This window comes from Emydura macquarii, unplaced genomic scaffold (assembly GCF_026122565.2).
Source record: "Emydura macquarii macquarii isolate MOO-44397 ecotype Brisbane River unplaced genomic scaffold, CSIRO-AGI_Emac_v2 contig_2205, whole genome shotgun sequence".
In the NCBI taxonomy this organism is placed as follows: Eukaryota; Metazoa; Chordata; order Testudines; family Chelidae; genus Emydura; species Emydura macquarii.
In genome coordinates, this window is record NW_027132342.1 from 11557119 (window position 1) to 11674277 (window position 117159).

General features: G+C 44.4%; 1 protein-coding gene and 1 long non-coding RNA gene across 4 annotated transcripts; one reads left to right on the plus strand and one right to left on the minus strand.

Moving 5' to 3' along the window:
- Nucleotides 1–2447: 2447 nt before the first annotated feature.
- Nucleotides 2448–48012, minus strand: LOC137160659 (uncharacterized). Its single transcript, XR_010921956.1, has 3 exons — nucleotides 47903–48012; nucleotides 40826–40947; nucleotides 2448–2761 (listed from the first exon to the last, which is right to left on the minus strand). It is a non-coding gene; the product is annotated as an uncharacterized lncRNA (long non-coding RNA).
- On the plus strand, nucleotides 47315–87190 carry NUP50 (nucleoporin 50). Of its 3 annotated transcripts, none has more exons than XM_067559353.1 (8): nucleotides 47315–47540; nucleotides 49810–49888; nucleotides 53042–53125; nucleotides 57314–57509; nucleotides 70785–71441; nucleotides 72358–72436; nucleotides 74182–74300; nucleotides 86822–87190. In XM_067559353.1, the coding sequence occupies exons 2-8, from the start codon at nucleotides 49820–49822 to the stop codon at nucleotides 87022–87024; spliced, it is 1407 nt and encodes a 468-aa protein (XP_067415454.1). In that variant the 5' UTR covers nucleotides 47315–47540; nucleotides 49810–49819; the 3' UTR covers nucleotides 87025–87190. The 3 variants fall into 3 exon arrangements, with proteins under 3 accessions (XP_067415454.1, XP_067415456.1, XP_067415455.1); XM_067559355.1 differs by lacking the exon at nucleotides 47315–47540 and adding an exon at nucleotides 47717–47893; XM_067559354.1 differs by lacking the exon at nucleotides 47315–47540 and adding an exon at nucleotides 47923–47976.
- Nucleotides 87191–117159: the final 29969 nt, after the last annotated feature.

A 117159-nucleotide genomic window follows, 5' to 3' on the forward strand; every position in this document is an offset into this window, starting at 1 on the left:
ATATATAGCCACAATACCTCAAATTGTAATCTAGTGAATTTCTAAGCTAAGTAGTATTGGGCTAGGTCTGTGCTTAGGCAGGAATACTCTAGGGCAGTAGCTTTCAACCTGTGGTTTGTGGACATCTGTGAGTGCGCAGATGATATCTAAGATTTCTTAAGGGGTCCGCACCTCTATTTGAAATTTTTTGGGGGTCCGCAAATGAAAAAAAAAATCACTGCCTTAGGGAAAACATAGATGTTACAATGAGTGGTGTTTGTAACAAACAGCCTCTGAATCAGCAACCAATATCCATTATAAAGCCCTGTTTTATCTTCCCTGTATTTTTGGTTTGACAGATGGAATGGACTAAAAATTACCATATTTACTCTGATGACAGGAAAACGTTTCCACAAAGTCAAACTGTATGAATCATTTAACAATTACCCTGATATGAAATTGAGTTTTTTCTAACATTTCTTTATCTCCCTCTAGCTGCTAAATAGCTTGTTACTTCCTCTTTAAGTTTAAATCTCCTTAAAAGATTCATATGTTGGCTACATTTGAAGAAAATAGATTAGAGTTAAGCAAAGCTATTAAAGAGTTCTGTTACAGATAGTTTGGGGCCCAATCCTGCCCACATTGATGTCAATGAGGTGTGTACACACATACACACACACACTTATTTAGGGCAGTAGCCATTAATCTGGACCAAATCCTCATTTTCAGTTGAGCATTCAGAACGGATAAGAATAGGTGTGTGTGCAGGGCTTTCTGAACATCCGGGAAGATCTGGACTTTGATGTGTGTAGGACATGTTGCTATCCGTTGGGTGGTTGAAGCTTAGAAAGAATATATAAATGATAACGTACTGAGATCTTTCTTTGGCTCAGTTGATTGAGCTCTATATTTTGAGAGTTAGAAAACCAGGGTTCTAGTCCCAAAGCTGAGAGCTTTTCCATTGTTTAGATTAAAATAGAATCATTATAAGGCTCCAACCCACTCAAACAACAACAAAACTTGTATCTTCAGAATCTCCTTGACAATTAGAATGTGTTCTGAAACATTTAATTAAACTAAGTAATTACTTTTTGAGATTTACATATTTCAAATATGTAAAGAGGATCCATTGTAAATGTCTAATGTGTCTGTAGCCCTCTCTTTGTCCAGTGAAATATTCCACCACAAAATGTAATTATAATTTGACATCGGTACAAGGAAAATGCAGTTTTCAGGAGCATGAATAAAAAACATTTAAGATACTTCCATTATTTAAAAGCTTGACATAATTTTCTGTCAGTGAAACTAACCTGGAATATTTTCATTATCAATCTCCAAACCAACTGTGCTACTTTTCACAAGTGAAGGGAAATGCTGCGATCTGGCAAAATTACTCCTCTTCCTCCTCATTTCCCATCAAAATACAACCTTTATCTCAAGAGAATGTGCACAGATACAATTTCCAGACTGAGGCTTGGTCTACACTGGTGGCTTAATTCGAATTAAAGTCCCTTAATTCGAATTAATTACTCCCGCGTCTACACTTGTACATTATTAATTCGAATTAAGGAGCCTTTAAAATCAAATTAATAAAACCACCTCTGCAAGTGGATTAGCGCCTGAAGCGCATCAGTTAATTTGCATTAGTGTGAGTGTGGATGCAATGGGACTTAATTCAAATGAATTGGCCTCCAGACTGTATCCCATGATGCCCAAATTCAGTACCCTCCCCCAAAGCAGCCCCGGGAAGATTTAAATCTTCATTTCCTGCGGTGAATGGGTTTAAAATCCAAGCTGCGATCACCCCCCCACCCCCACTCACACAACAAGCCCTTTGCAGTTTGTCTCTTTAAGGGTTTGAAAGATTTCACCACCCCCTCCCCGCATGGTGAATGCGTTTTAACTGCCCAGCAGTGAGAGGAAATTCTTTGCTACATTGTTTCAGTGGCCAGTCATGGAAATTGATACTTTCTTAAGAGTTTATTTACAGTGCTACATGTGGATACATTATATCATGCTTTCCATCAGTGAAATGGAAACATTTGTATCACTGTATTAATATACTAACTGACTCCATTGTTATTTATCTTACATTCTACAGACACCTGTAGAATCAAAATCAAAGGCAAGCAATATACAGGGGGTGGTGGGGGGAGCATAAAAGGCAAACAGCATATAGTTCTAAAGTAATCCACGATAAACTGCGATGTATTTGTCACGGTCAAAATGAGAGCATAGTTCAGCTGGCTCCATGTGCCTGAAGCAATGGCGATCGGGGGAGTAAAAAAACCAGCATGAAAATCCTTTTCCTGTTTGTTTGAGGGTGGGGGAAGAGGGTGGGGGAAGCAGTGCTGCATCCTGGGATGATGACACTCATCACAACAGCCTCTATGGTTAGTTGCACTGTGGGATAGCTTCCCACATTGCACTGCTTTCTAATTCGAATTAAGGCTGGCCAGTGTGGACGCAAGAAACCAGCACAAACACTGTAGTGTGGACAGTCTGAAGCACTTTCTATAAATCACTTTCTGTAATTTGAATTAAGCTAATTTGAATTAGTGCTGCAGTGTAGACATAGCCTGAGGAACAGAGAGCCTAAGTGACTTGCCAAAGATTACACAAGACGCTTGTGACATAGCTGGGAACAGAACTCTGAAATCTGATGAAATAGACCCTATCTTAGACACATTAAAATTACTTCAAATCTCTGTACTTAGCCAGGGTAGACCAACTATAAGATGGGCTAATCATGTGCCTCCATCGTTGTCAAGTGCTTTGAGATCTAGAGATGAAAAAGCAATATATTAATACAAAGTATTGGCCCAGATCATTCCCTTTAGATCTGTGAACAATGTTGTTACCTATCACCTTATTTACAAAACCCAAGTACTTAAAAGCAAGTAACTGAACAGCTAAGGACCCCATAAATCTCATAGTGCCTACATTATTATTTCCTCCTTAGCATTGACTAAGAATAAAGATTGTTGCAGCGTATTGTGGGACCTGCACACCTCTCAGGGAATTGTGGGGATTTGGGATCAAACCCTCTGTTCTATCCCATAATCAACCATTCTCATATGCAATTTGCTAGCTCACTGCTGCAAACATGGATATGACACAGAGGAAGACACAGTTCTATTGTTTATTGTAAGGACAGCATATGAACCTCTTGTACTTGCAATGACTCTGCACTCAGACAGACAATAGAGGATGATGTGACTAGAGCCGTTTTAAGACCTTCGTAGGCCCTAGGCACACTTGCCTTCATAGGCCCCCCGACCGAAATAACTAATTTTATTTTAAGCTATTAATAAATAGTTTTTAAAATAAAAATAAAAAATTATATATACATTTTTTTTCGTAGGCCCTGAAAGTTTCGTAGGCCTTAGGCACTGTGCCTATTGTGCTTAATGGATAATATGGCCCTAGATGTGACAATGACTACAGAGGTAATGGAGCAACTACATGCAGTGGAGCAGCAATTCTGGGACAAACCTGGGACAATCATCAGTGGCTCCAGATCTTTCAGATGCCAAGTTCACCACTGTCTTGCAGCACAGAAACACCAGGATGACTGCTGCCCTTACAGTGAAGAAATGAATGGTGCTTGCAGTGTGGAAGTTTGCATCCTCAGATTGCTATCGGTTAGTGGAAAATCAATTTGGCTTTGGAAAATCAACAGTGGGGGCCAGCTGTAACTGAAGTATGCAAGGCAAGAAAGCGTGTCCTGTTACACAGACATGTCAGACTAGACCATGTGCAGAAAATAGATGGATTCACAGAGCTGGGCTTCTCTAAGTGTGCTGGGGTGATGGACAGCACACATGTCCCCTTTCCGTGCCGCTCCCCACTCCACCACCTAGCTGCCAAATGGTTATACAGGCCTTGGTGGATCACCATGAATGCTTTACTGACATCACCTCTTGCTGATCTGGAAGAGTCCATGATATCAGGATCTTTAGAAATTTAGGATTTGTTAATAATCTGACAGGAAGATCTTTCTTCCCCTGGACCATCCAATTGACATTAACAAGGTTTCTGTGCTGATCATGATTCTGCATGACTCTGCCTATCTTTTGTTTCCCTGGCTCATTAAACCATATACTGGTAAGCTGGACAAAGGTAAGGAAAGGTCTAACTATCACCTGTACACTTGCAGAAGGAATGGAGTGTGCCTTTTGAAAACTGAAAGGCAGGTGGAAGTGCCTCATGGAAAAGCTAGACCTAAACAAGGACACTATTCTTACAATAATTGCTGCATGCCAGTATTGCATATATATTTTAAAAGCAAGATGAGAGAGTTGGCTGGCTGAATGAGACACTTGCCAGACTAGATTGGCTGCTGAATTTGAACAGCCTGAAAGTAGCATGGTTACCACTGACACTGCCAGTGCTTTTCAGGTGCGAGATGCTTTAAACAGTGAGCGTTAGTCTGACAATGTTCTTTTCTGAATACTATTACATAACTGCAGATGTATTGTAGGCGATGCATGACTGCATTCATTTTTATAGAAATACAAAAACCTTTATGGGTGAATGAAGTTTTTTCTAGACCTTCAGGTAGCATTGTAATTCCACTGCTCACAACAAACATGCAGAAACTTATGCATAACTTGTACATTATTTACAACACACCACCACTATATATGCAGACTGCAACATACATTCTAGAGGCTGCCCCAGGAAATATGCAGCCTGGGATTTCCTCCCTGCCGCTCAGTGGAATAGTGCCTGTGAAACTAATTCAGACCCCCTTCCCTTGTGTGCATGCATTATACAGACTTTAATTACATGATCACATACTATTTTTCCCTATAGGACACATCTCATTCAGTACACAGAAAAGATCGTGCTCAATTAATGACTAGCTATTCAATATTTTCTTTTCTCCTCATTGTTCAGTGTGTCTCCCCAGGCCTTCTTTACTGCACACTATTCAAACCCTGCTCTGAAGACAGAATTATTCATTACCTCACAGGCTTTTCCATAATGCACATCTATATAGTATTAAGAGTGCTTCATAAATATTAATCAATTTATTTTCATAGTACCCTGTGAGTTAAGACAGTGCTATTATCCCCATTTTACAGATGGGTAACTGAGGCACAGAGACATTTAGGTCAAGGTATCCACTACTTTTAAGTGCTCAATTGAGACATCTAGGACCTGATTTTTTAAAGTACTTAGCATTATATAGCACTTTATACATTCAAGTCACAGCTGCCATTGACTGCAGTTGCAGATGTGAGTGCTCAGCACTTTTGCAAATCAGACCCGTGGCTCAAGTCCTCAAAAATAAGGAACACACAATTAGTGACCCTCTAAAAAGTCTGGTTTAAGTGATTTGCCTAGTATGACATAGGAATTCTGTTAAGGTTGCCCACGAATCCTTAGTTTTGGTATTTCCTAACTTCTAAGTGCTTGACTTGGCCAAATTAACATTCTTTTAATTTTTGTTTAATGTGTGTTATGATTAAGTTCATAAAGTTTGTAAAGCACTTTGGGATCCTTCAGGATGATAGGTCTTATATCAATGTAAGGGCAATGTATGTTTATTATAATTACTGAGAAAATTCAGGTAAAACTCTAAGAAATATTATACTACACTACTTTTTAACTTCTGAATTATTTACTAATCCCTTCACTGAGAGTGGGAAAATATTTTTTTTCAGAGAAAGTATTTAATTTGTTTGATTTGCTCAGCTATAAATGAATCTACAGAGTATTTTATTTGCTTTCAATTCTGAGTGTAGAACTATCAATAGAATAAGGTGCTTAATTGTTTGGAAAACAAACGTTAGTTTTGGTCCATAGACGAAATATTGACTATTGTGCAGAAATTTAGTCTTAAATGTGAGAACCATCCATTACACATGATCTGACTAAGGGCATACTCTGTATATATCTCAAATGCTTTCACTCTGCAAAATGAAGAAAAAAATAAACACTCATTTGCAAAATTACTAGTTCAATTTTTAAAGATTATTGATTCTTCTATTTATTCTCCTCATCTCCTCTTTGCATGAGGTCTTCCTCACTGGTGAATGAGGATTGTGAATTTACTTCTTATGCGTCCATCCCTTCCTCCCACGCTCAGTAATTCACTTCCCCTTATATTATTGCTTTCCAACAGCTCCTTCCCTAGCACATTAAAAGCAAAAATACAATCTCTTGGGGGAACCACACTGCCACTGTACTTTTGTTTTTTTATAAAGAACGTGGAAGTTATGAGACAGATCAATTATTTTGTAAAACAAAATTAATGTTTTAACTAGTCAGGCTCTTTTGTTTAGTTCAGTCTCTTTGCTTAAACTGTATGTAGGAACATTACGATCACAGGTGACTTAGGCCATATCTACACTACAAACTTTGGTCAACACAAGTTATGTTGGCATGAAGAGAGGCTTACTCATCTGGTGCAGTAACCGAAGTTCTTCGAGATGTGTGTCCCCGTAGGTGCTCCATTTTAGGTGTCGGTGTGTCCTGGTACCATCGATCAGAGATTTTTGCAGTAGTGCCTGTCTGGGCCATGCATGCACAGCGAGTGTCTCACGATGCCGTTGGCACCTCAACTGCTGCACATGCAGCCCAACCCCCTCAGTTCCTTCTCTACCATAGAGTTCTAGCTTCAAACGTCGAAATAGACAAATGGAGGGGTGGGGTAATGGAGCACCCACAAGGACACACATCTTGAAGAACTTCAGTTACTGCACCGGGTGAGCAACCATCTCTTCTTCTTTGAGTGCTGTCCTATAGATGCGTCACTTTAGATGACTGTCGAGCAGTGTCCCATGTGAATGGGGGAGACTTCAGAGTGTTTCGGGTGACTGATGTTAACACTGTAGAGTGTAACAGTGTCTTGCTGTCCGAGCGTCATGTAATTGGATAATGTTTTCTGAATGTGTGCTCAGACACCTATGTTGAAGCTCTGCAAATGTCTGTAAGAGGTACATTGTTCAGAAGGGCAACAGAGGTCATCATTACCCTACTAGAGTGGGTTGTAATCCGCAAAGGTGGATGCAGTTAGAGATCCATTTGGAGAGTCTCTAGTTAGATTCTGTGGATCCCTTGGATCGTTCAGTTGATACAAATAGTCTTGATGATTTGCAGAATGTTTTGGTTCTATCTAGGTTGAACGCCAATGCTCTTCTGACATCTAGTGTGTGCCAGCTAGCTTCTTGTTTATTCTGATGCGGTTTGGGATATAACATAGGTAAGTGTATAACTTGGTTTATATGAAAGGACAATGTTACTTTAGGTAGAAATTTAGGATGAGATCTGGGCGTGATTTTGTCCCTAAAGAAGATGGTGCAAGGAGGATGCGCCATGAGGGCTTCTAGTTTGCCTATCTTTCTAGAGGAGTTGATTGCAACTAAGAATGCTATTTTCATTGACAGGTGCAGGAGTGAACATGTAGCTATAGTTTCAAATGGGAAACCTCCGCGTTTTTTGCACTAGGTTTAAATACCAAGTTGGTGTGGGGTCATGAACTTCTGGTTATATGTTTTGTAGCCCAAGTAGGAAACATTTGGAGATGGGGGTACTTCCCATATTGATAACCTTTCAATTTTTTAGTGAAATGTGTTGATGGCTGCAAGGTGTAGTCTAATGGAACTCGTAGGCTAATGGAATAAGTAGTCTAGCACTAGCGGGAGGGGTGCAGAAAGTGCATTAGTGCGTTTTGATTGCCACCATGTATAGAACCTCTTCCATTTTTGCATGTAGGTTTTACACATAGATAGTTTTCTGCTGTTAAGAAATATGTGTTTGACCTGTTGTGAATAGTTCAGTTCCTGTTGATAGAACCAAGTAGGAACTAAGCTGTCAGGTGAAACTGTCCAGGTTAGGATGGAGAGACCTGCCATTGTCTTGAGACAAGAGGTCCCTTCGCACAGGAAGCTGTTGCAGAGTTCGAATTGACATTCTCATCAGGTAAGGGTACCACTGTTGTCTGGGCCACGCAGGGGCAAATCAGTATGACAGAAGCTCCGTCATGAGGAATTTTGTGTACTACTCTTGACAGTAATGGGATTTGTGGGAACGCATATAGTAGTGCCACTCTCCATTTTAGGAGGAAGGCATCCCCTAGGGATTGGGGTCTTATCCCAGCTCTCAAGCAAAAGTGAGGGCATTTTTGGTTTGCTGTTGTTGCAACTCCCTATTCTTGGAACTTCCCATTGTCGGAATATACCGTGTAGCATTGTGTTGTTCAGTTCCCATTCGTGTCCTTGAAAGAATTTTCTGCTCAGCATGTCTGCCATTGTGTTCATGCAACCAGAGAGGTATGAGGATGAGATGTTTATGTTGTGGCCTATGCACTAATTCCACAATCTTATGGCTTCCATACCTAGGAAGTAGGATTGGGCATCACCCTGCCAGTTTATGTAGAACATGTAAGTGATGTTGTTGGTGATCACTTGCACTGACCTGTTTGCTATCTGCGGAAGAAAGAGTAAGCATGTGTTGTGCACTGCTTGTAACTCAAGTGGACTTATGTGTAGACAAGCTTCCATAGGAGACCATTGCCCCTGGATAGTATGATGTTGCATATGGGCGCCCCATCCAATTAGTGAGGCATCTGTTGTGATTATCACTGATGGTTGTTCTCATTGGAATGGTATCCCATTGAAAAGGTTTTCTGGTTTCATCCACCAGTGTAGTGAGTCTTTGATTTTGGGAGGCAGTAGGCTGTGCTTGTTCAGTATGTAGACTGAACGCAGCCATCCCTGAAGGCAGCGCATGTGTAACTTTGTATGTTGTACTACGAATGTAATGGCTGCAATATACCCCAACAGTTGAAGGCAGGTATCTGCTACGATGTATGGACTGGTTGTAATTACAGAGATGATATTTGTTAGCATATGGAATCTGTGTGTTGGTAATGATGCTGTGGCTTCTGGAGTCAAGGTATGCCCCTATGAATTCCAGTTGTTGTATGGGTATTGTGGTTGATTTCTGCTCTTTTATTTGTAATCCTAGGTTTTGAAAAAGGTGGATGTTCCTCTGTGTGCTGTGTGATGCCTCTGATTGTGTGAGACTTTTCAAGAGGCATGGAAATATGATTATCCCGTCTGCATAGGTGGGCCACCACAACAGCAAGGATCTTGGAGAAGACCGATGGTGCAGTACAGTGGCTGAAGAGAAGTAATCTATATTGATAGTGTTCTGATCCCACTGCAAAATGAAAGAATCGTCAATGGTGCTTGGTGTATTGTGATATGAAAATACAAATCTTGGAGTCGAAGGCTGAGAACCATTCCTCCTGTTCCAGAGTTGGGATTATTGTGGCTAGAGAGACCATCACGAACTTTTGGACATGAACAAATGTGTTGAGCTTCCTGAGGTCCAGGATTGGCCTCCAACCTCAGCTTTTTTTCTGTGTTAAAGAATAGTAAGAGTAAAATCTTTTCCCCTTGTATTGTGGTGGGACCTGTTCCATTGTCCCTAGTTACAGGAGGTGACATACGTCTTGTCGTAGGAGATGTTCATGAGAAGGGTCCCTGAAAAGGGACAGGGAGGGAGATTAGGTGGGTGGTATGGACATGAAAGGGATGGAGTAGTCCATTTGGATGATCTCTAGGGCCCATCTGTCTGTGATAATTGATGCCCAGATGTTGTAAAATGGGCATAATCAGGGTCCAAATATTCGCATAGTAGTGGTTGTTGGTGCTAAAATGGTGAAATTGACCTTTGACCAAAGCTTCAAAAGGACTGTTTCACCTGTGATGGTTGAGAGGATGATGCTTGGGTCTGAGTCGGTCTCCTTCTTTGAGGTTTCTGCTTTTGTCTGTATGACTCGAATGGTTCTTTGTTGGCGAGTGAATGAGGGTTCCCTGCGTTGGTAAGGCTAGTACCTCTTATGTCTGGGGGCAGGTGTGTAAATTCTGAGGGTTCTCAGAGTTGCACTTGAGTTCTTCATGGAATGGAGTATCTAGTTTTTTTGAAAAATAGTTTCTCCCTGTCAAATGGTAGGTCTTCTACCTTTACTTGTAGCTACCTCAGGATGTCTGACGACTGCAGCCAGGATGTCCAACATATGACCACAGCTGTTGCCATTGTTTGGCTGCTGTGTCAGCAACATCAAGAGATGCCTGTAGAGACATTCAAGTGACTAGATGACTCTCTGTTACCAGACACTTAAATTGTTCATGTCTATCTTCTCATAAGTTGCTAGCAAATTCAGTCAGTTTGGTGTAATTGTCATGATCGTATTTTGCCAGAAGAGCATTGTAATTGGCCACTCTAAACTGCAAGGTTGCAGACGTGTAAACTTTGCGGCCAAACAAATCAAATCTCTTGCAGTCTGTGTCTTGTGGTGTGGACTTGAATTGTGCCTGTTTGCTCCTTTGGTTCACCATGTCTACCCCAATGAGTTTGGAGGAGTGTAAGTAAATAAAAATTCCATGCCCTTAGCAGGGACATAGTATTTTCTGTCCACCTTTTACAGGTTGATGGAGCAGTGGCTGGTGTCTGGCATTTATTGGCATCACAATCTTTGTGTTGGATGATGTATGTAATACCTGGAGGAGTTTGTGTTGGTTTTCTGCTAATTCCTCCAGGGGTATTTCTTAGCTTAGTGCCACCCTTTTGAAAAATTCCTGGAATTGTCTGAAGTCATCAGCCGTGGTAAGAGGCGGTGGCATTGTATCTTCATTGGGAGATGACAAGGCATTATGGGGTGCAATGGTAACTTGCTCCGCCCCTTCATCTGTCTTGTCTAATGGATCTTCTTGGACTTTCGATGATTCCAGTCCAGGTGATGGTGGAGACTATCTTAATTCATCCCAAGGTGGTGTTATGGGATGGCTAAATTGGGCTCTGTAAGCAGCCATGGATCTCATGGAGGCCATTGCATAGGGAATGACATTTGGGGGTACATCCATGTTTGTTTGCACCACTCTATCATCTTTTTGTCCAGTTGGGATTTTGACTTCATGGTAGACATTGACTCTCATCTAAGATGGTAGAGTGGTACGGTGAAAAGGCACCCTCCTGTAGATTGTCTTTGTCATCACTTGAAAATGGAGTAGTAATGGGAGATAATGGATGTTCTGATGCCGTATGATCTGATGACATATCAGTACCGCATAGCGGTGAGTGTGATGTGGAAGGTACGGTGCTGTCTTCCGCCTCACATCGCTGTTGTTGTTGCTTTGGTACCATCGGTGCTGGCGTGATTATGTCAGTTGGAACAGTAGGTGATACCATTGTTTTGCATCCAGCTTTTCTCGGTGTCGTCTTGATTGGTACAGATGCTGGTGGTGCCGGAGGTGGATGCATCAGTGCTGGGTGGGTCTTGGTGCTGTTTTCACCGGTGAAAACAGGGCTATGGAGGCAGAATCAAATTTGCATATTGGCTCTGTTGATTTCTGTAGGGTTCAGCTGATGTCCCGGTATGGACAGTGCCAGCATACGAAAGTGCTTTATACTGATATAGTTCATTCCCCTTCTCTTACAGAAATACCTATACTGCTATAAAGCAAATTTATGAGTATGTCTACACTACAATAGTTACAGCAGCACAGCTGCAGCTATGCTTCTACAACACTGTAGTGGACACTTGCTACAGCAACCAAAGGGCTTTTCCATTGCTGTAGTAAGTCTACCCTCTCCAGAAGCTTAGGAGTGTGAATTTTTCACACTCTCTAAGTAGACATAGCTAAGTTTTAGGTGTAGACCAGGCCTGATATAACTGCATCCACACTAGTATGATTGTACCACTGTATCTATACTGGCATAAAGTAGCACAACTTTTGTATGCAGACAAATCCTAAGCTACTCTCCAGTTGCAATATTAAAATACATGATTAAAAGATTTTTCCCTAAGATGGAATACGGACCATATTTCACACCATGATAAATTTTAAATAATACATTTGAAACTTACACAGCTGGACAGTATCCTTTTAACGTATGCTTTATGGCACATTATCATACAGACGAGTCTTGCTTATATATTTTTCAAATTTGAGCCTGTAATTGGTATAGTCAGGCAGTGGCTTGGTACATGTGCTTGGTGGCATTAAGGACAGGACTACATGTAAGGAAGTGTTTCTGGAATCTACAATATTGCCTGAAGGGTTTTCCCTTCAATTATTAATTTTTTTTTTGCAGGGGGTCTAGCTATCCTGTGTCTAGAGTAGTCACTAGACAGCAATATGAGATCAGAAACCAGTCATCTACTCACTAGTCCAGGAGGATAATGCTACACCAGTCTGTTTCAATATCTTGCCTCATGGCATAATTAATTGGTTAAACCAAAAACACAGGCAAAATAAAGTACGTCCTCTGCCCAGCATGGCTTACAGTTCCTGAAAGCTTTTCCCTCACCTTTTTCAGCTTTTCTGGGTCTAAGTCAAGGTACTCCCAACAGAAGCCTTTCTTTTCTCTGCATTTCCCAACTCCCCGCAATCATTTGCCTGGAAGTCACCTAATAGCTGGATATGTGTATGCACACATCCACCTGGAACTCAGCTGAGTTCTCGCTGGACTTTATAAGGACCAGGTACTCTTCAGGCAATCACCTGACACAGCCTCAGCTGGGAGGCAGCTAGTTAGTCACTGGGCTTATCTGACTTTAAAAGGGGCCAGTCATTCTATGACAAGCACACACTAGAGATGGAAGAACAGTATCTTGTGCACTAGAAGGCAACAAGATTACACTCACCTCTGCCATTCTGATAAACCAGCTATTAAAAGACAGTCGGCATACACATGTTCTGGGAGGACAGACAAAACACAAAATGCAGTACAGGTGCTAAAAAGTCCATATGTACTAATTTTCCCAATTTAGGGAAAGCAGGATTAGCCTCAACAGAGGAAGAGGCAGACTTTAAATGAAGCTAGGCTCAGGAGAGCATTTGACTTGAGTGCAGAACCCTAGATCTCTCTGGAATATGAGTCACTAATGGCAACTGCATTTTATTACTAATGAAAAAGCCTATAAAGACAGAAGACTTGCTAGAAGAAACCAACCATCCAGGCAACTGTTGTCCATTTCTCCTGCAGTGCAGGGAGTCTAGTCAGGTAGTTCTTCATAAACAAGCCCAGAAATTGTACAGTACTGTTCAGAGATTCAAAAACATTGCACACCCAGCAGCTTCCACGGACCTCAATGGGAGATGTTGGTTGCTCAGCTCTTTTAGAAGTTTGGCCAGATACAAGCTGATTGTACTTGTGTTATTTTTATTGATCCGCGAGCCAACCTAGCAGTGCTCTGAATTAAAATACATTTGTCTTGTTGATATCAAAACCACTATACAAGGCGCCTCAGAGATTTTTGGTTGGTTGCTGCTACTGCTTCACAGGAGTCTTCAATGACTTGCGGCTAGGAACTACAGCAGAAGGCAAATCACACAGACAAATGTAGCATCCAATTTCATAATAAAATTGGTATCTGTCCAGTTGTCCACTAAAAATGTTTCCCTGAGTTGGATGTCACATTCCAGTCAAAAGCTGAGCACATACAAATGTCAAAAGTAGACAGATGTTTGCAGTATTGTTGTAGCTGTGCTGGTCCCAGGATATTAGAGACAAAGTGGGTGATGTAACATCTTTTACTGGACCAACTTCTGTTAGTGAGATACAAGCTTTTGAGCTGCACAGACCTTAAGAGCTCTGTGTACCTTGAAAGCTTGTCTCTTTCACCAATGGAAATTGATTCAATAAAAGTATTACCTCCCCCACCTTCTCTCTAAAAGTAGATTTAGTTTTTCCTAATTGAGTAGGAGGGTGACTGACAGATTAACCAGACTTCATTTGCCTGGAGTTTCTTTGCTCACAGGTGGCAACAAGTGTTGTTTATCTAGTGGGGTTTTCTGTTTATTCCCTCTTTCCTTGTTCAGTTGGAAACAGATGGGATTTGATTTTCTAACAATAACTATGAGCTTAGAACAACAACTCCATTTGAGGAGAGGGAAAGGAACAGCTAAAAATCCCACACAAACACTTTAGCCATCTGCACATCAAAGTGTGGAAATAATATTTCTATCAAGCTAGGCTCTTATGCCCATCGCTATGGTCTCACCCAAGGAAGATTTTAGCTCTATGGTTCTACAAATCATATACAGAAAAGATCAAATTAACTATTTATAAAGCACTGGTTTTCTATAAATACAGAAAATATTAATAAACTCAATGGATCCCAAAACCTTCCAGATGCAGCCGGGGGGGGGGGGGGGAAGGAAATCTGTTGGTACAGGAAGAACAAATTCTGCTTGTTCACTCCAAAGGTGATGCAGAGGATAAGGCTGCCGACAAAAGGGCCAGGCACATTCTGGTTCTCATTTCAGTTAAGTGTTGTTTATAACTCACATGGATATTGGTAAAACTGTACAGAAAGAAGTAAGACAGTCTGAGAAGCCTGAGAAGGGAGGCTGTAGTCTTAAGTTTACACAACTCCTTTCACAAAGCTGATTGCTAGGATCAAAGCATCTTACTAGACACTTGGAAGAACTTTCAAGGGTCATCAGAAGAATTAGAAGTCTAGTCACTATACTTGTTTATAGAAGAGGTTTGGATGCACACTAATAAGCATTTTTTGCTGTTTGCCAGAGGCTGGAAATGGCCAATGGGATGGATCACTTAATGATTACCTATTCTATTCATTACCTCTTAAGAACCTGGCATTGGCCACTGTGGGAAGACAGGATACTGGGCTAGAGGGACCATTGGTCTGACCTAGTATGGCCATTCTTAGGTTCTTGTATTTTAAAAAATAAGTGTTTATCTATTGGTAATAATTTAAGTAGACCCCAGTCTTATTTTTTAATCGATCTTTCTAAGCCAATATTTTAAGTGTTAGATTTAGTAATAAATCTCTCTTTCTGTTCCCTTAACCCTGTGACTGTTTTCTAGTTATAAGTTATCAGTTGGGAGGAGGATACACTGATATGTCATTTCATTACATAGTACTGTTTGTTTTTCCCCCCCCCCAACACGCAAGGATCAGGGAGCCAACTCTTAATACTCTACAGGCACTAATGAGAGGATAGCAACAGTGAAAATTCAATTTATCCTCTGGAGATAATCCACTTGATAGTTATTTTTGGGTTAGTAGGAAATGGCCAGAAAAAATGCTGTTTTCTAGATGGTTATGCTAACACACTAAGAGGTTAAATAAATTGTCCAAGCACAGCAAAGCAGAGGCATAAACAAGAGAACCACTAACAAAAGTCTAACCCCAGATGAACAGGGAGTCTGTTTCCCGGCTGATGTAACAGAACTCAGGAATCATGACTACTCTAACCACTAGGATGCACTGTTTACTGCGCCATAATTATTGTGTTCCGCACAGTATAGTTCAGGATACATTCCTACAACATAAAAGAGGAATTTTCAATTACAATACTTTCAAGGAATTCTTTAGATAGAGTCTACCAGGCTACAATATCCAAACATACAAGTTTAGGAAAGAGAATAAGGAAATGTTTAAAATCCTATTGAGTGACCTAGCAGACTTTTTATTGAAAGAGCATCTTAGAAATGGACTTTTTGTTAAGCACTCTGGGAGCCTTCATCACAGTGAATGGAGTTCACAGGTAAAGCTATTTTAAACAACTATGCTTCTGGAAGAATAAAACGTGTAGAGTAAATATTAGAGAAAAGATCGCTCATCTGTTTTACTAAAAATGTATCAAAATCAAGATCTTTTCCTTTTTACCATTTATGATATCTCAGCATGTTTTTTGTACTGGACTTCTTATTTTTTACAGCAATGGAAAGTACACCTGACATATATTGCCCTCAGTAAGAGGCCACCTATTGAAGCCTAATACTTTCAACTGGCCTGGTGTGATGGCTGATGAAACCATGTAGGCAGTGACCTTTCAATTTAAATAGAATGTGCCTTGCAATGGCATGGCTGGATTTATTATCCTCTTTATTTCCCCTCTGCCCCCTACCAAGAGAAAGCAAATCTTTGTCAGTTTTTAGACTGAAGAGGGAGTTGGAAGCAATTCCCTGTCTCTGGTTACTGTTAAACCAGCACTACTACAGATAAAAGTTATCTGTCTCAAAGATATTTCTGAGGAGTAAGTTTTTGCCTTAGGAATGCACAACATTGCACCAAATAATGGCATGCATTTTCCAGACGTGGGCCTCAACTACAAAAATTATATCAGAATCTGGCTCAAATCTGAGATTTTTGGTTTATATCATTATTGACAGAGCCCAGCTTCAAACTTTGGATAGAGATCCAAGTTTATCCAGAGTATATTTTGATCTAGTGCTTTAGTTGGATCTAATCCCTAGTACAGTGGTTCTCAAACTTCACTGCATCCTTTAGACAACAAAAATTACTTCACGATCCCGGGCAGGAGGGCCAAATCTGAAGCCTGATGGCTTCTGCCCTGGTTGGGATGGGAGAGGGCTGTAACCTGAGCCTTGCCACTCAGGTTGAAGCCCAAGGGCTTCAGTCTTCAGGCCCAGGCCACAGCTTTGACAATGCCATTAAAATGGGGTCCTGACCCACTTTGGGGTCCTAACTCACAGTTTAAGAACTGCTGCCCTAGTATTTCCCAAACAAATCCCCAGGAGAAGATTCCCCAGCCCTCCTGTTAAGGCTTAATCCCCACTCACACCTTCTGATTACTCAGTTCAAACACACTAGATAGGCCAGATTCTCTCCTATGCTGAGATCTCCTAAGAGCTGGTTATAGCTCCTCGATTCTCTGCCTTGGGCATGCAAGTAATGGGGTTGCTCTACCTTACAGCAGCTGGTAATGGTTCTCAGGGAACCATGTTCCAGCTAAGAATTTATGGAATGCAGCAAACCAGCATGTCAGCCACACCCTCTCCTGCTTATTACACACTGGGAGATCTGTGCCAGCTCAGAGTTCTAATCTGCAAGAGTAGTATCAGATGGCTAGATGCAATCACTACCCAGCTACTCTGGAGTAGCCCAAAGAAGCTAAACTGGAGTTGGGAATTCAGCCTCATATTTCTGCAATAAATTAAGGGGAGGAATTTTGAAGCCTTTCTAACATAGAACACTGATGGTTTCACAATAATTGTATTCTGTTTCATGCAATGCAAATGTCAGTGCTCCCCAGTGTTAATGCTAAAGTTAAGCTACCAGAACCACAGGGAAAGCACTTGCATTTGCTGTAGTCTACTCTCCCACACTGAAAGGTAATGAGGCTCTTTCCTAAACTAAAGCGTTGAGCTCTGGTGTAAGTCATAGAATCGTAGGACTGGAAGGGACCTTATGAGATAATCTAGTCCATCTAGTTATCTAGACCAGCGGTTCTCAACCGGTGGTACTTCGAAGAAGGCTGGGTGGTACGCGAGCCATACCACACCGCCGAATCCGCTGCCGGAAGTGCCCACCCACCGCCTCAAAACCCTGCCGCCAAAAAGGGGCAAACGGCGGAAGGGTTTCGGCGGAGGGCATTGTTCCCCCCATGTAACCTGCCGCCGCCGCAAAACCCCGCCGCCGCCAAAAGTCCCCCCCCCTTTTTTTCCCCGAGTAGTACTCGGGAAAAAAAGGTTGAGAACCGCTGATCTAGACCATCCCTGACAGGTGTTTGTCTAACCTGATCTTAAAAATATCCAATGATGGAGATTCCACAACCTCTCTAGGCAATTTTTGCTAGTGCTTAACTACCATGACAGTTAGGATGTTTTTCCTAATGTCCAATCTAAACTGCCCTTGCTGCAATTTAAGCCCATTGCTTTTTGTCCTATCTTCAGAGGTTAAGGAAAACAATTTTTCTCCCTCCTCCTTCTAACAATCTTTTATGTACTTAAAAACTGTCATGTTCCCCCTCAGTCTTCACTACTCTAGACTAAACAAACCCAATTTTTTCAATCTTCTCTCATAGGGTCATGCTTTAATCATTTTTGTTGCTCTTCTCTGGATTCTCTCTAATTTGTCCACATCTTTTCTGAAATGTTGCACCCAGAACTGGACACAATATTCCAGATGAGGCCTAATCAGCACAGAGCAGAGTGGAAGAATTGCTTCTCCTGTCTTGCTTACAACACTCCTGCTAATACATCCCAGAATGTTTGCTTTTTTTGCAACAGTGTTACACTGTTGACTCATATTTCAACTGGTGATCCATTTGACCCTCAGATCCCTTTCTACAATAGTCTTTCCTATGGAGTCATTTCCCATTTTGTATGTGTGCAATTAATTGTTCCATCCTAAATGGAGCACTTTGCATTTGTCCTTACTGAATTTCACCCTATTTACTTCAGAACATTTCTCCAGTTTGTCCAGATCATTTTGAATTTTGACCCCACTCCATATGCCCTTCCAACTTGACTGTGAACCACTGATAACTACTCTTTGGGAACAGTTTTCCAACTAGTTATGCACCCAGCTTATAGTAGCTTCATCTAGGTCAGGGGTTCTCAACCGGTGGTACGCGGAAGCCGGCTCAGTGGTACGCGAGGCAAACCGCGCCGCCGATTCCGCCGCCGAATTCCCCCCCCCCCGCCGCCGAGAAACCCTGCCGCCGATTCCCCCCCCGCAGCCGCCGACAAATGCTGCTGCTGATTCCCCCCCCAGGGCCGAGAAACCCGCCCGCCGCCGTTCCCCCCCCCCACCGCCGATTCCCCCCCCAGCCGCCGAGAAAACCTGACACCCCTGCTCTCCCCCGCCTGCTGAGAAAAGCCGCCGCTGCCGTTCTTCCCTCCCCCCGCTGAATCATGCCCCCTTGCTGCTGCTGAAAACGGGCAAATGGCTGTAGGGTTTCGGCGGAGGGCATTGATTGAAAGTGCTTACTGCGCTTATTTTCAGAGTAGTACTCTGGCCAGGTACAGTCAGGTGAAGTGGTACTTGACCTGACTGTACCTGACCGGAGTGGTACTCGGGAAAAAAAGGTTGAGAACCGCTGATCTAGGTTGTATTTCCCTAGTTTGTTATGAGAAAGTCATGCAAGACAGACAAAAGCCTTACTAAAGTCAAGATTTCCACATCTACTGCTTCCCCCAATCCACAAGGCTTGTTACCCTGTCAAAGAAAGCTATCAGGTTGGTTTGACAGAAGTTGTTCTTGACAAATCCATGCTGTCTGTTACTTTTACCTTATTAGCTCCTAGGCGTTTGCAAATTGATTGTTTAGTTATTTGTTTCATTATCTCTCTGGGTACTGAAATTAAGCTGACTGGTCTTATAAACTGGTTTTATAGATTTGGTACTATGTTTGCCCTTTTCTAGGCCTCTGGAATCTCTCCTATCTTCCCTGACTTTTTGAAGATAATCGCTAATGGTTCAGATATCTCCTCAATCAGTTCCCTGAGTATTCTAGTATGTATTTTATCAAGGTCTGGAACCCTGAAGACAGCTAACTTGTGTAAGTAATTTTTAACTTGTTCTTTCCCTATTTTATCCTTATGTCCTATCTCATTTACACTAGCATTCACTATGTTAGATATCCAATTGTTACTAACCTTTTTGGTGAAAACAAACAGAAAAGTAATTGAGTATTTCTGCCATTTCCTGTTACGGTTTTTCCCTCCTCAGTGAGTAACAGGTCTACCCTGTCCTTGTTCTTCCTCTTGCTTCTAATGTATTTGTAGAATATTTTCTCCTTACCCTTTGTCTCTAGCTAATTTAATCACATTTTGTGCATTGGCCTTTCTAATTAGTCCAACATGGATAATATTGATGTCATTTTTATTGTGTTTCTAGGAATCTTATCCACTTGAGTAGTCCTACTGCTACTGAAATGCTTAAGTGTTGCAGGATCAAAACCTATATTTAGTGCTATAACATGATTGAGAATTACAGCTGCACATTAGTCTATAATTTTTTCAAGCTTCTGTTCAAGTAAGTATTTCAGTAACAGTGTCACATGCCCCTCCTGTATTGTAACCACACAGAAGCTACATAAAAATGTATGCAATTTACAGCAATAGTAACTTAGAAATGGGTACCTCTATATTTTTATCTAACTATATCTTTATCATATTACAAGTGGATACTCTTAACCAGTCAATCTGCAGTAATATTTATTGATCGACAAGATTTTCAGAAGTGACTAGTGATTTTTGGGTGTCTCTGTTTTTGGGACTCCAACCTCAGATACCTAGAATAGGTCTGATTTTTAGAAAGTGCTGAGCACTCACCCTCTTGAAATCAGGTCTCTTCATGGTGTCTCATGTTCAGGTCTCAAAAACAGACACTGAAAATCATAGCCACCTTTGAAAATCTTGGCCAAAATGACTTTTCTGGTAGAGGAAAAATGATATCACTGCTTTTTTCTTTCCCTCAGCATCAGTATTTCAGTCCCAGTTTATATTCCAAGGGCTAAATTCTCCCCTGGCATACTGTACATCCTTGTGGAGCCTGATTGACTTCAATATATTTTTTAAAATAAAGATACAATTTTACCCTATATTAACCTTATTAAAAATCCTGAATCTAGGCTAATGTTTCAGATAGTAGCCCTGGGCAGCACATGACTCTGCCATTGGGAAGGCGGGGATGGAGGGAGGGAGGGAGAGTACCCCGTCCCCCACAAGGCCCTGCCACTCACGGCTCTTTGCCCTCTCCCCCCAGAGCTGCCTGCACTCTGCTCATGCCTCTTGGGGGAGAGGGCGAAGAGACGTGATCGACAAGCAGGGAGGGGGCAAAGAGGTGTGAGCGGGAAGGGGCCAAAGAAGAGGGCATGGAGGGAGCTCAGGGAAGGAGGAGAAAAGGCGCGAGCAGTGTGCGGGGGGCCTTGAGGGAGGGGTCAGAGTAGGAGTGTGGTCTGGTGTGCAGCGTGGGCAGGGCCTTGGAGGCAGTGTCTGTTTGGGGAGGCTTAGCCTCCCCAAGCCTCTTATACCCGCTGCCCATGATAGTAACATTAGTGTGTACTATTTGTATTGTAGTAATCCTTACGGGCTCCAGTCCCATGGTGTTAGGAACTGTACAAACATCAAAGTTCAGGGCAACTGCACCTATATCCCCCTCTATGGTCAGCTCTCAGCTCCTGATGCCCCAGCTGTCACCCTTCTTCAGCAGACACATGCATCTCTTCCCCTCCTGACTGGAGAATTTCCAGACTGCACAGTTCCTTGCCTACACTATGAATTCCCTAGCACACTCACATTGCCTGAGCACAGCAGGCTTGCTTCGCTTCTCTTCAGAGGCCATACAGTATGATTAGCTAGTTAAGTTACCACATGGCTCTTTCCAAGCAAGTACATCTATTCTTAAGGTGAAAGCATTACAGAGAACATATTTAAAAGAACCTATATCCATACAAATAAGCTTACCAGAGATTCCCACCCACTCCCAACTCTAACAATGGCTCTGGCTGGTTAACAGTTCTTCAAATGGCACTAATGGTTTTTCCTGTGGTCACAAGTTATTAGCTGTAAACTCAGAACAAGCACACCCATGAATCTGAGTCACTCCTTTATGCAGTTTGGGCCTCCGATTTGGTCCTCATGTAACATGTAGTCAGCAAACAGTGGTTTCTCTTAAGGGCACAGCTTCAGAAGGATGGTTTCAGAGGTGGGTAACTTGCATTCCCCTTCTCCCAACTATTTCCTAGGAAAACCACTCAACTATGAGTTCATAGAATATTAGAGTTGGAAGGGACCTCAGGAGGTCATCTAGTCCAACCCCCTGCTCAAAGCAGGACTAACCTCAGCTATATCATCCCAACCAGGGCTTTGTCAAGCCTCAGCTTAAAAACCTGTAAGGATGGAGATTCCACCACCTCCCTAGGTAACCCATTCCAATGCTTCACCACCCTCCTAGTAAAAAACTTTTTCCTAATGTCCAACCTAGACCTCCCGCCCTGCAACTTGAGACCGTTGCTCCTTGTTCTGTCATCTGCCACCACCGAGAACAGCCTAGCCCCATCCTCCCTGGAACCCCCTTTCAGGTAGTTAAAAGCTGCTATCAAATCCCCCCTCACTCTTCTCTTTTGCAGACTAAACAAGCCCAGTTCCCTCAGCCTCTCCTCATAAGTCCTGTGCTCCAGCCCCTAATCATTTTGGTTGCCCTCCGCTGCACTCTCTCCAAATTGTCCACATCTTTTTTGTAGTGGGGGGCCCAAAACTGGACACAGTATTCTAAATGCGGCCTCACCAATGCCGAATAGAGGGGAATAATCACTTCCCGTGACCTGCTGGCAATGCCCCTCCTAATGCAGCCCAATATGCCATTAGCCTTCTTGACAACCAGGGCACACTGCTGACTCATATCCAGCTTTTTATCCACCGTTACCCCCAGGTCCTTTTCTGCAGAGCTGCTGCCCAGCTCGTTGGTCCCCAGTCTATAGCTGTGCATGGGATTCTTCCTTCCTAAGTGGAGGACTCTGCACTTGTCCTTGTTGAACCTCATTAGATTTCTTTTGGCCCAATCCTCCAGTTTGTTTAGGTCACTCTGTATCCTATCCCTACCCTCCAGGGTATCTACCACTCCCCCCAGCTTAGTGTCGTCCGCAAACTTGCTGAGGGTGCAATCTACCCCATCCTCCAGATCATTAATAAAGATGTTGAACAAAACCGGCCCCAGGACAGACCCCTGGGGCACTCCGCTTGTGACCGGTTGCCAGCTAGACATGGAGCCATTGATCACTACACGTTGAGCCCTATGCTCTAGCCAGTTCTCTATCCATTTTATAGTCCATTCATCCAACCCATACTTCTTTAACTTGCTGATAAGAATACTGTGAGAGACAGTATCAAAAGCTTTGCTAAAGTCAAGGTATATCACATCCACCGCCTTCCCTACATCCACAGAGCCAGTCACCTCATCATGGAAAGCAATCAGGTTGGTCAGGCATGACTTTCCCTTGGTGAATCCGTGTTGACTGTTCCTGATCACCTTCCTCTCCTCCAAGTGCCTTAAAATGGATTCCTTAAGGACCTGCTCCATGATTTTTCCAGGGATTGAGGTGAGGCTGACCGGTCTGTAGTTCCCTGGATCCTCTTTCCTCCCTTTTTTGAAGATGGGCACTATATTTGCTTTTTTCCAGTCCTCAGGGACCTCCCCCTGTTGCCACGAGCTTTCAAAGATAATAGCCAATGGCTCTGAAATCACCTCAGCCAACTCCCTCAGCACCCTCGGGTGCATTGCATCCGGCCCCATGGACTTGTGTATGTCCAATCCTTCTAAATAGTCTTGGACCCGTTCCTTCAGCACTGTGGGATGTTTGCCTCCTTCCCATTCTGTGCCACCCAGTACAGCAGTCTGGGAGCTGATCTTGTCTGTGAAGACAGAGGCAAAAAAGGCATTGAGTACCTCAGCTTTCTCCACATCCTCCGTCACTAGGTCGCCCCCTCATTCTTTAAGGGGCCCACTCTTTCCCGAATCTTCCTCTTGTTGGCAACATGCCTGTAGAAACCCTTCTTGTTCCCCTTCACGTCCCTTGCTAGCTGCAACTCCAATTGTGCTTTGGCCTTCCTGATTTCATTCCTGCACGTTCGAGCAGTGTTTATATAATCCTCCCTAGTCACCTGACCAAGCTTCCACTTCTTGTAAGCTTCTTTTTTGCGTTTAAGTTCGCCAAGGACATCTTTGTTAAGCCAAGCTGGACGCCTACCATATTTGCTATTCTTTCCGCACATCGGGATGGTTTGCTCTTGTGCCCTCAATAAGGTCTCTTTAAAAAACAGCCAGCTCTCTTGGGTTCCTTTCCCCCTCATATTAGCCTCCCAGGGAATCCTGCTCATCAGTTCCCTGAGGGAGTCAAAGTCCGCTTTTCTGAAGTCCATGGTCCGTATCCTGCTGCTCTCCTTCCTTCCTTTCGTCAGGATCCTGAACTCGACCATCTCATGGTCACTGCTGCCTAGGTTGCCACCCACTTCTACTTCCCCTACCAACTCTTCTCTGTTTGTGAGCAGCAGATCAAGAGAAGCTCGGCCCCTAGTTGGTTGCTCCAGCACTTGCACCAGGAAATTGTCTGCAACACTCTCCAAAAACTTCCTGGATTGTTTGTGCTCTGCTGTATTGCTCTCCCAGCAGATGTCAGGGTGATTGAAGTCTCCCACGAGAATCAGGCCCTGTGAACTGGAAACTTTCCCTAGTTGAGCAAAGAAAGCCTCATCCACCTCATCCTCCTGGTCTGGTGGTCTGTAACAGACACCCACCAGGACATCACGCTTATTGTTCTTGCTTCTAAGCTTAACCCAGAGACACTCAACTGACTTATCTCCAGTTTCATACTGGAGCTCAGAGCAGTCATAGTGCTCTCTTACATACAGTGCAATGTTCAATGTTGTCTGGCCCATTGTTTTGAAAGAGTCCTTTGAAGCTCATAACACTTCCTAGGGTTTACATTACTCCTGTCTCCCCTTTACAGAATTTACATGTAATCCCAGAACAACAAACATTTGCATTTTCTATACAATGAACTCCTAAAATACTTAAACTTAATTCAATAATGTTTGTTCAGAATATTGAAGGAAATTGCCATATCAGTCATATACAACCAAAAGTTAGTATCTTCCCTGAAGAGTTTACATTTTAATTTAATAGTATTTTTTATATTCAGTAGTTCCTAGAGCCACATTATGTTAGAAACTATACAGACAAATAAACCAAGGCTAGTCCCTGCTCCAGCTATCTTAGACTCCGGGATTATACAAGTTATAATAAATAGGCAAACAGGAATGGGATGATAGGAAAAACAGTAAAGCCAAACATGTTTGCTTAAGTAGTCTCAGGAGTTGTATGCACAGAAGATGTTAGATTGGATTATTTTTAATTTGTTTGCACTAAAATGCCTTTCATCCCCACACACAAAAATTGTAAATCAAATTATTTGGCGTTTTAGGTCACAGTAATTAATCCTCTTTGGATCACAAATAAATATATTTTGAAATGAGATTGTTTTAAGGATTATGTGAACATATTCTTCTTTTCCATTGTGGGCAGTTCTCCCACTGCTATTCCAATGGCAATGCGCCACACCTGATCAGTCTGTTTGTGTATCTTCCACATCTTTGGGGTCATCCTGACAAAATGTTATTCCCCATTTAAATACTGGCACCTGGCATGCATTTTCAATATCATTTCATTTTCAACCTCTTTTCAATACCACAATGTGGTGAGTTCACACAGCTCAAGCCATTCACTCATCATAGTGCCCATGCGCTCCCTTTCTCCACCCACCCCTATGTGAACGCCTGCAGAGGTCTGGACTTGGCAATCCCTTTTGGAGAGCTGCATGTTCAGTCTTTGGCTGGAGCTGAGCCAGCATAAAGCAAATATCTACAAGACAGTGTCAGAAAAAATAAAGAAGAGGGAGCCAATTTAAAGCAATGGAGCTCCAGCAGAAGTACCTCAAGACAAAGGATAAGAACAGAACCTCACACCTGTCCTTACAATGAGCACCTGGAATGTATTTTTGCAAGGAATGCAGCCAACACCATGTTCAGAAAGGGTATTTTGTGGAAAACTATTCACCACATCAAAGAGACTTACATATAATATGGGGTCTGAGCAGGCAGACGTTCTCCTGGGCAGCCAAGTTCAGAACAACCATGAAGATTCAGCGATTACATCAGAACCCAATATGTACAGACAGGCTGAAAGTGCTATGGCAGGGAGCTCTACCAGGAAGTAATATGCTGTATCACAATTCAACTATTTAAGGGGATTTAAACACCTTTTCCAGGTGCTGGCTGTCCGCCACCACCTTGGGCAGAGCTAGAAGTTTCTCTCCACATGCTTGGATTTTTAACTCCCCTCTCTCTCTCCCAACAGTATGCCATGCTTTAAATGGCATCTGCACTGAAGACTTAAAGCTATAAAGGTTTTATTTTTCTGAAGTACCAAATCCCATAACCATTTTGTTATCCTCCTGCCTGCAGCCTGAGCAGATTTGTTTATGCTAATCTGGGTGTCAGCTCCCTGACACTACCAACCTGTTAGCCACCCACACAATCTCCTTTGGGCTATACCAACCCTTACTTTGCCTTGCAGGTTAACAATAGATGCACCCCAGTTCTCAAGTCCCTTGGAAGCTTTCCTCTGTAGTGTCCAGCCCCTTTCCCATTGAACACTCACAGAAATACCAGGTCTGCTGTCCCCAAGGGAACAGTGGACACACTAGCTTGTATGATTCAACTCAAGCTTAGACCTTGCTTAATATCACAGCATTTAGATATGTTTATAGTGAAAATACGGATAAATGTGTTGCCAAAGAGTCAAGAGACATTGACTAAGGATAATGGAAACAAAAAGTTACATACAAAACAAGCATACCATATTTTCTAGAGACAAAACTTAACTAATAGGTTAACCTCCTGTCTAAAGAAGTTTATCACCCTAAATGTCCTCTGTAGCATTTCACATAAGGCTGGTTATAATCCCATTTTCATGAATGAAGATGCACTTCCTAGGTGCCGCATAAGGGGATATCCTCTTTGCCTTCTCCTTATAGCCCCAAAGTTCGTTGTCTATACTCAGAGATAATATAATCCCCTGCTGCTTATTTTTCCTGTGTGCTCTTACCTGTTGATTTCATATCTCTGACATATGTAAATGTGCACACGTTGTGTTGGCTTAGAACAGTGTTTCTCAATTGGTGTTCCGTGGAACTCTGGGGTTCTGCGGGAACACTGTTAGGGTTCCGCGAGCAGCTGTGCTCCGCACTGCCGAAAAAGGGAAGATGTCCCGGATTTTTCGGCGGACGGTATTAAATATAAATTTAATTTATATTTAATAGAGAAACGCTGACCTAGTTGTTTGTATATAATTTGCTTATTTCGACATTTTTTTTGGGCCCACATGTAAAAATACTGTTAAGAGTTTGGGGGGTTCCGCAATTATTTATCGAGTTCAAAAGGGTTCCGTGGCCAAATTTAATTGAGAAACACTGGCTTAGAATGCTTAATTTACATGCAGACAGACAGGTGAATAAACATATTTTTTCTGACAGGAAACCTGTTTTTCCACCTCTCCTATGTTACAGAATCTAAGAACATATTTTCAGTATACATACATAAACTCCTTACCTAATATTTGTACATACATTTATCAATGACCAATGTGACACTAGCTGTCATTTAATACCTCACATGACGTTCTTTGGTGAACCAGAATGTACATATCAGAATCAGTATATTCTTGTAACCCTCTTGCCAGTTGGCATTGAGAGGTTCTTGGGTCACATTCCCCTCACCCTCCACCCCATGCGATGCTCAAAACCGCATGTACATCAGATGCTTACAGCTATAAAGATTTTATTTCCCTGACATAACAAATCCCATAACCATCAGCCAAACATGCCACCCCAGTCTTCCCTTTCCAATCCAACTGATGGTCACTCTCCTTCCCAGTAGACTACGTCACCGCTCCCAACCTCCCTCCTGTTCAAGATGTTGGCATCACATAAAAAAAATGTATGGCAAATATTTACTGTAGCAGCAGATAAAGAAATGGAAAAGGCAGTAGACAATGTACTTTGGTCACAATTGTAGCAGTGCATGGAGATTTTAGGTACAATTAAATCTTATGAGGCAAATTGCCAAAAGTCAGGATACAGAGACATTTCAAAATGCATAGATTAACAATGTCTTGAAAACATTCACTCAGTTAAGTTAATTCCCAATATAGTTAATGTTTCCCTTTCACTACTGTACTAGCTGGGCCAACACCATCATGATAAAGAGCAGTGGTGCATATCTTCCAGGTTTGCCCATTGCTTTTTTGAATAAGACCTTTCTGTGTCTCCTGTGGACATACCAGAAAGTACCATCCCAATGTAAGGACAGTCTGCAGGGATGCACATGCAGTTATTAACCTGCCTCCTGCCCTCCCCACTCACACATCCACCACTACTGGTACCTGGGTCCTATAGAAGTCCTAAGGGGAAAGAAAATAAGAAAATGTCTTATCTCGAACCCCTGAATGGGAAAAGAGACAGGAATGGCATTACAGAATTGTGGGGAAAGCACCATTTGATCATTATTAGAAAGGAGATTAGTACTTGGACACTAAATATTTGTGCTTTTTTGGATTTCCTTCAACACCTACAACACTACAGCCCATGTACAGGAAATGAGAGAATGAGAACAAAGACCTTCAGGAAACTAGTGACTGCATCCCAACAGAAGGCCACAAAGGCAGAAGGATGTAGTGATGGTTTCCTGGAGCAATTCCATAGGCTCAAAAGGGAGCATATGTTCCTGGAAAGGGACATATATGCTGCACACAATGTAGAGGCAAACAGCTGCACTGGAATACATTTTGTTATAAAGGTCAAGTATAGCACCCCAAACTAGCCCAGTCTTGCAAACTATGAACATATCATATTAGCACCTCACTTTGGACCAACCAAATTTCAGGCCCTCCCCGCACCAGTTAACTCCCCTGGACATGGAAAAGGAGAACAGTTTTGAATACCCCACCTCCAGAAGTAAATGAACATTCAACATGCTGAGCATGCCCAAGATAAAAGGTGTAAAAAATAGGGATGATGTCATGGTAGGGGGTCAATTATAGACCACAAGTCAGGAACAGAAGGTGGATGAGGCATTTCTAGAACAAAACAAATATCCAGAACACAAAGTCCCTTAGTACTACCAGATCTTAACTACCTAGACATCTATTGGAAAAGTAATATGGCAAAACACAAAGTTTCCAATACGTTCTTGGAATGTATTAGCAACATTGTTTTGTTCCAGAAAAAGAAGGAAGTAAAAGACAGTTACTTACCTTGTAACTGTTGCTCTTTGAGATGTGTTGCTCATGTCCATTCCATTCTAGGTGTGTGCACACCTCCATGCACAGTTACTGGAATTTTTTTTCTCCTTAGCAGTATCCGTAGGGCTGGCTCCGGCACCTCTTGGAGTCCTGCGTACATGCCATGGTATATGAGGTGCTGCCGGCCCTGCACCCCTCCGTTTCTTCTTGCTGTCAACTCCAACAGTGGGGACAGAGGGCAGGTCATGGATGGACACAAGTAACACATCTCGAAGAACAACAGTTACAAGGTAAGTAACTGTCTTTTCTTCTTCGAGTGCTTGCTCACGTCAATTCCATTCTAGGTGACTCACAAGCAATACCTTGGAGGCGGCTTCAGAGTTCACTGGTGAGCTTTTCGCAGCACTGCCCTGCCAAAGCTGGTGTAGTGGGATATGAAGGTGTGCACTGATGACCAGGTAGCAGCCTTACATATGTCTTGAATGGGCACCGATGAGGCCTGCTTTCTGGTAGAATGGGCTGTGACTATTCTTGGAAGAGGAACCTTTGCCTGCTCATAGCAGAACCTGATTCAGGAGGTTATCCAAGAAGAGATCTGCTGAGTAGGGACAGGTGAGCCTTTCATCCTATTGGCCACTGCCACAAAAAGCAGTGTGGACTTACGGAATAGTTTTGTCTGTTCAGTGTAGAATGTTAGCGTTCTTCGTATGTCGAGAGTGTGCATGAGGCTGAAGCATGAGGCTTTGGGAAGAAAACGGGCAGGAAAATATCCTGATTGAAATGAAACCGGAACATTACCTTGGGCAAGAAGGCTGGGTGAGGCCGCATCTGGACCTTGTCCTTATAGAAGACCATATAAGGTGGCTCTAAGGTAAGTGCTCTGATCTCAGATACCCTCCTAGCCAAGGTGATTGCTACTAGAAAGGCCACCTTCCAGGACAGCAACAATAAGGGGCAGGTTGCCAAGGGCTCAAATGAGGCCCCATGAGCCTGGAGAGAACCAGATTTAGATCTCAGTGAGGTAATGGATCCCTATCCTGGGGGTAGAAATTCTCTGTGCCCTTCAGGAACCTAACTGCCAATTCATGGGGAAAAAATGATTTCCCTTGAATTGGGGGATGAAAGGCGGAAATAACCGCCAGTTGCACCTTCAGTGAAGTGATAGTTAGGCCTTGGAGTTTAAGGTGTAACAGGTAGTCTAAAACAGTCTGGATTGAAGCCTGCTGGGTTGAGACTCCCCGGGATGATGCACAACATGCAAACCTTTTCCACTTGGCTAGATACGATGCCCTAGTGGAAAGTTTTCTGCTACCCATTAGGATTTGTTGCACCCGAGAAGAACAAGAAGCTTGTTCCTCTGGGTTCAACCACTCAGCCTCCACACCATCAGGTGCAGACTCCATGTCCAGGTGCAGAAGCTGCCCTTGGTCCTGGGAGAGGAGATTGTGCCAACGTGGCAACTCTAGTGGGAGGAGGGGGGGAGAAATCGACAGCTCCAGCAACGTTGTGAACCAGTGTTGCTGCAGCCACTCAGGCACTATCAGGATGACATCTGCCTTGTCCCTCTTGATTTTTAACAGGACTTTGTGAATCAGCAGAAAGGGCAGAAAGACATACGTAAGAGCTCCTGACCACGGAAGAAGAAAGGCATCGGACACCGCCCCTTTGTCAAGACCGCAAATGGAGCAGAACTGTTGGTACTTCTTGTTCAATTCAGAAGTAAAGAGGTCCACTTGGGAAAACCCCCACTTTTGGAAGATCATATCGACTACCTTCGAGTGGAGTGAGCATTCATGGCAGGGTAAGAAGGGACCTTCTGAGGTGGTCTGCTATAGCGTTCTTGATACTGAGGAGGTGGGAAGCCACAAGGTGTATATTGTGCCTTACCGCGAAGTCCCACAGACACACTGCTTCCTGGCACAGGGCCGGGGAGCAGGCCCCGCCCTGCCTGTTGATACAATACATTGCTGCAGTGTTGTCCATCAGAACCTGCACTACCTTGCCTGTTGAAAGGGGGAGGAACACTCCGCATGCCAACTGTATCTCCTGAGCTCTCTGATTGTTTTGTGTAACCCGCAATCCTCCTTTGACCAGGTCACCTAGGTACTGTGTTCAGAGCTGATATAGGCCCCCCATTGCAGGTCCAAAGCATCCAATATCAGGGTGACCGAGGGAACCAGTTCTTCGAAAGGCATCCCTTGCATCACCAGCTAGGGATCTAGCCACCAACTTAGGGAGGATAGGACCTGTGGAGGTATGGTGACCACTGTTTCCAAGGAGTACCTGCTTGGGGCGTACACCGAGGCCAGCCATGACTGGAGCGGACGGAATCTTAGATGTGCATGACATATCACGTATGTGCAAGCAGCAATATGGCCCATCAGCTGCAAGCAAGTCTGTGACGTCATAAGGGGATAGGCGCAAAGGCACGTGATAAAGCTCGACATGGCCTTGAACCAAGGCTGCAGCAGAAAAGCTCTGACTTGCATGGAGTTGAACGGCCCCAATGAATTCTATTCTCTGAACTGGTACTAATGTGGACTTTTGTTCATTCACCAGCAGACCTAGGCAATGACAAGTGGCACATACCAAGTCGAGACTGGACTGGACCTGAGACTGGGACCTGCCTTTGATGAGCCAGTTGTCCAGATATGGGTAAATCTGCACACCCCGTCATCTGAGATGTGTGGCTACCACCGCTATGACCTTTGTAAATACCCTTAGGGTGGAAGACAGGCCAAAGGGGAGGGGCATAAACTGGAAATGGTAATGACTCACCACGAATCAGAGAAACCACCTGTGCCCGGGAAATATCGTGATATGAAAATATGCATCCTTCAGTCGATGGCAGCATACCAGTCTCCTGGATCCAGGGAGAGGATAATGGATGCTAGGGAGACCATGTGAACTTGAGCCTTTTGAGGTACTTGTTCAGCCCACACAGAACTAAATGGGTCTGAGGCCCCATTTTGCCTTGGGGATGAGGAAGCACCAGGAATAAAAACCCCTTCTCCTCATGTCCAATGGAACTTGCTCCACAGCCCCCACTTTGAGAAGGCTCTCCATCTCTTGCATTCGGAGTTGATCATGAAAGGGGTACCTGAAGAGGGATGGGGAAGGAGGGTTGTGGGGTGGGGGTGAGAGGGAAAGAAAACTGTAGGGTGTAGCCCGCTGCAATGATTCTAAGGACCCAACAGTTGAATGTAAATTTGAGCCCACTTGGAAAGGAAGGGGGCAAGGCAGTTCAGGAACTGTAGGGAAGGCGGATCCTGACTGGAGACTAGAAAACTGTCCTCAGGTGCACCATCAAAATGACTGGTGCTGCCCACTGGAGCGCTGGGAGGGGCCTGGTTGGGAAGCTGACAAAGAGGACAGGGTCAGTCGGCATCTTCTGAAATTTTTATCCCTGTCTCTCCTTCTGTAGGAACCAAAGAGCGAGGCCTGAACTGCTTTCTTGAGGCCTGGGGCATGTAAAGGTCCAGTGAATGCAAGGTGGCCCTCGAGTCCTTCAACCCATGGAGTTTGGCATTCATCTGGTCTGAAAAAAGTGCACTACCATTGAACGGAAGGTCCTGGATGGATTGCTGCACTTCTTGGGACAAAGCTAATGACTGCAGCCATGAACACCAGCACATGGCCACAGCCAAAGTCATAGCTCTCATCGTTGAGTCCGCTGCGTCTGAGGCTGCCTGCAGGGCGGCTCTGACCACTGTTCTACCTTTCTCAAGAATAGTTATAAGGTCTAGTGCTTGCTCTTGAGGTAAAGCCTCACCAAAGCGCTTAAGGGAGTCCCAGAGGTTGTAACTGTACCTCCCTAATAATGCTGGCTGGTTGGCAATTCTAAACTGAAGGCTTGCCGTGGAATAAACCTTCCTATTGAATAAATCTAGCTTTTGTAGTCCTTGTTTTTTGGCATGGAGCTTGACTGAACCTGCCTGTCCTGTTTGTTTGCAGCCGCCACTACTAAGAATCCCGGTGAAGGACGCGTGAAAAGATACTCAAATCCTTCAGCCCTTTTGGAATTTGGTGGCAAAGACGATTGGGTTTGCCACAGGCCCTTAACCAGCTTGAGAACCCCTTCATGAACTGGCAGGGTGCCATGGCTGCCAGGACATCGAACTGCTTGTCTGAAGTTTCTTTGAGCTACTCTGCTTCCAAGCCCAGATTAGAGGTCACCCTCTTAAGGAGCTCCTGGTGGGCTCTAAAATCATCCACCCAGTCAGATGGGCTTGCAGTAGTCACCTCGTCCGGGCATGAAGAGGATGACTGTACCAGTACAGGGAGATCTCTCCCTGTGGTGGGGGCACTGATGCTGACGTCCCCTGCTGGGGGTCAGAGTCTACTTCCGACCCTGAATCCTGACGTCCTTCTGGAGCCCCCAATAGTTTCTCTGATGACCGACAGGAATACGGGCCCAGGGGCCATGGGGAACACCCATGGGTTCCAATATGACCATTGAATGGGCCATTGACTCTAGAGCCAACTCAATGGTGAGGGTCCTGGGCCTTGGTCTCGGGGTTTTGGGTCGTGGCAGTGGTTGGGGTGGGCAACGGGCCTGTCCCCTCCCAAAGGATAAGAGTCACTTGCTGAGGACCACGGGGGAGCTCCCACTGACTCCTTCCAGCTGTCCCATGGTGACTCATGCCAGCGTCTGAGCAACGGTGATCAGTTCCTCAATCTTTTAGACCGCTAGTGGTCCGTGGCACAATGACGCGCGTGGGGCGTCGGGGAACGGGACCTTGAGGACTGGTGGCGGGACTGTCCCGCTCAGTACCATGGGGACTCATGCAGGGAAGTCAAAGAGCTCTGTGTCGAAGGATCCCTCGCTGGAGACCATCTTCGAATGGCTGTATCGGTAGCTCTTTAATGACCTGATAATCAAAAAGGAATACTACAAAAAATGAAAACATGGACAAATTGCTAATGAAGATAAAAAATAAACAAGAATGTAGGGACAAAATTAGAAAAGCTAGGGCACAAAATGAGTTATGCCTAGCAAAGAACATAGAAGGAAATAGGATGAGATTCTCTAAATACATTAGGATCAAGAGAAAGACAAAGCAAAGTGTAGGTCCTATCTACTTAGCAAAGAAGGAGAAATAATGATGACATCAAGAAAGCCGAGATGTTTAATGCCTATTTTGTTTCACTCGTCACTAACAAGAGTAATGGTGACCAAATACTCAGTAAAAGTAATATTGACAAGGGGGAAGGAATACAAGCCAAACTAGGGAAAGATCAGGTTAAAGAAAACTTATATAAGTTGGATGTATTCAAGTCATCAGGGCCTGATGAAATTCAACCTAGGGTACTTAAGGATCTAGCTGAAGCAATCTCAGAACCATTAGTAATTATCTTCAAGAACTTTGGAAGACAGGTGAGATTTCAGAAGAAGAGAATGGGAAAACATAGTACCTATCTTTAAAAAGGGGAACAAGGATGACCTGGGAATTACCTGGAAAAATACTGAAACAGCTTATAAAAAAAAAATCAATCACTCTGTAATCACCTAGGGGATAATAGTGTACTAAGGAATACTCCTCATGGATTTGTCAAGAATAAATCATTTGAATTTGAAACAACCTGATTTCCTCCTTTGACATGCTTACTGTCTTAGTGGATACAGGAGCAGTAGATATGATACCTTGATTTCACTAAGGATTTTGACACATGACATTCTCAGAAACAAACAAGTGAAATGTGACCTCCCGAAGAAAGAGAACCCATGTGCCCACCATGCAGATAGAAGTAAGGAATCGTTTTCATCCTCTCTGCACAAGTACTACGGCGGAGAATGATTTGGAGGACCCTTCAGAGGGAATAGATCAGAAGGAGACCCGTTTGATCAGAAGGCAAGGGATGCATTCTCTTAGGGATGGGGGTTCCACGACCACCATTCCGAAGAGGAAGAGAAGGGTGATGGTGGTCGGGGACTCTCTCCTAAGAGGGACGGAGTCATCCATCTGCTGTCCAGACCGGGAAACTAGAGAAGTGTGCTGCTTGCCTGGAGCTAGGATTACGGATGTGATGGAGAGACTGCCAAAACTTATCAAGTCCTCAGACCGCTACCCCTTCCTGCTTCTGCACGTGGGCACCAATGACACTGCCAAGAATGATCTTGAGCGGATCACTGCGGACTATGTGGCTCTGGGAAAAGAGATAAAGGAGTTTGAAGTGCAAGTGGTGTTCTCATCCATCCTCCCTGTTCAGGGAAAAGGCCCAGGTAGGGACCATCGCATTACGGAAGTAAATGCGTGGTTACGCAGGTGGTGTCGAAGAGAGGGCTTTGGATTCTTCGATCATGGAATGCTGTTCCAGGAAGAAGGATTACTAGGAAGAGACGGGATTCATCTAATGAAGACAGGGAAGAGTATCTTCGCAGACAGGCTGGCTAACCTAGTGAGGAGGGCTTTAAACTAGGTTCGACGGGGGACGGGGACCTAAGCCCGAAGGTTAGGGGGGAAGAGGGACACCACAAGGAAGCAGAAGGAGGAGGGTGCAGCAGGGGAGGCCTCCCGATTCATACAGCGAAAGTAGGCCAGTCGGCTACTTATCTCAAGTGCCTGTACACAAATGCAAGAAGCCTGGGAAACAAGCAGGAAGAACTGGAAGTCCTGGCACAGTCAAGAAACTACGACATGATTGGAATAACTGAGACTTGGTGGAATAACTCTCACGATTGGAGCGCTGTCATGGATGGGTATAAACTGTTCAGGAAGGACAGGCAGGGGCAAAGGGGGGAGGAGTTGCACTGTATGTAAGAGAGCACTATGACTGCTCTGAGCTCCAGTATGAAACTGGAGATAAGCCAGTTGAGAGTCTCTGGGTTAAGTTTAGAAGCAAGAACAATAAGCGTGATGTCATGGTGGGTGTCTGTTACAGACCACCAGACCAGGAGGATGAGGTAGATGAGGCTTTCTTTACTCAACTAGGGAAAGTTTCCAGTTCACAGGACCTGATTCTCATGGGGGACTTCAATCACCCTGACATCTGCTGGAAGAGCAATACAGCAGAGCACAAAGAATCCAGGAAGTTTTTGGAGAGTGTCGCTGACAATTTCCTGGTGCAAGTGCTGGAGCAACCAACTAGGGGCCGAGCTTCTCTTGATCTGCTGCTCACAAACAGAGAAGAGTTGGTAGGGGAAGTAGAAGTGGGTGGCAACCTAGGCAGCAGTGACCATGAGATGGTCGAGTTCAGGATCCTGACGAAAGGAAGAAAGGAGAACAGCAGGATACGGACCATGGACTTCAGAAAAGCGGACTTTGACTCCCTCAGGGAACTGATGGGCAAGATTCCTTGGGAGGCTAATATGAGGGGGAAAGGAACTCAAGAGAGCTGGCTGTATTTTAAAGAGACCTTATGGAGGGCACAAGAGCAAACCATCCCAATGTGCAGAAAGAATAGCAAATATGGTAGGTGTCCAGCTTGGCTTAACAAAGATGTCCTTGGCGAACATAAACGCAAAAAAGAAGCTTACAAGAAGTGGAAGCTTGGTCAGATGACTAGGGAGTATTATAAAAACACTGCTCGAATGTGCAGGAATGAAATCAGGAAGGCCAAAGCGCAATTGGAGTTGCAGCTAGCAAGGAAAGTGAAGGGTAACAAGAAGGGTTTCTACAGGCATGTTGCCAACAAGAGGAAGGTTCGGGAAAGTGTGGGCCCCTTAGAGAATGAGGGAGGCGACCTAGTGACGGAGGATGTGGAGAAAGCTGAGGTACTCAATGCCTTTTTTGCCTCTGTCTTCACAGACAAGATCAGCTCCCAGACTGCCGTACTGGGTGGCACAGAATGAGAAGGAGGTGAACACCCCGCAGTGCTGAAGGAACGGGTTCAAGACTATTTAGAAGGATTGGACATTCACAAGTCCATGGGGCCGGATGCAATGCACCCGAGGGTGCTGAGGGAGTTGGCTGAGGTGATTTCAGAGCCATTGGCTATTATCTTTGAAAGCTCGTGGCAATTGGGGGAGGTCCCTGAGGACTGGAAAAAAGCAAATATAGTGCCCATCTTCAAAAAAGGGAGGAAAGAGGATCCAGGGAATTACAGACCAGTCAGCCTCACCTCAATCCCTGGAAAAATCATGGAGCAGGTCCTTAAGGAATCCATTTTAAGGCACTTGGAAGAGAGGAAGGTGATCAGGAACAGTCAACATGGATTCACCAAGGGAAAGTCATGCCTGACCAACCTGATTGCTTTCTATGATGAGGTGACTGGCTCTGTGGATGCAGGGAAGGCGGTGGACGTGATATACCTTGACTTTAGCAAAGCTTTTGATACTGTCTCTCACAGTATTCTTATCAGCAAGTTAAAGAAGTATGGGTTGGATGAATGGACTATAAAATGGATAGAGAACTGGCTAGAGCATAGGGCTCAACGAGTAGTGATCAATGGCTCCATGTCTAGCTGGCAACCGGTCACAAGCGGAGTTCCCCAGGGGTCGGTCCTGGGGCCGGTTTTGTTCAACATCTTTATTAATGATCTGGAGGATGGGGTAGATTGCACCCTCAGCAAGTTTGCGGACAACACTAAGCTGGGGGAGTAGTAGATACCCTGCAAGGTAGGGATAGGATACAGAGTGACCTAAACAAACTGGAGGATTGGGCCAAAAGAAATCTAATGAGGTTCAACAAAGATAAGTGCAGAGTCCTCCACTTAGGAAGGAAGAATCCCATGCACAGCTATAGACTGGGGACCAATGAACTGGACAGCAGCTCTGCAGAAAAGGACCTGGGGGTAATGGTGGATAAAAAGCTGGATATGAGTCAGCAGTGTGCCCTGGTTGTCAAGAAGGCTAATGGCATATTGGGCTGCATTAGGAGGGGCATTGCCAGCAGGTCACGGGAAGTGATTATTCCCCTCTATTCGGAATTGGTGAGGCCGCATTTAGAATATTGTGTCCAGTTTTGGGCCCCCCACTACAAAAAGGATGTGGAAAAGTTGGAGAGAGTGCAGCGGAGGGCAACCAAAATGATTAGGGGCTGGAGCACAGGACTTATGAGGAGAGGCTGAGGGAACTGGGCTTGTTTAGTCTGCAAAAGAGAAGAGTGGGGGGGATTTGATAGCGGCCTTTAACTACCTGAAAGGGGGTTCCAGGGAGGATGGGGCTAGGCTGTTCTTGGTGGTGGCAGATGACAGAACAAGGAGCAACGGTCTCAAGTTGCAGTGGGGGAGGTCTAGGTTGGACATTAGGAAAAAGTTTTTTACTAGGAGGGTGGTGAAGCACTGGAATGGGTTACCTAGGGAGGTGGTGGAATCTCCATCCTTAGAGGTTTTTAAGCTGAGGCTTGACAAAGCCCTGGTTGGGATGATATAGCTGAGGTTAGTCCTGCTTTGAGCAGGGGGTTGGACTAGATGACCTCCTGAGGTCCCTTCCAACTCTAATATTCTATGATTCTATGACTCTATGAAATGTGATCTAGATGAAATTACTATAAAGGTAGATGCACAACTGGCTAAAAGACCATATTCAAAGAATAGTTTTCAATAGTTTGCTGTCAAACTGGGAAGGTTTATCTAATGAGGTCCCACAGAGGTCAGCCCTGAGTTCAGTACTATTCAATATTTTCATTAATGTCTTGAGTAATGGAGTAGAGTGTGGGACAGACTAAATCCCTGTATTCACACCCTAAATGCTATTGGAATAGTCTTTGTACAAGGTATGCCTTGTAAGGTATTATCTGAAAATTCAATTTGTTGGTCAATATTGTCCTGATAAAACACGTGGCAACATTTGTATGTGAAGTTATAAGATTCCCCTGTATGATGTGAACACATTTCAAACCCCACAGCCCTGCTCAGGCAGAAGTCCATAAATAGGTCTGTCCTAAACAAATGAATGTGTGCTTCTCTTAATTTGCAATAAAGCAGTAAACAGAGTTATAAGTCAGGAAGGGAAAATAAAGGAAGCTCAAACAGGTGAAAAAAAATCAGTAGGGAATATCGTACCCCATAGACTCTGTCTTCTGGTTCTCAGCTGGAAATGTTTTTCGAGAAAGGGACTGAAACTATAAAAAGGAGGGCAAACACCCCAAGGGACCCTCACTTTTCCTGCCCATTGCATTCTCTGCACCTGAGAAGATAAAGGAAATAGCTGTGGGACTTCAGGGGTGGTGATGGTTCTGACTTGAAGAGTTTGGTTAATAATCTTGCTGGTAGCATGTGGTCAGAAATTTTGCTTAAATCTAATATAGTTTGTTAGGCACAAAAAAGCATTTTCTCTTTATTTTTTTCTTGTAACAATTTATGACTTTTATGCTCCAATATTTGTACTCACTTAAAATCTTTTTAGTTAACTTGTTTTATTTAATCCTGTGTGTTTAAATTCAAGTGTCTGAGTAACTCTATTTAAGATAATTGGCTAGTGTATATTATTCCCTTTAAGGAATAATGGACTTAAGATATAAAAAAAATTTCTAGGAGAAAGTCTGGGACTGGGAGTGTTAGGGTCACCCTGAAGTACAACCCAGGCTGGTGAATGGCTGTGACTGGCAGGCGACAGATACACAAATACATCTAGGAGTACATCATACATCTGCATGCTGGTGGCTGGTTGTGAGCAGTCCAAATTGGAGGCTGCAACAGCAAGGCATTGCAAGGCACCTTAGGTTACAGGGCAGGGGTGACATAGTCCCCCCACTTCTCTTGATTGTATTCTGGTATTCACAGAGTATACATAGAAAATTTGCAGAAGACACCAAGCTGGGAGCTGCAAGCACTTTGGAAGACAGAATTAGAATTAAACACAACCTTGACAAATTGGAGAATTGATCTGAATTCAATATGATTAAATTCAATAGTGGAAATGATTTCACTTTGGAAGGAAAAATCAAATTCACAACTTTAAAATGAAAAATAACTGGCTAGCTGGTAGTACGACTTGAAATGATCTGGTGGTTATAGTGGATCATAAATTGAATGAGTCAACAATGTGATGCTGCTGTGAAAAGGCTAATATCATTCTGGGGTGTATTAACAAAAGTGTTGTATGTAAGGCATGGGAAGTAATTGTCCTACTCTACTCGGTACCGGTGAAGCTTCTGCTGGAGTAGTGTATCCAATTCTGGGTGCCATACTTTAGGAAAGATGTGGACATATTGAAGAGAATCTAGAGGAGAGCAACAAAAATGATAAAAGGTTTAGAAAACCTGACCTATGAGGAAAAGTTAAAAAATTGGCAGTGTGTAGTCTTGAGAAAAGATGACCAAAGCGGGACCTGATAACAGTCTTCAAATATGTCAAGGGCTGTTTTAAAGAGGATGGTGACCAATTGTTTACCATGTCCACTGAAGGTAGAATATGAAGTAATGGGCTTAATCTGTAGCAAAAATGATTTAGATTAAATAGTAGGAAAAATCTTTCTAACTATAAAGGCAGTTAAGCCTTGAATAGGCTTCTGAGGGGATTCCATAACCTCCCATCACTGGAGGTTTTTAAGAACAAGTTGGACAAACATGTGTCAGGATGGTCTAGGTTTCCTTGGTCCTGTCACAGTGCAGGGGGCTGGAATGATAACTTCTCAAGGTCCCTTTCAGCCCTACATTTCTATGATTCTATGTCACAGTTTCACTCGTCTTAAATTTGAACTATATTCTTTAACTCTTTTTCATTCAAGCAATATTATTTGTTATGTATGTTATTTATTAACGCAATAAAAAAATGGTTCAACTCAGCTGAAAAGTTTATTGAGGAGCATCTCCCCCCAAAGTACCAATTCCAAATTAATAAATAAACAAACATACATTTCAGTCATCTCTTTGGTTACAGTACATTCATTATTCACAACTATCCCATGGCATCAGGTTAGGAGTACAATGTATCTTTGATCCTGTTTCCCTAACCAGATGGGGCATTTTTCAGAGGTTCCTTCTCCAGCTCTCTCATTCAGATGCTACAGATTTTAATGATTCCTTTAAATTGGGCTTGCCCTTGGTTGATGATAAAAATTGTAATTTTCCCCAGGTAAAAGTTAAAGGTATAGTGCCATATGCAATACCAGTGTATCAGCTGCACCAAGTTAGACCATGTGCAAATATTTAGTGTGCTGTGTGTACCACGCAAGGGTGCTGGATGCAAAATCTAGAAGGTCAGGTGCAGACAAGTGGGAAACTAAGGCAGTCTGATTGATTAGCCTAATAGTATAAAAAACTTTGGGAAGCCCCCACCGGTGCTGTCCTCCCAGGTGGCAGCCCATGTTTCTCCCTGACATGTCAGACCAAGACAAAAGATAAAGAAGATCGAGAAGCCTTACCTGTTTGTTTGATCCTGTGTTCCTGTCATCCATTCCTGTTATTCACTGTTGTCTTGCTGTGATCGCAACCATTCCTGTCATCTTTCCTGGTATCCAGTTCCGTGTTCATCTGTCTTCCATCCCTGTTGAGAGTGCCCATGGGGCAACAGTTGTGAACCTTTAATTAAATTGTTATCATTCCCTTTTCAAGACACTGCATGGTTTGGGTCCCTGGGCTTTAGGCCCATTGGGATATCTGGTCTGTGTTATCATTTGTTAAATAAACTGTTGTTCTTCACTCAATATTTGTTTGTGATTTTCCAGCACGAGTCCATGATTGATAGATGCCATAAGGGGACAAACCTTCAAGAGTCCTTAATATAAATTTTGGACCTGATGCTGGTTGAGCTGGAAGGGATAGGCCCACTGGCTCTAGGAGAGTAGTAGGGCCTTGGTTATTTGTTTATTCTTACTTTTCCGGGAACACAAAAAGTCTTTCCACCTCCTCTTTCCATCCATCAGTAAGGCTCCCTCCCTTGGTCTCACAGATGTTCTGTGAAACAGATCAAGCACTTATCACAGAAGTCACATATTGCTCAGCAGTCTCCAGTCTTTCCATGAGGTACATCAATTTTTCCTTCAATATTCCAAATGTACACTCCACTATCATTCTGCAGCTACTTAGAGTAGAGTTGAGCATCACCTTTCTCTTAACCAAATGCCCAGTAAAAGTCTTCATAAACCAGGGGAGCAAAGGGTAAGCTGGGTCTCCCAGAATGACAGGAGCAATCATAACTCTATTAATGTCAATAGTGGTCTGCGGAGCAAAAATTCCCTTGGCTCATTCCACAAAAGAGGCTTAAGTTTCTAACGTTGACCTCACATTAATATTGGTAAACCTTCCTTGATGATCAGGGAGGCCTTGCAGCACCATGAAGAAATATCCCTTCCTGTTGATAAAGTCTATAGCTTGATGTAGGGGCAAAGAATAAGCAAAGACAGCAATCAATAGTTCCTTTACAGTTTCAGAACCCGCATCCATCCAAAAAAAACAAACAAACAAACAAACAAAAAAAACCCATCAACAAAACCCCCAAAATCAATAACTTCCTGTGCATTGCAAAGTTTTATGACCAATACAGCAGCACCCTGTGAATAGCATCACAAATCACCATATCAACTAACAGTTTATCTACCAACACCAAACTGGTTAGCTGACAGCTAGCAATCAGGGATGGTGAGCTTCCAGATAGTGATAGACAGCACCTCTTCATGCTGAGAGGAAATCTCATGTAGGTGTCCTACCAGTGCAATTCTCAAGCAAATTCTGCACAGAGCTCAAGGAAAGTAGCTTTCTGCAATATTAAGTCATGTAACCATGGTTATTCATCACTGGTCTGCATTACTATTTTGTCACACCAGCCACTGCCAGTTGACCAAACCCAGAAGTAGTGCTCCACTGAGTAAAGCTGCTCTAGATAAATGCCCAGCAGAACTAACAGCTTGGTTTCATCCTCCTGCTCCTTTTCTACCTGTAGCCATACTGCCGCAGCATCCAAAGCTCTCTGAAGCCATTGACCCAAATCCATCCGGCGGTGCAACTGCCAATACACATGTATCAACCTGTTCATACAAATAACTTCCATGATCCCAGCACTCAGTAGTGTTTCACTGTAATATGGGGACCATTGTCTGCTAGCATCTCCTTGAGGCAAAATGGGGAGCTGCACCAACCTTGCTCCATCACCCTTATGTCACCATACCCAAGTCTGCGTTTGTTGAGTCTGGTATGATCAGGGGTTCTAATTTTCCATGATTAACCCCCCCCTGCAAATTCTCTGATTTAAAAAAAAAAATTGCATAAAAATCCATGTTCTTCCATGGATTAAAATGAAAACTCTGAACTTTACTTTCCCTAGCCATAATTGAACACGTTTTATTGATATTTACAATTTTTAAGCAAGTTCAAAGCCTTCCAGTGCCATCAATCATTATAATAAAATAGAATTAATAGAATTGCAATTTGTATTTCTTACATGTACCAAATACTTTTATGTCTGTATTTATATTTTCAGAAAATTGGCTTTTTAAAAGAAATGCACAAAAAATAAAGAAAAAATTGCTTTTATACTAACATTACTCACTTTGAGTTAGTCCTTAAGGCTGAAGTGAAATCTGAGATGCATTAAAAACATGAAAGCCTATATACTGTTGAGTAACCTCTATATACTGGAAGCAGTTTATTGGAGTATATTTAGCTATGTAAATCTAAAGCGCATTCAAAAATGAACGACAAGCAGGAGAGGTAGCGTGCATTGAATAAGTGACACCAGTACTTTCAGTAAAATTTAGTTAATAGTTAATATATGTTTTTTAGTTTTTACATGTTGTGAAAAAATAAAGATTCACTGTGAAAACACAAATTCCACATTTTTCCATGGCAAACAGATTTCTAGAATCTCTGGTTATGACCCAGGCCCTGCTGGCCAGGTCTTCGGTAGTCTCTGTCCCCTTCAGGATGGTGGGGAGTCAGAAGTTGTATGTCTCTCGCAGACGCTAATCAGCCCTAGGTCTCCTGGCTTTAAGACCTTCTTCTCCAAAAGCCCATGGCTGCAGTAGGCAGGGGAACCCAGGCTCACCCACTTTACTGGTTTCCAGCTTAGGGTCCTTGTTTGCAACAGCCAGAGCCAGCCCTTCTCAGTCCTTTTTTGCTTTCAGAGCTACTTCCTACCTGTCACCACTCCGCCCTCTGTAGGATTCCCCAATCTCTTCTCCCGCTTCTCCCTCTTTGGATCGTCTAGGAGCTTCTCATCAGTCTGATGGAAGAATTGTTATCTACAATCCCTGTACCTCTCTAACAGCCACCCCACCCTCCTAATTTGCAGCCCTTTTTATGCTCACAATTGTTATGGGGTTGCCAATTGGCTCTGGCTGAACAGGCAGTTACTTCGTTAACCCTATGGCTGTTGAACCCCCATGGAATGTATAGACCCCCATGACAGTCCTCCATGATGCCTGATAGTAGTTTCAAAATGGCACTGGAGAAATCCAGATGAATTATGGGACACCAGAAGAGGAATCATGGGAGTTTGTAAATTTGATTAGTTGACTTCAGTTTGATATAGTTAATTCAGTGCACTTACAGCAAGCAAACTAATCTGATTTAACAACCCCGTGTAGATGAGCCTTCAGTGACCAAAGTAGTCACAAGTGGACGTTAGCACCTCACCACTTGGGCAATACTATACACAAGTGAGCAGGGTGTATGCATGATGATGGCATCCTTCTTAAATCCATGTAAATCAGTTTAGCCTGTTAAATATGAGTTCTGATTAGAACCACTTTAGTATGCATAACTTCAAATGTTATTGCAGATAATTTTATCTAGCTCTTAAAATCCAGTTACATACCTCATTTAACTCTCTCTCTCTTCCAGCAGTGGCCAACTACACTTCATGTGAAGAGCTATTTCTTTGTATTTGTTCTATATTTCCTTACTATACCATTAATTTAATTAAGTGACCTCTTGTTCTTGTATTATGGAACAGCATTCAGATGAGAGAACCCTGAAAGGTCACTGATGTGAACCGCAAAGAATACTCAGCACCGGTGAGGAAACTGTGGCAGGGAGTAGCATACACGTTTATTGTTTTTACGATTGCAGAAGGATTTCTAAAACAAAGTCTGTATCTATTTGCTTCAACTATCATGTGTCCTTGAAGGGGCAAACTATAAACCAAAGTGCTCACAAGGATAGAAATCTTAGAAAGGGCATTCTAAAGCAACTGAGGAGTCCGGGGAGGCTATGCAGCACTGGTTTTTGGGTCTAGGGCAGTTGGACTATGGGGTGCCACCTCTGAGAAGGGTTACTAGACACAGCCCATGCTCAGGGAGCGAGCCTAGAGGCCAAAGGAGATAGAGCTATGACTTGACCCAGACCTAAGGGGATCTTAGGACTACACAGATCCACTGTTGGAATTCAAACACAGAAACCTTGTGAGTATTCAGCAAGGGGTGGGCTCAACCAGGGCTCTGACAGAACTATTTTTGACAGTGGCCAGTTGCAGACATTTCAGAAAAAATTTAATTCTAAACTCAAGCAATTAGTGGTTAGTTTATGCCAACAATATGTGATAAAAGGTATCACATTATAAAGGGCTTATTTGTCAAATTTCTGGAGGGTAGGTGTAGTCAGAGGTTTCCAAACTATTGACTGAGGTCTGGTATATGCCAAAAAACTAACTCAACATCATTGCAATTGCTCAGGACTGTGAAAAATTGTGTGTCCTGTGTAACACAGTTAGATCGATTTAACTCTCACTATAGATGCTGCAATTCTTCTGTCAACCTAATTTACACCTCTTGGAGAGGTGGATTAACTCCAGCGATAGAAAAACCCCTTCCAGCAATGTAAGAAGTGTCTATACTATAGTGGCATAGCTGTAGTGCCATAGCTGTGCCACTGTACAATAGACATAGCCTGAGGTAAATAGTTTGCAAAAATATTTTAGCAAGGATTAACAAACCAGAGGGAAAACATATAAACAAGTGGGAGAATGCATTGTTTTACTGGGTAGGCACTGAATGTAAGAACCAAGTAGCAGATATTTAGGTGCATAAGCTTCCTCTTTAGACAGTTTAGGGTCCTGAAAATAATTGTTTATTGCCAGTTGGGCTTTAGTTTTATTTTTTGGCTTATGTATCTACTTAACTTCGGAAGGTAGAGACTCTTTTATGGACCCACCTCCCAACCTAACACCCCAATCACCACTATTTAGATAAAGTTGTTCTTGGTGAGCCACCAGAAAGTACTCCATGAAAGACCTCTTAATCCACAGACTATAGTTTGAGAACAAGATCTGTATGCTGATTCAGGTTTATTTGTGGCTCTTCATTAATGCTACAAAGTAGTAAATTGAGTCATTTGCAGTCTAACTAAGAGGTGCAAAATCTCTATAGTTGCTCTTCTTCAACTCATGGCTATACATGACAAAAATTATTCTCCAACCTTAGGGTTGGCAGAATTCTATTTTTTACTAATTTCAAAAAATAATATCAATGATTATTTAAAAAAAAAAAAAAAAAAAACAACTAGAGTCCTGTAGTACTTTAAAGACTAACAAATTTAATTTCTGCAAGCACAAGCTTTTGTGGGCTGCAACCCACTTATTTTTAAGCTTTTAAAATTTTTATCAATTTAAATTTTGACAGTTGCCGGAAGATTTTTTGGTGTGGTCAGATAATTATTTAATGACAGCAGATGTTGAGATTCAAAAAGTTAAAGCTTTACAATCATTAAAGCACACAGTCAGCATCACATGTAGAAATACAATGTGAATGTCCTTAAATCAAACTAATAAATTCTCAAGCAGCATTTTTCTTACTTTGTCCAGCTGTAAATTTTTATTCTCAGTGGAAATATTTTTTCACTTTGTGTGCATACAGTGACATTGACGTTTACCAACATTTTATTGATAAAAATGGAATGCCCCCACATCTATTTATAATACAGCATCAGAACTGGACTAACCCTTCTGGAGTTACTTTGGCTCCCCATGGCATGCTGAGTGTAATATCTGACTCAGAAAATGGAGAGCCCTACGCAGTGCAGTAAATGGGCCAGGTTTGACAGGCTAGTCAGGGAAAAAGCTCCTTGCCTTGCTGGAACCCTGATTGAGGTGGTGGAACAGTGAGTCAGCTGTGGTTATGAATGTGCTGGGCAGGCAGGGCTGATGTAGGTGACATTAGCAGGGACTGCACATTGCACCACCTGCAGCCCACATCCCAGTCCCACAATCACACTCCCTGGTGACTGAACTGAGGGCCATCTGTAGGGGCAACCCTCCATTGGTGCATGCAGGCTTTGGTCACAGGCTATGAGACAGATGGTGGGTGAGGTAAAAATCTATTGGACCAACTACTGTTGGTGAAAGTTAGCGAGACAACATATCCCACTTTGGCCACAACAGCCACCCTTTTAAGCCCTGTCCCCAACAAAGCAAATGGGACAAATGTCCAGTTTTGCCAAAAAGAGTGGGGGCACTCCTCCATAGTGGGGCATAGAGGAACATGCCTCAGCTCGGGCAAGCAGTAACACTAGGAGGCTCGGGCCAGCCCCATAGATATAGGTCTCAGGCAAGCGGTTGGGGCAAGCCCCACACAAAGTCCTATTTTCCCTTTGGGAAATATGGTCACCCCCATTGAGAGAGAAGCTCTGGAGCTGCATAGAGCTCGTTACCCATCCTTTGTTATCAGTGCACTGGGACTAGCTGCACAGAGGCTACTACCCCTCCTCCAGGTCTCACCTCAGAGTCAGGAACCACCGTCACAAAGACTAATAACAGTACTAGCAACACTGCACAACACAGCAGCAGGGGCAGGGCGCGCTTATATATAGCCTGCTACTTGGACCACGTGACCAGAATTCGAACAACAGGCGCGAGACCAACTCCACCCCCCTTCTCCGACCGGCGCAACGTAGGCCGTTAGTGGGCGACGACGAGTCACAAGGAGCCCAGAGAGCATTGGCTGCCTGCTAAGGCACGCGACCGGCATTCCAACCACACCGGGCGCGAGGCACCCTCTGGAATCTCCGCCCCTTTTTTTTACCGCGTTTGCGCCGCCTACCCACCCGGCTGGCCGTGGCCAGTGCTTTGCCCTCGCCCCACCACCGTCTCTCCGGCCTGCGACTCTACAGGGAGCCGGCCGGCCCGGCAGTTGAGACTCTCAGGCTGAGGTGAGTGCGCATGCGCACGGGGATCCAGGGTAGCGGCGGTTAAGACCGACCCAGACGGTTTCCCGTGTTCAAATGACTTAATTCTGTACGGTACCAAATAAAATGGCTGCGGCCGTGAGACGCGGAGGAGCGGGGGAAAGGCCCTGATCGGACCGCAGAGGGGGCAGCCTGTGTCGGGGGGGATGGTGCGGGAGCTCGGGGCCTACACGCCTTACGATTGCGAACTCCGCCGCCTCCTCCCTGCTGCGCAGCCAGCCAGAGCTGAGAGAGACACCCCGCCGCGCGGCGAGAGGCGCCACCGCCGCCGGCCGTACCGCCTCTCTGGAAACTAAGGGAAGAAACAGGCGAAAGAGGTACCGGACCCGCGGGCGCGCCGCCCCCATCTAGTGCGGCTCTCGGTCTCCGGCGGCTTCCCGGGCCTGGTGCTACGCGCGGGGTGAGCGCCTCCGCCCCGTTATCTTCCTTTCCTCCCTTCTCCCCCCCATCCCATCGTTGTCAGCGCCGCCCGTGCCTCTGAGGGAGGGGCGGGGTGGGGTCTGATTCCCCCTGGCCGGTGCGGAGCCATCGGGGGTTGGGGCTGGGCCATAGCGATCATCGCGTTTGCAGCGTGCGCAGGGAGTGTGTGAGAGCTCAGCAGCGTGCTTCACCCCGCCCCCCACTCCGCTTTTGGGCTAAAACGCCCCGTTCTCACGGCTGAGCTGCTGACTCTTGCTGCGGTTTTACTCAAGCCTCACAATATTCGGGGCCTGCGCAGGCCTTCTGGCATGGAAAGCACCGGAGGAGACCCGATTGATACCTTTCTAGTCCTCTTGATTGCAGAGATACATATTTTAAAGTGCACCCCACAAAGGCTGAGAAACAAGGTGGGAAATAAAGCCCAATTGTGAGGGTTTTTTTTTTTTTTTTTAAACGCTCAATATTTTTTAAGTCAAGCTCGTCATTTTTCTTTTGAGCCCTGGCTCATGGTCTTTGGGGTTGGCCATTGTGTATCCTGGTGGCTTCGTTGGGATAAAGTCTGAGACTAATCCATTTAGTTTTTCATTTTGGAATTATTTAACTCATAACTACTAAAAACCTCCACTTTAAGTCTTGAGTTTACATGGGGCTGATCACAGGCCTCTGGGCATCGGATAAGTGGGACATATAAACAAACATGCAATGCCCAAAAGAACTTAGAACCAATCAATGCAATAACTCACTTGCATGAATTTTACTGTCTCTGCCCATTATCTTAAATACATATCCCAAAATAGACTTCTAATAAACTAATTTAAACTGCAGCACTTCTTTGCACTTCATTTTTAATTTTTTTAGGCCCGCTTATGCTATATTGAAGTACGCGTAATGTGTGTGTTAACATTGCTGAGAACCTTAATCTTTGCATTTCCTGGTGTATTTCTAAATTTCTCATGTTACATTAATAGGTTTGTGTACTTGTTCAATAAGTGAGGGATAGCTATACACATATATATTGGGTTTTAAAAGTAAAACCAATTTTTTCCCAGTCTCTCACGCTCCTCTGTCTTGCTTCCAGTAGAGTTTATATGCCAAGAACTGCATGGTTGCCCACTGTATATACAGGGTTTAGGGTAGAGGTGGTCTCACGTTGTTTTATAACTTGAGAAACTCCCTGTTTAGGATTTAATTAATATTAGCTAGTGCCTATCATCCCTACCTATGGACTGGAATCTCGCTGTGCTACTTACTGTACAGATGTGGAGCAGGGGGAAATGTTGGTTACCTAAATGGCTCACAACATAAAGCCTGGTCAACACTAGAAAAGTAGGTCATTTTAACTACATAGGTCAGGGGTGTGGAAAAAAAAAATAGTTAAGCCAAGTTGATGGAATAATAACATTTCCACAGTTTGCTTTCAAGAGCAATGTGTTTAACTTTGACTCTTCAGTAGTTCTTACATTTAGCCTAAGATTCTTCAGGTCTCCTACGGCATGTATTTTAGATGCGATGAAACTTTATTTTTCATGTACAAGAACGTGATTTACAAAGCAGTATGGTCATCGTAATATTGATTAAACTTAATGTCAAATAGTGGCTAATCACTGCATCCTCTGTGATGTGACAAGCTGTAAGTTGAGGCTGCAGTGTGTAAGTCTTCATTAATATTTCCAATTTTACACAACTTCTGTATAAAATTTCAAGTTTCCCATTATGATAATACAAATTGAGGATCATTCTAGCTAGTTTTTGGTTCCTTTTAAAATCAGTTTGACACTATTTTAATTGCTGATTACTGAAACCTCTTACACAGGTGTGGGAAAATGGCAAAGAGAATTGCAGAGAAGGAGTTGACTGACAGGAATTGGGATCAGGAGGATGAAGCTGAGGAGGTAAAGGATACTTTTGCATTTCCAAGCAAGATGATAAAATGACTGGTTCCCTCTAACAAAAAACCCACAGTGAAGTCTTTCCGCTTATGCCTTTCTCAGGAGCCTCACACCACCATCCCCAGCAGCTGTTAGGGACCTAGGCCCTCCCACTACACTGAGTTCTAGTCTACAGACCCTATAACTAGCAGCCAAAGTCTGTTCCTTTTGACTCCTTAATGCAGCTGTCCTGGACTTCATTCTACTGCAGCCTGTGGCCTCTCGCTTTGTTCATCCTTCTGTCAGGACCAGGACTCACAGGGCTCTCCCCTGGAATCCTCCCACAAATCCACAACCAAAAGTATACACTTAAACCAAATTCACTCTCCTTGGACTTGACCTTTCATGCCTTTATGTTCCCCATGCTCTATTCCTTCACGGAACAACTCTCAGAACTCATTCCCTGGAATTCCAGATCCTACCCTTTTGTCAGGATTCCTCATCAGTGGAGCCTGCTCCACCCCGATATTCTCTGTCTTTCTCTTGATCTCTAGCCAGACTTCTGTACTTGAGAGATTCCCAAGGCCAACTGTTCTTCTGGACTTCTTCCTTGACTGCTTCCCCCCGCACCCGAGTGACTGCAGCTTCCATCTACTGCTCCAAACTTCCTTTTTTTTATGCTAACCACCCAGCCCATCTCAGAGTTGGGATTTATCGTTAGGGCTGGCACATCCTCCAGGTGCAGCCAGTTGAGTTAATTGGTCTGTCAGAGCCACATTTAACCCTTTCGATGCCTGAATGGGGTATATACCACATCACAGTCCCCAACATGTATTGAGCAATGAAGCTAATTGTTTGCCATAACTGGCTGAGAAAGAAAATGAACAGTTCAAATGGCTTATTAATCTACAGCTTAAAATGAATTCATGTTGGGGTAACAAACTGTTCTTTGTTCTAACTTTTTTAGGGCAGTAGACAAAATAGTCCACATGTCCCAATTTAAGTCCTTTTCAGAAGCTACTTTTAAATAGTAGCATACTGTGATGAGTTCATGCCTAACACTAGTTCAGACAGGCCTGATGTGTGTAGGTTATGGGGTTCACTGGCAATTTCACTTTCCTTTTGCTCTTGAAGAAGACTATTCAGTCACAATGAAAGGAACACTTCATTTGGTGTGATCTATCTGCTCTCCTCCTAAAGCAGATAAATCACACAAAAAAGGTTGAATTTTGGTCTTCTGTGTGCCATGTGGCTGAAGAAAATACTTTAAGTCCCAGGATTTCTTAATGTGGTCACCTTACTAGCTATGTAGCCAGAATTATGGCAAGGGAGCTAGTTGCCTCAGAAACCCAAGTCCTTTTGCACAGAGTAAAGGATGTTAAATTTATAGTGGGAACCCAGACTTGTGAATTTCTTAGAATGCTGAAGGGTTTTGTGTTCTTAAGATGCATGTGGAGTAGAAGGGCTTTTACAGTACTTACCCCAAGATTGATTAGGGACCAAGGCCTTCACTGCCTGAGATACAGCTAGAAGTGACTGAATTGACTGCCATGCCATTACTGAGGCTTCATGCATAAAAGCCAAGTACAGAATTTCTGTTTGGATCACACTTAGCTTCTATATAGCTAAGCAGTAGTTAACCTCCAAATTAACTGTTTCTTGTTTTTAACGTGGAACACTTTGCTTAGTTCCTCTGTGGTGGTGGCAGAACAGTTAGATACTGGTCAAACAACACATTTAACCTAGATGAAAGAAATAGTGTCAAAATATACTAAGACCTGCACTCTTGCATCATTTATAAACAAGTTATACTAGTTTTTTGTAGTACTCGAAATGTTAAAACTTAGGCCAATAGAAAATGAGAGAAATCAGATCTAAAATTATCAATACTTTTTCAAGAATGGGCATTTTAAAAAAAAATTGTCTTAAGTCCTCCATTTATTCTGTTATGGTTGTCAGATTTTACCTTCCCAACTAATGCTTATAAATGCAACAGCTTTTAGAAGATTTATGGTGACTTACGGCCACACATAGTCTATATCTAAAAACATGCCAAGGCCAAAATGTAGGTCACAAGAATAGTAGTACAGGCATCTGTTAATGATGTGGGATTAACTTCTTCAGCATCAGTATTCTGTAACCTCTGATCTCAAAAAGCTGAATTTCTGAAGTCATTTATTTGCCATAATAAAAATGAGATTAAACTGGGTTTACGAGGAGGGGAAGTAAAATGGATGATATGAGAGAGATGGATGTGAAAGTAGTTTCAAACTTCCAGCTAACTCCCAAAGTATCTGACTAGTCCCGCCAAACAACTTATATGGCTTTTTCTGCTTCCTTCTCCTTCATACTGGAAAAGTGCTAAAAGCACTGTCCCCAAGCTGGTCCTCACTGTAATAAATCACTAAAACTATTGCAAAAAGATGCTACAGTAGAATCTCTAGTTTATGATATACTTGAGGATGGAGGAATTTATAAAATTGAACATTGCAGAATTACAGCAGGCATGGTGATTTGGTGCATAAATTAATAGAGTGATAGGATACATAAGGAGTGATAATGAATGTTACACAGTGTGCCTGATTGTTTTCTTTCAGAGAAATTCATTTCTTTGTTTTAAGGAACTGTATCACTATGGTTCTTCAAACCTGTACAGTTGCTTGAATGTCAGCTGGAGGATTAAAGTCACATTTGGCAGAAGACAGATGACTTTTCAGCAGAAAAGTTGTTCATATTACTAACTGGTCATTCATAAGATAAATGCTCATAAAATCAATGTTTCTTTTCCACTATTAAAAGCACACTTTCTTCCCTATCCTTTAACCATCTTATTCTCCACTTTTCATTTGTGAAGCTTTGACCTCTGGGACTTTGGTAGTGTATCTTATTGTTGGTAGTGTGAGTTGTTACTGATGCTGGGAGTGGATGATGGTTTGCATCACTCGATGATTGCCTACTCTGTTTATTCCCTCTGAAGCATCTGGCATTGAACACTTTCAGAAGACAGGATACTAGGCTTGATGGACCATTGGTCTGACCCAGTATGGCCATTCTTGTGTTATTACAACTGTTGGTACCCAGGAGACTAATACTTATAGTAGGTTTCCGTAGGGTATTTTGACCCCTCATGTTCTCAGAACTTCACCATTGATTCCACAGTTTGTACTTTTCCTACAGGTGGGAACTTTCTCAGTGGCTAGTGAAGAAGTCCTGAAGAACAGAGCTATTAAGAAAGCAAAGCGCCGAAATGTTGGGTTTGAGGTAAATATAATACGTAAGACACTTAAGACTAATATTATGTGTTAGTCTCAGTCTTTAATACTGAAACATGTGCCACATGTGCTCTATTGACAATTACGTATTGTATATTCCCCTGTAATTTAACCTGTATAACAAGCTTTTTTTAAAGATGCCATAGTAGACACTGTTCAAATATAATAATATAGATATGTTTGCTGCAGAAGGTATTTTCAGTAACTGTCCACATAGCAATGGTAAGGCTGGAGTGGGATATGGACAGTACAAATACCACTATCAAAAAAGGATGAAAGTTCTTTAAAACATTTTGGATTTGCACTCTGAACACTTAAACATTTCTAAAGACAGGAAACAAAGCGTTTGATTATCTTCAGTTCTCTCTTCGAGTGATTGCTCATATCCATTCCAATATAGGTGTGTGCGCGCCCCGTGCACAAATTCCCGGAACTTTTTTCCCCTTAGAAAGCCCCGTAGGGTCGGTTCAGGTGCCCCCTGGAGTACCGTGCTCATACCGCGGTATGTAGGGCGCCGCCAACCCTGCGGGCCCTCAGTTCCTCCTTTCCGCCTGTGACGGTTGCTGGAACGTTTGGCTCTTGCTGTAGCAAGTAGCACCCCTTTAGCATTCTAGTACAGTTCATTGTTTGAGTTAAGTAGTTGTTGATAGTCATAGTTAATAGTAAGTTAGATAGTTGCCCTTAGGGGCTTGCGGTTGAGCCATGCCTGGCTCCACTGGCTTTAAAGCCCGGGATCCAGAAAGAGCGGGACGCCTGGCTGAAGGCGATACTGATGGAGTCCGCGCTCGGCCCAGACTCCGAACCATCCCGATCTCCAGCGGCACCGAGCGTCTCCTCAGTGCAGAGCGCTCCGCCAGCACCGGTACCGAAGAAAAAGAAGTGTCCCGAGGCCGCCCACATGGACTCCCCCCTGCGACCGGTACAGCAGGGGGTGACTCAGGAGATGTCCCAGTCACGTGCCGTGGAGACAAGAGGTGTCTTCACATCAATGTCAGGGAGCTCAGAGCAGTCCACTTGGCCTGCAAGGTCTTCCTCAGATTCCTGAGGGGCAGAATGGTTCAGGGCCTCACCGACAACACAGCGGCCATGTTCTATATGAACAGGCAGGTGGGAGCGCGCTCCTCGGCTCTTTGCCAGAAGGCCATTCGTCTTTGGATTTTGCGGTGAGGCACGACTTCCACATGTCTGCCTCTCACTTCCCGGGGGTCAGGAACGATGAGGCGGATATCCTCAGCAGGTTGTTCTTACTGAGGTTGGTCACTGCACCCGGAGGTGGTGACTTCCATTTTCCATAAGTGGGGGGGTTCCCCAACTGGACCTGTTCGCGTTGTCCTGGAACAGGAAGTGCCTGAGGTTCTGCACGCTCCAAGGTCGCGAGCCGGGTTCCCTCTCTGACGTGTTCCTTCTAGACTGGACGGGGACCCTCGTATGCATTTCCCCCCATTCCGCTGCTGCCCAAAGTCCTCTTGAAAATCAAGAGGGACAGGGCGGACATCCTACTGATCGCCCCAGCTTGGCTGAGGCAGCACTGGTACAGCATGCTGCTCGACCTGTCCATCGCCACGCCAATCCTGCTCCCGAGGCGCTACAACCTGCTCTCACAGGACCAGGGTCGCCTGTTTCACTCGGACCTGGACTCCCTCCACCTGACAGCATGGAGACTCTGTGGCTGACGGAGGAAGAGAGAGCCTGCTCCATACAGGTCCAGTAGGTTCTGCTGGGCAGCAGAAAACCTTCCACTCAGGTGGTGTATCGGGCCAAGTGGAAGTGATTTTCCTGTTGGATGGAGTCCCGGAGTATCCCACTGAGCTGTTCGCCCATACAGGCAATTTTGGAGTATCTCCTCCATCTGAAGCTCCAAGGTCTGGCACTGGCCTACCTAAAGGTGCACCTGGCGGCCATCTCAGTCTTCCACCAGCCAAAGGAAGGGCGGTGTTTATTCTCCCACCTCATGTCAGTCAGGTTCCTTAAAGGGGTGGAGAGGCTATACCTGCAGTTCCGCGACCCGGTGCCTCCCTGGGATCTGAACCTGGTCCTCGCCATGTTGTCAGGACCCTCCCCCTTTGAGCCCATGGCTACATGTCCGTTGGTCGTCCTCTTTTGGAAGATAGCCTTCCTGGTGGCCATTACATCGGCTAGGAGGGTCTCTGACATAAGAGCATTGATCTCAAACCCCCCTACACGGCTTTCCATAAAGATAAGGTCCGACTGAGACCCCACCTTGCGTTCCTGCCTAAGGTGGTGTCCCAGTTTCACTATAACCAGGATATCTTCCTCCCCGTGTTCTTTCCTAAACCACACGGTTCGGAGGAGGAGCGGAGATGGCATTCGCTGGACATCATACGAGCCTTGGCTTCCTATATCGAGCGGACCAGGCCGTTCCGGAAGTCATCGCAACTCTTCGTGGCATTGGCGGACCGGATGAAAGGCTCACCCATCTCCACCCAGCGCATCTCCATCTGGATCACCGCCTGCATCAGGACCTGCTACAAGCGGGCGAAGGTGCCGCTTCCAGGAGCTGTAACAGCGCACTCAACCAGCGCCCAGGCCTCATCCACGGCCTTCCTGAAACGAGTGCCCCTTCAGGACATCTGCAGAGCAGCGACCTGGTCTTCGGTCCACACCTTCATGTCCCACTATGCCATCGTGCAGCAGGCGAGAAAGGACGCGGGCTTCGGCAAGGCCGTGCTGGTGAGAGCAGCTCAACGCTGACTTCTACTCACCTCCAAGGTATGGCTATTTAATCACTTATATGGGAATGAATCTGAGCAATCACTCGAAGAGAGAAAACAAGGTTACTTACCAGTAACTGTTGTTCTTCGAGATGTGTTGCTCATATCCATTCCAAACCCACCCTTCGTCCCCACTGTCAGAGTCGGCAGAAAGAAGGGACTGAGGGCCTGCAGGGTCGGCAGTGCCCTATGTACTGTGATATGAGCACGGTACTACAGGGGGCGCCTGAGCTGACCCTACAGGGCTTGCTAAGGGGAAAAAAGTTCCGGGAAACTGTGCACGGGGTATGCACACACCTATATTGGAATGTATATGATTAACACATCTCGAAGAACAACAGTTACTGGTAAGTAAACCTGATTTTTCCATCAGAGGGAAAATTGTGGAGATTTTAAAAATAACTTAGGTCGGTCTGATGGCGGTACCCTATCTGGATCGATTGAGTGGTCAGTGAAGATCTGACTGCGGGGGGGGGGAATCGGCGGCGGCGGCGGCTGCGCGGGGGGGGAATCGGCGGCGGCGGCGGCTGCGCGGGGGGGGAATCGGCGGCGGCGGCGGCGGCTCGGCGGCGGCGGCGCTGGGGGGGAATCGGCGGCGGCGGCGGCTGCGCGGGGGGAATCGGCGGCGGCGGCGGCTGCGCGGGGGGGGGAATCGGCGGCGGCGGCGGCTGCGCGGGGGGGGCATCGGCGGCGGCGGCTGCGGGGGGGGCATCGGCGGCTGCGCGGGGGGGGCATCGGCGGCGGCGGCGGCGGCGCGGCTGCGCGGGGGGGGCATCGGCGGCGGCGGCGGCTGCGGGCGGGGGCGGGGGGCGGAATCGGCGGCAGCGTTTGTCGGCGGCGGCGGCTGCGGGGGGGGCGGAATCGGCGGCAGCGTTTGGCGGCGGCTGCGCGGGGGGGCGGAATCGGCGGCAGCGTTTGGCGGCGGCGGCTGCGGGGGGGGGAATCGGCGGCAGCGTTTGGCGGCGGCGGCTGCGGGGGGGGAATCGGCGGCAGCGTTTGGCGGCGGCGGGCGTTTGGCGGCGGCGGCTGGGGGGGGAATCGGCGGCAGCGTTTGGCGGCGGCGGCTGCGGGGGGGGAATCGGCGGCAGCGTTTGGCGGCGGCGGCTGCGGGGGGGGGGGGAATTGGCGGCAGCAGAGTTTCTCGGCGGCGGGGGGGGGGGGGGGATTCGGCGGCGGAATCGGCGGCGCGGTTTGCCTCGCGTACCACCAAGCTGGCTTCCGCGTACCACTAGTGGTACGCGTACCACCGGTTGAGAACCCCTGGGCTAGAGAATGATTTTTTTTATTTGTCAAATGTAGTAGCTACAGAAACACTAGCACTTGTGGTTTTTTGTTTTTGTAGGGATTCAGTACCATTGAAGGAACCTTGACAATTAATACTAAGTAGCTGGAAGAATTTTTGTGGATGAGGTGTATGTAACTGGTTGTATTTTATTTTATTTCAGTCTGACAGTGGAGGGGCTTTTAAAGGGTTTAAAGGTTTTGTTTTACCTTCTGGAAAAGGAGTTGGCGGCTTCTCTGGATTTGGTAATGGTACAGAAAAAAAGCCTTTAGGAGGGCTGTCGAATGGAAGCAGTGGTATTTCTAGTACTCCTCCTTTCACCAGTTTAAAGACCACTTCTGAAACACAGCCTGCATTTGGTAAGTTGACTAATACTTTTATTTGTATTAAATAAAATTGTCATGTAATTACAAAAACATTTCCAAACTTATTAATGAATTTATTTAAGCTAAAATGATGGTCCAAAATTTAAGTGACCGTTTTTCATTGTAACAGTAAAAGAAAAAACTTGATTTCCCATTGGGTTTCTTACGAAGACTTTAAACAAGTGGGAAGGGCAAGCCATCATATACACAATTGGATCCCCAAATGTGAAATTTGGAAACTAATTCATATTTGGTAGTAGATTAAGTAGAAATGGGAGGCTTTCTGAAAAGAGAATGAATGCAAATGGAAGATCAAAACATGGTATAGCATGCCAAGTTTGTGAAATCCTGCTGATAAAGTACTTTCATTTTAATCTTGAATATTTTCTCTCATTTTTCTAAATTCCACAATTTAGATTAATAAAATTCAATGAAAATAACCCATGAGATGTGACTGCTTCAGTTGCAACTTTCACTGAAAGATTAATCAGATGGTCTTTAAATATTTGATTTAGATCTTAAGAGAAGAGCTTTAAATGACTTTCAAGCTACACTAATTGTTGTATTTTGTTATGTATAAAACACATTGCTAATTTACTTAAATTCAAATTGAGCACACTGAGAAATGTAATTTTCCATTCCCCACCCCACCCCCCACCCCCACATAGCCATTGTGTTTTCAAAGTAATCTTAAAATCATAATTCTGGCCACCTGATTCTATAATTATTTTATAAAATAAGTTGTGACAACTACTGAAATACTGTACATACATTAGATACAATAATCTGAAATGGTTTTTCTGTACTGCAGCTTCCTATGGGAAAACTTTTGAACTAATGAAGTGATGGTTATACTTGAATCCTATCTTTTATACATTGTAAAAAATACTTTTGATTCTAGTTTTCTGGAGTCAAACTGGGTTTTCATAATGCATATGTCCCATTTTCTTCTGGTGGTGGAGTCATCCTTTATATTTTTCCTTTAATGAAAAGCTCCTAGGTGGACATCTTAGCTGCAGACTGCTGGATAATTGATTCCCGAAGTTGTATGATTTTATGCTCTCTAGTGAGCTAATTTATCAGTAAGGGAATGTTTTATAAATATAACATGTAATCTCAAATCTAGATTCTATATAAACAGGTTTTGTGGCTTCAGTATTTTTCCAATGTTTTGTAAACATGCAGTTTACCTTGTAAATAAAATCTTGTCATTTACAATATTTAAACATCTTATACTGCAAAACTATCCTATTAACTAGACTTTCATACATTGTGTTATGACACCTATAATTTTAAGAAATTTTAAATAGCTTGATAAACCTTGATCCAGACTTTGAAACAGCTGTCAATCTTTGACACTACTTGAAGAACACAATTGAATACATCATTTTAATAGCCAGCACTGGTCATGCTTACTATAGTGAAGAGGGTAAAACTTGCTCTTTATAACCCCCGTTTTCCAAAACGATCATTTAGGATTGAATTCATCGCATGTTCTCTGCTGGAAGATGGAACTTTTCATTTTGAAAGATTGGTTCTTCTTCGAGTAATGTCCCTATGGGTCCTCCACTATAGTTGTATCCACGTTCCTGTGCCTCAGATTGGAGATTTTAGATAGCAATGTCCGATCAGCCTGTACATGTGCTCTCCTTATCTTGTGCTCTGCCTCAAGGGTCTCTCATGCTGCATGGGCAAATGACTCTCAGTTCTTTCTCAACAAAATAAAATGGAGGGAGGAAGAAGCAGATTTTGAAAACCGTTATCTCCCTGTCCTTAGTTGATTCTCATAATCTCTTCCTCTTTGGGCAGCAAAACCCAAAAAGGGTCATGCTTGCCTCCCTCAGGTTTAAATGCTGTGTCTCCTGCAGAAAAACTGTTCCAGTCAGTGATGGCCATTCATGCTGCATCAGAGAGTCTCATGTACCACAGAAGTGTACTTTCTGCCTGAAATTAAAATCAAGGGCAAGAAAAAAAACTGGAGCTGAAGCACAGACTCCTCATAATGGAAAGTTCACTTAGACCAGCCTCAGACCTGGGACCGCCCCCTCTCTCCAAACAACAATGCCCGACCTGACCATAAGCATCCTCAGGACATCACATTCAGGTGGCTTCAAAGAGGAAATCTTTGGTGATTCCTCTCAGAAATCCTAAAAAAAAAAAAAAAAAAAAAGAGACCCAGCAAAATTGTCCACCTCGATACAGACCGAACTGCGAACGCGAGGCTATAGGATCCTCAGCTACCAGTACCATCACTGAGCCTAAAGACCTGAAGGGCAAAGATTCAGGGACGTTGGTACCATCAGAGGAGAAGAACAATAGAGAGCACACTAAACAGAACTGCTGGAGTCAAAAAGTGCCTTGGTAGCAAGTACTTCCACTACACAAAAGTCTAAAGCACCATCTTCTGGCCATTCCTCAGATCACAGAAGACTACAGGTACCATTTGATTCTCTTGCATTGGCTCCCTCTTGACAGTTTTTACCCCTCTTGGCAGACTTTAACAGTACTGACTGCTACTATGGTACCACAGGAAGTCCATTTCTCCAAAGACCTGTTGGTGTCAGAAACTCCAGAATCCCCATTAGTCGGTAGCTACACTACTGCGGTACCGAGTACCTCACGATCCCCAGAATTCTCTATGGCACCGAGACACACACCATCAGCCTCCTTGTCTGCTCCACCTCTATTGAGCAAAGAAAAAGAGGAGGATGACGATGACATATATTCATTCTCAGAGCATTTGAAGGATCCAAACTCTTTGCAGAAAAACAGATGAATTCATCCACACATTAAAAGACTCAAAAGCCATGTTGCATTCTTTGGATATCTACACATCTGCACAAAAAAGGAAATACAGCAAATCTCAGACATCACAAAAATTCCAGCCTGCTCAGTTCCCTCCACCTTAAGACACTGTGAAACCCAGCAGAAGAGATGGGGTACAAAAACAGACTGACAACAGCCCAAATCTCAACTTCACACCATCAACATAAAAAAAATCAATTGTGATGCATTGGTTGAGGCCCCAAGCTACCATGCCCATTGTCAGTTGTTGCAAAACTTGAATAATTTACATCGTCTCGGACACAGCCTTTTTTTTTTTTTTTGGACAAAACTGGGAAAAGATGTCAGACAAGTGGGTACTGGAAATCCTTTCTAATAGTTATTCCATCCACTTTACTTCCTTCCTTCCTAACCACCCTTACTCCCTGTCCATTCCTTCAGGGATCCATCTCATGAGCAACTGTTATGTCAGGAAGTAAACCATCTCTTAAACCTCGGTACTATAGAAGCAGTTCCCAATCAGCACAGAGGGAAGGGTTCTATTCCAAATACTTCCTGATACCAAAAAAGATCAGAGACCCTTTCTGGATCTGATATCATTCAGCAGATATATAAAGGCACAACAATTCAGGATGGTTACATTAGTAGTAATACTTCCATCTCTGGACCAGGGAGACTGGTTCTCTACCCTCGACCTACAAGATGCTTATTTTCATATTGCAATCCAACATTCCCACAGGAGGTTTCTGAGATTCACCCTGGGTCAAGACCATTTTCAGTACATGGTACTTCCATTGAGCCTATCATCTGCATCCAGAGTGTTCTCGAAGATCCTATCCATGGAAGCCACACATCTCTGTAAACTAGAAATTATGATATCTGTATGTAGACTGTTGCTTACTCAACCTTTCAACACCCTATCAGCCACACAAAAGAATGTAGATGTTTTCATGCAGCTGGGATTATAACTGAATATTCAAAAATAGACTCTCTGCAACTTCTCAAATTCATAGGAGCTTATCCAGAGGCAGTGAAGGCCAAAACCTTCCTCCCACTACAGAAATTCAGCACCTTAACCATCTTAATCGACACAATCTAGGCCAGGCCAGAGATTTCAGCCAGAAATTGCCTACAACTACTGGGGCACATGGTGGCAGGCACCTTTTGTAATAAGTCACGCAAGCCTCCACATGCGTTTCCTTCAAAATGGTATATGCACCAGAGACAGATGAAATAAACTTCAGTACATCCCCTCTATAGTCAAAAACTCTCTTGAATGGTAGAAAGATCCTCAGAATGTCTGCGCAGGGGTTCCCTTCACTCAGCCACTTCCCATGTTGATATTGACAACAGTCATCTTTACTGGGCTGAGAAGCTCATCTAGACAACCATACGGTTCAAGGCAAATGGTCCCCCTTGGAATCGACACTGCACATCAACCTGTTAGAGCTCAGAGCGGTCAGGAGCACTGTTCACGTTTGCCATTGTTGATCAAAGGCAAGCATATAAAGATTATGATGTACAACACAGCATGTATGTTTCACATAAATCTCTGGGGATGAGCAAGATCACTGTCCCTTTGTGCCAAGGCAGTGAAACACTGGAACTGGTGCATTTGGCACAACCTCAACGTATCAGCAGCCTACCTTCTGGGCATACAAAATACCACAGTGGACATCCTCAGCAGGAAATTTTTGCATGCGCATGAATGGAAAACGAACCCTATTCTTGTGCACAATGTATTTCTGTGTTGGAGAGTTCCAGAAATAGACTTATTTGACTGGGCCAAAAACAAGAAATGTTCCCAGTTCTGCTCCAGAGCCAGACTGGGTCATCCTCTCAGATGCTTTTCTCTTTCACTGGAACACAGGTCTACTTTATGCCTTCCTCCATTTCATCTCATATTGAAGGTCCTGTTCAAGATAAGAAAGGAAAGAACAAAGGTTATTCTCATAGTTCCTATGTGGCCAAGACAAACATGGTTCTCACGCTTTATTCAGCATCAAGTCCGTCAATCACTCTTCAGCCCCTTCTTCACCTCCTCTCAGAATGCTGGTCAGAACCACCACACCAACTTGCAGGTTCTCTGACATAAGGCATGGCTCCTCGATGGTTCGAAACATAGAGATGTCCTGTTCAGAGGATGTGAAAGACGTGCTATTACATAGCAGAAAAATGATTCATCACACATATATTCAGAAGTGGAAAAGATTCCAAATCTGGTGTGACTCAAAACATGTTACCCCCAAATCTTCTCCCCTCCCGCTAGTCGACTACATCCTAGATCTAAAAAAGTCAGGATTATCTTTTAAGTTGAGTAAAGATCCTTCTCGCAGCCATAACCTCCTTTCATCATAAGATGAAATGGCTACTCCATTTTCACTCATCCTACAACGAAATAATTCCTCAAGGGTGTAGATAAATCTTTTCCCACAAATCAGATGTCCTACATCAACATGGCACCTTAACCTGGTCCTCAAGTGCCTTACAAAGCCTCCTTTGGAACGCATGGCCACGTGCTAGCTTGTGCATCTATTTAGGAAAATAGCATTCCCAGTAGCCATCACCTCAGCTTGAAGGATCAGGGAAATGGGTTCACACCCACCTTTTATAATTTTTTTTCAGAGATAAGATTACACTGTGACTACACCCCAAATTCCTCCCAAAAATCTCTTCTGCCTGCCACATAAACCAATTTATACACCTTCCAGCCTTCTTCCCCAACCCATATTGGGACAAGAGTGCGGCAATATTACATACACTGGATGTCAGGAGAGCAATAGCATTCTATTTGGATAGAACTAAATCTTTCAGAAAATCTGGCTGTTCCTTTCTATTGCAGAGAGATCTAAAGAATTCTCAATCTCTGAACAGACTCTCTCAATGGATATTGGACTGCATTACCTATTGCTATTGTACTCACAATCTCCAGCTTCTATCTGGAGTTTGAACTCATTCCACAAGTTTTGTTTCCACTTCTGTAGCCTTTGTCAAAAACATTCCCATCACAGAAGTATGCAGAGCAGCAACTTGGGCATCTGCTCATACTTTTGCAGAATATTATGTAATCGCCCATCACTCAGCATCTGATGCCACGTTTGCCTTCTCAGTATTATCATCAATAGTTCCAGAGGGGTAGCCGTGTTAGTCTGTATACAGCAAAAACAACGAGAGTTCTGTGGCACTTTAAAGACTAACAAATTTAATATTTGCAGACATAAGCTTTCGAGAGACTTCAGCTCTCTTCTTCAGATGCAGTAATACAGAAAATAGGTAACACAGAGGTGAGAATGTGTGATCAGTGGCAATTACTTCTTGTAATGAGAACCATTCCAAGTCCGGATTCAGACCCAGTTTGATTGTGTCAAGTTTGCAGATGATTTCAAGCTCAGCAGTTTCTCTTTGAAGTCTGTTTTTGAAGTTTTTTTGTAGGAGTATGGCAACTTTCAAGTCCGTGACAGGGGGTCCTGGGAGATCAATCTCCATTTATCACACATTCTCACCTCCTAATCAATGGTTGTGAATAGGCCTCAACTATTCTAACTGAATGGACTTTGCTTTTATCCATTTTCCCCATTTTTGTTACTTCCCTTGGATGTGTGTGTGTGTGTGTGTGTGTGTATACGTATATATATGTATATGTATATGTGTATATATATATGCCTCCTATGTGATATCTATTCCTGACATCTGACGAAGTGGGTTACAGCCCACAAAAGCTCATGCAGAAATTAAATTTGTTAGTCTTTAAAGTGCTACAGAACTCTCGTTGTTTTTGCTGTATACAGACTAATACGGCTACCCCTCTGGAACTTTTCAACATAGACCTACAGTGTAGTACTCATAGGGACACTACTTGAAGAAGAAAGGGGTTACTCACCTGGTGCAGTAACTGTGGTTCTTCAAGATATGTGTCCCTGTAGGTCCTCCACTACCTGCCCTCCATCCTCTACTTTGGAGTTCTTATCAATGGGCTCTGCCGTAGCACAGGAACTGAGGGCGATTTGCCCGTGCAGTGCTAGATAGCCTTGAGGCAGAGCCCAAGACAGGGAGAGCTCATGGGCGAGTCGAACAGACATTGCTACCTAAAATCTGAAGCACAGCTACAGTGGTGCACCCAAAAGGATCCACATCTCAAAGAACCACAATTACTGCATAAAGTGAGTGACCCCTTTCTTCAAGTAATAATTGTATGTCCATTCCATTCTTGGTGTGCACATGCCCCAACACAGTCTATTGGAAATTTTTCCCTCGATGGTATGTGTTGGGGCAGCTCAAGCATCCTCTACCATTGCATGCCACTGCATGCAGGTATGAAGGGCCCAGCTGCCTCAGAGTCCCCTCAGTTCCTTCATAGAATCATAGAACCATAGAATATTAGAGTTGGAAAGGACCTCAGGAGGTCATCTAGTCCAACCCCCTGCTCAAAGCAGGACTAACCTCAGCTATATCATCCCAACCAGGGCTTTGTCAAGCCTCAGCTTAAAAACCTCTAAGGATGGAGATTCCACCACCTCCCTAGGTAACCCATTCCAGTGCTTCACCACCCTCCTAGTAAAAAACTTTTTCCTAATGTCCAACCTAGACCTCCCGCCCTGCAACTTGAGACCGTTGCTCCTTGTTCTGTCATCTCCCACCACCGAGAATAGCCTAGCCCCATCCTCCCTGGAACCCCCTTTCAGGTAGTTAAAGGCCGCTATCAAATCCCCCCTCACTCTTCTCTTTTGCAGACTAAACAAGCCCAGTTCCCTCAGCCTCTCCTCATAAGTCCTGTGCTCCAGCCCCCTAATCATTTTGGTTGCCCTCCGCTGCACTCTCTCTAACTTGTCCACATCCTTTTTGTAGTGGGGGGCCCAAAACTGGACACAATATTCTAAATGCGGCCTCACCAATGCCCAATAGAGGGGAATAATCACTTCCCGTGACCTGCTGGCAATGCCCCTCCTAATGCAGCCCAATATGCCATTAGCCTTCTTGACAACCAGGGCACACTGCTGACTCATATCCAGCTTTTTATCCACTGTTACCCCCAGGTCCTTTTCTGCAGAGCTGCTGCCCAGCTCGTCGGTCCCCAGTCTATAGCTGTGCATGGGATTCTTCCTTCCTAAGTGGAGGACTCTGCACTTGTCCTTGTTAAACCTCATTAGATTTCTTTTGGCCCAATCCTCCAGTTTGTTTAGGTCACTCTGTATCCTATCCCTACCCTCCAGGGTATCTACTACTCCCCCCAGCTTAGTGTCGTCCACAAACTTGCTGAGGGTGCAATCTACCCCATCCTCCAGATCATTAATAAAGATGTTGAACAAAACCGGCCCCAGGACCGACCCCTGGGGAACTCCGCTTGTGACAGGTTGCCAGCTAGACATGGAGCCATTGATCACTACTCGTTGAGCCCTATGCTCTAGCCAGTTCTCTATCCATTTTATAGTCCATTCATCCAACCCATACTTCTTTAACTTGCTGATAAGAATACTGTGTGAGACAGTATCAAAAGCTTTGCTAAAGTCAAGGTATATCACATCCACCGCCTTCCCTACATCCACAGAGCCAGTCACCTCATCATAGAAAGCAATCAGGTTGGTCAGGCATGACTTTCCCTTAGTGAATCCGTGTTGACTGTTCCTGATCACCTTCCTCTCTTCCAAGTGCCTTAAAATGGATTCCTTAAGGACCTGCTCCATGATTTTACCAGCTGTGATGGTAGTTGGAATTGCTTGGCTTGCCTTAGCAAGTGTTTTATGTGCTCATTGTAAATTTATTGTAAGTAGTTTTTTTAGTTGATTAGTACTTAGTTATAGTGCAGTTTTGGGGTTTCCATTTCAGCGCCATCAAAGAGTAAGCCTGCAGTGTTGTCTGCTCTACATGCTTCACTGACTCAGCACTGTTGGGAGCAGCTCTCCTCCTTGGTCATCAGAGGGTGATTCATCCTCCTCTGAATCAGAGATTGGCTCCTATATTTCCCAGTCTCAAAGCCAGTGATGCTACGCCCCACCTAGGTGTTTACCACCCCTGGGTTGCCTCTAGCTGAAATAGAATTGGGCATGTTCTGTGTCTTCAGAGAGGTGTCGGGAGTTGACTCGCCAGTCATTGCCTGTTCCTGAGCCCAGTACTGCGTGTGAGCAGTGCTGTTCAACATATTCATAAATGAATCGGAAAAAGGGGTATACAGTGAGGTGATAAAATATCCAGATGATATAAAATTATTCAAAATAGTTAAGTCCAAAGCAGACTATGAAGAGTTACAAAGGGATCTCACAAAGTGGGTGACTGGGCAACAGAATGGCAGATGAAACTCAATGTTGATAAATGCAAAGTAATACACATTGGAAAACATAATGCCAACTATACATACAAAATGATAGGATCTAAATTGGCAGTTACCACTCAAGGAGATCTTGTAGTCATTATGGATAGTTCTCTGAAAACATCCACTCAATGTGCAGCAGCAGTCAGAAAAGCTAACAATGTTAGGAACCATTACAAAAGAGATAGATTAGACAGTAAATATCATAATGCCACTATATAAATCCATAGCATTGAATACTGCTTGCAGTTCCTGTTTTCCCATCTTAAAAAAAAAAAAATTGAATTGGAAAAAGTACAGAGAAGGGCAAGGGCAACAAAAATGATTTAAGGGTATGGAACAGCTTTCGTATGAGAAAAGGTTAAAAAGACGGACTTTTCAGCTTGGAAAAGAGACAACTAAGAGGGGATATGAAAAGTCTATAAAATCATGACTGGTGTGAAGAAAGTGAATAAACAAGTGTTCACATAACACAAGAACCCGGCGTTACCTAATGAAATTAATAGGAAGCAGGTTTAAAACAAACAAAAAATACTTTTTCACACAATACACAGTCAACCAGTGGAGCTCCTTGCCATGGGATGTTGTGAAGGCCAAAACTATAATGGGGTTCAAAAAAGAATTAGCTGAGTTCATGGAGGATACATTCATCAGTGGCTATTTTCCAAGGTAGTCAAGGATGCAACCCCACTGTCTGGGTGTCCATAGCCTCTGATTTGCCAGAAACTGGGAGAGGACAATGGGGGATGGATGACTTGATTGCCTGTTCCACTCATTCCCTCTGAAGCACCAGGCATTGGCCACTGTTGGAAGACAGGACACTGAGCTAGATGGACTATTGTTCTGACCCAGTATGGCTATTCTTATGTTTTAGGACTTTTCAAAGTTGGCTGTCCTCCATTTATTTGCCAAGTCGTTACCATCTGAACTTTGTGCTGAATATGCCTTCTCAACTATTTGACTTCTTATTGGTGGACAAACCCGATCAGTATATGTGCAGTCATTCCCTTTGTCTGCCTTCAACCTTTGCTGACAGTGGTGATGGATGTGTCTGCCCTTGGATGGAGGGCTCATCGGGGTCCTCTCAAAACTCAAGGTTTATGGTCCTCAAGGGATCTGTCTCTGCATATCAATGTCAGGGAGCTAAGAGCTGTCCACCTAGCCTGTCAGGCTTTCCTATCTCAGGTCATGGGCAGGAAAAGCCTGTTTTTCGCATGCAACTCAGTGGCAGTGTTTTACTTCAACAGGCAGGGAGATGCTCACTCTTCCCTGTTTTGGCAAGAAGCAGCTCACTTACTGAATTTTTGCATTGCCAATTCCATCAACCTTGAAGCCTCTTACCTTCCAGGGGTGCAGAACTAGTTGCCAGACTGCCTAAGCAGATTGTCACCACAAATGGTTTCTCCAGCTGGATGTAGCCAGATGCGTTTTCCAGCAGTGGGGGTATCTCCACTTAAACTTATTCACAACCAAAACCAACAGGAAATGCCATCAGTTTTGCTCCCTGCAGGGTTGCGGTTCTGGTTCCATCACAGATGCTTTCCTGTGACCGTGGTTGAACAAGCTTTGCTATGCTTTTCCTCCAGTTCCATTCCTACACAGTGTTCTAAAGATCAAATGGGATCATGCCCAGGTTATACCAATAGCCCCAGCATGGCCTCAGCCATACTGTTTCTCCACTCTCCTGGATCTGTCTGTGGAGGCTCCAGTTTTGCTTCCATTGGACTGTGACTTAATTATGCAGGATCATGGTCAGCTGCTCCATCAGAACAATCATTTAATAGCCTGGAGACTCCATGGCTAAATCTTAAGAATGGAGTCTTGCTCAAAGCAAGTTCTCAATGTTTTGTTAAAGAGTAGAAAGCCCTCCAAAGACCACTGGCAATGTGGTCTTTGGTGCACGCCTTCGCATCCTATTATGCGATCACTCAGCACTTTAGAGACTATGCTAAATTTGGATGAGTTGTACTCCAGTCAGTGTTTACATAGTCTCCATTGCCCCCTCCTACTTCACAGCTTGAGTCAGTGTAATGCACATGTGCAATAACTCAAAGGAAAAATGCTTACTAACCTTCTGTAACTGCTTACTAACCTTCTTCAAAATATGTTACACATTTCCATTCTATGATCTGTTCTCCAGTCCCTCTGGAGTTGTCAAGCAAGAAGGAACTGAGGGGACTCTGGGGTAGCTGGGCCTTTTATACTGGCACACAGGGTATGTCTTCACTGATGGCGGCAAATTCACCACCGTCAGCTCGATTCTTCGGGTGGAGACCTGCTCAGTCAATCCAGAAATCAACTTAGTAAATCCACCCCCTGGAAAAAGAGTAACGCTGCATCAATAGGAGGGCATTTCCCATTGGCGCAGCGTAGTAGGGACTCCATGCTCATTAGAATTTAGGAAGTCAATGGGAGATATGCAAGCTACTCTACGAAGCTTGCGTATCTCCTGTTGACTGCTGCTGAATTTCTCAGTAAGTGTAGACCAGGCCACAGTGGCATGTGACAGCAGAGGATTCTTGAGTTGCCCCAACAGATGACAGAGGGGAAAATTTCCTATGACTGCGCAGGGTGCACACACACCAAGCGTGGAATGGACATGTGCAATACATCTTGAAGAACAGCAGTTAAAGAAAGTTAGTAATCTTTTTTGTCCCCTAATCCCTTGTGATAAATACAGAAAAGTGAATGCTTTTTGTTAAAATAACTTTAGCCTAAGTTTATAGACTAGAAATTTCTTGAAATTTAGCATGGACTTAGTCTGCACTGATTCCTTTGTTTAGAGTTATAATCAGTTATTTTTTAAATTTTTGAACGTGCTCATTTGCCATCTTTTCAGCAAAAATTAATCCCAGTCCCTGTTGTGAGATTACTATAGAGTCCCACTAAATTCTTGCTCAAACAAGACAGGGATATGGGCTACTATACTCAGACAAGTGGCATAGGACAATTTGTTAATATACCTTAATGAAACACTCAGCAAAGATTATCTAGTAAAATTTGTCTCATCACTGCTGCGTTCTACAAGATTTTGTAAATTCTAGACTTCTACTTCAAATATAGCTTTTTCTGATGTAAAGGTATAGTTATTACAGATATGTGCTGCCCTTTTATACAAGCTTGGCAGAAAATTTTTGTAGCAAATAACAGTAAAAAGTGGGAACTAAAAACAGGCACTTTAGAAGGGAAGAAATATAAAAGCTAAAGTTGTTCAAAAGCATCAGTTGCCTGTACTGAGTGTATTCAGCAAAAACAACGAGAGTCCTGTAGCACCTTAAAGACTAACAAATTTCTGCGGGCATAAGCTTTCGTGCTTTAAGATGCATCTGACGAAGTGGGTTGCAGCCCATGAAAGCTTATGCCCGCAGGAATTTGTTAGTCTTTAAGGTACTACAGGACACTCATTGTGTTTGCTGTATACAGACTAACACGGCTACCCCTCTGGAACTTTTCACCATTGAATGTATTCAGTATTTTATATCCCTACCTTTCTGATTTAAGGGACTGAACTGGTTCCCATTGAAGCGAATGAGAGAGCTTTTGACTTCAATGAGAACAGGCTCAGGCCCTGTGTATGAAGATGAACTTAATTTCTGTATGTATAACATATTGTGAAATATGCAGTTGTGCAAGATAGCCAAGTAAATATTACTGTCTGTAACTTCTGCATTTTCTAATTTTAAATGTGCATCCTTAAACTTGTAATAGCTTTATCTTTTTGTTTTTATTAGTTAATCATGTTGGATGCAGCAGATAAGTTACTGAAAACTAACCTATACCTAGAATCTTCCCTTGTATTTCCTTAGCATTTTTCTGTACTGTTCCTTTTTTTTTTTTTTTTTTTTTTTTAATACTGTACTTGGTTTAGCTTTTAAGCTTTAAAATTTTTTGATACTGTGGTGTTTTTTGGAATTTTTGTCTTATCTTTAATTACTATATTCATACGATTTTGAAACTCCAGACTGCAAACACTGGGCCTGTTTTTAAAGCATTGTATATTTACTTGTTCTCCTCTTTTCCTTTTCCCTCAGCTCTCACATATTGTGATAATACAGATTAAATTAAGCTCACAGAGAGAGCTACTTGAGCAAGAACGTAGATGAGTTGCTATGCAAGCTTTAAAGAAAAAATAAGTATCTTCCAGATTACTGTTTTTTAATTACTCTTTCTTTTTTCAATAGGATCTGTGACATCAAATGGTCCCACCACTGCATTGGTTGAGAAAAAGACAGCAAATATAAAAGCTAATGGTGGCAGTCAACAGTCCTCATCCTCTGGTTACAAAATGTGCAGCTCTAGTGATTATCACAAACAGTTAGCAGCTCTAAACTGTTCTGTGCGTGACTGGATAGTAAAGCATGTAAACACAAACCCACTCTGTGATCTGACACCCATTTTTAGAGACTATGAGAAATATTTAGCAAGCATTGAACAACACCATGGAAGCAGTAGTGATAGCGGCTCTGAAAATGAAAGTAACAAGACAATAATTGGAACTCAGTCTGTTCCTACGTTTGGGACTTCAAAACTTCAGCAAGGATCAACGTTTTTATTTAACAGAAACAAAACGGAGGATGAATCAGACAAGAAAACTGAATCTACATCAGAAAAGAACAGGGAACCAACATTAGGAGCTACATCAAATGTCTCATTTAATTTTGGCAAGAATGTTGATAATTCTATTTTGGGTTCCCTTAGTTCTGGCGCACTAACTAATTTTTCATTCTCCCCTGGGAATTCGGGTGTATTTGGAAAAGATGTAAAGCAGGGAAAGTCTGTCTCCACATTTTCCACCAGTGTATTGGAAGCTCAGACAGAAAGTGGAAGTGATGATAAAGGTAAATACTGATTTTTGAGAAGTTGAACTTTTGCTAAGGATTATGCTTTCAATGTTGGGGCATAATTTAGTATTTCAAGACTTCTTTGTAGTGAGCTATTAAGCTTAAACAAGGTCTTGTATAGGTTTATTCACCATCTTACTGTTGTATTTTCAGTACTGAACAATTGCAGAACTTTACCTCTAATCTTGAATTTCTCATTCTGCTGTCAACTCATTACTGTAAAAAACTGTAAATTTTAGTTGGATTTATACATTTTAATAGCTTTTTCAGTGTTTCATAAGTAGTTTATTTGCATACAGAACTATTGAAATTTTACAATTGAAATCTGATTCATGTTCATCCAAAATTTCAACCAAATTTGTAATCCAGAACCTATATTGACTTAATACATGTCAGACTAGTATATGTTTAAAAAGTGCATATTTCCCCTACAATGTGATAAGTATAATCACTGCTGAAATTTAATTACATTGTAATCTTTAGCTCAAATTAAACACAATGTAACTTTAACTGTACCAAACCTGCATATCTAATTAAACTTCCCCCCCCAAAAAAATCCTGGTTTAGGGGAAAAAAACCCAAACCCTTATAATTAACTAGATACTATTCAAACTTCCAAAAATGAATATGGAGCTGAGAATGAGCCAAATTACACTTAGCTGGTGTAGCTATTAAAAAACTAGACTTACTGTGCACAGAAGGTTTCTTAAAATTGCCTTACCTCCAAGCCCCATATCAATTTCAAATATTTTTTGGCAATCTCAGGGGACTTGTATATGTGCACTCTAAATATGTAATATATATATGTGTATGTGTATTATTATCACGAATATAACGCTAAGAAAAAAAAAAATTTAAAGTGATATCTGCACAACGTGGTTCTGGGTTGTATTAAACCATTTCTTTGTTTAAGGAGGAGATGAAGAGGAGGAAGAACCACCAAAAGCAGTTGTTAATGAGGTAAAGGAAGATGATGCCTTCTATTCGAAGAAGTAAGTGATCATTTTATTGCTTACAGCCATAGTGGATAAAATCACAACTTTTAAAAATAAAATAGATTTAAGTTAATTTTTTTAGGAATTGAAATAACTTATTTACATGTTGCAAGTTGTGTAACTTCTTCCTAGTCTACAGTCCTAAATTGTTGAAACTGATATTTTGTACTTGTTTTTTTTAGTTTATTAATTGTTAGAATGTCAGGTTTTACATACATTTTTTTTAAAAAGATGTTTCATCTATGCACATCTGTGCTGAAAGTCTAGGACCTCATCTAGGACCAGTCTGTACTCTGAGAACAACACACATTCAAACATAAAATCAATGAGCAAAAGTTTGTGCTGTATTTGCAACCAACACCACATTCTGATATATTGAACTTCCACAGCTCAAGAAAGCTGAAAGCTATACTCCTCCATCAGCTTTTGCAATTTGAAGTTGATGGGACTTGTTCTCCTAGAGTGCTTTTGAAAATCCCTCCACAGGAGCCTGTGGACATAGGAGTATAAAGTTAGACTCCTGTTTTTGAAAATTTTGGTCTGTATATGAAATAATTCACAATATTTCAGGTATTTTAAGTCTAAATAACTTTTCATGGTTAACAAAGAACCAAATTTGTTTCAAATTCAGATTTTAAGCCTATTAAAAGAAGTATTTAATTAAAATAAAGTTTTAGCACCTGATGCGCCGAACGCTTATGCACGTTGCTTAAGTTCAAGTACATGTGTTGTCCCATTGATATAAAAGGAAAACTTCACTCAGATGAATAGATGTGCCATATTAAATCTTTGAAGGATTGGGGCTTTAACTTTCAATATTTTGAAGCAAGGTATACAAAGTACACAAGAACTTGTTTTAGGATAATAGTTTCTATTTTTTTTTTTTTTTAATTTGGTATAGTGCAAACTCTGGCTTTAACAGTTAATATTTTCAAGTTCAGCTCTCCTGTTTTTTAACATTTTGCTTTATGGTCCTACTGAAATCTATTCTTATGCTTTAACTTGCAATTGCATCGTGTGAGATACTATTTGTTTCTCCAGTTTTGCAGTAAAATTAGTGTTTCAGACAATGGCCAACAGTTGTATATATTAAAATCTATATTGTTTAACTACTTTTCTCAGGTTTTTATTTTATATAACATATGGTCATTTGTCTTGCACTTTGTATACCATAGGTTGGTGCCCTTTTTTAAAACTATAGGTTTTCTTTTTTATTTTATTTTGTTAAGAAATTAGATTTGGCAGCTGTTTTGTGAATGGGGCTTAGGTGGGTCTTTCTTGCTAAGTTTTCAGTATCTTCCTAAAACTTCCCAAGTTCTTCAAATTATCCATAGCCTTATTTTCCATAAAGTTTAAACTTAAAATGTTTTCAATCCTTTGTTGTTATAATCAAAATTTCACAGCTTTTTTTTGAGCTTGTTTCAAATATAGCTGATAGGCTTTAAGTATAAATTGTTGACTAAATGACAAATTTTCTTCCTGAAATAACATTAATACAGACAGCTTACCCGTGTTGTGGGGATCTACTGTCTGGGTAGTTGCAGTAAGAACCTAAATAATGTATTTTATTTTGATCTGGGAGACTGGATGTGTATGTAGGCTTTTTGTTTTTTATATTATTGAATTGGCAAGCTTAAATTACTACTTAAAGGGCTTTAACTGTAGATCATTGTGTATTATCTGGAAAACTTTTTTAAAAATTTGTTCATATGTCTGACCATATGGTCTGTCTTCTTTTATAGGTGCAAACTGTTCTACAAAAAAGATAATGAATTTAAAGAAAAGGGTGTAGGAACACTGCATTTAAAACCTGCAGGAAATGAAAAAACTCAACTGTTGGTGCGAGCAGACACCAATTTAGGTATGTAACTTTCTTTTGAGTCTGACTTGCTGGTTCTGATAATGCTGTATGGTAAAATCTATATTGGTACTCTTTTTTTTAATGGGTCCAGTGCTTTCACTTTAACTGATTTTATCAGTGAGAGCTCTTTCTTATTTGAGTATTTATACACATTGAGTACACAAGTGTATGCATTTTTAGTGTGTGATTGTCACAGTTCAGAGCAACTGCACCTGTTTCCTCCCTTGTGGTCCACTAAGTCCCATCCCAGGCTCCCAGTTCCTCAGCCATCACCTCTTGGGTAGTGACGTGCATGTGTTTTCCTCCTGACTGACTGCATAGTTCTCCCTGCCTACACTGTGATATTCCCAGCAAGCCAGACTGCTATTTATTCTTAATTTGAAAGCATTACAGAGAAAACAAAACCAAAATATACATACATGCTAGTAAGTTTTTACCAGAAATTACCTTCCAACTGCAACAGGGTCTCTGGTAAGAGTCAATCCTTCAGACCCCACAAATTTTATTTTTTGTGTGGTTATAAGTGTGTAACAGTCTTAGCTCAGAACTAGCACACCTAGCAATAGATTAATTTTTCCATTATACAGCATGGGCCTTTGATCTTGAGACCCTGGGAACAGCTTACCAGCAGATAATGGTCCTCACCTCAGGGCATAGCTTCAAAAGGCTGGGTTTTTGCCTAACTGAAGGTGGGGAATTTGCATTCAGCTCCCCCTAGAGATTCCCCAGGCAAGCCACTTGACGCTGTCCCAAAAATCCATTCTTGTCTGGTATATTGTTCAATACATAAGAACATAACATAAGTCCTTTGAAGTTTATGCCACTTACCAGGCTTCATATCACATTTCACCCCCTTGACAATTTACCTACAATTTTGGATCACCCTGATATATAAACCATTTATTTAATACAATAGACCCCCCAAAATGCTTAAACTCAATTCAGTAAGGTTTCCCAAGGATATCGTAGGAAATTGCCATATCTGTCACACTGATTTTGATATAAATTATGAATACTAGCGCACTAGGAAGAGGTAGAAGTCAGGACTTTTGCATCTGGGATGGGGAATAGGCTTGTTGTTGGATGACCTTCTGTATTAAAATAGATCTGAACTGGATTACACGCTAGAAATTTCATGTATCTAGGGTGCTGCTGAACTCTGGTGCTTAAAATAGTCTAAAATGTAATCTGTATGGCACAATGGAAGGTTATAAATTGTAGACATTAGGAGGGCAGTGGTGCCCAAACTTTTCCTGTCAACTCCCACTTAACACTAATGGAATCTGTCCACACCACCACCCCACCCCACCACCCAGTTACTGCATAGTTGGCTCAGCAGAGGAGCTTGGGCTGAACGTGGAGCTGAAGGCAGAACTGAATATGGGGGCGGAGCTGGCCTGGGGGCAGAGCGGGTATGAGGATAGAGCTGGGCTGGGGGCGGAGGATGGGGCAGAGCCATGGCTGGGTGGCACTTCCGCCCTGCCCCCAGTGGGAGCTGGCCCATGCCGTGCTGCATTCCCTCCCATGTTCCTCCGCACCTCCCTGGGGAGGCAGCGCCCCACAGTCTGAGGACCAGTGCATTAGGGGTTAACAGATGTCAGGCCTTTCTGTTTAGGTACCTTTTGATGAAAACTTTAAGGTAAGTGGATACAAATTAATTGACTAGAAAGGGAAAGGAATGTCTGTGTGGCTCAAGGAAATGCTAAGGGGTCAAGTTATGTACTGTAGTAAGTTGTATGCGCAAAACTGAATAATTGAGTCAGAATATGATGCTTCTTCTTCGAGTGATTGCTCATGCCCATTCCACTATAGGTGAGTGAACGTCACCGTGCACGGTTCCTGGAACTTTTTTCCCCTTAGCAGATCCCGTAGGGCTGGCTCTGGTGCCCCCTGGAGTCGCGCGCACATGCCGCGGTATATGAGGCAATGCCGGCCCTAAGCCCCCTCAGTTCCTTCTTTCCGTCCGTGACGGTTGCTGTAACTAGCCTTGCTCTCTGCAAGTACCATTCCCCTTGTTTGAACTGCTTGTTATTCAAAGTAGTTTAGTTAGTTTTAAGTAGTGGTTAAGTGTAGTTAGATAAGCAAGTCTCTGGGGGGACTTAGAGCAGCTGGCCTATGCCCCAGTTGCCGGGATTTAAGCCATGTGCCCCCTGCAGGAAGGCCTTCCCGCTCATGCAGGACTTTTAAACCACAGACTCAGAAGGACCGAGAGATCCGGTTAAAAGCCCTGCTCATGGAGGCAGTGCTCCATCGGCGTCCGAGCCGTCACGCTCCACCTTGGCACTGAGCATAACCTTGGTGCAAAGTGCACCACCGGCACTGGGATCGACTCGGCACTGCCAAAGAGGAAGAAACAGCGCGCGGAGTGCGGACACTCCCCTGCACCGTCGGTACGGGCAGGGTCGAATGCGGAGATGCACCGGCCACGGCCCGTTGAGTCTTCTCCAGTGCATCCAAGCAAGGAGCTTCCCCCGACTCCTGGGAATGGGTGAGTGCCCCTGCCGACACGGTCGACATCGGAGGCTTTTCAGGTGGCAAGATCCTTGTTGGCCTTGCTCACGCCACCTCCGCCGAGGAAGAAGGGGCTGGTGTTCCATGGCAAACCTGCGTTGGGTCCCCCCGAAGGGCAGTGGAGCTCCCCAGTACGGGGAGGAAGATCTCCTGCCGGATGGCCACCAGGGGTGGAGCAAGGACGCTTCCCCAGCAGTCGCTCCCGGTTGGCGTCGTTGAGCCAGCCTGCTTCGACTCAGGACATGGAGTCCCTCTCTTGGTGCCAACATCGATCCCTGGTACCAGAGGCAGCGCAGGCCAGGAGGTGGCACCGGTCGAGGTCTGCTAGGCGCTGCTCAGACAGCTCCTGCTCCAGATCCCCAGTACCAAGGAGTTCGCCCGCATGGAGGCAGTGCAGAACCCGGTCACCATCGGAGGACTCGGCCCCGAGGAGTTCTCCTGCACAGAGGCAGCGCAGAACCTAATCGCCATCCGAGGACCCGGCCCCACACAGTCAACAATGCGGAACTTGGTTGTCGGAATCAGGCTCGGCACTGCGGAGTTCGGAGCGGCGCCGGTCTCTGTCATCGAAGGGCAAGTGGCGCCGTAAGTTGTCAATACCGAGAGGGTGCTCTGGTACAGAGAACTCTTCAGAGCGCGCCTTCCCCCTTTGAACTCATGGCTTCATGCCCTCTGCTCATGCTTTCATGGAAGGTAGCCTTCCTGGTGGCCATTACTTCAGCTAGGAGGGTCTCCGAATTTAGGGCCTTGACCTCGGAGCCCCCTTATACAGTATTTTATGAGGATAAGGTGCAGTTAAGGCTGCATCCAGCCTTCCTGCCCAAGGTGGTTTCCCAATTTCATTGTAACCAAGATATTTTTCTCCCCATGTTTTTTCCCAAACCGCACGGTTTGGAGGAGGTTAGGAGATGGCATTTGCTGGACGTGAGATGGGCCCTGGCCTTCTACATCGAGCGTACAAAACCGTTCTGGAAATCGATGCAGCTCTTCATTGCAGTGGCGGACTGGATGAAAGGCTCACCTGTCTCCACCCAGCACATCTCCTCCTGGATTACATCGTGCATCAAGTTGTGCTATGAGCAGGCGAGAGTGCCGCTTCTGGGAACCATTGCAGCACACTCAACCAGAGCTCAAGCCTCATCTACAGCCTTCCTGGAGTGAGTGCCCCTGCAGGACATCTGCAAAGCCACCACCTGGTCATCGGTGCATACCTTCACGTCCCACTATGCCATCATCCAGCAGGCGAGAGAGGACGCGGGATTCGGCAGAGCTGTGCTGCGGGCAAGTCACTGGTAACTCCTACCCACCTCCAAGGTATTGCTTGTTAGTCACCTATAGCGGAATGGACATGAGCAATCACTTGAAGAAAACAAGGTTATTTACCAGTAACTGATGTTCTTCGAGATGTGTTGCTTATGTCCATTCCACAACCCACCCCCCGTCCCCGCTGCTGGAGTTGGCAGAAAGAAGGGACTGAGGGGGCGTAGGGCTGGCAGTGCCTCATATACCACGGCATGTGAGTGGGACTCCAGGGGGTACCAGAGCCTGCCCTATGGGATCTCCTAAGGGGAAAAAAGTTCTGGGAAGCGTGCACTGTGGCGTGCACTCACTTGTAGTGGAATGGACATGAGCAACACATCTCGAAAAACATCAGTTACTGGTAAGTAACCTTGTTTTACAGTCAAACAATCAGGTAGATCAGTGGTTCTCAACCTATTTATCATTGTGGGCTGCATATGCAGCTCTGTGTTATGTGGGCCGCATCCAATATATATACTATCTGTATGGCCCTGAGGATGTCATATGCTGATATGTGTGCTGATTGGGCTGCAAGCTGCCTGTGGACCATGGTTTGGAAATCACTGATGTAGATCAGTGCTTTTGGTATGCACCATTGTTCACTAACTTTTTGCTAGAAATGAAATACATGGCACCAAATGCACATTGCTAGTATATGGACAAGCTCCACTATCACAAAAAATTACAGTTTCTGTAAACTACAGAGTAATTATGGGGTTTATGAAAAACATGCCAATAGGACTATAGCAGTGGCATAGTTATACTGGTACACTGCTTTAAAAAAAAAAAAATAAACTCACCCTAAAGATACTTACACCACTTGAAAAAAACTACTATATTTAAAAAAGTCTTTTGAAAGTTTTACCCAGTATCTACTTCTAAAGTGTCTGAGTTACTTAGGAGCCTAAGTTCTGTTTTCAAGTGATTTAGGCTCCTAATTCTTTACTCACCATGAAGAAAATCCTTAATTGAAGAATTTCTTTGAACCAGGCCATAGGTTCAAAAGGAAGAAATATTTGAGTGCTGTAGGCACAGAGTTAAAGTTGCTTTGGATGTTGCTTATGGCTTTGGATCTGTTGAATAAGGCTAGATGAAGATTTTACTTTCTGTAAGTTGTGTACTGTTTGATGTAAAAGAATTTGCCTGGGTATTTTAAGAAAGTGTGGTTTGATGGTGGTTTTACTTGAGTTACTTTAACTGTTACACATAGCATGTACTGGATTGGAACTATTTAGGATTTTAAACCTGATCATGCTGTACCATACAATGTGTGCTTTCTTTGGTTTGTAATTTTCCAAACTTCAAAAGGCTTAAGGAAACTATCTAGATTTTAGACTCCCCTGTGGTAGTTTTGGATAAGTGTAAGTTTAAGTTAAAGGTTTCTGATGCCCTTCATATACTGTTTCCTTCAAACAGCTGTTAATATAGCTCTTTCGCATATCACTGATTTTAAAAATGTTCCCCTCTAAGCTGAAGCATTAGGGAAATCCCCCACCCCCTTTTTTTCCCTTCAAATTCTTAAATTCGTTTTTTCTAAAATCAGTGTTCTGGGAGAAGTCTGCAACTTCAGTGCTTTGTGTGCTTCATGTAACTTGATGTTTCCAAGGTGTGATGTCTACAAAATGCTGCAGTCCTAATGATGCTTTGCTGTCATCACACAGTGCTACAACCCGTTCCTAAATCTCATTGTATTGAAAAAATGAACTGAAAAGGAAAGTGAAGACTGAATTTCCCCTCCAGTACTACTAATGTTTTGTGAATTATTTCCTAGGTTTATGAAAACATTGTGTGCATCTTTTGTTCAGGCAGAGTGCTGAGTTTAAATTTGCAACAACTCTAATACAGCCCTAACTCTGAATGTGATTATTAAGGTGATTTAAAAAAAAAAAGTTTAATATGTTAATTTATGCCTGTTACTTATAACTCATTGATACTCTGTTTCCAGCAGATGTTGCATAAATGAACAGTTAACTATAAAAAATTATATTCTACCACATGTCACGTTATTAACAGCTTCTGCATGTGTAGTGCTAATTTTTTGTATTGGTTAAGGACTATGCTTGATGTCTTGGAATAGTAGTTGCTATGTTTATGTAGACATAATGTGAACATTCAGATTTGGGTTTGTGTACTGTATTTTCTCATTTAGATGAGGTTTAAATTGGTCATAGGGACACTTCACCCTCTTAAAAAGAAAGGTGACGAGCACAGGTAGGCTAACACCATTCCTCTTATTTTTGCTGTTCTTTTTTGGAGGAAGGGTTTCATGTTTCCTTCCTTCCCCTGAACAAGTCATTGACATTTTACCCTTGGCTAAGAGGTGGGATGTAGGCCCCTGGAGCCCTAATGTATATTCTATGGGTAAGCCGAGTAGTTTATAAAGCACAGATTGCACATCGCAGTCTCTACTGGCAAAAGAATAGAAGCCTAACCTTGGACCTAAACTTGTCTAATACCCACTGAGTCAGCGTTTCCATTTAAGGCCTTTTTGGCAGTGGCAGAGTGAATCTGATGAAATATCCATGAATTTCCTCTCTACTGAATCACTAGTGAAGCATTGTTTTAGAAATAGCAGAGGAATAGATATTATTTGGGGAACAAATTTTTCTTTGGGTAGTGTTCCTCTGGGTGCTCCACTGCAGGTGTGTCTGTGTCCCTGTGCTGCTTATGGGAGAACTTCGGTAGCAGTGTCCATTGAGCTCGCACATGTGTTGTCTCATGCTGTGCCATGAGGCTAGCCAGCACTCATGGGCTAACCATCCTCAGTTCCGTTTCAACCACCCCTGGCTAGAGCCCCTGTTCGTGGATCATTAACTCTTTTACAGTTGCTAATTTTTAGCTTCCTCTGAAATCCCTCTTCTCTTTCTTTGTTTTTCTTTGGCCATTGCCTTTTAAAAAAAAAAAAAAAAAAAGAAGGGAGAGAAGAAAAAGAAAAGGATTTTATTCTTTTGTCAACCCCCAGTGGGGGAAGATCCACAGACAAGGGTATGCCTGGCTCCTCAGGCTTCAAGAAGTGCCGCACTTGTAGTGAGGTGATTCCAGTCATGGACAAGCACTCTCAGTGCATCTGTTGCATTGGTGAGAGCCATATTCCAACAAAAGTGTACTTCTGCCAGCATGTCCGGCCGAGTTTCCACAAGGACAGAGAGCTTCTCCAAAAATTATCTTTATGGAAGCAGCTCTTCAACCTCAACTCTTTGGCAGACATGAGTTTTCTCCCACAGCCTTAAATATTGAAAGACAGTGGGTTGAGGAAGTGGAACTCCTCTCAGGTCAAAAAAGAGAGTGGGAAGTCCCCTAAATGAGTCTATGGGTAGCTGTAAGCGATCTCCCTTTTGCTTGGTATCTTTGGTATCACCAGTGCTGAGATCACAATCCGGCACCCATGCCTCACTGTGACAGTTGATATCTGGTTCTGCTAATAGGTCCAGAGACCCTTTGGGCACAGGCATTGAATCGTTGGCACCAAAAGACAAGTCCAAAAATGTACCTGCAAATGGCACCACCATCATCGTGGTACAGCCACCCATGGGCACCTCCATTAGGCCCTATGTCACCACAGAGGTGGCGCACTGGCAGCCTGCCTTGCAAGAGTCAAGCCTTGCCTGACAATCCTCCTGGCATGCTCCTTTGGTCGTGGCATCTAGGGGCTCAGAGCCTCACGAAATGGAGGAACAAGAGGTGGACACTGAGGAGTACATAACACCTAAAGCCATAGCCTCCTATTTCCCAGACGAAGCAGTCATACCTTCAGCCCTGTCAATGGCAGATGACTTCCGTCTGTTCCAGGAGCTGGTGAAAAGAGTAGAGGATATTCTCCACATACCACTGGAGGAGGTAAAGGACACACACCACTAGCTCCTTGATATCCTCCACTCTTCGTCCTCCTCAAAGATCACCCTCCCTATCAATGAAGCCATCTTAGAGCTGGCTAAAATGATGTGGCAAACCCTGGCATCGGTAACCCCAACATGCAAGTTTGTGGCCAAGAAATATTATGTCCCTGCAAAGGAATTGAAGTTCCTTTTTTCCCACCCGCCACCCAATTCTGTCATGGTGGATGTCATGAATTCCCATGGTGTACGTCGTCATTCCAGGTCAACACCCTACAACAGGGATTGAAAGCGCCTTGATCTCTTTGGCAGGAAGACGTATTCCTCAGCCACCTTACAATTTCGCATTGCCAACTGTCAGGTGCTCATGGCAAAATACAATTACACCAGTTACAATAAGCTGAATGATTATCAATAAACTGCTAGAAAGAGTCATTGGGAATCCTTCAAGGCCATCATTCAGGGAGGGTCAAAGAGTGGCAGAAACATTGTTACAGTTGCCCCTTGACCTGCCGACATGGCAGCTAGATCTATTTCCCAGGGTGTGGTGATGAGGTGGACATTGTGGCTCTACTTGTTGGGATCCCCAAAGGATGTGCAGACCACAGAAGAAGACCTCCCCTTCAAGGGTGCAAAGCTCTTCTCTGAGAAGACTGACGTCTCCCTCCATACCTTGAAGGATTCCAGGGCCACCCTCAGGTCACTGGGAATCTATACATGAGCGCAAAAGAGATGCTTTAGCTTCCAATCCCAATGCAGGTCGTTGACGACTCAACTCCCATCACAGTGCCATTATGAGTTGCAGAGGAAAAAGGGAAAATTCCCAAAGCGCAAGCAGTCCATTCCACAATCTTCGACTCAGCCTCCTGCCTCTAAGCACCATGTTAGACAGGCAGGTGGATGTGCTGCAAGACCACTCCATACAACAGTCCGATTATGCACTCATTTGACCACAGTTTGGCAGTGTTCTGCAGCACATGGGAACACATAGTGTTGGACAGATGGGTCTTCAAGATCATCCAGTCCAGATGCTCCATCCACCATTCCCCATCCCTTTTTAGGGACCCTTCTCACAAGAGTCTACTAGGACAGGAGATAGATGACTCCTCCAGTTACGAGCAATGGAACCAGTACCTTGACATCCACGAGACAAGGGGTTCTACTCTCGTTACTTCCTAATGCCCAAAAGAAAGAGAGGTTGGAGACAGACCCATGTTGAACCTCGGTGCTCTCAACAAGTTTGTCAAAACTCAGAAGTTCAAGATGGTCAGTGATATCATTCCATCACTGGAACAGGGAGAGTGGTTTGACCCTCTTCCTACAGGATGCTTACTTTCACATTTTGGTCCTACCGGCTCAGACAGTATCTCAGATTCACTCTGGGATATGACCATTACCAATACAAAGTCCTCCCCAGCAGACTCTTACTGGCCCCAAGAGTATTGTCCAACGTTTTCTCAGTGGTAGTCGCACATTTACACTCGCAAGAGATAATGATCTACCCATATCTGGATGTTTGTCTCAGAGCCCAATCACTCCAGGAGGCTTGTCGAGCCATCGACACCACTAGACTAGTTTACAGTCACTTGTTTACAGAACTGGGCTTACAGATCAATACCCAGAAATCAATCCTCACGCCAGTGCAGTGCCTGGATTTCATAGGGGTACACGTGAACAATTCTACAGGCCAAAACCTTCTTACCTCAACAGAGTTTCCTATCCCTGGCCTTACTCATAGACACAGCTCAACCCAGTCCACAAATACCAGACAAACTCTGCCTCCATCTGTTGGGGCATATGGTGACAGGCACAGCCATGATGCCAGATGCGATGCCTCTATCTATAGTTCAGTTCAGTTTACAGACCGAACAGGGACAGGCAGGACAAACCTCCTTCACTACCTACCAGGATCAAAAACTGCTTAGGCTGGTGGAAGGACATACCCAATGCATGCAAAGGGATCCACTTCTCTCAGATGCTACCATTGCCACTCCTTACCACCGATGCATCACTCAGGGTGGGGCATGCATTTAAATGGTCTCACGATGCAGGGCATGTGGTCACCTATGGAGATCTCTACATATCAGTATCCTTGAACTGAGAGCGATCAGGAATGCCTGTGGCCATTTTCTTCTGCTGATAAGATCTTTGTATATAACTCTGCTAACAGACAGCATATCCTGCATGTATTACATCAGCCATCAGGCCGAGGGGGGGAGAAAGGAAGGTTGCCCTACCTATGCGTGGAGGCAGAGAGACTATGCAACTGGTGCATATCTCACAATGTCACTTTGTCCACGGCCTACCTGCCGGGCACACACAACTTGATAGACCACCTCAGTTGCAAATTCCTGTACAATCACGAGTGGGAGATACACCTGTTGGTATGCCACAACCTGTTCACATGATGAGGAACACTGTCCATAGACCTATGCGCCACTTACCAGAATAAGAAGTGTCCACACTACTGCTCCAGGATGGGAATGGGACAACACATTCTAGGCAAAGCTCTTCTCCTCCCCTGGAACAAGGACCTTCTTTATGCTTTTCCCTCATTTCCTGTTCTGCTGAAGGTCCTGCCAAAAAATAACAGTGCTCACGTCATCCTGATTGCTCCATACCCACTGATCTCTCTTCTGACTTTTCCAAGCCTCCTCTCACAGGCTGAAAGATGTACCCCTACATCCCAAATTGGGGATTCTTCACCTCAAAGCATGGTCCTTGCTTGGTTCCAGTACCTAGAAAGTTCATGCTCAAAGGAAGTACAAGAGGTTCTATTACACAGTAGAAAGTCCTCCACACAATATACTCACCTGCAAAAATGGTCAAGATTTCAGATTTGGTGCACATCCCAACAAATCTCACCATCAGCAACACTTCCACATGTTTTGGAATATGCTATGACTGTCAGAAAAATTGGAACTAGCCTTAAGCTCTCTTAGGGTCCATCTAGCAGCTACTACAGTGTTCCTCCAACCCATAGAGGGAAACTCAGTGCTGTCTCACCCAATTACTAAAAGGTTCTTCAAGGGTGTAATAAACCTCTTCCCTCAACCTCTACTTTCTACCTGCCTGTAGAACCTAAACCTGGTACTGAAAGGGCTGACTAAGTCCCCATTTGAACCTATTCACTAATATACCTATCAATGAGAATGGCCTTCCTGATAGCAATTACGTAATATCAGCCCAAAGACTCCTCTAAGTGGTTCTTGAATTGTATCAGATAGTGCTACCAAATTTGCAATGTGATCCCTCCAGACTAAATCCGTACACATTGCACAAGATTACTTTCCCATCTGTTGCCTTCAAGGCTGTCCCTATCTCAGAGATCTGCAGACCAGGGACATGGGTGTCAGTCCACACTTTCGTAGAGCACTATGCAATCACTGGGGACTCTGCCTCTGGGGACTCTTCTGCTCTACTGTACTGTCATCTGTAAGTGACCCGACTCAGAAGTCCCAGCCTTCCAACAGGGATACTGCTTGGGACTCACCTACAATGGAGTACCATATGGACACTATTCAAAGAAGAGGAAATTACTCACTTTTGTTGCAGCAGAATTTCCAGCATATGCCCACCCCTCGCCCTCCTGCCCGCTCGGTGCAAACAGTAAAACCGTGACCTGACCTTATTAGGCTGCATCCGTTGTTTTTCCCATAGGCATCCAGGTGCCATGTTGCTATTCTCTATTATGGGAACACCGCCTACATGTCCAGTGTCTGTGTTGTTCACAGATAACCGTCTCTGTAACTGGGGCCTTTGTTGCCCACTAATAACAGGCTCCGTGCCCAGTGCCATAGTCGCTTCATCCAAGGCCACATGCCTTGTCATAGTTTGGCACGTACTATTGTGTATTCCTCCTCCAATCCAAAGCTAGTAAATTTGTGACGCATTCTCTAGTATAAAAAGGGGTACGCCCCATGCCCAAATTAAAAAAGCGTACGCCAGCCTGATCAAACTGGACCCGCCCCGCTTCTCCCGCTCCCGTACTCTGAGCCCGAACCGCAAGCCGGCCCGAATTACGTTTCCGTAACGAATGACATGCGATTCCTTCTGTGCCTAGTAGTAAAATATAATAAGTAACTGCTTTGCCTTTTTTTTTTTGCTTGTTGCATATATAATCGTTTAAGCTAAGTATTACAGTGTGTACCCCATATTCCTTAATAAAATTTTGTTGTATTATCCAACTAACTCATTATTGACCCTGGGAGATCCATAACCTAACGAGACAACTTTGTGCAGTAATGATGGTTCTTTGAGACGTGTGTTCCTATGGGTGTGCCACAACCCTCCCTTCTACTTTGGAGTTCTTGTTATGACTACGGTGAAGAAGGAACTGAGGATGGTTAGTCCACGTGCGCTGGCTAGTGTCGTAGCATATGTGCAGGCCCAATGGACACTGCTACCAAAATTTTCCGATCAGCAGCGCATGGACGCATACACATCTATAGTGGAGCTTCCATGGACACACATCATGAAGAACCATCATTACTGCACAAGGTGAGTGACTTCCTCCTTTGTCTCCTTCCCATTAGACATCTCTAGCAGCTGTAGTAGATCAGATCGGCAAGCTTTGCCACTTGTACACAGTATTCTGTCAAGTGGATAATCAGAATGAAACAGACCATACCAATTTACTGTTGCTTCCCCTCAAGGAGATCATGAAGTAAAAGCATAGCCACAATCCTTACTGGTGGGAGAATATAAATATAAATGGTTGAGGGAAGGAGGAATTTGAGGGGGAGGGAGTGATTATTTCTCATTCCATACTAAAGCTTAAATTGCTGCTTTGTAAGTTTACTAATATAAACTTTTTCTTGCAATGCCAATAATTTGCTAATTTCTTTAACCTAATATGTTCTTTTCTCACAAATACAGGTAACATACTGTTGAATGTCTTGATTCCGCCCAAGATGCCATGCACAAGAACAGGAAAAAACAACGTTCTTATTGTCTGTGTTCCCAATCCACCACTTGATGAAAAAAACTCCACCGTCCCTGTCACTATGTTAATAAGAGTGAAAACAAGTGAGGATGCAGATGAGTTGCACAAAATTTTACTGGAGAAAAAGGAGGCCTAAACATATTGCAGACAAATATTGAAAAATTGCTGCCAAACTGCTGCTGCTCATTTTTTTTCTTTAACTTCTTAGAACACTTCTTAACTCTGTATTCTGACATTCTAAGAACTGTTACAGGAATTCCGAAAAGTTTTTGTGAGGATGGCTAATAAAAGCTTTAACTGAACATGTGTCAATCTGTCCTCCCTCCTTTTTTGGACTTTCTAATATATGAACCATATTTGGATAAAATTTGTACATCTAAATTAATGATTGCTGGATGGACTGAAATCAGAGACAAAATGTGGTACCAGAGGTTCCTCACAGGCTTTAAGGTGAAGTGCAGCAATCTCCTTTTTTTGAGAAGGGAGGAGACTAAATTGTTTAACTCTTGAAACTCTTTTTGGACTGAGTAGATTTTTTTTTTTTTTTTTAAATATAAAATCAGTGTCTGCCTGCTTCTAGTAAGGGATCTAATCTTTCCAATTGTCACCTGAACATTTATGTGTCTGAATAACAATGCCTCTGTAGATTCTCTTTAAATTTGTAAGAAATTTGATGTACTGCTGGGATTCAGAGACTGCATCTGTGATTCTTTAAAGAAAATGATTTGCTTGCATTATTCCTGTTTGACTGTAGTCTTGCTGTGCTGCAAACAATTCTGTTTGTTTTGCTTACTGTCACAGCAAGCTAATGGTATGCAATAATATACACAGACAACTGGAGGAGTAGTGGTTCTCAATCCACTACCAGACTGTACCGAATAGAGGCGAAGGGCGGAGTCTCCAATACTCACTCTCTCCTAGAGATATTCTTCCCTATTCCCTCCAGGTTATGGGTCAGACACAATAGCAGCAGAAGCGGGGTAGTGGGAGAGATGGGGCAATGCAAACACATGCTCTATCTGTTAATACAATTTACTAAGCATGTCTCATGAGCATCAAATTAAGTTGTTTTTAAAAATCTTTGTGCTGTTAACGTCTCCTGATATATCCAAGAGTCTGTGTGTCAACTTGAATATTATACTATTAAATATTTGTCTTTGTGATGTGGTAAAGCAGCAGAATACTACTTCCTGGCATCAAATATAGCAGTAGGATTGGCTGCAGTGTTACATCTTTTGGACTACTGAAACAAAGTGTGAGCAAAACATTTAGTGTGTTAACCTGGAAGGGAGCTGGGATGCTGTATAGACATACCCATTTTAAAATGTAAATTGGTGCCTTTTTTGCATTTGGTTTTGTATTTAGCCACTAAAGTAAGAGTGTGTGTATGGTGGTGGGGGGTAAGTTTCCTCAATTTTTTCTAAAGTCATGCTGGTACATAGCTCAGAGATAAGAACTTAAATGTTTGCATGTTAATTCTAGGAGTGAAAATCAGAATATTGTGTATAAATTTTACAGGCTCAGGTTGAAGGGCCAAGGGCTGAAATAATTTTGCATTTGTTTTTAGAGAAGTGTCTTAAACAAATTTCAGTGAAGAAATTATTTTATAGGCTGCAAGTCACTGAACACGGAGGGAAATAATCTTTTGTGATAAGCAGATTACTCATTATGCACCTCGCACTTAAAGAGCAATTGTGTATTAGACTGTTAAAGGTGTATTGTGCTTGATACTTGTTTACTTCCTCATGCACAGATATGTAGTAACAGTGTGCTTTCCATCAATTTGCAATATGGACTAATAAACAAGTTAGATAGTTAAATTAGCCTCTCCTAATGAATTTTTATTTTTTTCACGTCCTTTGCACAGAAATCCTCAGTGATTTGCCTCTGAAATGAGTCAAATCTGGAACTTTTGCACATGAACATGCATGTTTTGGCTTATTCTTTAAGCTAGCTAATGAATGGTCCTGCTGTATCTGTGATTGCAAGAGTTGTTTAAAAATTGTTTAAACTGTGATTGTATGTTTGAGTAGGGGTGTTGAGGGCAGGAAAGAGGATGAGATGGATGATACTTAAGGAAAATCTAATATGCTGGAAACTTTGTATCCTATAATACCCAGGTAGCAAATAGCATACAAATGTTCTTTCATAGTTAGGGAAACAATGAGTAAACGAGGTGGCACACCTTATTCTTTAGCTAAAGCATGTGTTGGTATCAGTAAATGGCATTGAAACACACAAGGGAGAGAGAGAAAAATAGGTAAGTGTATACTCACATTTTTACATAAGGTTATCCAATAAAGTCTCCCTGAAAAAGAAAAGTACCTGTATGACATGTCTTAGGGTCTAAATCATGTTAAAAACAGTGTTTTTCATTTAAACTCCTAATCCAAAGTTTCTGTTACAACGGATCTTTGCTGTTGACACTTTAAAACAAAATTATAAACAGGGAAAAGTGTTTGAGTTTTTTAATATGACTAGTGTAAAATTGATCTGTCTAATTAAAAGTTCTGTGTATCTTATATTGACTCTTCAGTTATTTGAATTATGAGATAGGAAGAACTTAAATATATACTTTTTTACTTCTGGTGTTCAGTTGTACAGCACAAATTATTTTCCTTCCAAGGTTATAAAAATGAATGTTGTGACACAATGGTTTGGTTTTTATAGTTCACAGGACATTGAGGGAGAAACCTAAAAAGTAGATTCTAGTATTAGTCTACAGATTGTAATACAAAACCTGGGGATTTTGTTGTTTGCATGAAAATTTAACTAGAAATTAAGCTCTAAAAACAAATTAAAAGCAAATGTAAAAGTGGAAGTTTGTTAGGGAATTACCATTAATCATATAGCTTGTATCAGAGTGTGATATGCTTATACTTAGTTATAAGATATTGTCTTATTTAGCATTCTAATTCAATAAATCATTTTTGTATCTTGCCTTGTAGATAGAGCATTGCTGTTTTATTTCAAGAGGTATGGGGAATAAACAGGAAGAACTAGAAATACTAGTGAATAATCACAATTATGACATAGTTGGCACCACACACTTGGTGAGGTTATACACGACTAGAATATTGGTATAGAAGGGTACAGCTTGCTCAGGAAGGACGGCTGGGGGGAAAAAGGGAGGAGGTGTTGTCTTGTATATTTAAAGGTGTATACACTTGGACTGAGATTGAGATGGAAATAGGAGACAGACTTGTTGAAAGTACCTGGATAAGGATAAAAGGGGCAAAAAAACAAAAATGATGTTATAGCAGGGTCTACTACAGACCACCTAACCAGGAAGAAGTAGATGAGCCTTTATATTTATCTTTAAAAAAAAAAAAAAAAAAAAAAAAGCCAGATATAATCCAAAGCATAGGTGTTGGTGGTGATGGGGAACTTCAACTACCCAGACATCTGTTGGGAAAATAATACAGCTGGGCACAGATTATCCAGCAAGTTCTTGAAATGCATTGGAGATAATTTTTTATTTCAGAGGTGGAGTAAGCTACCAGAGGAAGAGGCTGTTCTAAATTTGATTTTGACAAATAGGGGGGAACTGGTTGAGAATTTGAAAGTGGAAGGCAGGTTGAGTGAAAGTGATCATGAAATGGTAGAGTTCATGATTTTAAAGAATGGAAGGATGGAAAACAGAATAAAGATAATGGATTTCAAGAAGGCAGACTTCAGCAAACTCAGGGAGTTGGTAGGTAAGATCCCATAGGAAGCAAGTCTAAGGGTGAAACAATTTGAGAGAGTTGGCAGCTTTTCAAAGAGACATTATTAATGGCACAAATGCAAATTATTCCACTGCATTAGAAAGATAGGAAGTAATGCAATAAATCAGTGTGGCTTAACCAGGAGATCTTCATTGATTGGAAACTCAAAAAAAGAGTCCTGCAAAAAGTGGGAACTAGATCAAATTACAAAGGATGAATATAAACAAATGTAAGTATGTAGGGACAAAATTAGAAATGCCAAGGTACAAAACGAGATTAAACTATGTAGCAATATAAAGAACAAGAAAACATTCTACAAAGACATTAGAAGTAAGTGACAGACCAAGGGCAGGTTAGGCTCTTTACTCAGTGAAAGAGGAAAAACAATATAGTAGAACCTCAGAGTTATGAACACTTTAGGAATGGAGATGGTTTGTAACTCTGAAATGTTGCAACTCTGAACAAAACTTTATGGTTCTTTCAAAAGTTTACAGCTGAACATTGACTCAATACAGCTTTGAAACTTTACCATGGAGAAGAAAAATGCTGCTTCCCCATTTTTAGTAGTTTAACACAGTGCTGTACTGTGTTTGTTTTTTTGTCTCTGCTGCTGCCTGATTGTGTACTTTCAGCTCTAAATGAGGTGTGGTGTTGACTGGTTAGTTTGTAACACTAGTGTTCATAACTCTGAGGTTCTACTGTAACAGAAAATGTGGAAATGGAAGTGCTAAATGCCTTTTTGTTTTCCACTTTCACCAAAAAGGTTCGTAGCTATCACACATCTGTCAGTGAAAATGAGGTAGGATCTGAGGCTAAAACAGGGAAAAGGCAAGTTAGATGTCTTCAAGTTGGTATGGCCTGATGAAATATATTCTAGAATACTCAAGGAGCTGACTGAGGAGATATCTCAGCCATTAGTGATTTATCTTCAAACACTCACGGAAGTTGGGAGAGATTCCAGAGGACTGGAAGAGGGCAAATATAGTGCCAATCTATTAAAAGCAGAATAAGGACAACCTGGGGAGTTAAGACCAGTCAGCTTAACTTCAGTACCCAGAAAGACAAGGGAGCAAACCAGTATATCAGTTTGAAAACACCTAGAAGATAAGGTGGTAAGTAACAGTCGGCATGTATTTGTCAAGAACAAATCATGTCAGACCAACCTAATAGCTTTGACAAGATAACAAGCCTTGTGGATAGGGGAGAAGTGGTAGATGTGGTATATCTTGACTTTAGTAAGGCTTCTGGATACTGCTTTGCATGACCTCATAAACAAAGTAGGGAAATGTAACCTAGATGGAGCTACTATAAGAGGGTGCACAACTGGTTGGAAAATTGTTTCCAGAGAGTAGTCATCCGTGCTTCACTGTCAAGCTGGAAGAGCATATCCAGTAGGGTCCCACAGGGATCGGTCCTAGGTCCGATTCTGTTCAATGTCTTCATCAGTGATTTAGATAATGGCATAGAGAGTACACTTATAAAGTTGGCAGGCGATTCCAAAGTGGGATGGGTTGCAAGTGCTTTGGAGGATAGGATTAAAATTCAAATGATATGGATAAACTGGAAAAATAGGATGAAAGTAAATAGGATGACATTCAATAAGGACAAATGCCAAGTACTTCACTTAGGAAGGAACAATCAGTTGCACATATACAAAATGGGAAACTACCTAGGAAGGAGTGCTGCAGAAAGGGATCTGGGGTTATAGTGAATCACAAGCTTAATGAGTCAACAGTCAACATTTGCAAAAATAAAAACATACCCAATAGTCATTCTGGAATGTATCAACAAGAGTGTTGTAAGCAAGACATGAAAAGTAATTCTTTCATTCTACTCCACGCTGATAAGAGCTCAACTGAATTATTGTGTCCAGTTCTATCTGGGCACCACAGTTCAGGAAAGATGTGGACAAACTGGAGAAAGTTCAGAGGAGAGCAACAAAAATGATAAAAGGTCTAGAAAACATGACCTTTGAGGAAAGATTGAAAAAATTGGGTTTGTGTAGCCTGGAGAAGAGAAGACCGAATAGGGACATAAGCATTTTCAAGTACATAAAAGATTGTTAGAAGGAGGAGGGTGAAAAATTGTTCTTGTTAACTTCTGCTTCTTGTCCTATCCTCAATGGGCTTCCATTGCAGCAAGGGCGATTTACGTTAGACATTAGGAAAAGCTTCCCAATTGTCAGGGCAGATAAACACTGGAACAAATTGCTTAGGGAGGTCATGGAATCTCTGTAATTAGAGGTTTTGAAGAACAGGTTAAATGAACAGCTGTCAGGAATGTTCTTAGTCCTGCCTTGAGCATAGGGGACTGGACTAAATGACCTATTGAGGTCCCTTCAAGTCCTACAATTCTATGATTCAGTGTTGACAGTAAGTACTGGCTGTCAAACTGTTGCACATTTGTGCAAGAGAGTTCTTTCCAATCTGAGTTACAAATTGTTTCATTGTTATAGATGTAGACCGTTTTGATGTTTTTTCAAATCTTTACAGGTTTGAATTCTTGTTGCTCTAATTTTGAAGCTATGATTTTTTTAGATATATTTTCCCCCCAAAAGAACAAGATAAAAACCACTGCTTGTTGTCAAAAAAGTCCTTTATGTTGTGAATCCTATTCTTTTAAAAAGGCATTTGAAAAGTTGGTTTGATTTAAAAAAAAAAAAAAAAAATTAAATTTCTCTTACAATCTTTTATTCTGTACGTTTAACCTATCTGTTTTGGAGCAGAGAAGTGGGTCACTGAGTGACTGTTTTTGCCCCATACTCCCCTCTGATTGATGTCAATCTAGCAAGATTCTAGTTTTAAAAGTCTACACTGAAGCATCTTTAAACTGAATGTGTAATTAAGCATAACAGTGAAAATATGGGTTAAGAATGCTACCTGATTTAGTTCCTTTTGCAGCACCCCATGACCTCTAAAGTATCTTAAGACCTCTCTGATGCCTTAAGTTATATATTTGCATTTGCTAAATTTTGTGGCTGGTACATGTGTAAGCAAAAATTTAAATCTCATATTAAACAAAACTTCAAAGGCATGAACTAATATGAAATCAGTAATTAAAGACTACTGAATTTAGTGTGACAATTCACTATTGTCCAGTGTTAAAATAGACTTAAAGCTCAAGTTTTGTCATAGGAACTGATCTTTTATGGAATAAAATAGATTTGTCATGTAACTTTTTATATGTTTTAACTCTAATACTTTCTGAGGAAGTATACAAATTCCATTAAAATGTGAATAAACAAATGGGAGATGTTTGACTTTTCATGTTTGACTTTGTGCTTTTTGGTTATGACTAATGCTAAATACATCAAGGGGCGAAGTGCCAGGCAGGAGGGCCAATACCAGCTGCTTGAAGGACAAATTTTGCTCTGGTGCAAGTAACTGCATGGGAATTTTACCTGCTTGCACCAAGGTTGAACATGATCTTCAGAGCAAAGCCAGGCCATGTGAAAATGGAAAAATCTTTCCAAAAGCCAGAAATATGGCATTTATAGCTGTGCTAATCCAGGGCTCAGTAAAGCAGGAACTTTTATTGGCAAAGCCAGAACTGCAACTCTAACTCCAGCAGCCATGTACTGAATAGCCGGGGGGGGGATGAGGGGGCGAATTACAGTGCAGACAAGATATTTGCCCTTCTTTTGGTTGTCCAGGTTTAACATATTAGTAATATAAGTAAAAATGTTAAGTAAATGCTTTTCACAAATTAGGCCATATTGCCAATTCCACTTATAGTTAAGGTTGCCTAACACTTTATGGATCCTGTCTTCAGTTCATTATAATCTTGCCAAATTTTTAATAATTTAGACTGAAGTTTTTTAATGGGTCAGAAACTATGCAGATGAAAACTGGGCGAAAGGAAGCAATTTTTATTCTCCAAACTTATTTTCCTGACACTCATTTAACTTTGATAGACAGGAAGAGAGCTTTTGCTGAAGTTTCAGTACTGTATTCCTGCCTTGCGTCAAACCAAGGGAAGAGAAACCAGGGTATCTTTCAAAAGTAAAATGTTCTGAAAAACATCTGAGGGAGAGAAAAGGTGGCCCTTTCTTAGCCTGTGAGGGACACAACCAATCACCTTGAGCAGAGTTATATTGGAAGAGGCCGTATTGGGCCAAATTTGAAGCTAACTGCTGTGGAGATAAGGCAAAGCAGCATGTTGGCACTGTGAACTGCTCCCAATGCTAGACAGACAGTTCATGCTGGATTGAAATTTCAAGGGGTAGTGATACAGGGCTGCCAAGAAGATCATTAAATTAGGATGGTCTTTTGTTCACATATAAACACCCTAAATAATAGACCAGCTTCCACCCAGAAGAACTGGTTCTTCTTCAAGTGATAGTCCCTATGTGGATTCCATTGTGGATAGGCATGCGCACTATGCGCCAGAGCCGGAACTGTTGAAAGCAGTATCCATCGACCCGCGTTCAAGCCTTTCGTCGTCCATGTGGTACATCCGAGGTCTTATGTGGCTGCATGGGTTGACGCCCCCTCAGTTTCCTCTTACCACCACATGGCTGGAGTTGGAACATTTTCTTCTCCTCATTAGAACTTGCCTAGCAAATAAATGTTTTTCATTAGCAATTAGTCATTAGTATTTAGTCTTAGCATAGTTTACAGTGAAGGGAAAAAAAAAATTTAGCATTAGATAAGTCTCTAAAGTCCCCTCTCCCTCTTTTTCGTGCAGGGGAGTATGCCAAAACAAGCTCGTTTTAAAAACAGCTACATGTCCTTGATCCTTCTCAGTGAGTGATGATCACCAACGCTGATTATACTGTTTGGGGGAATCCCATGTAGCCTCACAGCGCTCTGTTGCTCCTTCCCATTGAGAACCCGAGAGACGAGACAATTCAGGCTTCGAAAATTCCTAATGGAAGAAGCTATGCATCTGCGTGCGCATCAGATAGTGGCACCGCCAGAGCGCCCATAAGAGCCAATGACTCCAGCACCATCAACTGGGCCGGTACCGGCCAAATCACATAAGAAAAGAAATGGTCACGGGCATAAGAGCGGATCCCCGAGAGGGACCACCCCTAAACACCATATTGCCTTCCCGAGCCACAACCAGCCAGGTGACAAGTCACAAGCAGACTTGGCAGCTCCAGCTCCCCAAAGGGCAAAGGCGGAGAGGAAATCAAAGCACATTGATAGCCCGACCACCTCCACAGCCCCCACGGACTACAGACAGTCGCCAAGCCCGCCAGACCACGTACTCCGGGCCGCTTATCACCCCTAGCCCCCGCGGCATAACTCTTACAGCCAATAGAGGGCTCTGCATGCAAAGGGATGCAAAACATACAACCCCTGTCTCCAACTGGCAAGCCATTATTATTGTACCACGGTATTTTACAGCTCCGATGGGACCACCTGACTGCCAGGCCCACTTGCACCAACGGCAACTGCTGCTACTGGAGCTGTTGGACTCCGAGTGGTCATCTGAACCAGAACAGCAATTCTCTCCAGAACATGGCCCGTAACATTACTCTGTGACCCTGCAAGTTCTGCCACAGCAATAATGGTTCAGATACCCACAGGGTCCACCCACACGATTGGACCACAGACCACATTGGCAGGGAAGAGTCCCGTACTATGACCGAGCACCACTCTCATCCTCCATCAGTATATACACCATCGGTATCTGGAGAATAGCAAGGCGCTGCGACACCATCGGTACCATTGATACCAATGAGAACGATGGCTCCTCTGCCACCCACTGGAGCCTTGTCATCACCAGACGATGCCATCACCCCGCCATCCGCATCTCCACCAAACTATCATGGCCAGTATCATGATCTCCTGTGATGCATGGCAACAACCCTGAAATTGCCATTGGAAGATGTCATGGAGTGACGAGATGAATTCCTGGACATCCTCCTGCCAGCAGGACCCTCCAAGATAGCATTACCCATTCACAAAGCCATATTACAGTCAGCACAAACAATCTGGCATACCCCAGTATCCTGCACTCCAGCACCTACATGCGCAGAATGCAGGTTTCTGGTTCTGGCCAAGAACATTGACTTCTTCATGCATCTGCAGCCCAACTCACTTGTGGTCCAAGCCATGGAGCAACAAGCCAGACAGCAACACCCTAGAGCCACTCCCCCAAACTGGGCAACAAAAAAACCATACATTGTCAGCTGCAAGGTATATTAATCCAGTTCCACAGAGCCAGCTATCAAACCATATTGGCTAAGTATGATTTCAGATCTTATTCCAGGCTAGAGGAATTCTAGGCCTTGCTACTGGAAGGAAAAAAGAGCAGAATTCCAGGCCTTAATTGAGGAAGGCATACTAGTCTCCAAAGTCTCACTCTTTTATACACTGGCTCCCATGAGATTTCAACACAGACAAGTATACCAGCCTTGGTACCAATCCAGATCCACTTACCAACCCTACCAGCCTTACCACCCCCTCCCCCCACTCCCACCGGCAGTGCTCTCAATGTTCTAGACACTCATGCTACCACGCCAGTGACCTCTACCTGTCACCAATGTTTGCAATAGCATTTTTGACTCTCAACAAGAGAACCACAAACACCTCCCCAACCTGACCTCAGCCCCCCCCCTTTCAATTTGGAGGCCATCTTGCTCCTTTTTACAACTGGAGCAAGATCACCATCGACCAGCGGGTCCTAGACATCATACGACAAAGTTTCGCCATAAATTTCCACATCCTCCTGCCCCGCCAACCACCACAAGCCACTGAGGTGGACACAAATCAGACCCATTGCCTGCGCAAGGAAAAGTTGATGCTGCTCCAGAAAGGTACCATAGAGCAAATCCCCTCCAGTATCGGAACCACGGGTTCTACTTCCCCTACTTCCTCATTCCAAAGAAAGGAGGGGACATCAGATCCATCTTGGACTTGCGGGTGCTCAACAAATTCATCCACAAGTTCCATTTCTATCTTCGAGTGATTGCTCATATCCATTCCAATATAGGTGAGTGCGCGCCCCGTGCACTGGTTCCCGGAACTTTTTTCCTCTTAGCAAGCCCCGTAGGGTCAGCTCAGGTGGCCCCTGCAGTACCGCACTCATGCCGCGGTACATAGGGTGCCGCCGACCCTGCGGGCCCTCAGTTCCTTCTTTCCACCTTTTGTGACGGTTACTGGAACGTCTGCCTCTTGCTTCAGCAAGTAGCATCCCCTTTGTTCATAGACTGTTTGTTGTTAAGTAGACCGTTATTGTTAAGTATAGCAGTTTAGTAGTGTTAAGTAGTTAAATAGTTAGAGTAGTTAGATAGTAGCCCTCAGGGGCTTCAGGTTGGGCCATGCCTGGCTCAACCGGTTTCAAAGCCTGCACCGCGTGTGGGAAGGTTTTCCCTGTAAGTGACCCTCATGACCGCTGCCTCCGCTGCTTCGGAGAGCAGCACAGAAAAGATAAATGTAAAATATGTAAGGCCTTCAAGCCCCGCACACAAAAGGAAAGAGACGCGCGCTTGAAGGCCATCCTTATGGAGTCTGTGCTTTGGCCAGACTTGGAACCGGCGCATTCCCCTGCAGCACTGACATCGACCCACCAGGGCCCGATACCGAAGCACTAGAAGTGGAAGGAGGTCGCGTGCCGGGATTCCCCCGCACTGCCCATCCGGCCTGGGGGGAGTCAGGAGATGCCCCAACCACGTGCTGTGGAGATTACTCTGTAACCAGCATCTCCTCGACTCCTGGGGGTGGGGGAGCACCCCTGCAAGGGCCGTCGACGCCGGAGGTGTTCGCTGCAGCACGCGCCCTCGTGGGCATGCCCATGCCTCCATCCCCTCCTCGGCCGAGGGCACAGGGACCAGCGTCTCGGGGTAAACCTGCGCTGGGTGGCCCCGGTGGGTGGCAGAGACAGGAGTCGAGGTCTCCACCAGACAGTCGCGGAGGATAGAAAGTGTGGGCTCCCCTTCCAGCTCCAACACCAAGTCATCTAGCTCCTTGACACCGTGGGCGGTCGAGAGGTTCACGTGCAAGGTGACGCCGCTCCAGTTCCGCCTCACGCAGGGGGTTGTGGCTCCAGCTCTCGCTCCCCGATAGCGAGTCCTGCACGGCGCCATTCGATATCCCCGGCACGCAGCCCGACACAGACCCCGGCACCCGAGGACGCCCATCGCACGCAGCACTGGTCGAGATCCCCGGCACACAGCCCAGCGCAGATCCCGGTGCCCACCGAGACCAGACACCATCACCAATCACCGGCAGAGAGCTATCAACGGTACCGGTCCCGATCCCCGGCCCACAGTCTGGCGAGGATATCCACACTGGCTACGGTACCAACCACGGTGCTGGCACCGCAGTCCTCAGCACCGATGACTATGGCACCGCAGTCCTCGGCACTACGCAGCTGATCACGCTCTGCGGAGTCAGCACCGCTCCCAGTCCCGAAGTGGGAAGTGTCACCGCAAAACGTTGAGGCGGAGGAGGCTGTCATCCAGCTCCTCCAGCAGCTCGTCCCCCCGACGGCACCGTAGATGTTGGCACCGGCGGTCATCGTCGTCGTCTTGGAGCCGCTCATCTTTCAGGAGCAGCAAGCGGAGATCCAGCGGCTCTGGGTCCTGGACCCGCCACCAGCTGTCCCAGTCGGCACCAATGCCGGCACCGGTGTGGCCACAAGGCCCGTGGCAGTGGCTGTACTGGGGGCCTTGGGGTACCCATTTGGGCCAGGGCACGACATCCGTCCACAAGTCAGTTGGCCCAACCAGCACCCCCCCCCCCCCCTCCCGAGCCAGCCAGACAAGGGCCATCCCTCTGAGGAGGGATCAGACCCTGAGGCGGGTCCCTCCACGGGGCCCCTCCCACAGTCCTCCTCGTCCCTGGACGATGTGGCCGCCGGGGACCATAGGGCACCACTGCCTGATTTCCGAGCTCACCAAGATCTGCTCAAGAGGGTGGCGAGCAACTTGAATTTAGAGCTGAAAGAGCTGTCGGAGAAGGAGGACCCCCTCTTCGGGGTGTCGGGGGCAGCAGGACCATCAAGGGTTGCCCTGCCAGTACACGAGAGGGCAGCCCCAACACCTAACTGCCCCCCTGGTAAGGGTTAGCCTCCCCCAGGCACGGGTTAGTCCCCCCTGGTAACGGGTTAGTTTCCCCCTGGAAAGGGTAGCCTCCCCCTGTGAAGGGTAGTATCTTTTAAATCTATGGAGAAAACAGAAATTTTATTTCATACCGGATTGGCGCTGGACCGGGTTAAAAACGCCCCCGCTACTAGTTTCGACGCCCCGGCTAGTAGTGTTAAATTGATTAGGGGTATTATTCATAGAGCCGGACCGATGCTATCTCCTTATGCTATAGATAGAGTAAAAGATGGAATAGCTGGTTTTATGGATGATTTTAATCTCCGAGTTGGAGAGAAGAGTGTTGTTCGGGAGGAACAAGAGGATTTTAGTGAGAGCCAAGTTTTAGATTTTAATCTTTTACCGATGGCTTTTACAAATGTTTTATATAGTGACCTTAAGATAATCGATTCTAAATCTAGCTTTTATGACAAATATTTAGATTCTTTTGATGATCCATATTTGATAGAATTTAATAATCTTAATAATAATAATACCAATTTTAATAATTTACAACATGATTTTATGGAAAATAGAAGAAATATTTTAGGAGATAATTTTAATACAAATTTTATGAATACAGCTAGTTTTAAAGAGAGTAGTTCATTTAAAGAGGGAATATTTTATTTAGAATATCCCGTAGATTGTTTTAATTGCCCTATATGTTCACAAATTTTAGCTAGTTTCGGTAAATGGGCGAAGCATATAAATAATGTACATAAAAGCACTTCAATAAGAGTTATTTGCAAAAAATGTGGTAAATATTCGCAGTTCCATAACATAGCTTGCCACTACCCCAAGTGCAGGCCCAAGGAGGTGGATAACTCAGAGAAGGAGTATGCCTGCACGGTCTGTGGGTCTGCCTTCTACACTCGCTCGGGGCGGAGTCAACACATCAGACATAGGCATCCTGCGGTGAGGAATGAGGAAAGAAAGGAAGCTAGAGTGGTTGGGAAAACAAGTCGCTCTCGGGTATGGACAGAAGAGGAAATTGAATTATTGATTCAGCTTGAAATAAAATATGCAGGGATTAGAAATATTAATAAGTGTATAGAAAGTGAATTAAAAACAAAAACAAATAAGCAAATATCAGATAAGAGGAGGGACCTGGCCAAGAATAAGGTTAAAAAGGATGAAGATTCTATGGTTTTATGGGAAGAGGGCGGGATGGGAGATATTTTAGAAGATATTCCTCCACGTGAGAAAATTAAACGTTTAAAAGATAAAATTTTAATTGATAGGTTTTTAACAGGAGTTAGGTGTAATGGGGCTCGTATTTTAGAGAAATTGGATTTTATTGAACAGCAATTAAATGCTTCTGCCACTGTAGCAGAAGGTTGGGGATTATTTGAGGAATTATGTAAATTGTTGATGAACTCTCCTCATGAAGATGTAGAGAATTTGGAAAATAATAAAGAAAATAATATACAGAATGATAATGGGAAACAAGGAAGAAAAGTGGGTAAGCCTCCTGATAAATATAATAGAAATAGAAAATATGCTGGGAGAAAAGCTAAATTTAGATTCTATCAAACCCTCTTTGAAAAAGATAAGAAAAGGTTGGCTAGGATCATTATGGGAGAACCTGATAAAGCGACATGTAAGATAGCAGTTAAGGAGATTGAAACCTATTATAAAGAAATTTTGGGTAGAGAAGGACATGGGAATACCAGAGGATGGCCAAAAGTAAAAGAAGTGGTAGATAATGAAATTTTAAATTGGCCTTTATCAATTGATGAAATTAGAGAAGCCTTAAGAGAGATTGATAATAGTAGTGCTCCTGGACCAGATGGAATTAAGGTTAAGGATTTATGGGATATTTATAATTTAGACAGTAGGATTTTAGTAAGGATTTTTAATATTTGGTTTTTAAATAGACAGATTCCAGAGTGTTTTAAAAGCAATCGTACAATCCTAATTCCTAAAGTCAAGGATCCACAAGAGTTGAAGAAAATATCATCTTGGAGGCCATTGACTATTGGTTCGATTTGGATTAGATTGTATACAAAAATTTTAGCTAAAAGATTATCAAGTGCCGTTAAATTATGCCCCAGACAAAAAGGTTTTATCGCAGCCTCTGGCTGTGAGGAAAATATATCGATTTTAGAAAAGTTAATTAAAGGGGCCAAGAAAAATAAAGACGAAATAGCTGTTGTTTTTATTGATCTTGCTAAGGCATTTGATTCGGTTGGCCATGGGCACATTTTAAAGGGGTTAAAGAGATTTGGGATATCAGAGAGTTTTATTGATATTGTAAAGGATTTGTATACAGATTGCTACACTGAAATTAGTGTTGGTGAGGATAAGACAGAACCTATTTTAATTAAGAGTGGAGTTAAGCAAGGTGACCCGCTCTCCCCTATTTTATTTAATATAGCCATGGACCCTCTTTTATATAAATTGGAAGATGAAGGAGATGGTTTTATAGTGCAGGGTAGAAAGATAACTTCATTGGCCTTTGCCGACGATATCGCTATATTAAGTAGGTCCTATAAGGGGATGGTTAAGAATTTAAAAATTCTTAATCAGTTTTGTAAAAATTCAAGTTTAAAAGTAAATGTTAAAAAGACAAAGGGCTTTCATATTTTCCCAAGCATGGGAACATATGTTATTAACCCAAAAGATAAATGGGGATTAGGTGATGAATTAATTGATTATATTCAACCTGGTGAGTCTGAAAGATATCTAGGTGCAAGAATAGATCCATGGGTGGGAGTGGCTAATAATTCCCCTAAGGAAAAATTAATTGATTGGTGTGAAAGTTTATGTAAGGCTCCGTTAAAACCTGCGCAGAAATTGATAATTTTAAAAGTTTACATTTTAACGAGAGTTTTTTATGAATTACTTTTAATTGAGCCGCCACTTTATATGCTAAATGAATTAGATGTTTTAGTTAGGAACACTCTTAAAAAGATTTTACATCTTCCCCAGTGTACAACTGATGGGCTATTCTATGCTAGAACTAGAGATGGGGGTTTAGCAGTTACAAAATTTAGTACCCAAATTCCAAACATGTTAATTCGTAAATGGAGGAGACATATTGTCTCCAAAGATGATTGGATAGATTTCTCGTTTTTATATGCTGGGGAAAATTTAGTGGAGAAAATTTTAATATATAGTGCTAAAACGGCTAATCCTAAAACATGGAGAGATGAAGAGTTTTTAAAATGGAGTAATTTAAGATGTCAGGGAATTGGTATTAAATATTTTAAAAATGATGGTATTAGTAATTCGTTTTTAAAATATCCTTGCTTGGCCAAGTCCTCCTCTCTGATTGCGGCATTGCAAACGAGAGCGAATGTTTTTCCCACCAGGGAAGCTCTAGCAAGAGGACGGAAGATGGAGGAAGGGTTATGTAGATGGTGTGGTAAGGTCAAAGAGACAATTCCTCATATCTCTGGTCAGTGCATAAAAATGAAAGAAGCAAGAATTAAAAGACATAATAGGATAGTTAAAGCACTAATTGATAAAGTAGGAAACAAAGGATGTAAAATTTGGATTGAACCTTACCTTCATAATAAAGAAGGGAAGTTGAGAAAACCCGACCTCATTATTGAAAAGGAAGGAGTGGTAGCCGTTGTGGATGTCACAGTTAGATGGGAAGACAACGCTGACAGTGTGGAGGCAGCCCACATTGAGAAGGAGGCATACTACTCTGAGTTGGAGGAGGAGGTGCTGCAGCTCACTGGTGGGAAGATCATCCACTTCTTTGGATTTGTGGTTGGGGCGAGAGGTAAATGGAGTGAAAGAAATGATGAAATTTTTAAAATTTTAGGTATTGATAAATTTAAAAGTTTTAAAGAAAGTGTGTGCAGACTTGCTATGTATGCTACGACGGATATGTTGGCTCTTTTTAGCGATAAACAGTGAACCCGAACATTCATTTCGTGTATCCTGTGGATTTTAGATATATTTTAGATATAGATATATTTATTCTCCATATTTTAAATTTTATCAATGGGCTTTAGTTTTCATACTATTGACCTGTTGACTATGTTTAACTGTCCTTTCATGTAATTTAATTTAATTTTAAAATTAATTGAATAATAAATATTACTTATAGGTTAGATCTTGATTTTAGATTATCTTAGCTACTGAATACTAGATTGGACGGCGGACTGGCCGCATAGTAACCAGGAAAGGGCAGGTATTTACGCCTGTACAAATAATATTGGCCAAGGCCCTCTGGCAGACCCCTGCCTCGGTTGCCCCTACTTTGAAGGGTGCTGACAAAAAGTACTACATTCCCACGGAGGGGTTTGAGTTTTTATATAACCACCCTGCCCCGGGAACACTTGTACTTGATGCCGCCAACCAGCGGGATAGGCAGGGGGCCCAGGGCAACACCCCCAAGAACAAAGATTGTAAAAAGTTAGACCTTTTTGGCCACAAGGTCTATTTGACTGCAACCCTGCAGCTGCAGATCGCTAACCACCAGGCGCTCCTTGGGAGGTACAATCTCAACCTTTGGTCCTCACTGCAGAGGTTTGCACAGATCTTACCCCAGGTGTTACCCCAGGACCAGGCAGCAGACTTCACTATGGTGATAGAGGAAGGCGCTGCAGTGGCAGGGGCGGCCTTACAGACGGCCAGCGACGCAGTGGACTCTGCCAGCAGGGCCATGGCTTCGGCCATTGTCATGCGTTGATGCTCCTGGGTACAGTCGTCGGGGCTGTCCCAAGAGGTGCAGCAAGCTATCCAGTATCTACCGTTCGATGGCGCTGGCCTCTTTTCGGACAAAACCAACGACAAGCTCCACGCCCTTAAGGATTCTAGGGCTATGCTGTGATCCCTAGGGCTCTATACCCCACAGGTCTCGAGGCGTCAGTCTCAGCCACAAACCAAGCAACCGCCTCAGCCTCCCTCGAGTCCGCCCCCCAGACCCACTCAGCCCAGGAGGAGTCGGGACCGGTATCAGGCGCCCAACCGCTGCGACTGCTCGGGCTCATCGGCGGGCCTCCAGCACGGCCCAGACAAGGGCCAAAATAATAAAAAACGAGGGTGGCACTCTTCCTGTTCCCCTGGATCTCATCCGGCCCTTTGCCCACAGACTCTGACCGTACTACACCAAGTGGCGAAACATCACCTCAGACCGTTGGGTCCTCCGTGTGGTCCTCAGGGGCTATGCCCTCCAGCTTACAGCCTTGCCCCCAGACTCTCCCCCTACCCCGTCCCTCTCTTCAGGGACCCTTCTCACGAGCAACTCCTCACACAGGAGATCAACTCCCTCCTCCAATTAGGGGCTGTGGAAGAGGTTCCTCCACAGGAAAGGGGAAGGGGATTTTATTCACACTATTTCCTCATTCCCAAGGCCAAGGGGGGCCTGAGGCCCATATTAGACCTCCGTCGTCTGAACAAGTTAATCAGACACCTCAGGTTCCGTATGATTTCCCTAGCCTCCATCATTCCTGCTCTAGATCCAGGGGACTGGTACGCTGCCCTCGATTTAAAGGACGCTTTTTTTCCACATTTCTATCCTCCCCGGTCACAGACGGTTCCTCAGGTTTGTGGTAGCTGGCTGCCACTACCAGTTCTCGGCCCTCCCCTTTGGCCTCTCGTCCACCCCCAGGGTTTTCACAAAGTGTTTGGCAGTGGTGGCGGCCCATCTGCGCCGTAGAAAGGTCCAGATCTTCCCCTACTTGGACGACTGGCTGATCCGGGGCAAGTCCAGGGCCCATGTGAGGATCAGCCTGGAACTCACTTGCGTGACATGCACCAGACTGGGGCTGCTCATCAATGAGCAGAAGTCCACTCTCACTCCAGTACAGCATATAGATTTCATCGTGGCCACCCTGGACGCCACCCAGGCCAGAGCCTTCCTCTCACAGCCTTGCTTCGAGGCGATGGCTGCCATAATCGACAATCTCTACAGGTCCCCCACAATGACAGCCAGGCACTGCCTTCAGCTGTTGGGACACATGGCAGCCTGTATGTACGTGGTGAGGTTGGCTCGCCTCAAACTCAGGTCTCTCCAGGCGTGGCTGACCTCAGTGTATGCGCCCGCCAGGCACTACTTAAACAGAGTAGTCACGGTTCCTATGCAAATACTGACTTCTCTGGACTGGTGGAAGGACCCGGGGGAGGTACTGAGCTGAGTTCCCTTCAGAGAATGGCACCATCAGTAACCCTGATTACGGATGCCGCAGATGTGGGGTGGGGAGCCCATATCAGCAGCGACCTAAGCATCCCAGGGCTCTGGTCGCCAGACAAGAGGTGCCTTCACGTCAACGTCCAGGAGCTCAGAGCAGTCTGCCTGGCTTGCAAGGTTTTCCTTGGTTTTCTAAGGGGCAGAATGGTACAGGTCCTTACAGACAACACAATGGCCATGTTCTATATGAACAGGCAGGGGGGGAGCGCGCTCCTCGGCTCTTTGCCAGGAGGACATTCAACTTTGGGACTTTGCGGTGAGGCACGACTTCCACATATGTGCCTCTCACCTCCCAGGGGTCAGGAACGACGAGGCGGACCGCCTCAGCAAGTCGTTTCTATCCCGACATGACTGGTCGCTACACCCACAGGTGATAGCTTTCATCTTCCGCAAGTGGGCTGTTCCCCAACTGGACCTGTTCGCATCGTCCTGGAACAGGAAGTGCCCGAGGTTCTGCTCGCTCCTGGGTCATGAGCCGGGCTCCCTCTTCGACGCGCTCCTCATAGACTGGACAGGGACCCTCATGTATGCGTTTCCCCCCATTCCACTGCTGCCCAAAGTCCTCCTGAAGATCAAGAGGGACAAGGTGGACATCATATTGATCACCCCAGCGTGGCCAAGGCAGCACTGGTTTAGCATGCTGCTGGACCTGTCCATAGCCCCGTCGCTGTCGCTTCTGAGGCATTATGACCTGCTCTCTCAGGACCAGGGTCGCCTGCTGCATCCAGACCTGGACTCCCTCCACCTGACAGCCTGGTGACTCTGTGGCTGACGGAGGGAGAGAGAGCCTGCTCCATACAGGTCCAGCAGGTTCTGCTGGGCAGCAGAAAACCTTCCACTCATGTGGTGTACCAGGCCAAGTGGAAGCGTTTTACCTGTTAGGCGGAGTCCCGGGGTATCCCACTGAGCTGTTCGCCCATATAGGTGATTTTGGAGTATCTCCTCCATTTGAAGCTCCAGGGTCTAGCACTGGCCTCCCTCAGGGTGCACCTGGCGGCCATCTTGGCCTTCCACCAGCCGATGGAGGGCAGATCCTTATTTTCACACCCCCCATGTCAGCTAAGTTCCTCAAGGGGGTGGAGAGGCTATATCCCCAGGTCCGCGACCCGGTGCCTCCCTGGGACTTGAACCTGGTCCTCGCCATGCTGACAGGATCCCCCCTTTGAGCCCATGGCTACATACCCACGGCTCGTCCTCTCTTGGAAGGTAGCCTTCCTAGTAGCCATTACATCGGCTAGGAGGGTCTCCAAGATAAGAGCTTTAACCTCAGAGCCCCCTACACGGTCTTTTATAAAGATAAGGTCCGACTGAGACTCCACCTGGCGTTCCTGCCTAAGGTGGTGTCCCAGTTTCACTATAACCAGGATATCTTCCCATGTTCTTTCCTATACCACACGGTTCAGAGGAGGAGCGGAGATGGCACTTGCTGGATGTCAGACGAGTCCTGGCCTACTACATCAAGCGGACCAGGCCGTTCCGGAAGTCAACACAGCTGTTCGTAGCAGTGGCGGACCGGATGAAGGGCTCACTTGTCTCCATCCAGCGATCTCCACCTGGATCACTGACTGTATCAGGACCTGTTACGAGCAGGCGAAGGTGCCACTCCCAGGAGCTGTAACAGCGCACTCAACCAGAGCCCAGGCCTCATCTGCGGCCTTCCTGGGAAGAGTGCCCCTGCAGGACATCTGCAGAGCAACGACCAGGTCGTTGGTCCACACCTTCACGTCCCACTACGCCATCGTGTAGCAGGCGAGAGAGGATGCGGGCTTTGGCAAAGCTGTGCTGGCGAGAGCGGCTCGACGCTGACTCCTACCCACCTCCAAGGTATGGCTATTTAATCACCTATATTGGAATGAATATGAGCAATCACTCAAAGAGAGAAAACAAGGTTACTTACCAGTAACTGTTCTTCGAGATGTGTTGCTTATATCCATTCACACCCACCCTCCGTCCCCACTGTCAGAGTCGGCAGAAAGAAGGGACTGAGGGCCCGCAGGACCGGCGGCGCCCTATGTTCCGCAGCATGAGCGCGGTACTCCAGGGCGCGCCTGAGCCGACCCTACGGGGCTTGCTAAAGGCAAAAAAGTTCCAGGAACCAATGCACAGGGCGCGCACTCACCTATATTGGAATGGATATGAGGAACACATCTCGAAGGACAAGAACTACTGGTAAGTAACCCTGTTTTCCGAATGGTAACAATACCTCAAATCACCCTCTCCCTTGGGCCTGGTTTGCAGGTTTCGATATGAAAGATACTTATTTTCACGTGGATCCACCCTGCCAATCACAAATTCATCCGCTTCTGAATCAAATAATCAGTTCTGTGTCATTCCTTTCAGGATAGCTACTTCATCATGGGTATTCCTGAAAGTCTTGACAGTTGTGGCAGCGTACATGCAACAACTGGGTCACTCCTGTTCCTTTACGTAGACGACTGGTTATTGGTGGCGTTGTGTAAATTCTTGTTGGTGACTACCCAGACCTTACAAGATCTGTTCGTGACCTCGGCATATGCATCAACAAGGAAAAGTCCACTCGCATTCCCACCAAAAAGCTCATGTTTATCGGAGCAATGCTGGACTCTCTAATGGCACAAGTGTTTCTCTCCAAACACTGCTACACTGCCCTCACAAACAGTATTACATGACTACATCCATTCATGTGTGTTCGTCTGTATCTCACTCATTGGAGACATGGCAGCATCCACATCAGTCACCACATACGCCCGGCGCCATATGCGCTGCCTGCAACATTGGCTATGAATGGTTTATGACCTGCAGAGGGACCACCTGAACAAATGGGTTTCCCTCCCCACCCATGTTAGCCTCCCTGGAATGGTGGTGAGACCTCTCCAAAGTTCTGGTGGGCACCCCTTTCCTCCAACCCAAACCAGACATGATCCTGGTAACAAATGCATCATTCATGGGCTGTGGTGCCCATTTACAGGGCCACACAGCACAAGAGCTGTGGTTCCCCAGAGAGGCGCAGATGCATATCACTATCCTAGAAATGAGAGAAGTTCTACATGCTTGCCCTGGAGCAGGAAGCTATCGTGGCAGGCATGTCCAACTTCTGACGGACAACATGTCAACAGTATTCTATGTGAACAAACAAGGGGGAGCCAGATCTCTATCCCTATGGCAGGAAGCAATTCATGTGTGGAACTGGTGCTTGCATCACAATATTACATTACAGGTGACACAATTACCTGAGACAGATGATGTCTGTATGGACGAGCTGAGTAGCTCCTTCCATTGCTCTCACATATTGAAACTCCACGACTCCATTCTCCAGGACGTCTTCCAACAGTGGGGAGCCCACACATGGGACCTCTTTGCCTTGGCAATGAACAGCAAACTTCCCTTCTTCTGCTCTAGGGGCTTGTTAGGAAGGGGATTGAAGAGGAACACCTTCCTCATGGACGCCAGGCCTGCAGTTTGCCTCTCCACCCATTCCACTGACTCCTCAGGTACTTAGCAAACTGAAGCAAGACCAAGCAGAGGTCATACTCATAGCCCCATCATGGCCCAGACAACATTGGTACTCAGACCTGCTGCACCTTTCAATCCGCCCCCCAATTCCCCTCCCCCTCTTACCAAACCTGCTCACTCAACGTAGCTGCACCCCAACACCCCAATCCAGCACCACTTCACCTCACAGCATGGGATTTGGATGAAACTCGTGAATAAACCATGCTTGCACCTCCCTAGTGAGACAGATATTCACACACAGTCGACGTCCCATGACCAGACTCTGTTACTAAGCCAAATGATGACTGTTTACTCAATGGGCTTTGGACAGTCATCACTCATTCTCGAGCATGCCTGTTCCAAGTGTCCTGGACTACCTCCTCCACCTATGACAATCAGGCCTTGTGCATTCCTCCATAAAAGTTCATGTAGCAGCCATTAGCATTTTCTTCCCACCCAGAGATGGTTTTTCTGTCTTTAGCCACCCAATCATCACTAGATTTCTACGGGTCTTACTCAACTTGTTCTCGACCGTCAGAAACCCCACCCCAACCTGGGACCTCAATCTAGTCCTTTCAGCACTCACACGGCCACTTTTTGAACCCTTATCCTCCTGCTCCCTTACTTAGCAGTCAATGAAAGTAATCTTCCTCGTGGCTATTACCTCAGCTCGATAAGTTAGTGAACTTACGGCCATGGTGGTAGACCCTCCCCTTTTATCTTCTTCCTCAAGGACGAAGTCTCTCTATGATGTCACCCCCAAGTTTCTTCCTAAGGTAGCTTCCCAGTTCCATCTCAAACAGATTATTCAACTTCCCATTTTCTATTCTCTAAGCCTCACTCTTCCAGCAGGGAGAGAACTTTACACTTCCTCGATCTTAGACATGCGCTGGCCTTCTAGCTCCAGTGCACCTGCCCCTTCAGGACCTCGCCGAGACTCTTCGTGGCAATAGTGGACCGCTGCAAGGGGCACACGCTTTCTTCGCAGCGTATCTCACTGGATTGTTCACTGTATCACAGAGTGCTACTCTCTCTGCCGAATCCAACTCCCACCAAGCATTAGGGCGTACTCCACAAGAGCAGCGGTGACTATGACAGCCTTCCTTGCTGATGTCCAATGGCAGGACATCTGCAGAGCAGCGACTTGGACCTCTGTACATACGTTCACGGCTCACTACGCTTTGGCTAATGCTGCCTCCATCGATGTGCCAGGGGTCACCGCAGTCCTGCAAATTCTAGCATCCATAAAGCCCTAGCCCTGCCTCCATACTGATTACTGCTTGCTACACTTCTCACGACGGAATCCATATAGGGACCATCACTCAAAGAGGGGAGGTTACTTACTGTAACTGATGGTTCTTTGAGATGTGTGGTCCCTATCTGGATTCCATTCCCGCCCCCTTACCCCTCTGCTTAGGGCTCAATGCCTAGTAGTAAGAAGAAACTGAGGGGGCGTCAACTGGCGCAGCTACATGAGACCTCGGACGTACCACGTGGACGACGTGAGGCATGCATGCAGGTCGACGAACACTGCTTTCAACAGTTCTGGCTCTGGTGCATGGCCTACATGCACACCCATGATGGAATCCAGATAGGGATCACATATCTCTTAGCTTATGGTTCGTAACCTCCTCTTTTTCTGGAAAGAAGTTGAATGGCAATGTTGGCAACAGGTGGTGGTCTGATCACCTGTTGCAGCTGATCCAGGAGCCTCCTGACAGGGATTTTTGTAAAAGGTAAGAAGCTGATCTTCTCAGGTCTTCAGCCATTTTTGCTAGATCAAGCAGAAGGAAGCCACTGCAAGACCCTGCTGAGGCAGAAGAAAAACCTATTTAAACTCAGATGGTCCATCTAGGACTCCAACTGGAAAAGTGAGTTAGAGTGAGGGGCTTTGCATTCAGGATGTCTGTTTCCTCTTTAAGTGATCGATTCCATACATGGGTGTGCATGTGTGCATGCACTGACGGCGGAACTGTTTTTATAGTAGTGTTGGTCAACCCACATGTGCATCCAAGGTCTTATGTGGCTGCACGGATTGACGCCCCTCCAGTTCCCTCTTACCACCACATGGCCAGAATCCAAACCCCTCTTCCTCCTTGCTCTTAGCTGGCTAAGAAGTTCTCTCTTTGGCCGAACATCTGTTCTATTAGTAGTTGTATATAGTCCTTCAAAGTTTCTAGTTAATAGTTAAGTTTCTGCTCATTTTATCTCTTTTGGGGCATTCCACCTGCCTCACGGGACTAAGCCCAGGCAAGCTGGCTTCAAAAACTGTGCTTCGTGCCCGCGCTCCTTCTCTGTGAGCAATGAGCACCAAGATTGTCTTTACTGTCCCGCAGAAGCCCACATCATTGACTGTTGCTCCATCTGCAGCTCCTTCCCGCCTCTGGAAGCACCCCATGGAAGAAACTATGCGCCCACATGCACAATCGGCTCTGGGACAGGCTGCTGGTGAGCACTTCTCTGGCTCCTTCCTTGGAGGCACTGACTATAGCGGTGCCACTGCCGAAGCCCCACCGTGCTTATAAGAAACATAACCATGGGCACAAGAGCAGGTCCCCAACAGGGAACACCTCTAAACGCAGTGTTGCCTCCCCAAGCCACACCAGGTTGGGTGGGAAGTCTCACGTTAACATGGCTGGTTCGCCAACAAGCACATCACTAGGACTGTCCGAACTTTCACGCCCAGTTCCATGTATAGCCACCTGCTTGTCACACTGATACTGATGGCTGAGCTTACATTGCCCTTTGCTAACTCCCCTCCACATCCCGGATTGCCAGCAGCCTTAGAGCTTCTATCACTGGCAAATGAACCTCTGCTGCTCTGGCAGTGTCCTGCTCTGCTCCATGCTGCCCCTCCCTTGATTTACGAGGAAGCCCAGAGCACCACCAGTCCTGACTGGCACCTCCTCGTCCCCAGATGATGCACTCCTCCCACCTTCTCTACTCCCTCCCCCAGATGACCACTGTCACTACCAGGACCTGCTCTACTGCATGGCTGGGGCACGTAATCTCCCCGTCAAAGATGTGCAGGACCAGTTTCTGGACATTCTGCAACAGGCTGGGCCCTCTTGTACTGCCCTTCGCATCCACGATGCCATTCTTCAACCTGCTCAGGCTATCTGGTACACCTCATCTTTTTGTGCCTCCCATACCTAAGCACCAGAACGATGCTACCTTGTCCCTACTAAAGGCATGGATTTTCTCTCCCTGCCCCCTAAACTCCCTCGTCGTCCATATGGCAACCAAGCACGCCCGACAGCAGCACCTTAGGGTAGTGAACCCCTCCTCCCTGAGCTACAGTTGGGGGCTGGGAGCAGAGCCGTGATGGGGCTTGAGGCTGGGGGTCAGGGCTGGGGCTGGGAGTAGAGTGTCAGGTAGGCAGGGAGTCAGAGGCTAGGGCTGTGCCTGGGGGCCAGGGCCAGAAGCGGAGCTGCAGCCGGAGTAGAGCGGGTCTGAATGGTGCTTCCTTCTCCCATGGCACTGGCCTGGGCCTTACCAGCCCCCCCCCGAACATTCTTCAATGCTGCTGTGGGGGGAGGGTGTTCCCCACTATTTGGGGACCTCTGCTTTAAGGCCACCCCTCTTGATTGGGTGGCTAAAACATCTGATCTGCTTGAGTGCATGGTCTATTCTTCTGCATCACCAGCTATCAAGCCATTCTGGCAAAGTAAGACTTCTTGTCATATTCCAAGCTTGTGGACCTCTAGGATTTCTGAGGGGACAACCAGGGCAAATTTGTAACCAAGTTGATCCTCCAGGCCTCAGTTTCCCTAAGGAGGTAGACCACCATTGAGGACCTCCCCTTAACATCACAAACTATTCAGTGATAAGATGGCCAAGTCCCTCTCTTCCTTCAAGGACTCTTGCACCACACTCCGGTCCCTGGGCATCTATACTGTTGCCCTAACCCGCCAACACCACCAGTCGTCTTTCCGCCCCTGATGCTCCACTGGCTCTGCCTAGCAGTATTAGCTTCCATGAGCTGTTCTGCCACCAGTGGTCCCAGCAATCCCATTAGCCCTCCTCTACCACCTCTGCTTTCCCATACGGTCCCTCCACACAACCCTTTTGACTCTTTCCTCATGAACCTCCCGCTGCCCCATTTTAGATCTCTGGGTGCTAAACCGATTCATCTGCAAATTTCACTTCCAAATGGTCACCTTCCCTCCTAGAGCCTGGTTCGTGGCTCTCTATATGAAGGATGTGTACTTCCATGTCGACAGCCACCCCAGTCATCGCAAGTTTCTCCGCTTCATGGTGGGACACTCCCACTACATGTCCTCCCCTTTGGGATTGCCACCGCTCCCCACGTCTTCGTGAAGATCTTTGGGTTCGTTGCAGCCTACATGCGACATCTTGGTCACTCCCCCATTCCCATATCTGGACAACTGGCTCCTGGTTGCATTATCCTGCGAAAGCCTACTTGCCTCCATCCATACCATGCATGACCGCCTCTGCAGCTTGGGGATCTGTATCAACAAGGACAGGTTCGTTTTCATACCTACCCATGCTCTCACCTTTACAGGAGTACTACTGGACTCCTTTGTGGGATGAGCCTTTCTCCCACTGGACCATTTCACTGTCCTCACCTCGCTCATCCCACAACTGCCCCATCATCCACAGACATGCCTCCGCCAGTGTCTCTCCCTTGTCAGCCATCTGATGGCCTTCACTTCAGTCACCCCATATGCCCACCTGCACATGCAATGCCTCCGGCTATGGCTCCAGTCAATCCATGAGCCACAGTCGGATCATCTGGGCAAGCTAGTGCTCATTCCCAACTCAGTCTTGGGTTCCCTCAGATTGAAGTGCAATCTGTCCAATGTCCTGGCCGGCATCCCTTTCAACCCTCCCATACCTCACACCATTCCAACTGCAGATGCCCATGAACTATTGTTCTCTAGGGAGGCAGAGATGCATGTCAATATTCTGGAACTGTGGACTAACCATCCACCTAGCCTGCCTGCTGTTTCTACCCCTCATCAGTTCCTGCCATGTTCAACTCCTCTTGGACAACATGATGGCCGCTGTGTATATAAACAGGGTGGTGCCAGATCTCCATCCTTTTGCGTGGAGGCCATACGCTTCTGGAACTAGTACCTCCAGCATGGGAATCACACTCCACACTGTCCACTTTGCTAGCACCAGCAACTTTCTTGCAGACATGTTTAGCCACTCCTTCCATAACAATCACAAACTGGAGCTGTATGACCTCACTCTATATTTTAATCTTCTGGCAGCGGGGCATGCTGCATTGGGACCTCTTTACGATCATCACCAACCACAAGCTTCCCTTTTTCTGGTTCAGGGGAGCCCTTTGGTCCGTTTCTCAAGGTGACGGGCTTCTATTACTCTGGACAACTGAAGTCAGCTACACCTTCCCATCCATCCTGCTCCTCCCGCAAGTTCTCTGCAAAGTGTGGCGGGATCAAGCAGTGCTCCTCATACCCCCCTTTTAGCCCCGCCAATACTAGTTCACGGACCACCTTCACCGCTCTGCATACCCTCTGAGCTGCCTCCCCTCTCTCTTGGCTCTCCTCCTGGAAGCGCATGGTCATCTCCGGCGCCTCAACCCAGACCTGCTTCACCTCACAGCCTGGTAGTTAGATGGGACTCGCGCATAGATAGGGATGCTCTAGGCCTGTGCACAATATCCTTTCACACAGTAGGCAATCGTCCACCAGGGTCTGCTAGCAGGCAGAATTGCAATGCTTCGCCGCATGGGTGTATCACCACCCTCGCCCCCTGGACTCTGTCTCCATTCCCATCATCCTTGACTACCTTCTCCACCTTAGGCTCTCAGGTTTCACTCACTTCTGTATCTGGGTCCACCTGGCATTGCTCAGTGCCTTCTTACTGGGGATGGTTTCTCCACGTTTAGCCACCCAACAACTACCCAATCCCTTCATGGCCGCCTCAACACCATCCCATCAATCCGAAAGCCTATCTTGGGACCTTAACCTCATCCTCTCTATTCTCACCAAAACACACCTGCTCCTTCACCCACTGCTTTATAAAGGTCATCTTCTTGGTGGCCCGCCTCCGCTCGGTGAGTTAGCAAGCTAGTGCCTATGATGGCAGACCCTCCCTTTACCATGTTCCACAATGATAAGGTTTCCCTGCAACTCCATCCTCAGTTCCTCCCCAAGCTGGCCTCTCTATTCCACCTCACCCAAATAGTCACCTCCCAACCTTCTACCCCAAATCACACACTTCCCCCAGGGCACGCACATTACATTTTCTTGATGTCTGCTGTGTGCTGGCCTTCTATCTCCAATGCACTTGTGCTTTCTGGGCCTTGCCCAGACTTTTCCTCACCATTGTGGAGGGCTGCTGAGGCCATGCCCTTTCCTCCCAGCTTCTCTCCAGATGGATTTCCCATTGTATTGTGGACTGTTATACCCTTTTGCACATCTCTCCGCTCCCTGGAGTCACTGCCCAGTCCACACGGGCGCAGGTCATCGCCTCCACCCTTCTTGTGGATGTCCTGTGGCAAGATATTTGTAGGGTGGCCACATGATCCTCCATCTTTACCTCTACTGCTCACCATGCTATCACCCTAGCAGATGCAGCAGTTGGCTGAGCCATCCTGCAGGCTGACTTCCAGCGAGCCCTTGCTTCCACCTCCAGCCTGAGTATTGCTCACTACACAATCCACACAGGGACCAGCACTTGAAGAAGAAATGGAGGTTACTTACTGTAACTGGAGGATCTTCAAGATGTGTGATCCCTATCTGGATTCCAGTCCTGCCCACTCCACCCCCCCATCCTCTTTCCTGTGGGCTCCTTGCCTGGCAGAAAGAGGGACCTGGAGGAGCGTTGACCTGTGCAGCCTAATAAGACCTCTGACCCACCACCTGGCTAATACATGATGCACACATAGGTCTTCAAACTGTTCCAGCCGCTGTGCATGGCACACATGCGCACCCATGTATGGAATCCAGATAGGGACCACACATCTTGAACAGTAAGTTCCAGTAAGTAACCTCCATTGTCTAAATGATCTGTACTTTTTTGTGCTATTAAGAGCAATAGTCTTAGACTTCTATGCAAAGTCTGTGGGGCTGTTCTTACACCTATCGTGTGCCTTTGAAGAGTTAGCATTTCCCTCACCTAAAGGGGAGTAGGCAGCAGTTGGGGAAAGCATAGGGAGAAATAGAAACACGGGATTAAGAGAACAGAAGTTTATGTATTAATAGGAAAGATTAAGAGGCTCAACTTTAAAACAGTAACTCACTCAAGGTACAATAATACACAGGTGTTAAAGGCAAAGCAATATGTGGGAGTTTGAGTTCCCCCTCAAAAATACAGTAATTTTATCTAAAATGTCTTAGAGGTACGTGACTGTGGGAAGGGTATTGAGTACTCTTTTTTTTATTCTCATGCCTGGTAAGGGGCCAAACAATCCAACCCAAAGGAAAAAGGGTATTTTGCCCACTGAAAGAAGACACTGCTTCACAAGAAATAGACTTGAAGAAAAATAAATACCTTAATACTTCTTGGACACCGCTACCCCTGTGTCTTCCGTCTAACAGAAAAGGTGTGATAATATTGTTACTACACACTTCCCTTCTAGCTTCTATTTAGCGGCTATATTTTATGTAAGGGGGTCCTTGAAAGGGGAACTGCTGACTTTAGCCAATGTATATGCTCAATCACTGTCAAACTTTTTTGGGTCACTTTTTTAGAGACTTTAGGGAATGGGAGATTATTTTAGGAGGGGTCATTGCCATCAGATGCTTACTACTGCTTTAGGTCAATGAAATGTACACAGATGCTGTGCAGGAGGAGCAGGTGCAAGTTCATTGCATCACGTAAAAAATGAGCATCTGGCAGCTGTGTGGCAAAGCTCAGGGTACTTCAAGACAAGGCATGCTTCACTTGAATTCACTATGGACCCACTGGTCCGGTGTG

Bases quoted from the DNA above. Each gene is read 5' to 3' on its own strand.
- NUP50 (XM_067559353.1), top strand. From the start codon at position 49,820: ATGGCAAAGAGAATTGCAGAGAAGGAGTTGACTGACAGGAATTGGGAT. The intron at 53,126-57,313 runs GTAAATATAATA...ATTTTATTTCAG, and splicing joins GCCGAAATGTTGGGTTTGAG to TCTGACAGTGGAGGGGCTTT. The intron at 57,510-70,784 runs GTAAGTTGACTA...TTTTTTCAATAG, and splicing joins TGAAACACAGCCTGCATTTG to GATCTGTGACATCAAATGGT.